General features: G+C 41.3%; 14 protein-coding genes and 2 pseudogenes across 51 annotated transcripts in view; 5 read left to right on the top strand and 11 right to left on the bottom strand.

The window, feature by feature from the left end:
* The window catches only part of LOC137804100 (neuronal cell adhesion molecule-like), a 69,332-nt gene extending 61,304 nt beyond the window's left edge, over positions 1-8,028 (bottom strand). For all 20 annotated transcript variants that reach the window (XM_068603102.1, XM_068603108.1, XM_068603103.1 and 17 more), the window contains exon 1: positions 7,840-8,028. The gene's annotated coding sequence lies outside the window, so the exon portion shown is untranslated. The remainder of the gene's footprint in view (positions 1-7,839) is intronic.
* A 4,722-nt stretch (positions 8,029-12,750) lies between these two features.
* LOC137804499 (calcium-independent phospholipase A2-gamma-like) lies at positions 12,751-33,343 on the bottom strand. 2 transcript variants are annotated; one of them, XM_068603777.1, is made up of 10 exons: positions 33,203-33,343; positions 31,658-32,940; positions 30,927-31,076; positions 29,935-30,086; positions 29,579-29,673; positions 28,460-28,631; positions 27,801-27,858; positions 27,271-27,462; positions 16,998-17,193; positions 12,751-14,455 (listed from the first exon to the last, which is right to left on the bottom strand). In XM_068603777.1, the coding sequence occupies exons 2-10, from the start codon at positions 32,870-32,872 to the stop codon at positions 14,202-14,204; spliced, it is 2,484 nt and encodes an 827-aa protein (XP_068459878.1). In that variant the 5' UTR covers positions 32,873-32,940; positions 33,203-33,343; the 3' UTR covers positions 12,751-14,201. The 2 variants fall into 2 exon arrangements, with proteins under 2 accessions (XP_068459878.1, XP_068459877.1); XM_068603776.1 differs by having other exon boundaries at positions 31,658-32,943.
* Positions 33,344-33,869: 526 nt separating this feature from the next.
* Positions 33,870-36,693, top strand: dnajb9a (DnaJ heat shock protein family (Hsp40) member B9a). The gene is made up of 3 exons (XM_068603172.1): positions 33,870-33,950; positions 34,411-34,641; positions 34,932-36,693. The coding sequence occupies exons 2-3, from the start codon at positions 34,425-34,427 to the stop codon at positions 35,366-35,368; spliced, it is 654 nt and encodes a 217-aa protein (XP_068459273.1). The 5' UTR covers positions 33,870-33,950; positions 34,411-34,424; the 3' UTR covers positions 35,369-36,693.
* A 537-nt stretch (positions 36,694-37,230) lies between these two features.
* dnm1l (dynamin 1-like) lies at positions 37,231-46,988 on the top strand. 5 transcript variants are annotated; one of them, XM_068603937.1, is made up of 21 exons: positions 37,231-37,457; positions 38,785-38,929; positions 39,616-39,645; positions 40,314-40,360; positions 40,766-40,837; positions 40,964-41,050; positions 41,170-41,332; positions 41,657-41,777; positions 42,056-42,187; positions 42,393-42,599; positions 42,730-42,850; positions 42,937-43,092; positions 43,270-43,359; positions 43,443-43,535; positions 43,887-43,940; positions 44,152-44,223; positions 44,934-45,107; positions 45,201-45,293; positions 45,467-45,576; positions 45,674-45,833; positions 46,422-46,988. In XM_068603937.1, exons 1-21 carry the CDS (start codon positions 37,356-37,358, stop codon positions 46,476-46,478), a joined length of 2,286 nt encoding a protein of 761 aa, XP_068460038.1. In that variant the 5' UTR covers positions 37,231-37,355; the 3' UTR covers positions 46,479-46,988. The 5 variants fall into 5 exon arrangements, with proteins under 5 accessions (XP_068460038.1, XP_068460041.1, XP_068460040.1 ...); XM_068603940.1 differs by lacking the exon at positions 45,201-45,293; XM_068603939.1 differs by lacking the exon at positions 44,152-44,223.
* Positions 46,989-47,175: 187 nt separating this feature from the next.
* tnnt2d (troponin T2d, cardiac) lies at positions 47,176-51,609 on the bottom strand. 2 transcript variants are annotated; one of them, XM_068603943.1, is made up of 13 exons: positions 51,539-51,609; positions 50,717-50,771; positions 50,575-50,603; positions 50,471-50,488; positions 50,329-50,350; positions 50,186-50,243; positions 49,961-50,077; positions 49,801-49,878; positions 49,600-49,710; positions 48,603-48,715; positions 48,380-48,470; positions 48,004-48,041; positions 47,176-47,359 (listed from the first exon to the last, which is right to left on the bottom strand). In XM_068603943.1, exons 2-13 carry the CDS (start codon positions 50,752-50,754, stop codon positions 47,314-47,316), a joined length of 759 nt encoding a protein of 252 aa, XP_068460044.1. In that variant the 5' UTR covers positions 50,755-50,771; positions 51,539-51,609; the 3' UTR covers positions 47,176-47,313. The 2 variants fall into 2 exon arrangements, with proteins under 2 accessions (XP_068460044.1, XP_068460045.1); XM_068603944.1 differs by lacking the exon at positions 51,539-51,609 and having other exon boundaries at positions 50,717-50,784.
* A 328-nt stretch (positions 51,610-51,937) lies between these two features.
* LOC137804500 (caldesmon-like) lies at positions 51,938-74,622 on the bottom strand. 5 transcript variants are annotated; one of them, XM_068603781.1, is made up of 17 exons: positions 74,524-74,622; positions 65,897-66,000; positions 62,764-62,886; positions 62,169-62,508; positions 62,061-62,090; positions 61,350-61,982; positions 60,858-60,893; positions 60,709-60,776; positions 60,372-60,618; positions 60,158-60,283; positions 59,244-59,287; positions 59,060-59,138; positions 58,337-58,468; positions 58,122-58,250; positions 56,139-56,210; positions 54,686-54,722; positions 51,938-53,340 (listed from the first exon to the last, which is right to left on the bottom strand). In XM_068603781.1, the coding sequence occupies exons 2-17, from the start codon at positions 65,968-65,970 to the stop codon at positions 53,327-53,329; spliced, it is 2,184 nt and encodes a 727-aa protein (XP_068459882.1). In that variant the 5' UTR covers positions 65,971-66,000; positions 74,524-74,622; the 3' UTR covers positions 51,938-53,326. The 5 variants fall into 5 exon arrangements, with proteins under 5 accessions (XP_068459882.1, XP_068459879.1, XP_068459881.1 ...); XM_068603778.1 differs by having other exon boundaries at positions 51,938-53,343; XM_068603780.1 differs by lacking the exon at positions 74,524-74,622 and adding an exon at positions 66,374-66,518 and having other exon boundaries at positions 51,938-53,343.
* Positions 74,623-75,463: 841 nt separating this feature from the next.
* bpgm (2,3-bisphosphoglycerate mutase) lies at positions 75,464-78,512 on the bottom strand. Its single transcript, XM_068603902.1, has 3 exons — positions 78,425-78,512; positions 77,458-78,080; positions 75,464-77,027 (listed from the first exon to the last, which is right to left on the bottom strand). Exons 2-3 carry the CDS (start codon positions 78,056-78,058, stop codon positions 76,852-76,854), a joined length of 777 nt encoding a protein of 258 aa, XP_068460003.1. The 5' UTR covers positions 78,059-78,080; positions 78,425-78,512; the 3' UTR covers positions 75,464-76,851.
* Positions 78,513-79,249: 737 nt separating this feature from the next.
* On the bottom strand, positions 79,250-82,038 carry LOC137803608 (troponin I, slow skeletal muscle-like). Its single transcript, XM_068602223.1, has 5 exons — positions 81,999-82,038; positions 81,754-81,885; positions 80,964-81,053; positions 80,669-80,842; positions 79,250-80,263 (listed from the first exon to the last, which is right to left on the bottom strand). The coding sequence occupies exons 2-5, from the start codon at positions 81,856-81,858 to the stop codon at positions 80,171-80,173; spliced, it is 462 nt and encodes a 153-aa protein (XP_068458324.1). The 5' UTR covers positions 81,859-81,885; positions 81,999-82,038; the 3' UTR covers positions 79,250-80,170.
* A 1,852-nt stretch (positions 82,039-83,890) lies between these two features.
* Positions 83,891-86,247, bottom strand: LOC137803606 (troponin I, slow skeletal muscle-like; annotated as a pseudogene).
* A 3,518-nt stretch (positions 86,248-89,765) lies between these two features.
* tnni4b.2 (troponin I4b, tandem duplicate 2) lies at positions 89,766-91,154 on the bottom strand. Its single transcript, XM_068602224.1, has 5 exons — positions 91,118-91,154; positions 90,881-91,012; positions 90,446-90,535; positions 90,004-90,177; positions 89,766-89,846 (listed from the first exon to the last, which is right to left on the bottom strand). The coding sequence occupies exons 2-5, from the start codon at positions 90,995-90,997 to the stop codon at positions 89,766-89,768; spliced, it is 462 nt and encodes a 153-aa protein (XP_068458325.1). The 5' UTR covers positions 90,998-91,012; positions 91,118-91,154.
* Positions 91,155-91,710: 556 nt separating this feature from the next.
* LOC137803607 (troponin I, slow skeletal muscle-like) lies at positions 91,711-94,183 on the bottom strand (annotated as a pseudogene).
* A 3,297-nt stretch (positions 94,184-97,480) lies between these two features.
* LOC137803714 (interleukin-17 receptor A) lies at positions 97,481-101,544 on the top strand. Its single transcript, XM_068602425.1, has 11 exons — positions 97,481-97,579; positions 97,694-97,715; positions 97,978-98,121; positions 98,297-98,415; positions 98,505-98,625; positions 99,017-99,064; positions 99,460-99,617; positions 99,752-99,826; positions 99,915-99,984; positions 100,511-100,606; positions 100,691-101,544. Exons 1-11 carry the CDS (start codon positions 97,481-97,483, stop codon positions 101,542-101,544), a joined length of 1,806 nt encoding a protein of 601 aa, XP_068458526.1.
* Positions 101,545-102,876: 1,332 nt separating this feature from the next.
* Positions 102,877-108,578, top strand: zgc:136858 (uncharacterized protein LOC678543 homolog). Its single transcript, XM_068603606.1, has 19 exons — positions 102,877-102,890; positions 103,783-103,886; positions 103,997-104,111; positions 104,193-104,367; positions 104,464-104,575; positions 104,891-104,997; positions 105,330-105,456; positions 105,550-105,670; positions 105,865-105,950; positions 106,092-106,222; positions 106,305-106,364; positions 106,450-106,513; positions 106,608-106,702; positions 106,794-106,922; positions 107,381-107,495; positions 107,580-107,717; positions 107,856-108,022; positions 108,110-108,192; positions 108,383-108,578. The coding sequence occupies exons 2-19, from the start codon at positions 103,808-103,810 to the stop codon at positions 108,576-108,578; spliced, it is 2,100 nt and encodes a 699-aa protein (XP_068459707.1). The 5' UTR covers positions 102,877-102,890; positions 103,783-103,807.
* Positions 108,579-109,137: 559 nt separating this feature from the next.
* Positions 109,138-119,719, top strand: cnot4a (CCR4-NOT transcription complex, subunit 4a). Of its 8 annotated transcripts, none has more exons than XM_068603021.1 (13): positions 109,138-109,402; positions 111,007-111,229; positions 111,548-111,745; positions 112,082-112,168; positions 112,810-112,911; positions 113,107-113,232; positions 113,368-113,492; positions 113,581-113,787; positions 114,126-114,183; positions 114,279-114,534; positions 115,753-116,259; positions 116,495-116,737; positions 117,767-119,719. In XM_068603021.1, exons 2-13 carry the CDS (start codon positions 111,056-111,058, stop codon positions 118,093-118,095), a joined length of 2,412 nt encoding a protein of 803 aa, XP_068459122.1. In that variant the 5' UTR covers positions 109,138-109,402; positions 111,007-111,055; the 3' UTR covers positions 118,096-119,719. The 8 variants fall into 8 exon arrangements, with proteins under 8 accessions (XP_068459122.1, XP_068459128.1, XP_068459127.1 ...); XM_068603027.1 differs by lacking the exon at positions 109,138-109,402 and adding an exon at positions 109,522-109,655; XM_068603026.1 differs by lacking the exon at positions 109,138-109,402 and adding an exon at positions 109,535-109,765.
* Positions 119,720-128,857: 9,138 nt separating this feature from the next.
* Positions 128,858-137,056, bottom strand: kcna1a (potassium voltage-gated channel, shaker-related subfamily, member 1a). 2 transcript variants are annotated; one of them, XM_068603014.1, is made up of 2 exons: positions 136,425-137,056; positions 128,858-135,682 (listed from the first exon to the last, which is right to left on the bottom strand). In XM_068603014.1, exon 2 carries the CDS (start codon positions 135,423-135,425, stop codon positions 133,950-133,952), a length of 1,476 nt encoding a protein of 491 aa, XP_068459115.1. In that variant the 5' UTR covers positions 135,426-135,682; positions 136,425-137,056; the 3' UTR covers positions 128,858-133,949. The 2 variants fall into 2 exon arrangements, with proteins under 2 accessions (XP_068459115.1, XP_068459114.1); XM_068603013.1 differs by having other exon boundaries at positions 128,858-135,688.
* Positions 137,057-138,240: 1,184 nt separating this feature from the next.
* Positions 138,241-139,105, bottom strand: part of LOC137803902 (shaker-related potassium channel tsha2-like) — a 3,103-nt gene continuing 2,238 nt past the window's right edge. Inside the window, exon 1 of the mRNA XM_068602742.1 lies at positions 138,241-139,105. This exon is cut by the window's right edge and continues 2,238 nt beyond it. The gene's annotated coding sequence lies outside the window, so the exon portion shown is untranslated.

Below are 139,105 nucleotides of genomic sequence, written 5' to 3' on the forward strand. Positions count from 1 at the left end.
TAAACCCTGAGAGGCCCAAAAGCAGCCAACCTTGAAGACCCGAGCATTAGGTCTGCTTCGGACCAAAGTCTTTTCAATCTCTGCCAGAACAATACCAACTAAAACCAATATAAGGAATGCCATTCATCGGCAACATCCTGATATACAATGGTGTAATTGTGTGATAGAATATACAGGATGTGGAGCACATGGAAAAGATGATTTCTGCTTCTGAACCTGAATTTTATTTTATTTTTTAGTGTGCTTTGAGAGACTTTAAGCTCTTAACACCATAGGACTTTGGCTTTAAACCACGGCACACTGACAAAGACTCATTGATATTTCCACATAGACAGAGAGACAAACACAGAGCTAAAAAAAAAAAAAAAAAAAAGCCCAGCGTTGGCCCAGACAGCTCTCAGCCACACTAGACGTTTGATTGGGTTATCAAGCCAGCCAGCCTCAGAGGAGATCCTGATAAATGAAGTTGCCATTTGTTCATCCTCTCTTCGTCACAGGGAGCCCAGCTAGCCCACAGCAAGGAATTATCTTAGTGACAATTACATTCTTCCAGCTCCTCAAGAAGGCCGGAGCTGAGAAACCAGCAAAGGACTGACCGCAAGGAGATTATACTGATTGCTATTCCATTGCCCACAATTGATCCTAAATCGCTCTGGCACAGCGCCTGAACACAGTCACCTCCATGCTGGGTGTCCTTGGGTTTTTATTAAGAAATCAAAATTATAGACAATTTTACAGTTAAAAAAAAAAAAAAAAAAGTATGGCAGGAATCCTGAAAATCTGTTTAATGATCTTTGTTGTGTGATTTCAGGAAAAAGGGAAATTCAACATAGCCCACACACAGTGTACAGTATAAATATTAAGAGGTATTTTTATTGTAGGTATTTTTGATAAATTCAGCTCAAAAACAGTCACAAAGCTAAATTCATTCAATGTACAATTTAAATAACACAGGGAAAAGAAACAAGTCCTCACATTTAAGTAACTGGACCACCACATTTTGTCTGTTGATCAACTGAACAGATCAAATGACAGCTTTTAGAACTAAAGAGGTTTAAAACTCAGACAAAACGAATGTGGCTAAACAGCGATGTTATTGTGGCTCCTCCCAGTGAGACACATCAGGGTGGCAGCGTGATCAGCTGGGAAAAGGAGGATGTTGCCCGGCAGACGTCTGATGCTCATTGTGGTACCGGTGGTGACTATTGGCCCATCTGTGATCTCTGGGCTGCTCAGCTGATTGGTGTAAAGGAGGGAAGAGGGATCTGGTTTGACAGCGGCACAACATTTTATGATTCTAATGGTTTTCTGACCTCAATCTTCCCTAATCATTTTGAAGCCTGGACAAAGATTATCTGGGTATAGATTATGTTTTTTACAACACACGTGGCACCAGGACAAAAAAGAACGACAACAAAGTACCCCAAGCCCGCCTTGTATTTTGTGCTTTTGATATCTCAAAGAACACACACATTTATCTTCTGCTAAATGGAGGAATCTCAGATATACACTTGGATTTGTTTACCATCCCGTTCTTTTGTTTCCCCTGGGAGAATTCTTCCCCCCCTCAGGATTCCTGTAGCTGTGTTTGGGGGGGTTTAAGAGATGAAAAAGGGAAAGAAAAGCCCATTGGTCTCAGCGCCACAGAAACAGCATATAGAGCCAAGCTGTCATCCCACTTGGATTAAGGACCCTTCAGTGGTGGCTGCTGAGCTGCTAACATGGTGTTTTACCCTCGGCCGGGGTGCGGGAGGGGGTAGAGGGTGGAGCAGTGGGTAAGGGCATTGGAAGGCCTGGCCTAAATAAGACCTCGAGGTCAGCGAGCCTCCTGAACCATGGAAAAGCCACTTTGTGTTTCCAAGTCAACTTTATTCATGAGCTGACAGCTAAGTGTCCCCTTCTTTCCTGTTGATTCAATCACTGTTGCATCATGTGCCGGGGCGACAAACATAATCTACGCCTTCGCAACGCTCATCTCTGCAGACCCTTGCTTTTACAAGTTTATACCGTTCAACAAAAACAGACTGGAGTGTGGAGGCTTGTGGTGGAATTCTTGGCAGGGCCCATTTTTTAAACCTCCAAAATTATAAAGCAACAAAAAGAGCTGCGGTGATGTATTTGCCGAGCCATTAGACAACACAAGTGGGCTGCATCCCTGTGCCAACAGAGAGTGGGATGTGCGGCCGAGTTACTCTTAAGCTCTATGCAAATAGGAGGAAGATGGACGCTTGAGAACAGGCTAGAAAGCATTCAAGTGCACACTCTTCCTGAATTCTCTGTAATTTTGGCGAGCCTTCACCCTCCTGGTGGAGCGATGCCCACCTCCTGTTGTTTTCAGGACGGGAAAGGGAAGCAGTGGTCCTTCTTATGTGATGCCACTGGGCCACCAACTATACCTCTCCAACATCTGCTGGCCATCCAAACTTGGCCAGAGCTTCAACAGGCCTGAAGCCTGTCGGTAGCAATGACTGCCTCTCCAGTCCTCTTAAGCATGAACAGCAGTGTGTTCAAACAGAGAGGCTCTAACACCCAAGTTCCTATTGTGGCTCTCCTCAGGCATAACCCTGCATCACCCCCCTATACTGCAAGAAAGAGGCGAGGACAGCCGTCCCGCCAGTACAGACAGAGAAAACAGACCCCCTTTGTTCCCCCTGCCCCTTCTCAGCGTCGACCGAGGTACATGATCCACCCCTCCTCCCTCTAGCAACCCTAAAGCTTCAAAAAAACACTCCCACTCCCCTTTCCCTCACTCCACTTGTTCTACTGGGTGGCAAGACAACAGATCATCTCATGCACATTCAGAAAATATATGGTGAGCACACATCTCGTCTTCATTTGTACGTATCGAGTCTCTAAAGACAAGGTTGACTGGAAGTGAGATCTAGCGGTACATGCAGCAAGTTAACCTGTCAGGCGCTTCACGGGGCGTGGAGGGAACATAAAACCCACAACATTACGTTCCATTACCCTAACCACCCACTTTAAAAGGGGGCTCTATTGCCGTCACTCCCCGGCAGTTGGCTGGGACAGAAAAGAGCATCTATAAATGCTTTGTTCTCACCAAGGGGTGTAATAACCTGACACAGGCGATAATGGCGTTCCCTGGGCAACCTTGAGTGATTGAGCTTGATGACTGTCATGGTGTAAAGCTCTGCTGTAATGACTCCACCATCACCGTAAGCCGTTCAGGGACATCAGCACTGACCGCTACTCATCCCCCATCTGTCCATGTTACCTGCTACCCAAGAAATACCACCCAATGTAACCGTACAGCTCTTTACTGATTACAAAACTTGAGATTAAAACTGAAACTCAAAATATGTTATATGTTGACAAGTTGCTTGTTTTCTTCAAAACAAAGTTATTAGGTTTACTATCATAGAAGACTAAAACAACAGGACATATTCACACTTGAGAAACTAGAACCAGAGAATTTGGGGCATTTTTTTCTCATCCATCAATCATTAAATGTATTACTTGAGATGTAGTCTTGCATAGCTAGCTAGACCTATCTCGACAGCACAGTCTACAGCACAATTTGCCAGAATCCAACGAGACGTCGTCAAATTACTTGTTATGTTCAACCAACAGCCACAAACTGCAGGATGGTAAATTTAAAAAGATGCACAACTATAAAAAGCAGCAAATCCTCACATTCGAGTAGCTGGAACTAGAAAATGTATTGCATGATTGCTTGCTTGTGATTATTTGTTTGACACACTAATCATTTAAAGCTATGGATGGTAATTCTGAGAAACTAGTAAAAGATTTTTTAAATGTTCCAACAAAAGATGCTAAATTTAGCAAGAAAGTTGAGAAGTCCACCACACTGACAGTCTATTCCTTCAGGCCTCCCTCCAAAGCCACACCCCAAAAAATAATCATTCGAAATGTAAACATACAATAAAAGTAAATAACAAACCAGATGGAAACTTCTGGAAGACTCAGTCAGGAAGGTAAACAGTCAGGAAGGTAAACAGGCAGGAAGGCCGTTGTATTCGGTACAAATTAAATTACTAAACAGGCTTATTACGACAGCCACATACACCCGATACCTTTTTTTTTGTCAGAGCATTTGATTGATGTTGTTTGGATGTCATAAGAATTTCAACAAATGTCACAAAAATGTTTTTGAAGATTACCAATCCTCCCTCTAAGCAATATCAAAATAAGTATGAATCACTGAAAGCTATTTTGCTGCGGGGAGTTGAATCAGAAAATAGCACATTATCGCCACATCTTTTTTATCTAATTACTTAGAAAGCCAGTCTCGCTATGAGCAACACATCAATCATCTAATATCCATTTGCCTCACTCATCTGTCACCATCCAGTCCTGATAATATAACAAAAGTCTAGTATGTTAACATCAACAGTTGCAGCTGTGAGGAATGGATTCGCAGGAACGTGTCAATCCCCATTAGAGACGGCTGCCTAACTGAGTGTGAAAATCTAATTGCACACACCAGCTTGCAGCCATACAGGCCCCACACACCGAGAGGGAGAAAGTGTGTGTGTGTGTGTGTGTGTGTGTGTGTGTGTGTGTGTGTGTATGTGTGTGTGTGTGTGTGTCTGTAATGAACATATATGTCCATCTTTGCATGTTCTCATCTGCCCCTGCATACATTTGTCCAAATTACAACAGGGGCAAGTGTTCAAGCCCCCGTGAAGCAGTGGGGGACAGCGTTCCCTCTGTGGTCCCCTAATGAGGCGCTCATCAGTCCCAAAATGAGACGAACATGCTTTTGACAAGGAGGTCCAGGCGATGTCAGTGTGCTGTGCTGCTGTGTGTGACTGGCCCACTGGGATGAAACACCCACACCGCGGTGACACTAATAGATAGGCATGGGCCTCCATCAGTCCCTGGAGATTCATCTCATCACAGCTGAGCAGCACAGCCCTTCTATTCACAACGACTGCAGGACCGTCTCTGCTCTGGGCGAGTACACGTGTCTCCAGGACACAGCGAATCATTCAGTCAATCAGCTGGAGTGACCGATGATGGGGCCATATTTGACTGCGTCTGTGCCAGTCTCAATTAAAAATAAATGATTGCAGCACTTTATTAAGAGGCAAAAGGTGTCGTAGTGATGATAACACTGTGCTAAACGGAGAGATCAAAGAACACTGCCACAGGGCTTAAAACAGGCCAGTCAGAGCGGGAAACACAGGAAGTCAGATGCCCATATAAGGCTATGAACACACGGCACGGTTAGACAAACGTACTTGGAAGAAGAAGTGAACGCAAACTGTAAAGTTATAACTTACATATTTAGTTGTAAATACCCATGCAGTTAAATAGACCAACACATTGGTTGAACTTTGACCTCCTGTACTTATTGTAGTTGAAAACATGCAGTTGTCCTGTGCCATGAAGGATCATTATATACAGTATGTGCTCACTAGCAGTTTTACCTCCAAATATTATTATACTCCTTGGCTTGTTTAAAAACTGAATAATTGTCTGATCCAGGCCTGAAACTAATGAACATGTTTTCATTATTTTTTTTGAACTGTTGACTGTTTAATCAAATAATCAATCGTTTGGTCAATAGTATGTCAGAAAATATTGAAAAATGCACGTTACAATTCCCCACAGCTCCATCGTATATTGATTTCTTTCGACCGTCATTCCAAAACCAAAATATATTCAGTTTGTGATCATCAAATTGTTACATTTGAGAAGCTGGAACCAGAGAGTTGTTGGCATTTTTTACTTAATTATAAAATTGTTTCTGATACATTTTCTGTCAATCAACATATTGATGGAACAACAATTTCAGCTCGAGTCTGATCGCTCATTTCCTAACCTTGTCAATTTTTGGAAGACCCAAGTTGTAACCATCCTGAAGAATCCTTTAAAACATTGTGTCTTTCAAAGCCCTACAATAGAGAGGACTTTGAGTCATCTTCTTTTGAAATATCCGTTAACCTACTATCTACTGGCTCTAACTTTCTCCTACTCTGATTAAGCTGCAGGTAGTCGGGTTCATTTTATTATTCCCGTCTTTGAAACATCATTTCTACATGGTATATGACATGTGTCCTCTCAGTGATGATGTCATCACCGCCACAAGCGACACACAACAAGTCTTTATCAGTGAGACACTTTGTCCCCGTCCTGCGGTTGGCGGAGTTCATGAAGCCACAGACAGCTGCTTACAGAAGGAGCGTTGATCGCGTCTCGCAGAATAGTCTGCGTGTCTCCGCGGCCCACAGAGTGAAATTGGTGGCATTTTCCCTCCAACACCCAAGCTTTTCCCACAGCCCCCGCAGCGGAGCGGCCCGCCACTGGTTTTAGGTCAGCGGTGGGACTGACTGCTGCTCTCACAATAACTCCGGCCAACGTGTGTCATGATAATCCCTGAGTTATGCAAATCTCCCCGCCTATAGTGCCGTTTGTGCGGAGGGTGAAAGTAAAGATAGTAGCACAATGTAGGTCACTATCTTGTCCTGATTTCTTCACGTTGGTCAAATGAGCCTTGAAATATCCTGTCGGTTGAGCTCAAGCTGCAGAGTGGTGGCTCTGCGGGAAGCAACATCCTGACTTACCATGGTGAAGATATGACTGAAGAGCAAATCAAAGACCCACACACACACATACACAAACACACACTCAGTCAGGGATATGCATATGTAAAGTGGTATTGCACATTTTGCCGCCGGTTTAAGAATTAATGCAAACGAGACATAAGGCAGGGATAGGGGGATATTGTTATCTTCTTAGACAGATTAACAATAGTCTGCCTGCAGTGAATAAACACTACTGGAAAGTGTGTCAGACCTTTCAGAGGGAAAGTAAGAACAAGAGCTTCGCACAATGAAGCAGGGATCATTAGCATTTTATTAATACGGCTATCCGAGTAGGCAGCGAAAGTGTGCAGCTGAGGCATGTGTGTTTGGGTGTGTGAGTGTGTGTGTGTGTCTGAGGATGAGCGGAGGAAGAGGGGTGGGGGGGTGTTGTTGCATGATGGTGAGTTCCCCCTTGACTGAAGCTTTGACCGAGGGGAGACAGAAGGAGGGAGGGAGGTAGGAGGAGGAGGAGGAGGAGGAGGAGGAAGAGGGGGAGTAAGCAGAGGATTTGGGTGGGAATGTGATTTTTTTTTCTTTCTTTCTCTCTTTCAGTAAAGCAACTGCTTTGCTTGTATAAATGGCATGGGATGTAATTGGTGAACCTCCGGGAGTTGCCATAATCAGATTGAATGTGATGAGGGGAAATTAGACTAAACAAACTGACTGGCCATTCGAAACAAGACAGAGTTGTGATATGAATATGATGGGAATTAATCCATGTGCTGAGCAAATCAGCTTAGGGCATGGGGGATTTCGTGTGAGAGGACAGCTATTTCAACAACACAGGTCACAAAGACACAACTGTCAAATACAGCAGATCTATCTATCTATCTATCTATCTATCTATCTATCTTTACTTACAGCAGGTAATGTGAGCATCATGGAGTAAAGGACAGATGACATTACGGGTTCAGATCGGAAGACAAGTGACAACGACTTCTTCACAGCATCTTGTGTCAAGCGCTGATTTGACAGTCGCGCGCTGGGAAATGCACACCTGCACCTCGTCTCACTGATTACCACGCGCTAACACGTACATGTGTCTTGAACAATTGCATTTTATTGAGAGATTTAGCTCTGAAAACAGCCCCCGCGGACAGTGCTCTCTCTCCCTCTCTCTTTCTCTCTCTCTCCCTCCCTCTCTCCCTCTCTCTCAGCCTTGCAGCATCCAACTCAACGCGCTGCTCCCCTCTCTCCACAAACTCCTGACAGTGAGCCGTTGAGCTACACGACACGTGTTTATTATGAATGGTATAATGTCGCTCACCTTATCTCCTCTCTCGGCGGAGCGAAACACGAAGCCCGCTCTGCGTCCTCAGTCCCGCCGCGACGGAGCGATAGCGTCGGCGGTGTTTATTCACGCGGAGTCCCGTTCAGCGCCGAGCCTCTTGTGCACTTGCCTCTCCTCTCTGCCTCAGTCACTGGTCCTCTCTCCTCTCTCCCACCAGTTTACTGACACACGCGCACGCACACACACAGGCGGGGGCGCGCAGCAGCAGCAGTAGCAGCAGCAGCAGCAGCACTCCGAGGCGTGCGCGCGCGCGGGCTTACAGCGCCGCTGCTCATGTGTGGTGGCCTCGAGGCACTGAACCATTCGGGCAAATTGTTTTCCAAATAGACGCGTGAATAGTGCTTTAGCTCCCCGCAGGCCCGAAAACCACAGATGGACAACAGCTGGACGAGTTTTAGGACGAAACAAGGCAAAGTTGTCTCTTAATGCTCCGCAATGCCAGTTTATGTTATTAAACAGCAGGGAGCTCTTTTTTTTATTCATTTCACTGCAGTATTATTACTGTTAAAGTTAAGCATTGCGTAAATGCTTCAAGCGGGAATAATGTTTAACACTGAAATAATTCCTTAAAGGCTTAATAATCCTGTACATTTTCATTAATCAGGCCTGCAAAATGAGAGGGAGTAACTGAAATCAAAATAAAACACCAAATCCACAGACTATTAGTCCAGTATGAGTGCTTTCACCTTTTAGACAGTGGACTTCATTCCAGCTGTTATGGATTATAATTGCTTAGAGCCATTTGCATGCCCTGATACCCTCCACCACCCGTTTGCCCTGAGTTTCAGATTGCACTAATAATGTGGGATCCACCAAGACTCCGCTGGATGAGCACACGTGACTTTAAAAGTGACATTTCCTCTGAGTTCAATCTGCTGCCAGCCAGCAAGCCAGCCATGCTCTCTTCTTCTCAGTGCATGTCACACATCGCAGGCTTAGCAATGGTAGCCATCTGCAGCCAAAGAATCAAACACTGAGAGCAAGTGACGCAGTTATTACTGTGATAAGCCTGGTTTGGCAAGAAGACAAGGTTTGAGTTGCCATCCAGAGGCTGGTTGACTGAGATTAGCTGAAATTAGGTTGTTGCATGGATTTGAAGCAAGATGAAAATGGGTTTATAGATATATAATCATCGGGAAACAAGCCAAAGTACAGTTCATCATGAGAAGCCTAAATAAATTACCTTTTTAAAGGTTAACAAAACCCCGCATTCATTTCTGCTCACATCTGTTTTCATTTCAGTGAAGCCTAAAACACGTCCGCTTTGGGCTTCGTATTAAAATGTGGTTGAAAACTGAAAAAGAATAAAAGGGTGAAAACAAGGTCAGGACATAATTCCCCAGCGTCGATGGAACCCGTTTCCCTCATCATCGACTGAAGGGGACCAAGGGAATTCTTATCCACATCTGCCGACGGTGCCACACTAGGAAAGTATTGTAATCGTCCTCCCCTCTCATTTCAGACCGCCTCCAGATATGTCTGCATACCTCTTGAATCTCATTAAAAATGTTCTCTTAATTTCCCTCATGCATATTATCCGTGACATACTCTGAGGATTTTTTACAAGTTCAAGGATATACGGCACCGTGGAGACAAAGCACTCGCAAGGCTGCAACGTGAATCTTGTCAGGTCTCTGCGTTGGAGTGCCAAAGAGAGAGAAGACGTCTTCTCTGCCTCGTTGGGAACTCCAATGCCGGCAGTTTTCTTTACTGATTATGTCGTTTGATTCCATTTTGAGGAAGAAAAACCCCACAACAGATGCAGCATCAAGCAAGCCAAACAAACAAATGACCTGCCTCCCATCAGAGGTGATGATGAGGGTGAGTGACACAGATTCAACAGACTAGCAGGCTCCCATTCATAACTCATATTTAAGCCATCATAATATTTACACATTTTAATAGCGGCTGTGAACAAAAAGAGAACAATAGGTAGTTGTATCACTGTGCATCTATGTTAAAGTGTATGACTGTGTCGCAGACAGTAAGCCACTGTATAACCCATTCAAACTGTCAGTCTCTATAACTTCTTTCTCTGTCACTTTATTTGTATTTTTTTTCAAAAGAGGCAATCACATTTGGCAATTAAACTCTTCACATCTTATCTCAATATCTGCAGCTCGCTTCCAAACTAATTAAGTGCTAATGAGCTGGGTTTATTTGCCGCAGCTATGCGAGGTGCGATTGAGTGGCAGCCACCCCGAGGATAAACCGTTACACAACAAATATGGGAGAACACATCACCTGTCAAAAGCGCCCCGAGATATGCTCCCGACATGGCCGGGAGAGGCGTATTAATACTCAGAGTCTGGAGGTTTGGCCAAAGGTGCAATAGAAATCAAATTACTGATGTGATTACTGCTGGGGGACAAGTGCACGAGTTAGATCTGTTTACATCGAGGGACGAGGCATTTCCTCTCTCAGCCTGCTGCATTATTACATTATGATTTTCCTATATTGAGTGGGAGCAGCCTTTACTGGCTGCCTAACCTTGTTAACACACAGGGGGCAAAAGCAAGACATGAATGCACTAAATACAGCGCGGTAGAGCGCCTGTCTAATATATGTTTTTATAACTGTTATCCATGTGAATCCCAGGTAAAGTAGTTTTGCTCATCTCTTTGAAACAACAGTGCTACAATTGCAGGTGCTTTTGGTTATTTTCCACAATAGTTAATATATTTTTTTGTATTAATTAGCAATGTTTATTTCACAAAATGTAGCTTTTTGGGTTATCTCATCTCTCATGGGTGAGGAGCATGAATCACTGACAAATTGAGATGAACAAGTTTGGCCACTGTGACCATGATTGTGTTTATATGACACCATTCACACAGATACATTCTTCATTTAGCCATGAGTATGTGTTTTTAATGAGCACATTTTATGATAATCCTGATTTCTGTGCCACAATATGAATTGGCTCTGAAAGAAACTACTGGATCAAGCAAGCCAATCAAAGAGAAATGCAATTTTAAAAAGTAAAGCCATCAGCTTCAGATGCTGAGTGAGGAGATAAAGAGAATAGTGTGCTCAGTGTTTAGGGAGAGTGGACAGTATCCATTCCAAACCACAGAGTACTTCCTTGGGATTTGGAGTCAATACACTGTCATTAAACTCTGGAAATCCATGGTCCTTGATAGTTTGTGACTATATCACATCAACCAGCTTATAACCATGTCAAATGCGTGTCATTTGCTCTCTAAACCCACAACATACTCAGAAGTAACAACTAAATGACATGCTTATTCTGCATAAACAATAGAAACTATAAATAGGTGTATGCACTTATATATATAGTACATAACTGAGGAAGAGTCTGGCTCCCAACACTGCGTGTGGAGACCAGATCTAATGACACCGGCTCCCTGACACGTCAGCTCTGAAGGATAGCGTATCGATTTATTCTACAGGTGGCTGGTGCGAACAGCACGGTGGACAGACTTAAAGGAACTCGCGTTGACAGTGATCTTTACAGGCATCACGTTGGCTTTTGATGGCCATCTTTAAAACCAGGAATGCTGCATTCAAGGCCAGCTTTTGTATTATGGTGCCACTGAGTGAAAGCCGTTTGTACCAGTCTCCCCTGGCACAAACTAGTCTGCAGGCTCTCACAGGTTAAATAAACACCGGGGCAATTCATTGACAGATGGATCATCCTGATGAAATAAATCATTTCTGGATGAAGAGCCTCTTTTTCACGGTTAACTGGTCCTCCTGGCGAGGAATCCAAATATCCAATTCTCAGTCAGAATCCATTACGATGTATTTTTTATAAGTGAATCAGACTGACATCTCCAGGTAAAGGGTTCAGTGTATAATCGTGCATGTTGCACATAGGCTTCACCAATTGAGTTCATTTATATATTTGATAGATAGATTGATAGCTTTATTAATCCTGAGTAGGGAAACTAATTTATCACCATAGACAACAACCGACAAGGTTCACAGTCCACAACAGACAGAAAAACACATTACAAGAACAAACACCAGGACATGCCATATAAAACAAGACAAGACACTTACCAACATAAAAAAAGATGCTAAATTTAAATCTAAAAATGTTCATTAAAAAATTGAACTGCTGCCGGTAAAAAAGACCTTCTCAGTCAAACACTTTGTCTAGTATTTTCATCTGCAAAAGTTAAAAATTATTTATATATTAATGTATACATTTACAGTCAATAACAGTCAAAGTCCACCGTATGCATGCATTGCTATTTGCTCTGTAATATTTGATTCCAGGTCAAACTAAAATCATGTGATTGTGAGCGGCCTCCATCCTGGTTTTATTTCTGCCTCAGACCATGTTGACGCTGTTTGTTGTGTCCTCCCTCTTTCTGTGGACACCACTGTGTTTTCATGCGTGTAAGCAGTTGGTGGAGAGCTGCGTCACTGCATGGTGTTTACGCTGGAGGGAAACGCCATCCATCACATCCAGGGCTGTTACCCAGGTGCCGGAGCGCAGCCTTGCACAGTCATCTCATCTCGCCGTCCTCTCATTTGTGTCAGGCGGCTTGGGGAAGGGCCTTCAAATGAGCTTCCCCTGAAAAATACACTCCAACCTTTTACAACACAGGTTACAGAGACAAACTAAATCCACTGTCTAGTCTCGATGGATCGTGTGCCTGCAGTAGTAATTTCACCAATCAGACTTTGCCTCAATCAAGCTAATCACCTTGGGAATTAGCAGCGAAGGTGCTTTATCAGTCTAGATCTCCGTTTGAGACATGAAACGGTTGTAAGTACAAGTGAGCAGCTTCATATCCGCCCGGCTCCTCTCCCCGAGATGATCACGAGCCAAACAGCAGGTTTTCTCCAATCACAATCAGCTAATCTTCATATAATTAGGATGCGAGATGCAGCGAGGTTCAATGATGGGTTTTAATTACATACACTCTCAAACAGTCTTTACACAGAATCAACAGTGGAATTATAATAATCTGGGTAAAATCTACATCCACTTCACCTAATTTGTTCCAGGAGTGACCGACACAATGCCGCATCTGTTATACAGTACTTGGCCAGGTTAAGCATGAATGTCTGAAGTTTTTTTGTTTTAACTGTACATGTGATTAAGATCATTTGAAGCCATGAAAAATCAATTAAGCAGCAATTGGTTTGAAACCAGTCCCTCAGCTGTGAACAGCGTGATTTAAATATGTCAGAGCACAGCAGAGAGGGGGAAAGGTGCTTTAGAGAAGGAGGCAGCAAAGGGAAGGAGGGCACACTGAAGACAGTGCATCACCTGTGGGCAATCCGTAAAACCAAACAATCAAGCAACACGAGGATAAAAGCGTTTGAAACAAATTAACTTAAAATACTCGAGGCTAAAATAACACATAAAAGTTACATCCTCATGCCGCCGTGCCTCCATTTATATTCATCTGCTATTCATCCTTACAGGTATTATGTAAATAAATATTGAGGTAAATCTTTTCAACACACACACACACACACTTCTTTAAAGTTTTCCACTTGATATTTACTTTTCTTTGTGTACAATCTTAAATATAACATGCACTTCCATATAACTACACTATACTGTAATGCTTGCAGTGGGCCCTCATGTACCAAGTGTTTCATTAGCAATACACAGTTAGCTGCATTGTTAAGAGGTGCACATTTGAAAATTGTCATTTGCATCTAGTGCTGAAATAGGCCCATTTACAAAAACAAGAAGAATGTTTTTGCTTTTGCTTGACAATATAACCTCACAAACACAAGTTTGTGAGGTTATATTGTCTGTCATAATATCTTTAAAAAGGTAAATTATGCTTAAAAAGTGCTTAAAAAGGAGTTCTCACTTGGTGAAACAAGTTGGTTACTGGCTACTGCAGAACCTAATAGTATTCTGTCTATTTTAGAAAATATCTACTCGCTTTCTTGCCAAACGTTAGCTGAGAAGATTGATGCCATTCTCGTCGTTACAAAGCACACATTTTCTCGTCTAACTTTTGGCAAGAAAGCAAACAAAATGATTTCCTAAAATAGTGAACTATTCCTGTAAGGATACAATGTGCATTGGCTAGCTGACAGTGAATCCCTATTTAGAGAATTTCCAAACCTACATGTCATTTGACACATTTTCTTTTAATGCAACAGAGTGCCTCGTCGAGTGTCGCCACCCACAAAGACAGCCGAACCACAATCACAGGGTGAAGTCAGAGTGAGGAGGAAGGTTGTGTTTGGCTTGTTGGACACATTGTTGGACACATTACCTACAACTAGGACACACCAATGATGGTAACAGGACATATTCTAGGCAATTTAGAAGAAGGGGAGAGTTCCCAAGTGAGGTAAAGGTGGCTTGTGTTGGACTCAGAGCTTTGAGGAAGTTAAAAGTTATACATGTCAGCCCTCAGCTTGGCCCACTCCGTCATCCTCTGGACTGAGCTTTTCTCTCGGGTGAGGATGCGAGCGACCTTCTTCAGCTTCTCCTCGTTCCTCTCCAGATAACGGAGGCCGTCAGCCTGCAGCAGGTTCAGCTTCTCCTGACGGTTTTCGTCCATGGAGATGTCTTCGTTCATGAAGGGGTTGAAGCGGTAATAAGTGGTGGGAGGGAGGAAGGCGTCCAGCATGGCGTGAACCTCTGGAGGCAGGAAGAGAGGCGAGGGGTGAGGGTCGCACAAAAATCATACACGGCATCTTCCGTACAGACCGAAATCATAAACACACAATTAGCTTCCTAATAGTCTCAGTCTGTTCAAACATTCAGATATTGTGATAAGAGTGAGAACGGCCGTGTGAATTCAAAACTTGCCTGTCAGGGCCGTGACAGCATTACATGTGTAGCTGAATATGAGCACTTCAGGGCTGAGAGTGTGAGGCAGTGCCAAGTGAAAGTGTCTAACTTGTCCTTCATGGTTGTTTTCAAAATGCTATGTCTGAGAGGTTTAAAATCAACATGCAAATGCATACAAACAGGCAGCGAGCAGCAATAATAGAGGAAATATGCCTGAAGGATCCAAAAAGGTGGCGGAGATTGTTTCCGTCTGTTTTTCCACAGAAGTTCAGTAGAGCAAAAGCCCGGACATGGATTCAATCAGACCGAGCCCCTTTGAGGATGTGAACTGAAACTGTGATTTGCTTAAAAGGTTATATGGAGTACGTTATCGACGTTCTTCTGTTTTATACCCAGTTATGTACTGAAGTGATACACTGAGAGGAAGTATATTTACAACATTCCTGAGATAAAGCCTGCTTTCTTGTTGAATAGATAATATATGTAGTTAAAAAAAGTGTTAAACTTGACAAACCATATGCTCCATACAAATAGCGGTCCGCATTTCACCTCTATAACTTGGTCCATCCAATCTAAATGTACAATTATAAAATAAAAAAGCTAACTACTAACTAACAGGGTAAGAATATGCAAAATGCAACTTAACTTCTGTGAGCCAGTCAAAAATAACACCGCTATCTTGTCATGCTTACGTGTTAGCCATCTGTTTGCCACTAACCAGCGGATGTGCGCCTTGATAGTTTGGATTTAGCCGAAAATAAAGAAACGTTAAAACTCCGCCCACACCTTCGCCCCAACCACTCTGTAGCCGGGAGACCACCCTGCCAGGAGGAGAGCGTTCTGCACTTTCGCTGCTCCGGGAGGCAAAACTGCAGCTCCATTTTACGGAGAACCTCATTTGTGGCCTGCTGAACATGACTAATGTGAGTTTGTTAGCGAGTAACAAGCCAGTTTCATCAGGAGCCGTTTACATCCCAAACCCCATTAGATGAGCCTCATCCGTCTCCAGCAGCAAGCCCAGCTCTACCGATACACCAAGACAAAGCAGGAGGCTTGTGAACACCGAGGCAGGAGGGAAGAAAAAATATGTGATAAACACTCTCGCTAATCTGCGGTTTCTAAATAACAAAGCCCATCGGATAGCTGGGGAGAGCTTAATCCCAAAGATAGGAAGAACAAGTGCAGAAAAGCATCTGGGTCACCCACTGCACCGCCGCAGCACCAACAGGGAAGGGGCTGAGCCAAATTTAGGCACAGCAGAGGTGCCCATGTCCAGAGGTGATAAGGAGACGGAAGCAGTTGCTACTACTGAGAGCCACAATGGGACGCGCCCAGAACCAAGTCAACCTGCAGTGCAGTATTTTTTTTACACTGGTGACATCAAAGCCCAATTTCTTCCCCACACAGACGACACAGAAGCAAAAGTCTTCCAACATTTTGATGATGGTTTGTATCAATTTAACCTTCATGTGTTGACATTTACCAAGATAACAGCATTGCAATCCCTTTATAGATGGCATGCAACATTAGTTTGGCTTATCCCTGTCAGTGGGTTTAATATTTGATGATGCAGCTCATCTGTGTTTGGATCGCAGTGTTGTGTTTTTTGGGGACATATCGAGTAGTGATTCCACATGTTGGACTGTGGTCTTGCCAGTTTGGTTTTGTTTTGCCTGATCTCTTTTAAAGTTATTCAAATCAACAATATCCAACACTTTTTTCCTCTTCTTTTTTTGCTGCAGTGATTATAACTGTTATTTGTGAGTGATCAGGATCGGATTTCTGTGTCCAGACATCAGCAACCTATGTCCGCGGGTTGCTGTGGTAATAGCGTAGGCAGTAACCACAGAGATACGGGGGTGATGCGGCTTTCCAACACGGAAACATTCGCCCTCGAAACAATTGCGCTGCCAAGTCGTGGTGCAGAAAGAATGCAGACAATTTATGACAGGGTCTGGGCTGGTAATCAGAACAATGCAAATGGATCAAGCAAGAAGAAAAAGAAAAAAAAATATGGATCCTACATGTCCAATAATGCAATCAACAGCACTTTTTCCTGCTTTGGCCTTTCTATTATAAATGTGTATTGGAAACAACCCAAAGAATATCTTTAACAGAATTTTCTCAGAATTCAGAAAGCTGCATTCAGAGCCACAGAAAACATCATCATGGAGTGCCCCTTTAAATGACATTGAGTTAGACGTTTTTCAATATTATATTGCTTAAACCAATTTAAAAACAATATATTATGTAATAATTGAGAGCAAACAATAAAGTCAACAACGACAAACTTAGTTTGAAGATGGGTACCCATTTACAGTTCGACAAATCTATGAAACTCGAAACGGCAGAATGCTTCTTTAACGTTTTGGCAGTGAAGGCCACTCACCCTCGGTGTCCGTGGCGCTGCTGATGACGTTGGTGAGTTTGGTTTTGAGGCTCGTGTAGGTGGCGCTGTTCTTGCCGGGAGTCTCAAAGCGGCCCGTACCGAGTGACACCACACACTCCAGGGGCGTGTTGGGCCACAAACACTTGCACTCGTGGATGGCCAGTGCTGTGGGGTTGTTGATCAGCAGACCTCCATCCTGTGCACACAACAGAAGAGCTGCCGTGTTAGAGTACTCATTTACACACTGCGAATGTTTCTTTGTGCCAAGACCGCAGTCAGCAAAAACAATTAATTGGCATTTGAAACCTCAAACTCTTTTCATGGATTTCTTCATTTTTGAAGAACATCTGACGAAACAACAACAACAAAAAAAAAAGAACAAATCGATGTGCAGTTTCAGAGCTGCTTCCAAGTCTAAAAAGCATCAAGCTAAATAGTTTTTTTTTCCCAGCCGTTTCAGGGAGACTGGCTTTGATATCGAACAACCGCCCAGGAGTGTTTTCGCTTTGGATCCATAGCCTACCCAGGGCAATAGAAGTAGAGGCGTTCTGGAGAGGCTGTGGGGATTGTTGAATAGGCATGAGGCTGAGGGGCCGCAGGGCTGTCGGCTGGCAGCGGGATCAAACACACAGGGGCCAGTCCTCATTAGAGAGGCCAGGCTGGGGGGTGGGAGCCGTGGGCCCCGAGGTGTCTAGGGACACACTACGGGGACGACTGCTTGTTTACGTGACTGTGTGTGTATGTGTGTGTGCATGTTTGATCGAGAGCTCATGCCTGCTTAGAGTCAATGCATATACTAATGTGGGTACGCGTTGGTGACAGCATATGTCACATGGATTCAAACACAATAGGCCTTGGGGACAAGGGGAGGGAACGCCCCATCTTTTCCGTTGGGTCGCAAGGGCACAACACGGCTGTACAAATCTGTAGCCGCATACGTCGGGATGGGGAGTATGAGGGCTGTCTTCTCAAGGTAGAGGTCCGCTTCATCCGAGGAGCTGGACTGAGAAATTCCATCATCAATCAAAATACCAGGAAAAAATTGCAAAGGGAATTGGTCATTGTAGTTTGACTGGGGGCAGACTGGAAGAAGTGATAGCTCCATGATAGAAGATGCTTTGTGAGTCACGCGTGGCTTTAAATAAAGTAGTTCTCAATAAAATGTTTGAAAAAATTACAGAAAATGTTTTGGCAACTCTTCTGTAGCCAATTAATCAGTTTGAATAATCTTTTAAGAAGATATGTCAAAATGATCTGGTCAGACAAAACAAGACATTGAAATTCATTATAGGCCATAATTCATAATTGCCTGACATTTTATAGACAAACATCATATTAATTAATCTAGAAAATAATGAACAGATTAGTCAACAATTAACATTTTACCTGATGACCTGATGATGGCACCAGATGAAGGGTTAAGGAATAACAAAAGTCATGACAATTCATCCTGAGGACCAAATGTTGAGCCGAACTCCTTAATGTTGAGATTCGTCACAAAATAAATGAAAACATTGAGCTGCTGGTGGGGCTAGATAAAAGGTCAGGGGATCGCTAAAGTCTTAGGGAGTCATCTTCAGGGCACCATAAATTTCTGTACCAAATGTCATGACAATGCATCCAATAGGAGTTGAGACATTTCAAAAAAATAGAACCGAATGTCAATCCTGTAGTGGCATTAAAAAGAAAAGTTGGGGGACTAGGATTAATCCTCTGGGGACCATGAATCACAAAATAGCGGTAGTGGACATTGCTGGCATGGCTAAAAATGATGAAAATATAAAACATTACAAAAGGAAAATGACTCCAATCCCTCGGAGTCACACCGTCTGACAGAGGAATGTTTTATGATTCAAAAGAAGTCTATTTAAAAAAAAAAAAGATAATTAACTGTCTGAATCATTTGAAACCTTATAGTTAGTTATGAAGAGAATTTCCTGTGCGAGCCAGAGACTGAGAGGGCACCCGTCCCACTGGCTCACTGATGTGATGGAAGTCACACAAAGAGGGTTTCACTGTCCCACAAAGCATGGAGGAACTGCTGAGGCAGCCGGTTGTCCGAAGCACGTCATTATGCACCAGCAGGGTATCTGGCAGACCAAGAAATGAACACAGAAAAAAAAAGGGAGAAAATGCCTGGATTGGAGTTGCTCCTAATGGAGACTTAGAGGGACTGGCGCTGTGGAGAGCACCAGACGAACCCAGCTGGAAACAAAACAACTGCAGTTTTCTTATCACTCACACCACTGTGAGAGGCTCCATTTTCTGAACTCGGAGGCAATTACGGCAGCGGTCTGGGACCAGTCACGGGTTCTTTGTGCCGATAGCTGGGGGCAAGTTTCACAAGCACAGTGGCCGGCCTTGCACACACAACCCCGGCATGTAACATTAGAGGCTAACTGCACAATGCTCCTGTGAGCTGGGAGTTGAAAGCTATAACTTGTCTCCATTTCAGTGCACCTGCTTGAGCAATTCAAAAACATAGTTGAGGCCTTAAAGAAAAGTTGTTTTGTGGCAGTGAAGAAGCATTGTGGAGCCACTGAAAGACGGTAGGTAGGGTTTATTTGTGCGTGTGGCGCTCAGAACTTCCTCGAAGAATCAATCATTTCGAAGATAATTTGCATCCGTCATCTCCCTCCGCAGCCGTCAGGAACAAACAAGCGCGCTTGAGGAAGATGGTGTCGCGCTCAATCGACACTGAGAACAGTTTGACACGATGCTGAAGCTGCGGTGGGAGAGCCGGGGCTTTTTAAAGCCACTTTTCAGTGAGATATCCACACTTGGCTTGCCGCCACATTCTCTCACTGAGGCCAGGGCATATTTGGACGTCGACTTAGAAACAATGATCTACTTAGGGGTAACTGCAAATGAGCTTTGCATACAAAAACGGCCAAAAACAAGCCGTCAGTCAAACGCTCAGCATGACGCAAGGCAAAGGTCACTTCCATTTATGTGGATTTAGAGCTGTAATGCTGCTCAAACTGACAATGACTCAATCTCACTTGGGAAAAAAAGAGCCATGCATCATTGTATGAATGTCCTCAGAGGGCACAACCCTGTCAGTCGAGACCATGTGACCAAGGTTTAACCTCCGTCTGAAAGGAAGCAGAATTTTGAAATTCAGAGTTTGAATAATGGCTTCCTGAAAGGCTTAAGGATTTCCTTTTGACAGCGTTCCTCGATTCCGGCGGAGCCAGCTTGTTGATACTCCAGAGGCTCGCAGCTCCTCCGGCCTCGCCTTTGGCCCTCAGGGTCTGACGGCTGATTCACAAATCAGCTCCTCGTTTCCCTGCCGCTTAAATAAAACCACTTTTCCACTAATTAGGGATCCCACACCTTCAGGATGATGTTTCCCTTCTTCCGATCGCCAATTAAACTGAAATAAGGCTCTTAAAAAGAAACCGCTCTTGCAGCGTATTCTGAAATACAACTAGCGAGATGATACGAGCCGTGATAAATATACAAAATTAAGACGTGTGTGCTTTTAAGGTCCCTTGCTTTGCCGTTTGAAATTCCTCAGCTGTCATTAACTTTAGGAGGGCTAATCTTCATTGTGCCAGTTAAAGCTGTCTTGGAGAGTGATTTGAATAGGAAAGAGGTGCTATCGTCGGGATCAGTAAAAGTCATTTCACGCCCGAGTGTATGTCAGCTCCCATTAGCTGGGACAGCAAACTTCCTCCTCTTCATTCAGCCTGTGTGCCTCTGCATCTCTCTCTGCCTCTCTAGCCTGTGGGCAAGCTTCAATGGCATCTTGTGCGATGGTCATTACGAGCAGCCACCGCACAGAGGAGCACAGAGGGCTCGCTCAAATCTCAAATGAGGTGAGCCTTTCGACATGCATCTGGTGCAGCATTCACATCACAGTCCCGGCAAGCAGCTGTAGCCATTAAGACTTCTTTGGCTTCTTTGACCGGGGGCTGGGCTGGAGCTCCGTCATGATTTATCACGAGGCTCCCCTCTTTCAAAATGATTCATTAGGGCAGCGTTACATAAGTCGTGGACATCCGATTATGCAAGTCACAATAACCAGACTGTTTCCCAGAGATGGTCATTTAAAAATCGTTAAAAGTAGATAGATAACTAGGCTGCCATAATAAAATAAACTCTTGCAAAGCTTCAGGAGTTAGCACAAATCTTCAAAATCAAAATCGACGCCGTATGCGCATAAAAGCTACTTTCTATGTAATCAACAAAATAAATCTACTGGAGTAAAATTAATTGGCTAAAAAGGCATCCAATCCACATAAAGGCCACCATTGTCAGCAGCGAGGATGAGAACGACAACATGGTCAGTGGGGTGAGTGCCACTCTTCAGGTCAAGTCAGAGGGCTTCATGCCTTATTATGCAATTACCCCGACCGGCTCGTCACTTTGCCTTTTTCCCTTTATGAGCCTCAGAAGGGTCACATTGCGGCTGTCAATAGAGCAGAGACCCATCTCTGTGTGTGCCAACTTGGCCCCAGGCAGGAAAGGAAAATTAAGATCTACCGTTCACGGTTACCTTTTTCCCCACACATTTCGGTGCATATGTGACCACACATGTTCACCCGGAATTGAAACAATGAATCATCTCTGCCAACTGTGGCCATTCAGATTACATTGTGACAATTCCTGTAGTGAAATAAATGGCAGCAGGACACCTTTTTTCCCCCCGAAATTTACTCAAGTCTAGGATCCCTTGAGGTTTTATGTATATATTTGACAACTTCATATTAGAAGGCATAATTTTTCTGTCCGTCATCTGCTGAGCAATTTAAAGCTCATTTCCCTGCTGTACACAGGAGAAGTGAGCGAACACGCGCACTTGCATACCAATACAATGCAAAGCGAGGTTCAAAGCGGTGATTTATTCCAAAGAGTCGGTGAGCCACTGCAGTGAGAAGTGTGGTGCACTGTGCGAAGACAAGGTGGTTAGGGACGGAGAGGAAAATTCAGGAAGGCTTTTACACAGCAGTCACTCAAGATAATCAGTGGACTGGCCTAATCCCCAAACAAGTGGGGCAGTGCAATCAAGTGTTTGTGCAAACGTACGACTACAAAAGGAACAAAAAGGAGCAGCCAGTGGAAAAAAACAAAAAGGTAAAGTGATTATGAGAGAATCCGTGTGTGTGTTTATACTCGAGGGACAAAAGATCCAGAGATGGTCTGGGAGGAGGAAGCCGTCTGCAGGAGGGCTCAAAAGTCTGAGCTCCATCCTCCGACAGCCTCCAGGCCGAGCTTCCAGGGCTTAACACAGGAGGAGAGGATGGGATGAGGAAGTGGCTGAAAAGCTCAGATTCATACTCGTTGTCGCCTCCCTGAATCCACCACCTCTCCTCCCCTCTGCCTCATCTGAGAAGCACTGCAGTGCTGAGCATGTAGTTTAAGACCAATAAATCCACCTCCACTGGCCTTTTAAAAAAAAAAAAAAAAAAAAAACAGCGAGAAGAGAAAAAAGGTGATCCCAAAAGGTTATGGTTTTTTGAACTGCACTTTTGGAATGGCACTTAGTTATGTGAGACTGCATGCTACTTTATCCACTTTTCCTCACACAGAATCATAACAGTCTGAGTTCTTGAGCCAACGCTGCCACATTCAATGACTTCTCAAGACTCATTTATGTCTCATTCCCTCTATCCTCTACGAGCAACAAGAAATATAAAAGTGCTGATGTGACCTACTCCATTTCAGGCTGTGTGAAGTCTTTCTGCCGAGCATTGTGCCACGTTAGGTCTCTCAAGCGCTCACACTCTGGTGGTGGCCAACTGATCCCATGCCTCCCATCCAATGCTGGCAAGAGGTGGGTACAAAACATGCTCCCATTCCTCCCCATCGCCTCAGGAGACGCCATAGCAACAAGGCGGACAAAATCAGGGCCCTCCTCGCCATTCCACGCATGCCCTGGCATCCATTGTGAAGCGTCTGAAGTCTTCTACTTCTGTTTTCTTTAGAGCGGAGATAACAGAGAGCTTTAATGTGGAACCACCCTCCCTTCATCGCCTCCATTTTTCCCCCTCCCCCCCACCCTCCTTGTTCCCCCTCTTTAAGGCGTCCTCTCTGTGGCTGTGGTAGCAACTGTGTGGCTTTGATAACACCACGGCTGCTCGGCTTCAAAAAAGGTCTTACTCCGAGTTACAATTTCCCCGGCGTTACCAGTCGGAATCTAAATTTCTGGCGCCGTCAGATTTTCAATTTGCGGAATCACAAAAGCATCAGCAAACAATCCCAACTTTCTTGAAGCACCGCTTGAGAATTCCAGCATTCGTTCAGCACATGGCACCGCTATGGTCCCGCTCTCGACGAATCAAAAGGGCGATTGTTAAGGGCTTGAATTAAGTGGAAACTCTGTGGGCGTTTGTGGAAAAGAGCGAGATGACTCTCTCTCTAGGGAATCCTGACATCACACAGACAGAACGTTATGCTCATGACTGGTTTCAGCGGCTCAAGAAGCCAATAAAATGAAGAAAAAAAAGCCGTAAGGCTGGGTGGCATTTTCAAGCTGGCGAGGGTCACGTGGAAATTAAAGTAGCTGACAGCAGTTAGAAAATATATATTAAAAGGAACTTAATAGAAATGCTGTTCTTTGGCTTTATCCTAGATTACACTGTCCAATCATGTTTGACAACTCATTAAACATTTCTTTGGACATCCATATAAAAATGGCTCTTTTACAATCAGAGCTGATGATGGAGTAGATATAAAGAAGAAGCAATAAATTCCTCAGTGCAAGCCACATTCATCTAGAAAGCAGCGTTCTCCAGCTGCAAAATGTGTTGTGCTTGTTGCATCCAGTTGAATCATTTGCCATCGCAGTGATGTAGTTGGTGGTAAGGAATAACTAATACTACTACTTCATTGCCTGTGCTCTAAATTAAGCACAAAAACCCACAGAAAACCCCAGAAACTGAATCGTTCTGCTGATAAACGTCAGCGAGTGCAGAATCTGCAAGACGCTGTCGCCAATGCCAACGTTTCTATGCATGAAAGTTTCTCTTCTCACATGGACAGAGGCGTGCTCAAGACTTCAGAATCCTGAAGATTAACACAACCAAAAACGCGTCCTTGTTCAATATAGAATCGACTGAGGATTTGGGGTAACAACTAGGTAGGAACAGATCATCCGCCACGGTGAATCCTGAAAGGAGTAATTCAATTTCTCACAAACTGCAACAAAAGATATAATCATAATGGACACTTCTGTAAACTTAAACTAGAGGACATTTTGTTTCAGTGAGGCACAAATACGGTGGCCACTCCCACCTCCTTTCACTTGTTATGGACATTTGAAGGTATGCATAAATAAAAACAGCACACTGAATGTTTTTCAATATGTAGAGGTTAACATCAACAACAATGTTGTGATGTTCAAAGCAAAAGCACAAAATGCTTTTCCAAATAATAGAAAATAAAAAAAGGGATAGAAAGTGGAACATATGAGCTAATAGCATGCAGGAATTGTCAAAACAAAACACCTTCTTAAAAATATTTTCAACATTTTTACTGGCCTGAGAAAAACATGAGCAGAGCAAAATCAGAACAGAAGCTCTCTTATTGGAATTAATTCAGTTTTTTCCATGAGGATATTTATTTTTATAGAAATATAATTCTAATATAACATAAAAACAACAAATTTCACGTGGTATATATTAAACATATTTAACTAATGAGGTTGTCAAATCCTCTCACAGAAAGACATTTCCTGCCGGAAACTAACAAGAGTTTTGAAATAACTGCCATTTGTCTTAATTGTCCAGCTTTTCATTTTTAACGAGCCCGACGTGGGATTCAGTTGTGTGTGATGAATGAAGCGCTGAATTGGATTAATGTATGCAGCAAGCTGAGGAAATCTCCCACCACAGGTGGGTTTTCATCAACCAGTCTCTTTCATTCTGTGCCCCTGAACTTCCCCAGTCACCTACACAACGAACACAGCTTCCAATTAAGAGTGTGGGAGCGCGGCGACACGGGATATTGCCTTTGATGCAAACACATGCTCATTCACGTGTGCTGTGTCTACTGTGAGTTCTTCTGTCTCCTCCTCCCCCACGCCCCCCCCCCCCCCCCCCTCCCGCCCCGCCCCACACCTGTGTTTTCAATGTCGATTCAAGGAGATATTGAAATCTGGATGTGACGGGTCAAACGTTGGCTACATCAACTGAATACTCAAACAGAAGTGACGCATCATGACTTGCATTTGTGTTTTCCTGTGTGCTTTTTTTAAGATCGGATTTTGTTTACCTTCGGTTTTAACTTTTTTGGAAACCATCTTTTTTTTTTTAGGCCCTTTTCTCAATAATTTTCATACCCAAACTAAAAAAGGTGTATCTCTGCAACCACTGGGGCTATTTGAATAATTTGGGTGTTATAATACAAGGTACACATGTGAGATTTTGTTCAGATAAGTAAATATCAGTCTATATTTTACCAGTTAAGTGTAAATAAAGATGATACACAGAAAAGAATTAAAAGGTTTCAGGTCCGCCGAGAAAAAAAAACAAACTTTCAGGATAATTATTTCTTTGAAATGATGCAGCTGTAAGGTCTAACTCTAACCCAAATCATAGCACAATATGTGAACATTCTCTTTGCAAATGTTGACTTTGATAAAGTTATGCAGGACAAAGTTAAAGAGGGTTTAGTACAAAGAAAGTTCAGGTGAGGACTTTAAAATTTGCATTGGGATGCATTTGTGCACATCTGTGACATTTGAATTTGCTCATGTACCAAACTATATATTTAGTTTGTATATTACTGATGGTGTTTAATACATCTCAATACAGCAGTTTTTGGCTTATTTTTCATAAAGAAAGTTAGGACTTACAGTTTTATATAACAAATCGCTTGTTTTCTTTAAACACAATATAATTCACCCCGACTTGTTTTCTAAGATTCTACTATGCCTCTCTACTCATGTTTGTTGTTACTGACTAAGCCCTTCCTGAGAAGGTGAAGGCAAACAGTCTCCATGCGTATTGATTAGTAAAACGGTAGAGTGGAGTCGTAGTTTGTAATGTCACGGATGGCTAATGCATACCTGTTTAGTGGTGATGGATTTGAGTGTGTGTCTCACTGCGACTCACTCTCCTGCTAAGATGTTACCGAGTGAAAATAAGCAGAGACAAGGAAATGGAGTTCCTCCCCCCAACTTGCTGTGCGGAGGATTTTTCTCATTAGACTCCTTTAAATCCTTCACTCTCCACCATCAAAAACGACTGCACATGCATTTAAATCCAGCATCCCAACAGTAAGCACTGGATTATTGGAGCAGAGTCTGGTGGTTAAATTGTCCCTGGCTGCGTAAATAAATGGTGCTAATGTGAAGCAGAGTGTGAAAGAGAGCATGAATAAAAAAATAAGCCTTCAAAAAAAAAAAAAAAAAGGTACAATGAACGTGCAATATAACAATATTTCACCTGAAGCTGTGGTGGTAGACTGAGTGTGTATTATTTTCAGGCATCACAGTCAAACAGTTTGGAGTGTTAAAATGTTATAGAATAGAAAGATTTGAGGAAATGATGTGTGTTTCCAATATGTTATAGCCCCTTATATTAATCGGACTGAAAATGACCTTGCGTCTGTCTTGAGGGCAGCTTAAGAAGATTGTATTTATGCACAGCAGGGTTACTTTAGTGACTTGATTACTTCTTAAAATCAAATCCAACTGTGTATAACAGTTTGAAAGAATTGTGTTAAATAATCATTTGAAAGACTTATCCAACATCACCTATATTGTGTATGGATTCAATAAACTTCTGTTGACAAAATTTCAAAAACAGGAAACGGAGGACTTGGCAGACATTGACTTTGAGTCTTCTAGACATAATGAATTTAAAATAAATTTGTAAAAAAAAGTAAGCTGGGTCACACAAAATTGTTCAATAAAAAAAAGGTACAATCCCACAAATAGAGCGCAAAATCTGACGAATGTATGTTACATTTACCCTCAAGTGTGCGCGTGCAGTGTTTGTATGCATCTGTCTTGGATTGACCTCTTAAAAAAAAATAACTGAAAAAGCCTGACCCATCAGCTCAGAGGGCCGCCAAAGAAAAAAATCCTGAAAGAAAACATTAAATATTCATCATGCTGTCACTCTGCCACATGTTCTCTTGGAATTTAAGCTTATGCAACAGCGCTCATGACAATCGTCCTCGATTAAAGCATCAGCGAAAAGCTTAAAATCTACATGTAGAGTTTAAATCCCCTGCCGTGGAGCCCGATCATGTTCCCTCTTCTGTAACTCCGGAGATAATATGCATGATTTAATCATCCAGTTTCCCCCTTCTCGTTACTGACCTGGTGGAGATCATTTCCCAACGTGAACTCCTGGAAATACCCGGGGGCTGCTGATGTGGCGCGGATGGCCTGCCAGAGCTGGTGCTGGGAACCCCCCAGGTAGGGAGAGCGCACCCCGGGCAGCAGGTTGTAGTTCCTGAACACATATGCCTTGAGAGTGCCACGGTTCACAATGGTGCTCACCGCTGCCACCTACAGTTAGAAGAAATAAAATACAACCCGACTTTTCCAGCATGAGGCAGCATTTTTACAAAGAGAGAATGTGAGCATCTTATCAAGATCAACATGCTGACAGATTCATTTAATATCTTCTCTGTACTGTGGGCTTCATAGGAGTCTGCTGACACATGAATTCCTGGATACCTCCTCAGCCACAGCATCTTATATGGCTTTAGAGTGCATTTTCCTTACACTTGTCATTGCAGTGATATAGAGCTTTTTTTTTGTAACATCCCATCAAGGTGGGCCAATGGTCAGTGCCAGAACAGAACACAAGTGAAGAAGGTGTGAGGCCATCTTCTAAAGCTTACCTTGGGGCATTCAGGGTTTCTTGAAGTTTCCACCAGAAGCTGAGAGCCCATTTTCTCTCTGTGGACGGAAAGATAGGGTAATGTTATTTTTTTTGGCATTGTGAATTTTAGACAGTAGCTTGACTAGATACAGATTTATTTCTGCGAGCTTTCACAAAACCCACATGCATATCAGTTAATGGGATTTGAAACCATTGTGTGATTGCCATAACTATTTTCAAAAGGACAATTTTACTGCTCTTGAGGTTTTTTAGGCCATCTACAGCAATCTATGAATACTCAAAACGAGCACCGACAATATGCAGTGGTGGGTTTTATTCGAGAATATAAATTTTACTTTATTTTTCAGCCAGCCAGTTTTACAGATTGGGTGACCCTTGAAATGTGCTTGAGCTAGTTATCTGTCACAGTGAACACCATGTCAGCTTTTATGGTTACCCATAATACATTATTGTTGCATGGCAATACAGTACAGAATAATATTCTGCAGTTTAAATGCATTATCACAGAAAAATAAATTGCACCTTTGATCATTATAGTTAGGTACTTCCAAATCACTGTTCGTTTACTTTTACTTCCTGTTTTTCCACTTCCAGGGCATTTTAACATCCAAATTAACAAAGCACAAGCACCACTGGATAGATGACAAAGGAACTGACCTGAGGATGTTCTCCCAGGCCTCGCTGTCATAGAAAGCATGGTTCCAGCCCATCTTTACGGTGCCAACAATGACGTTCTGCTTGAAGACATCTGAACCCAACTTCCGGTAAAGATCATCACACTCGTCCAGTGGGATTTGGAACACACCTAGCATGAACCCCAAGATAGCACCTGAGGGAAAAATAAGAGCCAACAGTCACAGATGGAACGTGACCGAGAAGGACTCGTGAATGAACCGCACAATAGCATGCTTTTGTAAACAGGAAGTACAACAGATTCCTTTGGGAACGCAACAAGGTAATGAAACATGCAAACAGGCAATGTACAGCTTGACGTTGATCTCAGTTTCAAGGTGCCTGAAGCTGACGCAGCACTACCGGAAGGATTATTTGTAAAGATTAACATTTCCCTCTGTTTATCTATTCATAAGAAGTGCTTGAAATGATCACAGCTATTACCCTACAAGCAAATACTTCTCAACTGCTTTCTCTCCGGGATTAAGGATCCCCGACAGGATAACCAATTCTCTGCAGTGCTACGAGGGCAGAGATGAGGTGTACCTGAATAATGTGTGTGATCAACCGCGCCAGATGTGGCCCAGATGGGTTTTAAATGTGTGAACAACATTCGATAGAGCAAACGGATTACATTATGCTCTGAAAACATTCACTAAATGTGAAAATGAAGTGCCACCAACTGGTGGGGATTAAGACTGAGAGAACTGATAGGAACTGGGGACAAACATAAACTTCTGGTGGTGATTAACGGCCACAGTGCTCTGCAAATATTTTTTCAATCTGCTGTGAAATGAAAAACAACCAAGCGGCAGGTGGAGAAGACAGTTTTAAGGGATGATCCACAGCATCCCCTTGTGGAAATTGTGCATACAGGAAAAGAAAATAAGAATTCACCTGTTTCCTAAAAACCAAATGAGGTAAAGCAATTTCATGACAAATATAATTTCATGATCTATTTAACAATTTGAAACAGTTCTGCTGTGGCCTAACCAGAGTACGAAGCACAGTGGCGTGGTGGTGAAATTTAGCTAAAAATAAGAATTGGGCAACAAATGGGTCAGTCAAATAATCCAGACAAAGTAGGGCAGTAGGACAACTCACCTGTGCTGACTCCACAAATATAATCAAACAGTTTGTAAATGGGTTTTCCAGTCAGGGCTTCCAGCTTGTGTAACGTTTGAAGTGCAACAAGTCCCCTGAAAGTACAAAGTCAGACACAAAGAGTTCTAAATGAAAAGGATGACAACCACGAGCACACAAGCTGTTTAATTTCCCACTCTCATAACAAAGACAAATAAGAAAATACATCCTTATCCATTTAACTGCATATTTCTCAGGAGGACAGTTGATTGAAACGGTAAATAGAAGCAGGGAATTGCTTTTCAAAACAAGGCCTTGACTTCAACAACTGCTATTGATATCTTACTAAAAAAAAAAGAATAAAGCTGAACTTGTACCTTAACCCTCCTCCATCTATCGTCAGGATGCGTATGCCTCGGCCTTTCACAGGTTTATGGTGGCCCACCAGAGTGAGGGCTTCTCTAACTGCTGCCCTCAGGCCTGGGTCACTGGCCTGTTTCAGACGCAGGAGGCAAGGGATGACCTGCTCCTGATGAACACATTTAAAAACACACTCCGGCCCTCAGATGTGGAAATGAAAAACACAGCCAGTCGTAATGGATTAACATTCCCAACACCAGCAAATGGTTTGAAAGGTTAGTATTGAATAACTTTCTAACGCCATCACAGATAAGGCAGCGACATAAATAACTGCTGCAGCATGTTGTCTGCATGTACGACAGTCACGAAGGTCTGACATTAAAACAGAGAGCAACATGTAACCTGTCGCCACAGCAGACAATCTGACATTTGACTGGCATGGGGAAATTTCCAAAAGCAAGCAGAAAGCTATTATCTACATTATTTACACGATATGGCTGTTTAAGGATTCATGCTACGACTGTTTAAGAATACACGGCAAACATAACAGGATTATGATTGCGTAAAGACATGCTGCTGTAAATACCGTCATTGGCTCAGGTTTCTTCCACCTCTGATAACGGCCTCGAGTAAGTTGGTATAGAGTTTGTCGACACACATTTGTATATAACATTTTAAGCATCACTTTCACAAGCATCACAAGTTAAACATATTTGTGCTCAAAAGCCAGATAATTGGCTGGGCTTCAATGGGACACCCTCTGTGCAAGCTGAGTCTAGAAAAAGTAGTCTATTTCATTACGTGCTTGAGTCCCCCATCTCCCGAGCCCGTTTTAAGCTGAACTTATTACTGCTGTTTCAACAATGCATAACAATTTTGTAATGTCTTTTGCCTGTTTGTCTCTCAGTGCATTTGTCAAAGGAAAAACTGAACATTTTGCTCCCTGCTCAGACTTTTTTTGTTGCTGCTTTTGACATGCTCAGCAGGGTCGGACACATCCCTTGCTCACCTTGACTGCAATGCCACTGGTTTCTGGAAACTCCAGGAGGTGGTAGCTGAGGTCCTCCACCCTGTTGATGTAGACCTTTACATCTGATGCCCTGTGGAGAGCCTGAACCAGACCCCGAGTTCGATTGTCCACGCTCACCCTGGCAATGATCTGGAGACCAAAAAAATGTAAAAAGTGCAACTAGTGAGGTCCAGCTTATTCTGGCACACTTTAAAAAAGATTAGTCTGAAGAAGAAAATCTGCTTTAGCTCATACAAGTACACCAAAATGTATTATTAAATGTATATTTTAATTTCGAAAGGTAACTCATGTATTTTAGGTGTGCTTTTGTGTTAAGTGTAACATAAACTGGACCAAAACCCACAAGGATAATCACATCAATGATAGATTTATTGTAAATTTGTCAAAGTCAGGCAATGTTCTGCTATTCCAAACAAAACATATTAGTTCCTGTTTCGAATACTGAATCCTGCTTTGACATTGAGTGTTGTGTTAATCTTCACAACATCAAAGCATCAGCAGGTTTGGCCAAGAAGGTACACACCTTTTGTGGCTCTCTAACTTCACAAGGGGGTTATTTTTGAAAATAGATTCCGAGAACTCAGGCAACACGCCAGCACATTATACTACCCTGAGACATATAGAGTAGCAAGAGCTCTGGTCAATGTCTGGACACACATACTAGGAACCATCTAATGTTGGAATCATGTTTCACTTCAACATAGACATACCTTCTCTCTTTGAAGTAGCAGTTTTTTGGCCTTGTCCTCAGCAGTCGTCTGCTCCTTAATAATAGTGGCCTCAATATGTTTGACTGGTGCATCCTTTGTATTATTTTCCTCCACTGTAGCACTTTTGTTATCTGCTTTCCTAAAACTTGGGACCAATGGACTAAAGTAGCTTCCTACGAAGGCTTGCACAGTGGGAGCCGAGTAGGACAAGTAGTGTCCTAAACCCTTCTTCGTGGAAGGTGGGGTAACTGGAGCAGCAGAGACTGTTTTACCAGGTACCGGCATGAGGTCACTAGTTTGTTGACCCTGAGAGGAAGCAGGGGAGGAGTAAACATCTTCCACTTTCTTGTTGTTTGTACTGATGCCAAAGTAGGAGTTGATGTGATGGGCCACATAGTTGTACGTCTCATCCAGGCTAACTGAAAAGGGGCTGGGATGGAAAAGTGCTGTAGTTTGTTCGGAAGTTGTGCTCTTGATCTCAGCATCCCTCAGCAAAGGTTTAATCTCCTCCTTCTTGGCAGAACTGGCTTTGACAGCGGGAACAATGCGTCTTAACCTTTTTTCCTTACGTTCACCCACAGTCACAATTGTGGCAGCGACAGTCGCTTGGATAGGGTTGTGAGAATGCGTGGAGGTAGTGGCATTTGCATCCAATGTAGCAGCAGATGTAGGAATAGATTTAGACGTAGGAACAGGTTTAGGTGGCGATGTAGAAGGGGGAGCAGCAGGAGTGGGTGGGACTGCACTCTCCTCTGCTTTTGGGGCTGACTCAACACTTGCCTCAGCCGTTTTCCAACCTTTTAAAGCATTCGGCTTGAGTTTAGCGATTTTGGAAAGAAGTTCCGTATGCGTCCCACTCACAGCTTTAGAAACTGTATCCAGCGTATTCCTGACCCGCGACATGTGTTGGCTCAGACCAGCAGACCACCGCGAGGCTGAAGTGTTCAAGTACACAGCGCTAGTGTGGAGACCAAGCCTTTGTCTAACTTGGTTAGCCTTACAGATCCATCCCTTTCGCCCGGTGACACGAAGGTGGTTGATGTGCCTCCAGCTGAGATAGCCAACCTTGTAGCAATAGGGTTGTTGTGCACGGACCCTGCAGTGAGAGGTACCAGACAAGGGAAGTGATGCTGCTGACTTGTAGGCATGCGTTTGCCACAAATTAAATGCTCTGCTTAATTTGACACAGGTTTTCAGAGCCCATTTATGACTCATTCTTCCAGGTCTTGAGAGTGTGTGACATCCACATCAAGATTGGGTCTTTGCTCTCCCTTTTCTTTAACCTGCTGATAAACAATACAAAAAAGGAGGTTATGGATGAATTAAAGAGAAAAGAAGTGAGAAGAAAAATGATAAACAAAAAGTCATTACCTAGAATAAAACTAACAATGCTCCTAAAAATGGCTTGCTCTAATATCCAACGTTATTCACCATAACATGCTTCAACATCAACAACTACCGTTAGCTGTTAGCTCCAGTATCACAGCTAGCTAACGTTAACTCAAGAGCATTCATAAACACAACACACACCATAACAGACCATACCTTTTAATGTCACGGTATCATATAAGCCAGAACTCCTTGTATAATCTCATTGAGTCCCAAACCTCCGTTAACGGTCACAGTAAAGTAATACAACGTAAGTTATGGCAACACACGATCAGTCGACCTGACAGAACGTCCAGAATGACGAGCGACGCCAGTCAAATGAACAACAATGACCACGTGACGCTCTCTTTGCTCTGCAATTGGATAGCAATCACTTGGCCCCTTAAATGGAGTATGTTGATTGGTTGAGGGAGTTCTCCACTGTAGCAATGGGTTCCGTTTCTGAGAATACGCCGGACTTCTCCCGGAAGGCAATGAGAAAGGTGGAGCCAGGATCAAATATAAAAAAAATGGTGACCCGCTCTTCCAGGTATCACGCGTGAGCAAATGAAGTGCTCAGCAGACTTTTTTTTAAAAGTGTGTCAGAGTCTTGTAGCGTTCATATCTGCCTAAACTCTATAATACAACATATAGTATAATGTTCAGACGTAGTTGGTTGCAGTAGCAGTTCGTAATACTATTCATTAAAAACAGTACATAGTTGCTGTAAACACTCACAAACAGCATCAAGGTCACTATCGGACAGTTGAGGGGGGTAATAGCTGCATTGGTCGACAGGGGGCAGACTACCAAGCTGATAACGTATCGTTACTCTGATTCAGTGAAGGATCGAAGAAGACATGGACGCGTTGTTCGCACCATGATGCAGCTTTTGACCGCTGCCTTCCGATAACAACCACCGAGGGTAAGAACTGAAAACCATCATCATGTAGAGCGTCGGGTGAAACAATGTTTAATTGACAGAAAGCTAAACTGACTTGTGCACACCCTCTAAAATGTGAGAATGTTTAAATAAAAGGTGAACAACGTTACCTGGTCAGTTACCTTCTCGTAGCAACATCAGCTAACATTAGGAGGGACGTGTGATGGCTGTGACACAGTCAAATATATCGTTAAGATTTACTTTCATGAGCTATATACAGGGTATAATCTAATCTGGGAAGCATATTTGTTGTTGCCGAAGTTAATATGGTTACGCCATCCAGCTTCGATGATAAACGTACTGTTCACAAGCTAGCAATTAACTGAGATGACTTGTTCTCCAGATGTGTCAACGCTGATTAGTTCTTCTTTTTGCTTCATTTGCATGCAACACCTTTTCACTTTAATTTACCAACTGATATGTGTCTCTCTTTTCAATCCAGGGGACATCGGAGCCATGGCAAGCGCGCAGTCCGCCGTGACGTTTGCAGTGTGCATCCTCGTGATAACAGAGCTCATACTCGCCAAGAAAGATTACTATGATATCCTGGGAGTGCCTAAAGATGCTACCGAGCGACAGATTAAAAAAGCTTTCCACAAGCTTGCAATGAAACAGCACCCCGATAAGAACAAGAGCCCGGACGCTGAAGTGAGGTTCAGAGAAATTGCTGAAGGTAATGGCACTATTCTATCTGTCTTTGTCATTTGGCTGTGAAAAAATCTAATTCTTTCCGGACCTACTAAAATAATCTTCTTATTTCCAATGCAATGTTTGGTCCAGTGTGAAGGTGAGAGTATTCTTCAACCTGTCTCGATTTCAATTGAAGATTTCTGGAGGATAAATATATCTGATTTTGCACGTTGCCAGATATTACACTTGCCATGTCCTTAGTTGGATCATTGTCACTAATTGTCACATGGCTTGGTCTCGAGCCTTTACTGAATTGTGTCTTTCTTTTTGCAGCTTATGAAACGTTATCAGATGAAACCAAAAGGAGAGAATATGACCAGTATGGTGACACCTCTGCACACTACCCTGGGGAGGCGCAAAGCAGACATCAACAGGCTGCCCACCAACCTTTCAGCTTCAACTTTAATGACATTTTCAAAGACTTTGACACCTCTAGCCAGAACAGACACACACGTCACCAAAGACACTTTAATGAACACTCCAGGTCCCACAAGGAGCCTCACAGCAGACATAAGAGACACTTTCAAGGAGGTTTTGGAGCAGGTGTCTTTGATGACATGTACGACGACATAGAGAGGATGTTTACCTTCGATAGACCCACCAAACAGACTGATAACCGGTTTCACGGTGGACCAAAACAACACTGTAGAACAGTGACGCAGCGCAGAGGAAATATGGTAACCACTTACACAGACTGTACTGCATCTTAAGATGCAATGTAAAATGACTTCTGGTTAAAAATTGCCTTAATGGCATACAATACTGTTGTATTGGGTAACAAGCTACTTGGTTCGAATACTGTGAAATTTGAGCACTGACATTGATTTCTGACATTCAGGCACAGAACGGTTTGAACAGTGACACTCCGTTTACTTAGCTTAGGTCTCAATTTAAATAGTTTTTTTCAAACTATTTGCTGTGTGTGCTTGTGGACTTGAACATGATTGTAGTAGATTTCGCTTGTTGTTGAAATAAGCTGATGGGGAGTATTTTTGTCAGTATTTTTTAAGCACCTTTTGTCTTAGTGGAATTGTAGAGTTTGGAAAAATAAAACAATCACTCAATTTGTCAAAGGAATCCCCATGTGTCAGTTCACCCCTAGTTTACTACTTCCATCTTGTTATTTTGGACAGTTTTGACTTTCTTTTGTATAGGTTTTTGCCATTGTGGTTCTCCAAACTCAACTGAAGGCAGAAACAATAGCTGCCAGTGGAGTTTTGCTTATGGTTGTCAAATAGGGTGCAATGTCGACAAAAATCTGCAACCCTCCACATGTTGGCCACACTGCCAGTCATCTTTTTTTTAACTGTTACTGAAACATTTGTGGTTACATTTCATCAGTCTAATTGTTAATACTTCTGAAGTAGAGAAAAGGTATAAGTAAAGAGAGAAATGCTTGTGACTCTCTTTTTAATTAACACACTTATGTGTGAAGTCCATAATGTTCTTTTTGTCTCGGTGTTTGTGTTATTTTGTGCACTTTTTAGTGGCAAAGGACATCTGGGTTTAGGGCATCTTTAATATTAAAAAGTCACAACCATTTCTCAATAATTAATTATTAATTAATCAGAATTTACTGTTCCAATGCTTAATTCAACCAAAAAGTCTCAAATATAGGTATTTCAAAACTTTTGACGGGCATCTCATAAACTACAAAGAACCAGAGGACCAATTTAGCTTTAAGCTGACTACAGAATGTACTAAAGCGTTCATGACTTCTAATTGTACTAGTCACAAGGGTCATTGTTTATTGCAGTTTTGTATTCACATTAAATGTAAAAAAATAAAAAAAAATACAATGCTAAAATACTGTGTGTATAAGAGCTTACAAACATCAATGTTGGATTCTCTGAATCTGGGGATTCACCTCAGAGTTGACTCGAAGATGAAACTCCCAGTAGATATTGTTTTTCAGATCATCTATTACCTTTTACGGTGACGTTCTCCTTTTTCATTTTAGTGTGCAATATTTTTTTCCTTGAGTGATAATGTTGTAAATATTCAATGGCACATTCCGTTTTGTATCAAATGTGTTTTCGAGACATAAAAAAGAAAAAACAAATGATCTTTACCGGTTATTTTTATGTTGTTTGTAAGAGTGAACATGTTGCTTTCATTGTTCTTTGTCATTTCATGTTTGGGATCTTTTCAGAAAAAATCTTTTTGCATTATATAATGTTTAATTTAAGAACAACGCTAGTAATTCGACAGTCAGACCAGTATATGCATACTATACCTTTTTAAAAGATGATTGCTAATGGCTAAAATCAATAACTTTTAAACCGTTCAAACTTTTGTCAAAAAGAAATTTGACAAACTGGTTATTTCATAATGTATTCTCCTCACAAAGGAACCACGCATGTATAAATAGTTTGGTATGCACGTTGGCTACGGTTGCGTAGGGGAAAAAATAAATAATAAACTTTACTTTCATTGGTAGAACACGAGTATGACGTCACCCGAAGAAATTGTAGTTCCGTAGAAGTCAACTCCCTTATTACAGGAATGTCGCGCGAGACTTCAGTGAACTACAACCCCCGTGATTCCAATCTGAGCAACCGTAGTGCGTAGTTTGCGTGTAGGTCCCAACGAGACGCCAGCAGCATTAGCCGAGAGACATTGAATGACTTTGTACCACTTGCGCGGCAGGGTGAAAAAAGTTGTCTGTTTGACAGGTCAGGATTCATATCGGAGCTCATGGAGGCCCTCATACCTGTAATAAACAAATTGCAGGATGTATTCAACACGGTCGGCGCAGACATCATTCATTTGCCGCAGATAGCTGTTGTGGGAACTCAGGTAACAACGTCACTTTTGCTTTAAGGCTAGCAAGTTGGTTAGCCTGCGCCAACTTACTGTCCCGACTCTTTCTGGCAGGCAAATAGTAGTTTTTCTTTCAGTTTTATGCAGGTGTACGAGACTAAACTGCATAGACTGACCTTACGTGAGCGACTGCTTTTATATATCCAAGCTAATTTACTCAGTAGCTAAATTAGCATTAGCTAGGTACATTTGATCTCACTTATAAACTCAACGTAGCTAGCAATGTTTTTAGCTGACAGTTCGGCAACGAGCTATTGTCCACATAGTCCTCAGATCACCTATCCTGAACGTAAAATACAATCATTCATTTATTTAAACTATAAACCATTCACTCTAGCATCTTCTCTGGTTCCAGTTTATTAACGTCAGATGACTTGACTCATGCTGGTGAAGTAAATAACTTGTAGCGTTTGTAAAGGTGACAATGTTCAGTTTTGTTGAGGGTGTTTATATATATTACGTTAATACAGGTAGGTTGAACAACATATCACATTGACCAAAGTACAATCCAGCAGCACCACAAACTAATGACACTGGAGTTGAAGTGACACCTTTACTCTCTAATACAGTTTCACTCTGTCCACCCAACTGCCTGATGTACACATTGAACCCTAATTGGTTTAAAGTGGTAGGTTTTTGTCTGACACATTTCCTTTCACTGGTCAGCTAATAGGATGTGGCTGTCTCAGACCCTTTGGCAGGAATCTGATGGTGCGACAAGGCCAGCCAGAGGATGGTTTAAGGGCCTGATTTGTTATGTGTGTCCTTTCCATGGCTCCACAAAGGCCCAGATCTGCAAAGACCTTCAGTTAAGGACAGCTGCAACTGAGACCGTATGCCAAGTATTGGTTATCCCTGACCGATCTATTAATAGGCCTACGTAGTACCTATGCCAGTCAACAAGAAATTAGGATTTATCCTACAGTAATTACATTTGTAGCCTTCACCTCCTACTGCGATAATCAGTACCAGTCCATCCAATAAAGGGGAGTCTGCAAGCTAAGTGAGGTATTTTAGTTCCTAGTCGCACCCTGTGTTTGTGTTGATGAAAACTGCACAGTTGGAGAAGCCACAAGGTTTGTTATCGATTAGTGAGTGGCATTTAGCCAACTTCGCCCCAATACTCCTTGGCCATCTGAAAAGTAAAAGTCTCTGGGCAGGAACCATTTTTGGGGCCCAGAACTAAATTTGACCTTTGCTCTTCCGGTCAAAATGCAGTTAAAACTAATTTCTCTCTTCAGCAATTCATTATTAATTCTTCTCCCCCATGAATGTTTGTGTATGATGATGTTATTGTCTACAGAGCAGTGGGAAGAGTTCAGTTTTAGAGAGCCTGGTTGGCAGGGACATCCTGCCACGCGGCACTGGCATCGTCACACGGCGACCTCTTATCCTCCAGCTAGTGCACATCGATTCAGAGGACGGCAGGAAAACCAGTGAAGAGAATGGTAACGTCACCTCTGTTATCTCTGTATCTGTGGAGTTGTTGCATATTTATCTTTTTCTGCAAACTGAGTGAGTGACTGTACTGAGTAGGACATTACAGACAAGCTGTGTGAAGGTGACATACGTTTCTAATTGGCCTAAAGCCTAGTTTGACGTTTCTGTATTGCAGTGTCTTGTCACTTATCAGCCAAATATACACCAACCCAAGATATCTGCAATAAGCTAATACATTGGCCTGGCCATATTTAGTGAAACCCTATCAGATTGAATTGAATATCAGGGAATGCTTAATGAGGCAGACTAGTTGCTGAATGAGGCAGACTAGTTGGTGTTCTTCTTCCACAATACGTTTTGTTGAGTGAATGTATGGGCGTGTCGCAGTTGGAGCATTAATTCAGACAGGACGCTGCAAAGAGTCATATATATGTAATGGAGATCTTTAACAGACGTTTTATCCAATGTCATGAGACTTCTCTGCTATGGTGCTGTCGTAATTATTTTTTTAACCGTGCAAGGTTTTTACATTTTGAAAGGAACAATAGTTTAAATGAACACTCCGGTATTTATTATGCAATACAGTCCTCTGAGAACGGCCTCAAGAGCGACTCTGCATTGCTGCAGTTTATTCCAGGAGCTGCAGATAGCCTGGCTAACTCATTTGTCTCCTGTCATCTCTCTTAAACCACAGAATCCAAGAAAAATGGACGCCTTTACAGAGGTCTCCTTTTCCTTGTTCTTTGCCTTATTGTGTTTGTATAGTACATAACCTCCCCAGTCTCTCTTGCCCATTCTGCCCCATCCTGCCTTGCATTTATGTGGCTTTCTTTACAAAGCTGCCAAACCATGTGGCTTCACTTCATCAGGCAGTCCCCTCAAATTAGGAGGGTTTCTGTCGGTTGAAGTTAGACGAATGCAATTTGCAGATTCCTGTTGAAAATATTGTTTTTGTGCTTCGTTTTACTTTTTTAAAGTCCACCTATGATGTCCTGAATACCAACTTCCTCTAAGATGACTAACAGATTCCACCTATTTAATGTTGTTTCCCTTTTTTTGTTGCAATGTTGATTATTGCAGCTCAGATAATTGCTTTGTTTTTTTAAAGACTTCTCTAGGTTCCTGCTTCCCCAAATTCACATGCTTTTTGTTTTTGCTTCAGTCTTTTATTTGCTTCCATGAGTTTTGTGTGAAAACCACTGTCTTTTTTCAAAAACTCTTTCTCTGTGGAGTTTTGCTGTGGGGAGTTTTTTTTTTCCATCCCATGTTTGACAAATAGAGAAATCATCCCATGAGACATAGCACTAGTAATAATAGTAACACTGCTCTCTAGACCACATCAACAAATCTGTCACACCACCAACTGAAACTCTCAACTTTGTATTCCTGCAGGCATCGACGGAGAGGAATGGGGCAAATTTCTTCACACCAAAAGCAAGGTAGTCGCCACACTCATGTCCTCACACTCTTTGTCTGCCACAAAACAATATTCTCCATTTATAGAAAAATGTGAATATTCAATGAACTGTCTGGGTCAGCATCCTGTATTGATTCACTAACCTAAAGACATTCTGTGGTTTTGTGAAAAATAAAATGGCAACTATCAGTAGCTAAAGATGTTTGTGTGGCTTGTAAGTGAATGTCCTCAAAGGTTGAATTGTGTCTCTTTTACCTTTTTAATGGTTCATAAGTTTGAACAAAGACGCCCCTCATGATGTGCAGTGAGCCTCATGACACTAAACAGGAAGTATCTTTGAAAACCAATCCTATCATGTCTGTTTAGAATATCCAAAACTACTTGTTCATGGAAGTCTTTATCTGTCATGGTTCAATTGCTCTTCCAGACCTACACAGACTTTGATGAGATCAGGCAAGAAATTGAAGCGGAAACTGAAAGAATTTCAGGCAATAACAAGGTATGCCTATTACAAACCTTAAAACAAGAGTTTATAACAATGGATGATTTATAAATATCAGCATCGACCTAAGACTTTGACTCAACCTCTGAAGCAAAATCAGCCAACCACATTGTTTTACTCCAGGGAGTAAGTGATGAGCCCATTCACCTGAAAATCTTCTCACCACACGTTGTGAACCTCACATTGGTGGATCTGCCTGGCCTTACAAAGGTGAGATAGGTTTCCCTTTTTCCTCACCATGGCCAAACTGGACTCAATCAATGAACTCAAGACGACGCTGCAGATGAATGTCAGGTTTTGGAGTCAAATGTGTGTCTTTGTTGAAACAGTTGCCGGTGGGAGACCAGCCCAAAGACATTGAGGTCCAGATCAAAGAATTGATCTTAAAGTACATCTCCAACCCCAACTCCATCATCCTGGCTGTGACTGCTGCCAATACAGACATGGCAACATCAGAGGCCCTTAAAGTAGCCCGCGAGGTGGACCCTGATGGTAAATGACTTTCTTGTGGATTTATTCTTCACTTTCTTCTGTCGCTTTTCTTAGTTTTCTTCCATTTTTTTCCCTGTGAAAGGTATTTTTGGGAGTTTATCCTTATCAGGACAGAGTTTTTTTCACGCTGTACAGATTGTGAAGGCCATTGAGGTTGTATTTGTGAAATTGGGCTATATAAAGAAAATAGACTTTGACTTCTGTTTTTTTTTTTACTTTGATGAGTCATCAACATATGCCCATACTTTTATTGTCAACGGCTCTTTGCAATTCCTGCCTCAGTGATGTTTTGTTGACGGGTGTTAATTCTGTTTTTGTCTTCAGGCAGGAGGACGCTAGCAGTGGTGACCAAGCTGGATCTGATGGATGCCGGCACAGATGCCATGGATGTACTGATGGGCAGGGTCATTCCTGTCAAACTGGGCATTATTGGAGTCGTTAACAGGTAACACTGCACATTTGTGCCTGGTTTGTTAGTCAGTTAGAAGGGAAGGAAGGAACAAACAATCTGGGTCTCCCCTGCTATTCAACTATTTTCCATTCCCTATTGATTTCAATTTATTCCTAGCATTCAGATTTTCATACCTCATGACATGAAATGCTATCCACCAAATTCTTAAATGCCATTTTCCTCATTTTATCGTCTTGATCTAAGAGTTTGTGTCCATAATGCTCAACTATAGTCTCACCTCCATGAGTGTGTGTTTGTGTGTATTTTCTTAGGAGTCAGTTAGATATCAATCAGAAGAAGTTGGTGTCAGACGCCACCCGTGATGAATACGCTTTCCTACAAAAGAGGTACCCCTCGCTTGCAAACAGAAATGGAACCAAATATCTGGCCAGAACATTGAACAGGTATGGAGTTGGAATTCATCTATTACTTTGTTTAAAAAATACATTTATTTGTTATATGAAATGTTAGAGTGCCTGTCGACCTTGTACGCTTATGACTTTGACTTCTAAATCTCCCATTCTGATGCCGTGCTGTTGCAGTCAATAACAAATCTCCCTCCCAATTTACAAATCCGAGCGTAAACTGATTTCTTTATTCTTATCAAAGGTTACTCATGCACCACATCAGAGACTGTCTTCCCGAGCTGAAGACGAGGATCAACGTGCTGGCAGCGCAGTACCAGTCGTTACTCAACAGTTATGGCGAACCCGTGGAGGACAAGAGCTCCACGTTGCTGCAGCTCATCACCAAGTTTGCTGCAGAGTACTGCCACACCATCGAGGGCACGGCCAAGTACATCGAGACAACCGAACTGTGAGTTGCACAACTCATAATTGCATGTCCTTCCATACACCACTAAGGGGTGCTAGCATCAATACTATCCAGAGTTCTCAAGTTCAACTTCTGCCTGTATCTTTAATGTCGTTTGATGTCTGTTTTTTAGATGTGGTGGAGCGAGAATCTGTTATATTTTCCATGAAACGTTTGGTCGCACATTGGAGTCAGTGGATCCTCTGGGTAATCTGACAACCATCGATGTGCTCACAGCAATCAGAAACGCAACGGTGGGTTTCTGCTTCCGGTTTAAGTTGAAATCTGTGTTTTTAACTGGCTCATTTTTGGAGACTTACAGCGTCATTGTGTTTCACAGGGCCCGAGGCCTGCTTTATTTGTGCCTGAGGTTTCATTTGAGTTGCTAGTAAAGCGGCAGGTGAAGCGTTTGGAGGAGCCCAGTCTACGCTGCGTGGAGCTGGTTCACGAGGAGATGCAGAGGATAATCCAGCACTGCAGCAACTACAGCACGCAGGTGAGAAACACAGTCTCACATTTACACATTAAAAAACCAAAGCAGAGGGGCACACTGTAAATCCACTGAAGTGGAATCCCTTGTTTTCACACTCTGGACTAACCACGTCACTGTTCAAGTAGCCTATTAAATGTAAACAAACACTAATTAAGCCTTTTTTTTTTTTAATCTCTGCAGGAGTTACTGAGGTTTCCAAAGCTCCATGATGCCATAGTGGAAGTGGTCACCTCGTTACTCAGAAAGAGACTCCCAGTCACCAATGAAATGGTCAGGACCCGCTCACACTAAATACTACTTTAAGGGAAGTTTATGGGCATCCTCGTGCTGATTCATCAACCTTTTTTTAACAGGTTCACAACCTGGTTGCCATTGAGCTGGCCTACATCAACACCAAGCACCCAGACTTTGCCGATGCCTGTGGCCTCATGAACAATAACATAGAGGTAAGACAGCGCTGCACTTCTGTGAATGGACGCTAACTTCACATCGCATCTATTAAATCTTTTTTTGTTTTTAATCCTTAAAGCGTTAATAATCCACATGTTTGTCATAACAATGTATCAAATTGCTCGTTGTGATAAACCGACAGAGAATTCTCACCTGAGGCTGTTGATCCCCTCGGCTTTACGGAGCTTTGTAGCAACTTTCAGCTCATTGTTTAGCTGCTACGCCTGCAACTGTTTTGGTTCACTCTCACTGCTCTCATTGAGCTTTTGTTGTTGAGACATGAACAGTTTCTATATTCCTTCTTATGAGATTTCATAGTTGTAATTTTCAAACTTGCTCATTTATAGGAGCAGAGACGCAACAGAATGAGAGACCTGCCCTCTGCTGTGCCCAGAGACAAGGTACAGTCAGTCTCTATGATTTACTTTTCTTCTGTTTCTTGTCATTGCCTTTAACAGACTTCTTACCACTATTACAGCAAAAGATTCAGTCCAGGTTCACTGAAGCATTAACTTAAAAACACACAGTTATTCTCTTCACGTTCTGTAAAGTTCCTTCCCATCTCTCTGGCTGTAGCTCCACTCTTTTCTTCTTGATGCTGTCTTTCTCTAGTCCCTTAAAGGCCCAGGTGGTCAGTCTGTCTCTCCCACTGAGCCCCTTGCCCTCGATGGCGAGGCCACCAAGGTGTGACCCGTTCGCTCACTGCCTGCCAGCATTTAACGTCTGCCCCCTCACCCACTCCTCCATGCCCTGCTGTTATCTTTATTTCCTTAATCAAACCCTGCTCTGATCCCATTTGAACGTGTGTACCTTTTTATAAACCTGATCTGAATCACCATTGACCTTCACTCTGTAACTACGTGTATCTAACCTGTTTTGCAGCATGCTGATTGTTCACAACTAATATAATATTTCTTATTTAAAATAGAGTCGTAATCATTTGGCATGTGCTGTTTTAAAGTGGAATTAATAAACACTGGTAGGAGTGGGCAATATGGAAAAACATATTTTACTTGTCCAATGACACAGCAATCTTTTAGAAGTCTCCCTCTGGCTGATCTGAGAACAAATGTGTGACTCAATCCAATATTTACTTATTGAGTTTCAATATTCCCTTTTACTACTGAGGAAAAAACTATTATATCTCACAAGGTGTATATTTCCATATCATCCAATCAAAACCTGGGTTATGTTAGGGGTTTCCTTCAGTCCTCTTACTTTTCTCTAAATTAAAAGAATGAACAATGCTCTTGATGAACTTCTTTGCAGTGAAATCAAAGAAGGCCCGTGGCTAAAACTGCTTTTCCAGCCCTTCTAATTGCCTCAGCATGTGCGCTGGATTTATCACACGTCCTTTCTTTCCCCTTCTCTCTCCTACCCCCCCACCATCGTAGGCGGCAGGTGGCTCTCAAAGCGGCAACGCCAGCGAGCAGACAGACGGCGGGACGGGGAACTGGAGGGGCATGTTGAAGAAGGGGGAGGATGGACAAAGTGGGGACCGAACCATGCTCCAGCACCAACTCCCTGCGAGCCCACACAGGGGCCATGCTGTCAACCTGCTCGATGTGGTGGGTACTCTGCATTTGTAGTCATTTCAACGGCTTCAAAACATGGCATTGTTCATTTCAACCACCTAAAGCATGTGCACTTTCTGTGTGAAGTTATGGCTCCCTAGTAGGATATCATATGGAAAGCAACGAGACACAAAATGCTTCAGGGAAAGTTGCTGGGGCTCATGTTTTCTACTGTCGCAGGTGAACACAAATGTAAAACCAAGCTATTCACCTGCGTCATTGCACTGAATTGTTTTTATTCATAATTTTAGTTTGTTTGCTTTTTCTTTGTCACGTTCCATTTAATACATAGTCATCTTTTTTGGAGTAAAAAGTAATGTTTTTACGTATTTCTAATACTATTTCATTGTCAGCCTGTACCAGTGTCCAGAAGGTTGTCTGCTCGAGAGCAGAGAGACTGTGAGGTCATTGAGAGACTCATCAAATCCTACTTCCTTATTGTACGGAAAAACATTCAGGACAGGTACTTGGGTTATCATCTTCGCTCTTTTTTTAATCTTTAATTTGTCATTGTTGCCCACTAGTATGTCTTTTCACCCTCAATTGTTGTTGGGCCTCAGTGTACCGAAGGCGGTGATGCACTTCCTGGTGAACCACGTGAAGGACTGCCTGCAGAGTGAGCTGGTGGGTCAGTTATACAAGGCAGGCCTGCTGGATGACCTGCTGACGGAGTCCGAGGACATGGCTCAGAGACGCAACGAGGCCGCCGACATGCTCAAGGTAACAGGTTCATCAAAACATCTTCCCTCATTAAAATGATAATATTTCAGTCGAACAGGTTTTTTTCAAGCATGAAAGAATTGATTCATATTTAATTTTTTGCTTTAAACAATAGGTTGAGCGTCCATATACACATTTGACATGTCTTCTTGCTGGGATTGTTCATCCTGTTTATACTGCCATTAAAAAAAAAAATGCATATGATTTCAGCAGTTTTTGTTTGAAAAATATTTTGTCTTTTTAGTGCAAAACTCCCTATTTGTTTTTCCTTCTTGGGCTGCAGCAAAATTATGCAAATGAGCGCCACTGCAACATGTACTTTGCCACATGGCTAATTGCAAACAAAGGGTAACTTTTACGCAGCTGTAAAACTATCTGGGCGTGTTTGCGCTGTAATATCATTAGCGCACTATCGTTTGTAAATCAGACCTTGAGACGGGGGCAGAAATCAATTAGCGAGAGATACACAAATCAAGGCGCCATGGAGGGCTGCAATCCATTCTCTTTTTAAATTCACCTGCCAGTGTGAGAACTAATTGATGTATAAAGTGTGGAATAATCCAGAATTTTTATCATTTCTGTGTCCAGGCGTTGCAGAAAGCCAGCCAGGTGATCGCAGAGATCAGAGAAACCCATCTGTGGTGAGGGCGGCCTCACCTCGGCAGGCCCCGTTCATCCCTCCTGGACCATCAAAAAGCTCCCGCTGTGACACCCAAACTGCAGAGGCGAACAAGTTGAAAATGCACTGGTGTATATTGAAACATAGTTTTTAACGTACAGTAAGGACTTGGATTTATTGAGCGGCAGTGCATATCGGCTCCTCTCCATCAGCATCACACACACGCTCCTACCGTAGTTATTCTATATTTTTCTCATGTAATTGAAACAATAAGTAGATGTGCATCACCACTATGTGGAGCCTTGCTGAGGAATCTCTGCTCCTAATTTAAACATTGAATTAAAGCTGGAAATGAAAGAAAAAAAAAACTCATGCTGCAACATGTAGACGTTCTCTTTATCATGTCAATTATTTTATTAGATCTTGACAAAATGTGTCTACTGACTATCGTTTCCAAAGAAATGCACTTGATGTAGATATTTTTCTGTTAAAAACCGCTGTGATTTTATGCAGACATGAAACTATTCTACATCAGACTCACATGTGTCCCTTTTTTTGTTTACATGTCTCAACAAGATCTCATCCCATTTTTCGAGGTTTAAGTACTTTCAATAGTAACTGAACGGTTCTGGCTGCTTCAGTTGTAATATGTGACGGTACTGTATGCTGGACGTAGTCACACAGAAACAGACAACCTGCATTGTTTGCAGAGAGGCAGCAGAGTGGATGTAATGTCTTATTTATTGTTTTGATATCATGATATTTGACATGTAACACAACAGAACATTGAATACACAGATAATAGACACGCGGGCCAATCACTGGTGTCGCGATCTGCTTTGTCCCCGTCTGGCTGCTCCTTTACCGCAGCCGGCCGCCCATCTTGCCCTTGCCGCGTCCTTTGGCGCTGAAAAGGATGCGGGGAAAGATAAATGCCAAATGCGAAGCACCGCGATCCGTTCAGGACACACGCGCAAGTCATTCACGTTGTGCACTCGGCAAATCAAAACGCACAACAGTGGACGGGGTGAGTCACGATGCTCTCTGTCTCGTAGCGCTTATTCTGACATGACGTACGTTTTGTTTAAATCAGAATTGTAAGAACACAGCTAAAGATGTATTTCAGTGCAGCTTTAAAGTTTGTCATTGACAGAGACATTGCAAATAATCTAAAGTGTATTTCCCACTACAGTTTTGAAAAGGACACATTCATGCTCAGATATGTATCTGCCGTGGGAATGTGTATGCATTTTAATTAGACTACCGGATGCTGCCATGTGCAACACAAAACATACAAAGTGTGCCAGCGCGATTGTAATTCCATGCCAGTGTTTGAGATGTGTGGAGACAATAATTGGCCTCAGAGGGTTTTGAGGCTAATCTATATAGTTTGACTTTTTTTTAACATTAAAAAGACATAAAACATGAAAAAAGGTACTCTGAGATCTTTGATCTTTTCATGTCAATAACAATGAGGGGAATGTGACGGGATATAGTGGGTAAACAATGTAAAGAAGTAGCACATTTTAAAGATGGGGTTTGTGTTCTTACCTCTGGTGGTCCTGGACTCGAGCAAGAAGCAGGTTAATCTGCAAAAACACATCAATCTTTCTCATTGTTTTATAAGTACACACATGACACCAGAGGGTCTGCAATGCTGCTTTACTTGTGTCAGGTGACAAATTAAGAAGGATGCAGTTGAGGAGGCGGACAATTTAAAGCAGAAATTGTTTCTCCAGACATAACTTCTAAAATCTAATATCTTCAACGGCTCATCATGTACAGAGATGAGCCAATCACAGCTTGCATGTTTTCCTAAAACTTGACAATAAAACATTGTTGATCCTCTTTTCTTGCTTGTAGAGACAGAGGACTTCCTCACCAAATGCATTGTTCTGAGTGTTTCCTGGCGTGCTGGATGACTTACGTCGTACTTCTGTCTTTTGAGTTTTTCACCGAGATCAAACTTCTCAGCCTCCAGCCCCATCAGCCACTGCCACATCTCATTGGCCTTCTCCCTAAACACAAATAACCATAGGTCACATTCATTAAGAGCATCTGTCTTATATCTAGCAAACATTTTTGGTTGTTCACTGTCCCGTTAATGTCAGGATTCATCATTTAAGACACGGAGCAACGCTTGGGCCTACTTGAGTTTATCCTCGTTCAGATGATCAATCGTTAGAACCTTCTTGCGGTCAGCCAGGATCTTCTTCTTCTTCTCCCTCTCGGTCTGTTTCTTTGCTCCTTTTCTGTTTTCAGTCTGTTTGAAACCGACACATCAGTCAATCGAAGTGCAACCAAAAAGTGAGTGTAGTTTTTTGAATCCAGGGATTGCTAAAAATACATCAGGAAAACTACAATATTATCGTGGAAGTATTTTGATCCTTTGATTAAAAAATGATGCAAAATGAATGGTAACACCTGCCCTGTGAATGTTGTATATGACTAAACATGAATTATATCATACATATTAGTGTATTTTACTGTTTCTACTGATGCATTTACAATGTGTGAGCAGCAATTCAGGTAGTCAAGGTAGTTTTATTCCCTCACTGTCAAATGTTAAATCAATTATGCTGTCTTTTTTCAAACATTCTTACATCAAAAATTACATTTTATGTTCATTTAAGTGTTGTACTTAAAAGATCAGAAAGAAAATGGCTGAGGATGATGCTGTTATGGAAGGGAGAGCATTGCATTCACATTAGTCACCTCTACGGGCATCATGGAACTTGATTATAAAGGAGACATATCATTCTCTTTTTCAGGTTCATCCTGTGTTTTTGGTTTCTACATGTTAATATGCGTTCATCTACAAAAAACACTATTGTTCTCATGCTGCCTGGTTGATGAATCCTCAGTTTTAGCAACTATCTCTTGAAGTCTACTCTGACTCGGTTGTCTCATTTCATAGTCTATTAGTTGGTGATCACTCCAGATGTCCAATTGTATTCGCACAAGCGCTGAAAAAGTGAGTTTCCCCATGATATGTTTCCTATAAATCATAATAAAATTACCTGTTTGGTGACCTTGAGAAGGATTAAAAAGGTACTTTTGTTACTTGAGTGAGACTTGAATACTTTTTCCACACCTGTTCATTCTGCTTCTCATTTAAACACTGAAGGCGATAGAGAGTCCAATGACCTTTTGTCCAGCGCTGTACTGCTGGGTCATGTTGGAGAGGGCCTTCTTCTTCTTGGCGTCCTCGTCGTACTTCTTACGTTGCTCCTCCTGCTCCTTACGCTCTTTCTCCTCCTGGATGCGGCACAGGTCAACTGTTTAGTGGATCAACCGATACCGTTAGTCTGATACACCGATGAAAGAGTTCACGTGTGATCATAATACCGCGAGTCTGGCCTGCCTCTCCTTCTCCCTCTCCGTCCGGACCCTCAGCTGCTCTGCTCTCTCAGCTCGCCGTTTGTCCTGAGGGATGAAACATGCGCTGTTGTGGTGAGTCGGACCCAACAGAGAGAGACACCATTTTCTCTTTGACTGACACACTCACGATTCTGTTAACAAGGGCGAGGAGATCCTCCTCCTCTTTCTTCCTCTGGACGAAGTGAGCCTCGATCAGAGACTGCAGCTCAGAGAGATCCTTTTCCTGCCGCTTCCTGTGGATGTCCTTCCGTCAGAAAAGCACAGCAGGGAAGTAAAGATGCGTCTGTCGTTTGTCAAATCTCAACCCGAGTGGATGTTTCTATCTAAAGGGCATTTAAAAAGCTTGACTCACATCAAAATCCACTTTTTCCCCATCAGGGATCTTTGGGGCGGCGATGTTTGTCATGAACCTGTGGAAGTGAACGGTTTACTGCTGTGGGATCTGCCTGGAGTTTGGTTTTAACTGCTTAAGTAAAGAAGAGCCAAGACACTTACTTTGGCTTGGGCTTCGAGTCATCTGGGACAGAAATAAATCAAAAAGGAGACATTTAGAAAGATATTGACAAGCCAGTAAAAATATGTATTTAACAAACTTTTGCATGAGAAGAAAAAAAGAGAAATATTGCAGTTTTCTCACCTGTGGCCTCTTCTTGCGCTGATGACCATAAATAGTTAGTGAAATGATTGGAAATGAATATGAGGTAAAGTACATGAAAACATGGACAAATCCATTGTTCTTACCTTCTTCTTCTTCTTCTTCTTCCTCCTCCCTTCAAAAGATTGAGAATAACAAAATCATGAATACATTGGCAAACAATATAAACAGAACATGTATTTTTAATCCCAATATGAAAATATAAAAAGTACAAAAATGGGTACATACGGAACTTCCTCTTCTGAGACTTCTTCCGTGTCAGACATTTTGTTAGAATTGAGCTCTGAAAAATGTATCCCTATTTTTAGACAAATATTTCCCATCATTAAACAACATAGTAGAGCGCAAGATGGCAAACATTCTCACGTTCACACTGACCCAAATACCTCTGCTCGCTTTGGCAGGAGAGGAAAAAAGTATTCTGATCTGTTACTGGAGCAAAATGCCACAGTGATGTACTCTGTTACAATTAAAGGTTGTGCATTCAAAAGAAATGATTCAAATAACTAACCCTAAATATTAACTTCTGAATGTACTGAAGAATAGAAAAGGATGGTAAACAATATTTCAATGTTGTAGTTCAGATCCTGCAGTAGATCTAATTACGGTTTCAGAAACATTTGTACTCAAGTATTCAAGTAAATGTACCTCGTTTCATCTAACTCATGTTACTTCTATATAAATATTATTGTATTATCATTATCTAGTGGGTTTTAAAAGAAAATGTTCTCCTAAAATGTGATGAATACTATGAAATAGCACAAAATAGAAATACTCCACGACTATTCCGAAAAGAAAAAAAAATTATTTTGAGCAGATTTACCAGTGAAAAGCAGGTAATCTCCACCGTGTGAGAGTGTTTACAGATGTAGTTGAGTCAGATTCAGTAAATTTGACTAAAATAAGATCTTATCAGGCAGTGAACAGAATTGTAAACGGAAAACACGTTTTCTCTCCACGTAACAGTTGTGAGTCAGCAGTTAAATTGAAGATTTATGACTAAAGAAGGCTCTGATTTAAAGCAGCTCTGACATGAGCCGTAAACCTTACCTATAACCCAGATAGCGGCGGCTCAGAGACGAGCGACAGACTTCAGCTCCTCGAGGTTCACAAACGGGTTGAGCATCAAGGATACATAGTCCAGTCGTTCATACGCATGTGACTGCAGCACCCTATGGCTGGTCAGTCTATTGTTAGACAGCTGGACATTGGGGCACTCTCTCTCACACACACACACACACACACACACACATGCTAACACACATTCCGCAGGTACATTCCCGTCCTGGTAGAATGTGATTTATCCATCCAAGCTTTCAACGGACCGTCACGTTTCAACACTCTATAACTTCACAAGTGGTTAGGAAGCACTTGAAGCAACATTTCCTCCCGGCAGCTCCAAGCAAAGCCACAGAACAAGAACACATTTCTTACTTTTTTTTATTTATTGCTGAAGCAAGTACAGATGGATACGTTCAAACAAAGCAATCCACATTTGAAAGACTTCAATACAATTTGGCAGGATGCAACTCATGCTTACTTACTGCTGACTGACGGGGAACACCGGGAACAATTTGAAGTTAAAACTAAGTGTATTAAGCCATCGCTTTGTCCACCTTCATCACTGCAGCTGCAGTGCAATTAAACAGCAGTTACTAGCATGTAACCCTATGATAGCAAAGGACCACTGCCTGTGACATAGACTTGCATTTGGTTACTGGATAGTTATTACAGTACTCGCTGACACGTGGATTCATAGTCTTTATTCGTGCTTATATTAAATGATAATATTTTTTAATTCACCACAGTTAATAAAAGCCATGCTGGCACACTATGTCTGTCTGGCTGCAGTCTTGGGCAGAATGTGCCACATTATCCTACGGCACCCTTCATATGGGGTTTATGAACTTTGTAACTAATGGTGCTCATTTTCTAATGAGCCATCAAGTCTGCCATTATAAATGCTAATAAGCTGCTAATATGATTTTTACTCAAATGGATCCTCGTTAAAAGGTTGCAGGGTTACTAAAGTCAGAGGGCCCCATCATTTGAGGATCATTGAGCCAATTCATCCAGAGTTGCAAAGTTGGAAATTAAGGAGGAAGTCAATAGGATCCATCCTCTGGGCACCATGAATGTCTTTGTGGAACTGCATCCGACGGTTGAAATATTTCGGTTTCGACCAAAGAGATCATTGGTTATTATGTATAATCCCTTCATTGAGGATGCTTTGTTATAAAATGGTACTCATGACATTACTCAATTATATACAGGCTAATCAGCCAAAATCCAGCTTAGTGGCAGTTTACTCTAACAATTCAAATGCAAGCGGTGAGATGGACTTTAAATTACCTTGGTTATCACATTGAGTCAATGGAGTCGCCATCATCCCAAAAAGCAGTGAGTGTGTACGACAATAAAAAAAACAAACACAAATGCTTGTAATTGTGTTAAAGCGATGTCAGTGTGGTTTGAAAGCAATATAACATGTAAGCATCCTGACAGCCGTCTGAATGATTAAAAAGATGGATACTACATAATCCATTACCTATTAAGCATTAAACATGTGGTGCTTTGTCCTGAAAATCTTTACTATGTATGACATCTTTGAAGTTAAGTCTGATAAAAACATCAATATTTTTTAAACTTTTGAGGGGAAAAAAACAACCTCTGGAGACTCTGATTCTTGAGTCACTCCTCCTGGTCCCTCAGGTTTTCCTCTCTTCGGTGTGAACTTCATGTGGTAAACAGAAACGTTGAATGGAAATGGATGCACGTACAGTAGCAGGGCTTCGTGTTTGGTCGGGTGAGATTTGATGTAAATGGAGATGTCAATGGTTAAGGTCTCGCACCTGCTAATAGAGAGAGAGAGACAGTTATTAGAGATATCTTAGTCAATGCATACATCACTGTTGCATTTTCAACTGCATAACTTCTCAAAGTTTATTAGGTGATAAACAAGCTTGTTCTCAGGGCTGTTAATCAATGCTTCTACATCCATGCTTCTCTACGTATTCGTGCTTGGTTATATATCAGAGTGAGTTCGACAATGGCTGAAGCGTACCCTGCAGTAAAAGACGGGACCCTTTCTCTGTGTGAGTGAAAGCTGTAACTTTGTCATTTGCCCTTTACTTCATTCCTCAGCAGTCTATTTTTGATGAAGAAGTGGGGAGGCTACAAACAAGGATCTCTATTTAGAGTCGGAGCTGACGCTGGACAAACACTTTTCCATTCCTATTGTTGGTGCTCTGCGCGGCTCAACATTTAGGGGCTTGATGTCTGAAGAAAAGCAACTTTTCATCACGAAGAAGACAGACAGTTTCATTCTGCCAACATCAGCGGATGGTTCATGCATTTCTTCATAATGAATGTGCATTTGAACCTACAGACTGCATGGACACATGTTTGGTCTGTATTGTTGGCCCTGAGTGAATAAGCCCGGTGATATCTCACGATTTGTTGTCTAAACGGTTCGTAATCCTCCCCAGCAGTTGGTTTTAATGTGAGAATCAAGCAGCTGCTCTGTGGCATTTCTAACAACTCGCCAACACCGTGGCATTGGGCGGCCCAGGTGGCAGCGGGTGACCAGTGGACTTCAAAGACACGACAGCCATCCCAGGAGTCTGGAAGGTTCTTTATACTGGGACACAAGGTCAGGGTGAGGGTTTTTTCTTAAATATAGACCACAGTGTGACAGAGCTGAGCCCGCGCCCAAAAATCTGCAACAGCAGATTTGATTTACAATGAGCAGCTATTCCAGCGCAAAGGAAGGTTGGTGGGTTAAACTGGGGTGGGGTGAGTCCACAGAGCGCACTCAATCACAAAATGACACTTCATCTAAACTCTGTTTCCTCCAGGGCTGATCTATATAAACCCTGCTTTACATTTAGTATGTGCACATTGACAGTCAGTGGTGAAAGACATATTCAGGTCCTTTAGTTAAGTAAAAATACATATACCCCAGTGCATTATTTATTTTATCACTGATTCATTAACATATGCAGCATTCTAATGTTGTAGCTGGTCCAAGTGTAGACTTCAGCTTATAGCACTGCAACGAGAGAAAGAGTAGCTGTGGCGCAACATGTTCTGCTGCTGTGCTGTGAAGTTTAAAATAGAATAAAATGGAAAATTCTCAAGTACAACCCTTGAGCAAATTTACATTCAACCACTATTTACAGTCACTAAGAAACTTACCATTGGTGAAAAACTTGCTCTTGCCTCCGACTGCCACCTGTAGACAAAATTGAACGAAGAATAAAGAAAAAGTCAGCAAAAGACTGTAAACCACATCTTTAGTATTGCCCAATGTGACCGGCAGTGTTTAAATAATTCCTTAATTTGATTTATTTTGCCTCATTTGGAGCTAATGTAGATTTTAAGATGGTAAATCACATAGAAAGCTGTGTTTCATCCATGGATATATCATGGACTAAGAGACAACTTACACGTCACAACCCTTTTTCTTTTGTATTTCAGAAATGACATCTGCACTTGCATTTTCTTTTTTATTACCGTATTTAAAAAATATATAAATAGCATATTATGAAAAGCATGTACTCATGAAGATGGATGAACTATATTCTACAACATTCCCACAGATCTAACTGTTCAAAACATTCCCAAACAAAATGAAGTAGAATCCAAGCAAGAAAAAAAAGTTTTTTTTAAAGCACTCCAGACTTCAAAAAAAGCATCATACACAGCGCTCAAACACAGCAACGTGCTTTTAATCATAACATCCTGATGAAGCTGTGCACAGCGCAGCCAAATGTTGTGTGACAACAACAGATCACACTCGAGCATGAACTAATCCATGTTCCAAACAAAATACAGAGACAGGGATTACTATTAATGTCCTCAAACAGTGTGGGAACTAGTGACAGCATACATGAGTTAGGGACTGTATGACAAATATAAGGGTGGGACAGGGGATTATTATAATATACAGCACTGATTTACTTAATAGTATAACATAAAGTACTGAATTGTCACAATTGAATGAAAAGTAACCGTGCATAATGAAGTTAAAATTGTGTCCTCTGCATACTGCCTGACTTGCCTTTTATGACCTGTTGTACACATACAACATGTTTTATGTACACGTTAAATACCATGCTCTGCTTATCCAAAAAGGGATTTCCATCCCTTGAGCAAAAATAATCATACTTAACCTGCCCCTTGCCACACGCCCATCTCTGTTAATTTACTGAAACATCACAAGCTTTTAGAAACTTTTTTTTTTTTTTATCACAGAAAGTAACGAGTGTTTCACTTAAATTAGATTTTTTTTTAAATGCCATCTGTTATTGCTTGATGAGCTGAGCTGACTGAACTCAATTGTTTTGTTGGTGGAAAAGCAACCATTGGGAGAAAAATTGGCAAAACTTTAAGAATAGGTAGTCCGGATGGGCAGATCCTGGCCAATCCGGCAACTCCGATCGCAGTCATATGCATATTGAGAAACAGCATGAAAACACCACAAATCAATCACTCCGTGTCGTGCATTGAGTGTTGCAGCCAGAGAGTCACAAGTTACCTCGTTCACTCTTCTATTAGGTAAACTGAATGAAACAAACAAACAGGAGTCACGACAGAGCCTTTAAACAGAAATGTCTCCCCTAACTCATGGTCAAAGTGTGTGTGTTACCTTGGCAGGTGCAGAGCTCTTCTTGGTTTCCCACATGCCACGCTTGTTCCCGATGTCACCTGGTTTCACATCCTGTCACAATAGAGACCCATTAGTCTGACGCGGTGGTGAAAGAAAGACTTTTCCAGAAGCAAAAGTACCAACACAACAGTGTTTTAACATTCAAAGTCCTGCATTCAAAATAGTATTCACAGCAAAATATACCCGTTGTCTACTTGATATGCAGAGCATTACTATAGGATCTAACAATTATTAGCTATGTCACGCGTAACAGTTACAAGTTACCCTTAACGCTTTCACGACTGAAAGGCATTGTGCTCACATAGTGATCCAATTCCCCCTCAGATAAACAACGCTAGCAGTGTCAGCACTGCTGCCGTTGTTTGCACTGTTGGCACTGTTAGCATTGATAGCTGCAAGCCGCCGGCTCAGCTGTGGCCATTTTGAGCGGCGTGTGCAGGCGATAGAAATGCATACTGCAAACAAATGTATTTGTTGAATCATTAATCTGAATCTGCACAGTCACAAGTAATTAAAGTTTTCAAATATATGTCATGGAGTAAAAAGTACAACATTGATTTCTGAATTCTAGTATAGTAGGAAAAAAAAGCATCAAATGAAAATGTCAAAGCTAAGTACCTCTTAAACCACACTGCAGTCTTTGAGTGCACGCGTTCCACCGCTGGCCTTATGCAATTGAGTAGTTAGTTTAGTATCTACCATTCTGACTATTAGTGGTAGTTAGTGTGAAATGTATGCAAAATGTCGACTTTACCAGTTTGAAGAAGAGTAGGCAAAGAACAGCAGGAGAAGAGAGGAAAGCTGAGAGATCGAGTGCAATCGGAAGGAGTAAAAGAAGGTAGAAGAGCATTAAACAACGTACTAATGAACTACTTAACGTACACAAGAGAAATCAGACATTAGACACCTTTCTGCTGTTCAACATAATCCCATCAGGGGGAGGTGTTGCCACATAATTGACACCAAGGTTACAACCGCTCCTCTGCTGCCCAAGACGCTAAAGATATCTCGGCCATAAATTTGACGTTAGAACAATGTCACACATCCTGCAGCAATGCTACTGCATGTGGACACAGTGTAGTGTCTGCAGGAGACCTGGAGAGACGAGCAGCTGCTGTTCTGCTTTAAGAAAAGGACATGGTGTTCACCAAGTACAGTACCCGGTTACACATGTCCTCCTGTTTTTCTTTTTGGCTCTGAATGATAATAAATAAACCACATTAATCATTCAACTTGTTTACTTGTAAGGTTCTTTTGTCAGTGGTGTGAAATATGATAATGTTGCCTCTGTGTGAGACAAATGTGAAGGGACATGACCCTTTACCCTTGTGTGAAGGAGTCTTTAAGAATGGAGTCACAGTGACATTTAAATATATTGTTCTTTGTATCATAATGAGTCCAATTCAACGGAGGACTTTTTAATAATCCTATATGGTTTATGGGTTTTATGGGCTGTAATGTAATCTTGAAATACCTACAGAGGCCAAAGGCGTGACGTATGGAGAGGTGAAGAAACGGCCGTGCGAAAGGGCGCATGTTGGCATTCAGCCAACACGTGCTGCCGCTCTGTGCTTCGTGGTTGGACTTTTGTTCAACAATGACAGAAATATGCTTTTCCCATCCAATGATTTCCCACATGTTTAGGCTACACATACATGTATTATAAAAACTTGCATATCATGTCGAGAATAAAGGATTTTCTTTCAATAAAAGACTTTGGCAACAGGTGTTGCGGCATAAACTGTCCATGTGGTGGCACTACACTCCGGGCAGGAACAGTTCCCAGCCCTGGTGCTCAGATATATAAAGGCTGCGGCCAACAAAAGACTGGCATGTTGATGTGGAAATGAGCACATTAGCGGGTGCAGAATATCAAGGGATCACCGGGAGAACTTATCACTGGTGTGTAGTTTCCAATAGTGTGTACGTGTGTGATCAGGACAAGGATTTATCGGGCCTTACTGCTGGCTTTGCTGCTGCCGGTGATGCTGCGGCCGCTGGTTCAGGTGCTGACGTCTTCTCCGCCTCTGGAGGCTTCGCCATCCAACTGTTCACACGTCCGGTCACCCCGCCTTTGATACCAGCTAAATCCTGGAGAAAAAGAGAGACATCTCAAATACTCAAATCATGTATTAAATCTCTCCAACCTCCTCTCTGGGTCGCTTTCCACAACTCACCTTGTTGGCAGGAGTTGGACTATCAGAGGAGCCGCCAACGTTGCCTTTCTCCCACATGCTCTTGATGCTGCGTGCGCCTCCTGTAGGAATATCTGCCATCGGACACTTTGGTGATTTGACGTCCTTGTTTCCCTGTGGACGTAGAGGATGGATTGGACTACTTTTACATGGGGAAAAAGAGAGCTATTGCCTGAAGATTCCTGGTGAAACATTTTAATTTAGTAATATGTTGCAGAATTTGTTCTTAAGTGTTTCCATTTTTTGTATCTTTATACTTCTACTCGACTGCATTTCAGAGGCAAGTGCTGACATTTGTATGCACAACTTTAACAGCTATTGTTCTTTGTTACTTTGGAGATTAAGATGTAACATTAAAGGGCACCAAGAAGTTCAATTATTCAATGTCAAACAAAAAAGAAAAGAATTTGTTTTTTCTTCTTTCCAACCTCATTCATCATTTTAAAGCCACTTCAGATTGATCTAAAAAACCAACTCTGTTTGTATAATAATACAAATGTCTAATAATGTACTGTAAAAAATGTGTTTGGCCTTTTTCTTGCAAAATAAATACTTTTGTAAATACTTCCGCACCTTAACTGAAGTAGGGTTTTGAATTCAGGACTCGTAATGGAGTACTTTTACATAGTTGTGTTGGTACTTTTACCTAAATAAAGGACTTGAGGACTTGATTACCACCATGGCTCAGGGTGACGTGAGTCTCACCTGGATAGCAGAGGTGTACTGTTCCATCCTGTTGCCAATCTTGGAGACGATTGGAGTGTGAGACCCTCTGGCCGGGGTGCTGTGTGGATGAACAACAACACAATTATTAGGGAATTAGTGCCGCTCACTAAATTAAGAGAGTTTATTTGTTCATTATCATTTGTCACTAAAATACTTTTCTTACCTTTTCTGGGCTGATTTGCTCAAGAATTCTGCCTTTGCCCCGATCTGTACAAAACAGCATATTTTAGGGTTATAAGAAGTTTAAAAATAGGGTGACTTGCACAAATAGATACTGGCTTCCTTCCTGTCTCCAAGACAACCTCACTGAGAAGCAGACCAGTCCGTCCCTGGGAAGGTCTCACACGCACACGCACACACACACGCACACACACACACACACACACAGACACACACACACACACAGCTAATCTTCTAAATTAATTATACGTCCCGTGTACGCGCACACGAAATTCTTAACATTCCCCCCAAAAAACTAAAATAATAATCATAAAATTACCCAGTCATGGTCTTGTACAAAAATAGCCATATTTGAGAACAGCACAGGCGCCAGCTCCCCTCTTTTTATATTCTTATCAAGTAACAACATGTGGGTAATAATAACAAACAACCATTACACTGTGAAACATGTCTCACAAAAAATACAAGCAGACCTATTAAATGGGATGAAATGACAAACCTCTATATACACTTTGAGAAGGTGGGTACCAAACTGTGATATGAGAGTGACATTCATCTCATCTAACTCTCGTTATGAAGTGTATTTCCCAAAATGTCAGTGTTGGTTGTTGCGGGAGGTATGCTTCTTAATTAAAAAAACAACAACATTCTGATGAGGTAGCCGTTTAATTTGTTTATTTTAAAGTTATTTAACATCACTTTTCGATACAGATAGTGTTTTTTTGTTTTAGGAGATCCATCTCAGTTTTCTGCTTCAACCCCAATGTAATGGAGGTTAATGGGGGGTTTCTTTGTGGTGCTCAAAGCGTTGAAACACACAATTTCATATGTTATTTGTTGTGCTCAAAACCCGCAAAAATAACTCTAAGTTGCCGGAAACCTATTTCCAAAACTCACCTTTGAGGAACCTTTGGGACCGATAGCAAATGCAGCTTTTGGCGACTCCTCCTCCTTCTGTTTCTTCTTCTCTGCAGCCTCCGCCCTCCTTTTCTCTATCTCCTCCTTCATCCTCTTCCTCTCCTCCTGTTAGGAAAACCACAATTTGCTGTCACACTTTAGTCACCAACCAAATCAAGCCAAAGTAAAATGATGCCGTAAAATCCATCCTTGCCTGTTCTTTGGCTTTCTTGTCCTCCTGCTCCTGTTTCTTCTGCTGCTCCTCTTCCTCCATGACCTTCCTTCTATCCTCTCTTTTCTTCTTCAGCTCCTCCAGCTCAGCCTCTGCGCTCTGCTGCTTCTGCTTCATCTTCTCAAAATCCTCGCTTTCTGCGTCGTTTCGCCGGCGCTTCAGCTCTTGCAGCTTTCGTTCGGCCTCTTGTTGCTCCACGCTACCTGCCTTGCTAGAGGGAACATTGTCTCTGTACACAAACACACACATGTATTTAATTATCAATACAAACTCAAGTATTCCTCAAAAGACACTGATGAGGTGAAAATGATAACTTTACCTTGAGTTCTTCTCTGTTTTCTTAAGTTTATTCTCAAAGAGCCCTCCGTTCTGTTTGCCTGGTTCATTCTGGCCAAAAAGGGGAAAAAGTTGAACTCACATCTTCGATATTTAAATAGAAAATATAAAGAAGGTCCACGTCCAATTTACCTTCTCCTTAAAACCAAATCTTTTCGGCTTCTCCTCCTTCACACGGAAGACAGAAATGGGAAGAAAACAAAATTAAACAATAAAAACAGCAGGCTCAGTCAAATCGCATGATGGAGAAAGCCCACAACAAAGCCATCAGACACTGGTTCAATCAGAGCAGTGGATGTAACGCAGATGTGACCGGACAAGGACACATGCTGCGACACCCTCAAGGCCACCGCCTCTTTCTTCCGCGTGGCAAACAAAAACGAATGCTGTGACAGCTCCGTGATGTACGACGACACCGCAAAACTGTATCAAACAGAAAATATCTGCAACACCAGAACAAAGCCTGGATAGATCAGGAGTGGCCCCCCGGTGTCATTTAATCTAACAATGAAGACATGTTTTACATTATAAACGTCTGCATCTTGTTACTTACAGAAGGGAATATTTTAATTGAACTTTTCCAGGTTTTTTAAGCAGCTGCTATGCAACAAATCACATCAATACCTCCTCTTTCTTTGTCTTCTCTTCCATCTCTTTCTTTTTGCGCTTGTCCTCTTCTTCTTTTTTCTTTTTCTCTTCTGCCTCCTTTTTCCGCTTTTCCTCTTCTTCTTTCTTCTTCTTCTCTTCCAGCTCTTTCTTCTTCTGCTTTTCTTCCTCATCCTTTTTCTTCTTCTCTTGCAGCTCTTTCTGGCGTTTTTCTTCCACTTCTTTCTTCTTCTGTTGCTCCATCTCCTTTTTTCGTTTGTCCTCCTCCTCTTTCTTCTGTTTCTCTTCTATCTCCTTTTTCTGTCTTTCCTCCTGTTCTGTTTTCATTTTTTCATCCTTTTCCTTTTTCTGTTTTTCTTCCTCCTCTTTTCTCAGCCTCTCTTCCATTTCCCTTTGTTGTTTTTCTTCCTCTTCCCTCTTCTTCATTTCTTCCTTTAGCTGCCTTTCTTCTTCCTCTTTCTTGAGCTTTTCCTCCATTTCCTTTTTTTGTCTTTCTTCCTCCTCTATCCTCAGCTTTTCTTCCATTTCTGTTTGCTGCCTTTCCTCCTCTTCTTTCTTCCTCCATTCTTCAGGAGCAGCCTCCTCTTCAGCATCGTTCTTTCCAAAAACAACCTGTACTTCTATTGCTGCAGCCTTCTCCTCAGTCTCCTCCTATAAAATAAAGTTTTGTGTCAATTAATGTAAATCAACACAATAAAGTTGTCAGAGGGTTAGGATAAGAGGCCATACCTCATTTCTTATGCTTCCTGTTCTTGATTCCTGTTGAGAGAAGAAAAACATCAGCGACGACTCAATATTTCTCAGCCCAAATAATCTATCTCCAAATATTCACTTTACCTTCTCATCTTCCTTTTCGTCCTCTTCCTCTTTTCTTAAGGAGTTGGTATCAGTGTCGGCCACATCCTCTTGGGCTGGTTTCTCCTCCTCATCCACTGCCTCCTCTTCCTCCTCCTCCTTTTCTTCTTCCTTTGTTTGTCGCTGTCTGTTGTTACTGGAAGACGACTGCTCCTCCGGTGGGCTGTCTGTGCCGTTGGTGGTGCTGACGGTTTGGTCAGACTCCTTCTGTCTCTCCATGGCCTCCTGCATTCTCTGCTGCCGGCGTTCCTCCCTCTTGGCCAGGCGTTCCAGCAAGACCTGGTCATCATCTGCACCTTCGGCACAGGCTGTCTCCACCACACTGTAAGCACATGAAATCCACCAAAAAAGATAAGTAAAGAAAACGGATATTGAATCTCTAGATTTAGATAGATAGCTAGATAGATAGATAGATAGATAGATAGATAGATAGATAGATAGATAGATAGATAGATAGATAGATAGATAGATAGATAGATAGATATCTTAAAGAATGTTTGTCACAAAGTGTTCCACTGAATTCATTTGTCAAGTCAATACTATGCTGTTTTAGACTTTGTCCATCCGAGGCCTTTACCTGTTAGTGTCGATAACATCAGTGGTTCCCGACTCGTCTGAGTCCTTCATCCTCTTCCTCTCCTCCCTTGCACGTCTCCTTTGCTCCCGAGCTTCCTCCTCATCGTCATTGGTGTAACCCTCCCTGAAATATCGCACAGACAGATGCACAGTAAATGTTAATAAAAAAACTAGAAAATTTAAATTCTATCGTGGGAAGTCAAGTTGTCACTTCTAGTTTTGTTTTAAAGTTAGGCTTTTGAGTGGTAGTTAAAATTAACTAATGCATGTCAAGTAAAAAAATCCTACCAACATGGATAACAAATCAATTAAATGGCAAATGCAACTCTTTCGTGCACGCATGATTACATTTTTTAATTTCATCAGAAAATCTGCGACGTTTGTATCTGAGCATGTAGCGTCAGCTATTAAAAGATATTGAGAAATATATTAGATATACAATCTGCTCAGTGTGGGCATGAGATGTGATTACTTGAGTAAGTACGATTTCTGGAGGCCAGAGGAGATGAAAATTGTTTTGTGTAGCGGACGTATGTGAGGACTTCTGACATTTAGGTTGTGAACCACTGATATAAACCACACAGACATGATGGAAATTGGAGACGTCACGAGTGAGGAAAAAACATCCAAGAAAATAATAAGTAACACACACTACATGTGTCTAAGATCAGAACATGACATCGAGAAAAAAAGTGAGAGCTCCCAAAGAAGTGACCCCTTTGGCATGTATTAATGTTAGAAACATAAGTAGAGACAAAGACATCACTGGCACGAAGACGGGTGAAAAAATAGAGATATGGGGCGAAATCACTAACTCGAGACATACAAGTCTTTACCCTCCTGCCCTTTGTCTTTCAATCCTCCTCATCTTGCTCACATCCTGCCGTAGACTTTCATCCAAAGTTGAGTACACCCACAGGGAGACTTTCAGAGCATGCTGAGCCTGTATCTTTCCAAGCATTACCCGGCTTTATGAGGCACGGAGAGAGCTTGAAATGGCCCATTGATAGAGGACGGGTATTATTTCCCTCTGCTCTTCCTGAAACCGCAACACAATGATTTACAGATGTTGTGCGAGGAAGAGGTGATGGGAAACACAAGAGGCCTTTCTGCCTTCAAAACAGAAACAAACGAGGCAAAAATCCAACAAATCCTGAGGCGAAGGTTTCCCTGGCATGGCGTGGCATGGGTCGCCCCGATAAATCATTGAGGAAGCGATTTAATTAGGCATAACTCCACCTAGAGCTATTGGCCTGCTGTGAAAGGGCTGTCAAGATGTTGCATTCATATTTTCAGACGTGAAACATAGATGGATGGGGGGAAATATAATGAGAGCTCCTTAGTGAAACGGAGACAAAACACTCCTCTCAAACTACCCGTCTGAAGCATTAAGAGCAGGCTTTCTGGTGCTGAAATAGAAAAGGCAGTCAAAACATTCCAGCGTCTGCAGCATTTCTTCGGGCTGCAGAGAGGAGCTGAGGGCAGGCTAGGTTGGCACCGCTGGCTGAGCTGGCTGCAGGACTGTGAGAAAGTTTGCTAGTATCGCTTTTTTTTTTTTCCACTGGGCTTTAATGATTGGACCTCTAATATGACAGCAACTGACTCCTGAACTGGAGGAAAATAACGGTTACCGCTAATTGTATGGACATCTTGGTCATGTGGTCATGGCCACATTTCATCTTAATCCCTTAAAAGATGAATCTGAGGTTCTATATTTTTAACAAATCCAAAGGAAAAGACCCAAACCAACAATGAGTTAGTCCGTCTCTGAACGCTTGTTAGTAACAAGCCAATTCATTCCAACTGGAGATGTTTTTCTAGGACTAGAAAGACCATGTTTTTGGGTCCATCTACAGCTCTGGATTGATACACCAACACAGTGGACATGTATATTATAATGAAGGTGCATGTCACCCAGTGCAACAATGTGGCTCATTAATGTGGTTTTAAAACAATGGAGATCTATGTTACGGAGGAAGATGATAGAAGAGCAGGCTGTGCTGACACAAACACTGCAATGTGGACTTTAAACAAATCACAAGATCAAGTTAATGAATGAGGGTTGGAGTGGAAATGACGGTTGTATTTCCTTTAATTTGAAGTCGAAAGACAGACAAATTGGTTGCCGAGCGACTTAAATCCAAGAGAAATCAAATTCTAATGACGTTTCTCTTTGATTCATCGTGGGAGTTTAGTGTCTGTAGTCAAAATGCATCCCAGTGTTTGATCCTTATTTGGAAGTGCTCTCTAATGAAGCAGCAGCTGAGGGCGACAGGTGTCAGCAATTAAGCTGATTGCTTGTCCTGTGCAACAAGAGCTGGTTTCTTCATATTGTGATACAAACTGTAGCTCAACTACTTGAATTGTCCTGTGTGCAACTTTCAAAGAGTTGAGTGTCTCCCCCTTCCCTTCAATGCTGACCTGCAACATTACACCACCAGAATGGATGTTAGCGATAAGTCTTTCACAGTATTGCATATTTAGCTGAGCACAAGGAGAGCGTGAGGGAGGCGACAGACTAATCCAAACAGCAGCATGGCCAGATGACTTCCTAATGAGCGACACAAGGCAGCGGCGATCATTAAGCTGTCATCACTTAATAACCACCCAAGTCCTGTCTACTCTGTTGCTCCATGTGGAGACACACAAAGCTCACAACTCCCTCATGGAAAAGGGCAAAAACAGGAAGACAGACACACAAATGCAAACAGAACACCTTGAGCACTGAGCATATGTCTCCAAGACTTTGCGAGATCAGGAGGAGAAAAGTACTATTGTGAAGTTTGTCCCATAGATCTAAATGCAGAAAACTGTCTTTTCCACAGAACAGTCTAGTATCTACGGGACTTTTTCTGGAAGCGGCTGGTGTCTAATAACTTTGGCACAGACTGACCATGTGGTTTATAAAAGCTCCTGCAGATCAAATATGGTGTACTGAAGCTCACATCGTATCAGGTTAGAGTTGTGAATCATACAGTAAAACAGTGATACAAAAATGAGGCTTTAATTTAAGCTGTCGTGACCTTTTACAGCACCTGTACAATTTTTACCGTGCATTTACTGTTTTCAAATAAGTGTTTTTGTGCCTGTGTATGTGTGGTATCCGTTTACATATTCTCCGATGGTTCACTCACTTGCTCGTGTCGACGCGCATCTGCTCTCTCCTCAGCCTCCTCTGCTCCATGCGGCGGTCAAAGTCATCGTCCATGATGGCCAAAAGATTCTCCTCACGTTCTCACTGAAAGACACAAATTATTTCAGTACAATCAGACGGCCAGTTTGTCACTCATCAATTGGTTTATCTTGGATTGCATACTTGATAAAAACACATGCTTAGAAAGTCCTCCGATTATAGCAGTATAATGTCACATTTTGGGATCACATTGGGATCTTACAACCACAAGATTAATAACATTTTCATCATCATTGCAATTTCACAACTTGTGAGCTAATACTAAATAATTAACCCTCACTGTGACGATTATAACATGGGTAAAATCTAAATCAAAAAAGAGCTTCAAATCAGTAACACATCAAAGTATACGAGGACCCCCAAGACAGCTTCATGACACGAGTGGAAACTCGAAAACTGTTGGATTACAATACCGTACGGCAGTAGCTGAAGTTTAGTCCATGGACAGCGACGTCGCCTTTCATACATCAACCTCTACAGTCTGGTTTATATCTCAGCCCTTCAGCCGCACGAAGAATTCCTGCTTGTTCTTTCAGCGACTTCAACTACCAGAAAAGGCAAAGCCTGCCTCTCTGCTCTCCTCTCTTTCTCTCTCTGCCTCCCTCCTCCTCCTCAACCGGACTCCTGCTCTCTGTATTCGTCTCACTTTCCCCTCCCTGAACTCTGACTTCAGACTCTCTCTCAAAATGTTTCCCTTGGTCAACCGATAAACCTGTCAACACAGTCGTTGCTCCAAACCGCTGGCCAGTGAGTGAAAATAATTTGATTGGATTTAGCTTTTTCGAATAAAACACATTCAGATTCCTACATCGTCTCGATTTCTGCCAGTAAACCAGACTCACTAGAGACTTTGTGTGTCTTTAAGGCTGATTTCAAAACTGGCTTAAACCCATTGGTTAATGATTTGTGTTGTAGTTCCACAAACTGTAATGCTCTTCTGTTTATTTACTCACGTCCTGAACGAGGCTTTTCTGAGCTTCACATCTACCCTCAAACTACACTGAGACATAAAAAGACAAAGATCGTGGAGGAGTAAACAGACCTCCACACACATACCCACAGAAAAAAAAACTGATATGAGGAAAATGTCTGGCCAGCTACGCGAGCAAAGCATGCATCCATCTTCTTCTGTAACAACACGTCAAAGAATGCTGGGAATTGAGGTGATGTGAGCTCACAGAGTCACATTGACATCGTTTTCTGTCCTCACTTTGATGCAACGCACATGCGATACATTTACCAAGCACGCAAGCACAGCTCGCGTTATCATTCTAAATCCTATGAAGTTATGTAACACATACAGTGTCATGAAAGAGGCCACTTCAGTTTCATCCCCTTGTTTAGTTATCTGAAGAGTAGCCCACCAGCGGTGAGCAGTCGGTCATCAGTTTGGTTTTTACAATGGCCGACACCATATACAGTCACAGAGGCCTTTTCTAAAACATCCACTCCATGGGTAAGAAGAGCTTTCCTGGAATAGGATGGTACTCTTTTATACATCCTTACCCTGGAAAACAGGACAGTTATTTATTAAAACCCAAAAGAGCTTGTCTTGTGGACAAAACATGTTCAGAGGTTTGGAGTGGTATTTGTTGCTATGGTCTAAAACATGATAATCTGTACGATCTGTTAATTTGTATGAATGTTAATTTGTCCAATACTTTTACTACCTTCAAACTGATGAAATGACCATCAGTCTTTGCTGTACTTTGTGTTAAGTGATAAATAGTTAATACGAGCATGCTAACCTTCTAAACTAGGATGGTGTACATGGTAAGCATATTTGCCAAACTACAGCCTGTTAGCATCGGCACTTTGGGCATGCAAGCATGCTCGAGTTAGCGTTTAGCCCAGAGCACTGCCGATCCTGTAGCTGCTTGCCTGGCTTTTGACTTGTATTCTTGTATGGAAGGGTGGAATGATTTTTGGGATGTATTAAGATTACCACTAGATGCAGGTGTCCAAAACAGCACTCACCCTTCATCCCCACATCTCTCATCAGTACAGAGTGTTCCTCACAGCAATGGTAGAAGGTATTCCAGCTATGTGATCTGATACAGTACGTGCAACACCGAGCCAACATCAGTCAACGGTCATGTCGAGAGCACCTTGTGCCCACATTGTGACACGAAGACAAATATCATGACATTAGCATTGTCACCATCGTCATTAAGAAGAACCTCATTTGTTAGGTAATATTTCTCATAAAGTATAGTATAGTATTTGCATCGAAAGTTCTGCTTTCCATTCAACCCCAATCAAATGGACATAATTTTCTCTTCCAATAAAATGTGAGACAAACTGTTATTCATCGCACCCTCACAGCTGTTCTTATCTGGGACCAATTTAGGTTTGGGGATGACAAAGGCTGGTCTGTTTCTAAGCAGTATGGACTCTATGGAGCAACAAACAAGGGCTGCCTGACATGCAGACTAACAGCGTACAGACATGTCAGAGTTGGTATCCATGCCTGTTTGGATTGGCTGGGGTTCAACAGGGCCAGCAAAGTTCTGCTTTTCTAAAACTTTAAAAACTCACCACTCTGACAGCTACACGAATACCTTTCTGCCCCCACTTTGTTCACAAATGTGGACGCACACACAGAGAACACACACACACTGGACACAGATACTCACTTCAACATAACAGCTGTCCCATCAGTCACTAGACAATTTATTTGTATGATTAGAGAGGTGTGTGAATTATTCCTGCTCTGAAACTGATATAAACCCAAATGTAAAGACATAGCCCCCGTAAAATGAAAGAACTATCATACTGGCATTTTCATTTTGAGAGAAATCTCTGCCTGCGCATACCTGAGACACAGATACAGTCCCTCACAGCTCCAAACGCTCAACCTTGTAAACATCTCATATGGGCAGCATGTTGTAGGTTCTTATAGTGTTTCTGTCATGAATCTGAATCAATTCCACAAATCATTTCCACATGACGGGTGCCCAAGACGGTGACTTACTCATACATCTGTAACTGATTCGTCTCATCTGGATAAGCTGGAGCACCTTTTTTCTTTACACCTCTGCACGGTCACTCTGCTCTCATGCAACTGGAAATCGTGTTTGGCTTAGCGATGGCTAAGTGCTTCCCCTAACACTCACCAGACACTGATCATGTATATTCATATTGATGCTTGAAACAAATCAACTGTCACAAAGGGGCGCGAGGCCGTGACAAGAAAATAAGTCTGGCTTTCTGCTGGCTACATCAAATCGTTTGTCACAGTTGTGAAATATTGACTGTGTGCATTCTGTCAAATGCTGAAATTCAACAGTTACGTTTCAGTATTTCACAGCTAGCTAAAGCAAGTTTTAATTGGAAGCTCATATACACAAGGACACCATGACACAATATGGCTTTTAAAACATACTCACTTGCAAGAGTCTAATGAGAAGACACAACTACTTTCCTTTCTCGGATTTAGCTGTGGCGCTAGCTCCATGAGGCAATTAGCTTAGTTGGCATACTGACTGGAAGCAGGTGTCTCAGCGAGTTTGGCTGTCAAAAGTTTAAAAAAAAATTGCTTTCCAACAAAACCTAAACCTACTAACATGTTCACGACACATCTCATGATTCTTGTGTGCACAAACACAGTCAGTCCACCAAGCGTAGTGATGCTACGACGAAAAACAAGTTACTCTTTCAGCCCACCAACAGTAGGAACCTCTGGTGAAACCACAAATTAATTTGTGTTCTGCACCAAAAAAATAAAATACAATACTAGTTTGATCTTTGGACAGAGCTAGCAGTTCCCTCAACTTACAATCTCTACGTTAATGATATGTTCACAAAAACAACAAAACAGCCTGTGTTGTCAGTGCTACTCAACTAGTTTTTGACGACCTTGATGTAGTTATGATAGCATGTGAAATGGCTAATGGCATGTTTTATATGGAACAGAACAGGGTAACACAAAAACATATGTTGTTGTATTTTTTTTTTACCACTGCAGTCTATACAGCTCCATTAAGTGTTCAAATGCACTCAGATACACACATATTAACCTGTTGATAAGGCTATGTATACCAAAAGTATTTGAAGCACACTTTTTTACACTTAAACACAGGCTGCATAATTTAAACCTGACCTTTTACTTTGTTTACTTGTGTTTCATCTACAAAGTATTCTTATTTAAGTCGATTTACATGAAGATTAGACTTGGAGTACGTTCAGGGAGAATAATACAGAGCCGGCTAAAGCTGCAAGGCAGCTACTGAAAGCATGCAGTTTTCTAGCATATTTAGGGGAAATCTACTGAATATTTTATGTGTGATATGATGTGATGTCTAAAATTTAAAAGAATAAATACAGTTTATATTTACGCAGTGACTAATATTGAAGACATGGATTAATGAACCATACTTTTAATACCTAACTATGTAACCTATTCAATGTTATTATTGGTTACAGCTCTAAAAAAAGAAACAGTTTGCTTTTGGAAGTATCCAATGCCAGTGTTACCAATCAAAATGAGTTAAATCAAAGTAAGCCCACATTTGAGTCCTTTGTTTTTAAAGCCAACAAGGATTTAGCCTGAGAATTCCTCAAGTGGTCCACTGAAGGTTGTTATAAGTTGTATAAGACATAAGTGCTTGATATGTAATACAAAAGTTAAAAGCCTTACACTAAAAGCCCCATAATTACATAAATTGCTTGGTACTTCTCTGTGTCTTTATTCATCCCATCATTGTGTACACAGCATATGTGCTATTTGTATATTGTCTGGCTTTGTAATTATTTGCTTGATGATGGCGTATTTACAGAGTGTCTGCAATTGTATGAATCAGACATCAAAAGGAGGCAGAGTGAAGCATTAGGCTCTGTTAAAGAATGTTTCTAATTCATGATTTACATTTGGTTTGGCAAGTTACAGTAGGTCTCATATCTTCAATCAGGAAATGTTCTGGAAAGACATGCAGGCAGCTGGATATTAGTGACTTTACAGCTCTCTCTTTTTTTCCTCACATGCGCTCTCTCTCTTTCTTGAAATGATGTTAATACAATTTGTATTAAAAACATGAACCGGGCCTGTTGCAGTAACTTATAACTTTAACGTCGGCACTCAGTTTGCTGTTAAACCAGCTAGCCATTTAACGGAAACTACCTTCTTTATAAATAAATTTGTTGTGTTTTACAATGTGTAAAAGAAAAGTTTAACATTTTGGAAAATTCAATCAGCATTTCTCAGAGAGTTATATGACTTGGAATTAAATCCTACAGGCCTTTACAGCTCACTGACACCTTGTGCCGCTTTTATTTATTTATTGAAGTACATGTTTAAAATCAACATATTGTCAGTACCAGGGATTAAACGCCAGATCTTTACCAAGACCAGCACATAACCCCGTGTATAACAATGTGTCATTTTTACACATCTGGTTTGGATTTCGAGGGCCAATATAACACGTTTTACAGTAGGTCTACAATTTTGTGAATCCATCATTATTATTTCTCCCATATTGTTTTCACAGTTAATGCTTCCAGTGTAGACTTCAGAAGCCAACCGCTGTCTTTGACCTTTAATGGACTTGTTTAACTTGCTGCATAGCTGTGCATCTACAGGTACATACTGAAGTGTACATCATTTGACTTTCCAAGTTGTTATACTGGTGAGTACCACTTGTGGCTTTTCATTGAAATTTGCACTGAATAACAGCTGTATATTATACATGTGGGTCCCTTAATAACTCTCCCGCCTAAAATAAGATATCGTTTGATTTCAAAGATCAAGAAAGTGCTTTAACACACTTATAGATAAACAGTTGCATTTGCAATCAATCAAGAAACCGCAGCTGCTTTCTCCACATGACCAAACATGGTCACGTATGAAAAAGTCTCCGCCAAGGAAACAAATTCCACACAGTTTACAAGCCACAACATACTGTAGTGGTGACCTCCTCTGCTGCTCATTGACATGTTTGTGTACAGTTTGGTTGAAAAGCAGAGTGTGTTGTTTTGTGGTCGATAACCATTAACTGGTGGTGAAGATTTGGAAGCATCTTAACAATCAGATTCAACTTTATTGTCATTGCAAAGAGGACGAGTACCAGGACAACAAAATGTAGTTAAGCATCGGACCAGAGGTGCAAAAAGAAGCAGTAAAAGTGCAGTGCCATGTTCTAGATAAATAGCAGTAGGAATACAAACATCTCCATGCAGAGTTAACAGGCTCAACAGTCAAGCCTTTTCTCGGGCTCTTCGGCTCTCCACTCGGTGCTCTGCAGCTCAGCTTTGTTTTAATAAGCAAAAGGACACAAGGAGTCCATCATCAGCTGACAGGTGTACCTTAAAGTGGAACATTGCTGCTTTCTTGCTAGGTTTTGTCCATGAAAACAACGTTAGAGTCTGAGTGATCATTGAAACAGGAATAAAATATGTTTGGTGACACAAAAGGCTAAATTCATCTAAATTTCAAGCATGGTTTTAGTTTCGCCCTCGACCAGGGTTTCAATGGAAATAGATGCAGCAATGTGCACTCTCTGTTCTGCATCCCTTCAGCTGAAATGTTGTACTCTGCCTCCTTTTAAGGAAGTACACAGGCAGTGTTAGTTGTCGTGTCCCAGCTTGGCAAGGTGCAAGGCCATAGACAGTGAGCATGGTTTACTCTGGGAAATACCTGCTGCTATACAAAGTGGCAATCCAAGAATAACTTGTTTCCATTGTGATTGCTACTGAACACCTTTCCGTAATGTTGCAGGGAGACAGTAAATACGACTGGAAGGAAAGCTGATTGTCATAGTTGATGTTAATAAAAGGAAACGGACTACGGCTGTTAGAAGATGGTTTTACAAAATTAGACATTTTATACAGTGCAAAAAGAAGTGCTGGATATCCAAACAAATAAATCAGACTTCTAAATCATAGTATTGATGTTAGGAATTGTCTTTCTCCTCAACCCAGCTTTGCTGATGAATGACTCTATTAATGTCAGAGCCACTAACACTCACCTCTACCCCTCCTGTAATTTGCTCATGTGGAAAACCATTTCCTCTTCTCTTTAGAGTGTTCCACCTGCACAACTGGCGAGTACACAGCATCCCTCTCTGTCCGACCCAACACTTTTGTGCTACAAAGACTCGTTTGTGCTCAGACGAAAAACATTAGCAGCAGAATCTCCCCTTTATACTTTTCTCTTTTGGCAAATTTGATTCACAAACTCTTCTTTAACGAGAACCTTTGGACAAATTGTTTAGAAAGTCCTCTGTGCTTAATTCCACAGAACAGATAGTATCCCACTGTCTCTTGTCACCGGCACCATGGAGACATTGGTGTTTTATATCAAGCTAACTTGATGGAGCTTTTTTAAAAGGGGAACAAAAGTCTACGGCTAAACATGTCATTCCAAAAAAAATCTGAGATACCTTCTTCTTTGTATTGTCGTTGTCAGACTGTGTGTTCTCATGTATGCTTGAAATCAAATCTCTCCGCGATAGCTCTCACATTCACACAGCTCTTTTCACTCTCATGACGCAAAATCATCTTTGATGTCTTGTAACCAAAAAGGGGAGAAGATGCTCTCAAACCCAAACAAGAATCCAGTCCCCAAAGAGTCTGTTGTCATAAACTCACACAACTGCCGTGGTTGGAGCCCTTTATCTTCAATACCATCTAGGGAATAGGAGTCTGACTTGGCACGTCCTCCACGCCAAACAGCTTTTACTCAACCAGACGTCTGCTCAATGTACAAGTATCATAAGTCTAAGACAAATATAGTAATAACTGCTGTTGGACAGAGCAGATGCAAGTGCCTCAATGACATCAATTTACAGAGGCATACCAACAAAATGCACATGTTTCGGCTGACAATTGCTTCATGCAGGTCCTGTCTTCCTTAAACCATTTTATACATGCAATTTGGATCCAGTGCCTTCTGATTCCTGTCCCTCTGCAGAAATATATACTCAATGACATAAGCGTTATAGTTTCAACTTTTCAAGAACCTCATAAGGAGTGAACTGGATGACCATCGAGAGAAAGGATTTATTGACTTGTATTGCATTAAATCAAGTTCGGCAACATTTTCGACTGTTGGGATGATCCTTCTTCAACCAGTGCACACATTTGTGTAAAGAGGGGGAAAACTTTCACATTCTCTCCGGTCCTTCCAACATTTGCTTATTCTCTGCTTTTTCTCCAATTAATTTCTTTAAGTGAGATTCTTGATATACACATGACTAATTCCCTCACAACTTTTCAAAAGCATAAGTTTATTTGTAGACAGGTGTATCCAGATTAAATCAGATGTCAAACATAAAACATGCAACCTAAGTTCTGTCAACAAGCAAATTACAGTCTGTTAAACGTAAAGCATCAGCTTTTCATCTGTACTAGCTGGTTAAGTTTAAGACTCGCTAACGAGCCACACGCCTACCTCTTCATGTCCCCCAGAGATGTTTGGAAACCAGCACGACTTTAGTTGTTGAAATTATCTGCTCAACTCTGATGACAAATCTTCAATTATTCCATAAAGGTCACAGAAAACAAGTGACATCACTCTCTATCTGTATTGAGTTATTGTTATTTAGCATGACACATTGTTATTGTCAAACTTACCAGGCCGGTGAACCAAAGAGACTGTTCTTGCTGGAAATCAGCAGAGGGAGAGCAACCAGAGGTTTATAAGCACAGCATGCAGCGACCAGCCCCTCCTGCTGAAGCTGCAACTCAGTCATGTTCACAGTGGGCTGGCGCTGTGTGTGTGTGTGTGTGTGTGTGTGTGTGTGTGTGTGTGTGTGTGTAACTTTAGGGATGTGTCTACACTTCAATTTCATTTGATACCTCTACTTTATACACATTGATATTTCTGAGATTATGGTACTCTTACTAACATAAATCATAGGTTCTATTTGTATATTATCTCTCAAAGATACAATGGGCATAAATCAAAGTCTTTCTTATATTCTATAATTCTGAAAACAATTCATTATCAAGATGAAGTTATCTTACACGTTCTCCTGCTTGTGTGAATGCATGCTCGGTAAAAGATGTAAAATGAAATGACAGCTGTAGTTCAGATGCCTGACTGATATGGCATGCAAGATGTGATCCATAGTGTATAGTGTACTATCTACCAGGATACATGCTGCCGTTCCTGCTATATAGATGGGACTAAGAAAAATGTTGATGGTCGTGTCCATTTAAGAGTGTTTCCATCCAATTAGATGGTTTCTTTCTGACTCAGCCCCACTGGTTTGGCCAAATTACAGAAATGTTTGAGAAATGAGGAGCCACTCCTCTGGATCCATTAGCGGTAGCCAAACAGACAGTTGTTTGTTTCCAGTGGGCTCAAGGCAACCAGAATCTAAACTGCAGGCATATTTTAACTTCCCAAACAGCATTGTTGTTTTCTAATTTGTTCCTTTTGCTCCATTAAATAATTTATAACTAACTTTATGTCAGTGTGACATCTGACACGCCTTCCTGTTGTCAAATGACCGAGTGTCGGAAAAAATTAAGCTTGAAATTGACACAAAACTCTGAAATAAAAAGTATGTTTTAGGAAAAGTTAAATTCCCTTTTATTTATTCATGCAGGCTCTTGTATGGTAAAGTGTGAACAGCAGGGAAGACAATAAATAATCCATGAGATTACAAATATAATCAGTATTTTCTTTAGTAGCTACAAATGCATCATCAAAACTTATCGCCTCTCACCGGTTGACCTAACAGATCAATGTACCAAATAACAGCGGTAGAGAAACAAAACAAACAATCATGAGACACAAACTATGTACATCTACAAAAATGAGACACAATACAACGGACAATAAAGTAGCCACTGCCACACACAGTAACATAGGACACAAGTAAGTATGGGACAAAATGTGCAGACTCAAAAAGTGGTTTGTAACATTTTCCCGCATTAAACATGACATAAGCAACATGAAATTGCACATGTATGAATTTAGTAATGGTAATTACCATTCACAGTTGCATTTAATTAGGAAGGGGATTCATATTTTTTCAATTGAAAAACTCAAAATCAAAAAGTACAAAGCATAAACCAGTTATCACCAAATTGCCACAGTGTTTTCAACTCAACCTATTTTGTGTCACAGTTAATGCGCTGGATAAACCTCATTATAAAACAACGTCAGCTATATCGCTTCCTCTTACTGAGGAGGTGCTTTAATAGTATGAGTAACTATGACAGCACATCAGTAGATTCAATGAGTTTGTATATTTACAGCTTTTCTATGGCTCAGTCTTACCCCATTCTTGGAATGAACAGCCTGGCAATCAGTTTCTAAAGAGGTAAGTAAATGGTGTGCAAAAGAATCACGACCTGTTTGATGCTCCTTAAAAGAAGCTTTTATAAAAAGTAGCTTAATTTGAGCGTTACCTTAATACAGAAGGCACATGTTTAAATGCTAGGAAATACTCCTAAAGCTCGTCAATGTACCAGAAAAGTATCTTTTCGAAAGGAGCGTTTTTCTCCTCTTTTTCTTCACATGATATATTTGAATATGTTTCAGCTTCACCAAATTTCAAGTAATCTGCAAGGTAGAGTCAAATGGTAAATATATAAATAACCACTTTAGAAACACCATACAGGCATAAGTGGTAACATGTAGCTTAAACATCAGAGCTTACACAAAATACAAGTCAACACAGCGCTGAAACAATTACAGTACAGTGAAGTACTTCCTCCTGCTCCTGTCGGACTCGTCTGACCTATAACACACTATTTGTCGCCAGGTCAGGCCACGACTCCACATACAGCAACTTCACACCTTTCTTTCAAATCTTATTAACAATGTGCTGTTGTTATTGTAAGATGTCATATATTATTGTTATTTTTTTTAGTCTTTTCAAGAATTTTCACTATACCTGTACCTAATAAAAGTGCACATAGGCAACCAGAACTGCCAGTTAAGTGTGTTCAAATTGACGGTTTGGCTTTTCCCTGGTCCTCCACCTTTTTAATTGCCGCCTGAATCTTCGCATGGTCTCCCAAGAGCTGTCGAGGTTTCACAGGCTTGAGGTTTTCATCCAGCTCAAGCAGCACAGGTACCCCCGTCGGTAAAGTCACACTGGCAATATCCTCATCCGATATACCTGTTAAAATAAGAAAAGTTATATTAAGATAACGCGAAACAAACGAGCCACAACCAGACTTGATAACGAACACACGTGAACGCAACAAAAGCTTGTTGATAAATGCGCCATTATATTAAGTATTAGTATTGTTAAGTATTAGGTGTTAAGTAAAGGAATGTCTTCTGGCACAAGGAGCCTCCAAAGCTTACGAGTGGGATGAAAGGTCAGAGTGTACTTAATAGCCATCGCCGAATGTAACATAAACTCACTGGCCTTTTTACACAAGTTCAACCTTCCATTTGTGGAACAGAAATATGTCCTTCCCAATTCAATGGCCGATGACTAGAAACAGCAGCCCGTACAACAGCAGACTGAATGCATTTGCTGCACAAACACAAAAGCTGAGAGAGCACTGTTTAGAATAGCTCGGCTCAGTTCGGTAGCATACCTTCCAGGTGTTTCAGCAGAGCTCTGCAGCTGTTTCCATGAGCAGAAATCAGCACAGTGCTGCCTTTCCTTATCTCTGGCACCACAGTGCTGTCCCAGTATGGCAGCAGCCTGTCCAGCACCTCCTTCAGGCTCTCTGCTCGGGGAAGGTTCTCCTTTGGCACGTCACAAGTGGTGTATCTGCGGTCATTGTAGATTTCCAGGAAGTAAGGGTGAGATTCATCGATCGGAGGTGGAGTGATACCATAGCTCCGTCTCCACAACTTCACCTTTTCCTCTCCATGTTGCAGAGCCATCTCTGACCGGTTCAGGCCAATCAGGGAACCATAGTGGCGCTCGTTTAGTCTCCAGGACTTGACCACAGGGACCCATTCCTGACCCATGGCCTCCAGCACCAGCCATGCTGTCTGGATGGAGCGGCTGAGTATGGAGGTGAATACTAAGTCGAACTTGTAGCCCTGCTCCTTTAGGAGTCTGCCACAGTCCTGGGCCTCCTTCACCCCATCCTCAATCAGCTTCTGGTCAACCCAGCTGCAGAAACGGTTCTCTTTGTTCCAGGCCCCCTCCCCATGCCTCAGAAGAAAGAGTCTGTACTTGGACATCCGAAGCACCAACAGCAGAAACCTGTACACATTCAACAGAAATTAACTAAATAGTTGTGTGTTTAGTCAAACACCAGGGCAACTATACAAATGTAATACCATTATTGTCTAGTTTGCAATGCATTATCTCACTTAGTCACAGATGAGTCTATCACTCTCTGATCTGAGATCAGGGCAGGCAGTGCCAGTGTTAAGCACGAACTGTTTTTTATGTTATTGGATGGTAATGCACCGCTTGTCTGCCAGTATACCGTTTATACTATGGCCGCTCAGGCCCAGATAAAGACAAGACCAACGTTAAAAAAAATACAGGCATGTGGCAAAGTCTTCCACAATAATCAGAGTATTGTTAAAACGTCGTCTTACCCTGTGTGCGTTTAAAATCCGGCCTCAAAGTAGCTGGAACAGTCGTAAATGTGCGGCCATGTAAAGCAGTTGTTCCCGTGAACGTAGATGAACGACAATCCAGCGCTCCAATCAAAAAGGGCGGATATCACAAGTGGGCTGTACCTTTGTCAAATGTTATGCCCATATTAGGAGTGGTAGTAACGGCGACTCGTCGAGGCGCGTTCCTCGTCGAGGGGAGAAGGAGAGCGATGAAGGGGCGTGACTGTACGCCAAACGGTGCTCTCAAACATGGATGTATTTTATATGTGCAGTCCGGTAGCGACCGTTAGCTGTTATGTTTGATGGGCTTCATGGTGTTTGTAAAAAAAAACCCTGCAATTTAAGACAACTGTGTTGGCGGAGGGAAGGACAGTTTAACATAGCGTATTGATGCTGGTGCGTTAAGGGACTGTGTGAGAATGTAACGTTCGAGTCAACAGTTAGCTTAAAACCTCGCTTCAATACATTTCATTTCTGCATTATTTCACACCTGTTTCACTTAATGTGCATATTTATTTAACGCTAACGTTACATTAAAATGTTGGGTCTCAAACCCAAAAGTAAATGCATGAGCGCTACTTTACAGGAATAGCTTTTTGACGAACTTGATTTTTATTTTCCAGCACTCTCTCTCTCTCTCTCTCTCTCTCTCTCTCTCTCTCTCTCTCTCTCTCTCTCTCTCTCTCTCCATGCAACGTTTTCAAAAAACATTTGAGAATGGACTTTTGATTATTCAAGAAAACACCTGACCAATCATAGTTCTCCATCATAAAACATGCAATATTGTTATAAAACAGCCCCAATATTTTATTTGCAACATTTGTCCACAATAATCTGATACACCGGATATGTTAAAGGGAGAGCTAACACAATAAAAGTTGTATGACAAAATATCTGACTGTTGACAATACTTATGACAAAATACCACCAGACAATAATGTGATTTATATGAGAGGTGACATAATTCAAGTTTAAGACACAGAGGAGGATTGGATACACAATTTAATGCCATTGTGATGTCCACATCAAATAAATAACACCGCTTCTTCTCATCATAATGTTTAAGTTCAATAAGTTCAATTTCCAAGGTTCCTCATCTAATCAAACTCAATGCACACTTGAACCCCCAACATAAATTGCCCCTGGAATCCAAGTTTTCTTTTTCTCAGAAACACAAGTATACACAAAAATGTTATTCTTTGTGTTTTATGTTGTCATATAAGTCCATGATTCGAAAGACACTTTAGTTGGCAATACGGGCATGCATGTTATAATTGACAACAAATCTGCAATTTCTCTAAATCTTACCTGTTTATTAATGTTTACGTCAAGCAGATGTCAGAAAGCGAGCCAGTAACATTACAGGTGACCTGAATAGCCAAAACTGGAGCTTCGTTCAAGGATCCATATGGATGCTAAAACCACAAAGGCAATATAGTGCTCATATAAGTGCGCATATAAGTGCTAAAACATAGGTTTTTCATAATATATCATACATTATGTAAATCTCTATTATGTATTGCATTCATTATTATTAAAAGTTAAACTCTTTCACTATTGTCATGACCACAAACACTTGAAACATGAACTGCACCGAAAACCTACTCGTCACCTCAATCTTTACATGATCTGTGTCATTATAAAGTAAACAGCAGTCACATGTTTCACTGGTTCCAGCTGTTTTAGAGCAGCAAATATCTTTCGAAAAGAAATCCACCACAAAATCTACGGCGCAGCATCAAACAGCTTCTTCCTGCCCTCCATACCGGACGTGGCGATGGCGTCCACATTCTTACGCCAGTCGGTCACTTCCTCTTTCTGTGGGGTGAAAAGATGAGCATTGTGCATCAGCTCAGTCCGACTAAAACAATAAATTCTGTTCAACCGCTATCTTAAGTTTTTTTAAATATACATAAAAAAGACTTTACTCGTTGTTATTAGTCTACTTTCTACGGCAAATTGTCAGCAGTTCTTTTGTTATGTTTTTGTCAAATATGTGGTCCCCAAAGTTATGATGACACCTGCAATCTTGTTTGCAAACGATGTGTAATGATGAAGAGGCGTTGTGTTGAACTGTAACTTATTTCATGTTTGAATTGTTTCCAATTGTATTTGTGTGCTTGTGTGGAAAGCGACTCTTAATGAGGGGACTATCCTCAGTGAATGAAGTGAACTGAATTGAAGTGGCACCACATAATGTTGTGTATTAGTTAAAGCCTTCACCTTCTCCTCCTCTTTCTTCACAGTTTTCAGGTTGGCCTTGAAGTCCACGGACTCTTTGACCTTGGCGCCCAGCAGAGCTCCCATCATGGCGTCAGCGGACATCCTCACCCTCTTCAGAGCCGGCCTCTTCATCTTGCCCTTCAGCTCAAAGATCTTCTGAGACAGGTCTAGTATCTTTTTCCAACATAAATGACAAACGCACCATCAGTGGTACCAAAAGAAACTTCCGAATCCAAATGAATATTGTTAACATAAAAGGGGAGAAATCAAACCGTTATTTACAAATGCTGCTCACCTCCGTAGTATTTTTTGACACTTTAGAATCAATGTCATACCGCTCTTCATCAACCACATCAATTTTCTGGTGCAGCTCTTTGCAAAGATTCTGTGGACACAAACACCTTGAATTTATTAAACTTGTTAAAAGACAAGACACAGCAAAGAAACAATGCACAGAGACGGTGCAACATAGAATACCGCTCTTCACAGCTCTGACGGTAAGATGGCTGAAAATGTTGAATAAATCATAGTACACTAAAAAAGGAGTTGTGCGATGCGTTTTTTTTTTTTTAAGCTTAAACTGGTCTCCACCTTAGTGTGTGTGCTCTTAAAGTAAGCACATTGTTTACTATGTGTATACTATAATATTTATCCACATAAATACATGCAATTTAAGGAATTTGCTGTTGAGAGTTTCTATTAAAACTGTTGACATTGTGGTCTGTGGACTCAGACTGAGGTGTTCTTGGCAGGAGCCTTTGCTGCTGAGGTTTTTAAATGTCATGTTTGATGTTTAGCGCACCACAAACTATATTACATTCACCTTGATTGTATTTTGGTGGCAGCAGAAGTCTAAGTAATAGATGTCTCAAAAGCCAAAGTACTTGTTTGCGGCTGGATCCCATTGGGTGTAGGTGTGGAAAAGTCACTTTTCTGATGTGCTCGGGCAGTTATGTAATTAAAAGATGAATTCATTTACAGCCAAAATGAATAAATACAAACTCCTTATGTTGATTTATATGCAATATAATTAACTATATTTAGAACGAGTAAATAAGTATGTATTGTTTACAATCTAGATGTACCTGTATATCCTCCAAAGACAGGTTTGACAGTTGGAGTTGGGGGACTCTCTCGGAGAGGGTTCTCTCTCGTTCTTCTTTTCTGGCCTGCTTTTCATTTTCCACCATATTCACAGCTTTCTTTAGCAGTTTGGTCTGGCGCACAAACATGTACAGAATTACGCCCCAGCCAACCAGACGATGTTTGATTTACAGCACTTAGAGATGTGTACAGGATTACTTTCCATCACACGGTTACAAGAAAGTACCTTCAAGAACAGTCTGCGGGATGCAGAGATCTTTGGCTTTGGTTTCTAGAAAAGAAAACATTATACATGTCAGATATTTTGGTTTTAACTTTTAACATATCTAACAGTACACAAGGCCTTTCCCAGTGTTGGTTCTTCTGTACTGTTTTGCACATTTACCATCACATGTCAAATATATATGTATACAAATATGATTCAACAAACACAAAAGTGCAATGTTTAGTGCCACAACTGATACAATTAATTCATAACTCACCGAAGCGCTGTCCAGTTAGGAAGTGTGTATTCCACATTTCAAGGAGAGAAAGAGAAAAGGTCCAATTTGTTACATTTGTTGAATGTCTTGTAGTAAGTTGGGATGTGGTGAAAATAAACGAGACACCGGTGCTTACCCTTCAGACATGGTTGCAGTTCTATATGTCTCCTCCTGTTAAATATATCTTTACCAGAAAGGACACAAAAACAATTATCTTTTCCTTTTTTTTTACAGAAGAATACATATCCCAACTGATTTACTTGGGAAAAAAGCTAAAAGCATCACTTCTCTTTGGGAAATCTGATATACTAAAGCTGCAGCTTCATGGCAGAGGACACAAACCTTCGGTGACATTGTCAAAGGTCAAACCCACAGCTTAAAAAAATACTCTCGAAAACAAAGCCTAAAATATTACTAATTACATAAGTAAGTAATCAATCAACACCACCGAGGGCAGGATTCATGTTGTTTTGTTTTTTTACTTTCAATTTATAGAGCACAATTCTTCAATTCCAGATCACTACAGTGAAATGACACAACTTAATAATAATAATAATGATAATAACAACAACTACAACAATAATAATAATAATAATAACAATAATAATAATAATGACAAAGACCTAAATCAAATCCACACTGTTATGTGATGATGACAACATCAGCCAGCTGATATCTAACCTGAACAGAACAAACCTCCCGACTCACATGTGAAGAATTTCCTTTATAAAAATGGGAAACAACTTAAATAAGATGTATTTCGATGACATACAGATACATTTGAAGTAGCATCAGTTTTCTAAATTCATAGCAAGAGTATCGTAACGAAAAGCCGTCATGTTTCGTTCAACATAAAACTCCTTACCTTATTCAGCAGGTGACAAATACTCACAGGCGTCTTTTCTGAGACGTGAAGGGCAGAAAGACGGTAGATATATAGATTCCTGCGCTCATGTGAGTGGCTCACTAAAATAGACCCTCTGTCCTCACCATTCTTGCTCTGCGTCTCTCACATCGCACAAGGATGAGGTGTGAAATCTTACTGGGTACGTCCACTTCCTGATACTTCCTTCGTCTCTTGTGTCTGGGAGGGAGCTTAAATCCAACATAAGTTACACGTGAAATACAACTGGATCCCACATAAAATGCAAAGTGATTATTATATCACACAGTGGAGGAAAGCCATAGCAGGATTGTTCTTTTTTTTTATTGAGTTCAAAATCCCTGGTTTCATGTTTGTAATAAGTACAAAATCCCAGTATGAAGATAACGCACTTCTCACTGTAATAACCTGAACTAAGAGTGCAATCATACAGTTTAATTGTTTGGCATTATATCTTGAGTGGGCGATATATCTTTAATGTCTGACAAGCTAGATGGCAATCCATCACAGCAGATAACACAACTAGCAGTTGTTAATTTACGAGAAACAAACAATGTTGTCCACGGTCCGGTCCACACGTGTCAGAGTGGTGGTTTGAAAGTGTTATGCTGCCACCACGAGGCTGCAGACGAGCCCTGCAAAACAGTCACTCACACAAAGCAGGTAATGACAAAAGAAATGACGTATGTTGAAATCAGCATCAGTGTACTGAGACAATTATATTTTGCACCTAATTTAAAGACCACAAACAATATTAGTTTCTTTGTATTTTATTTTTGTAAGATTACAACAAGCAAGACTCTCCTGTTTCAAAGGGTGTTTGTCCTACTTGCGATTCATGAATAGAGCCAGTAAGTAATGTTAATTCATCATAAGAAGACGATCTCGTCATCAAAAGTACATCTTTCTTTAGGCGTCAAACAGCTTCTTCCTGCCCTCCATGCCAGACATGGCCTCCACGTTCTTACGCCAGTCAGTAACTTCCTCTTTCTGTTAGAAACGTAGCAGATCACAGACAGACAGCCAAGATGACACAGATCATTTCCACCCAAAAAGTAGCCGCGAGATGAATGTTTCTGAAACGCTAAAGTAAAAGCCAGGTTTACCTTTTCCTCTTCCTTCTTGACTGTTTTGAGGTTGGCCTTGAAGTCGATGGACTCCTTGTGTTTGGAGCCCAGCAGAACGCTCAGCATGGCCTCAGCTGAGATCTTCACTCTCTTCAAGGTCGGCTTCTTGAACTTACACTGGATCTCAGTGATCTTCAGGTTCATGTTTTCTATCTGGACAATTGATAGAAAGGATTGTGCTGTTGTGTAGCCTCACTGCTATTTATTCATATACATGAACACAATGTAGAGGTAAGCTCCCACTTTCTCATATTCATATATATGGATTTATGAACACTGGGATTTATCAACATGTCTACTTGTAATTAATCCATAATGAAGAGACGAAAGTGTACTATTCATCTTTTAATTTAGTTTGAAAAATCTGAATGCAAATCTTGCAGTCTTCTCTTCCTCAGCTGACCCGGATGAAGTGAGAGAAGCTCCAGAAAAAAGCTCATAAATAGACTTTGAGTCTAACTAATTCTAATAATTATTTTACTTTTGTTTGTACATATTTGTTCAAGTAACCATATCAAACGTAAAAGCTCTTGAATATCACGCCAATCAGTACAAATTTAGAGAAACTCTACTACTTTACAAAACAAATATGATTTTTTTAAAAGCATATCTTAACAATTACTGGAGAATATAACGATAAAGAAATAGAATTGCTACTTTTACAAGATGTTTGATAATCTGTAGTTAGCAAGGACTTATTGCTCAATAGAACATTTTTCAGACATAGTCAACCTCAATTTATTATTGATCTAACACTAAAATTGAATATGAATAATACTGCCTGGAGTGTTATAATAATATAATACATAACATAATAATATAACACAATAATATAAGTCCATAAGTTACTCATTGTGTTGGATAATGTGATTCTCATATAAAATGCCATAGATAACAATGGAACAGGTGAAGTCCAATTTCTTATTTAGAATTTAATCCCAGCGTTTTGTTTATGTTGTAAAACAAGAGTTCCAGCATTTGTATATTTGGTGCTATATATAAGTCACAGTGCCATATGACTCTGTTATGGCCTCATGCCGCCACTAGGTGGCAGTGTTTGTTCACAATTAGCTGTTAAGTTATGCCCTCGTCTTCGCAGTAAAGACATTGGATGAAGTAAAGTCCCAACATGCATCACTTTATCTTCCTATTATTATCTTGAGCAGCTCACCTCTTTGTCGTTTTTGGACACCTTGAGGCCGATATCATACCACTCCTCATCTACAACATCAATCTTGTGGTGCAAATCTTTACAAAGATCCTGTGTAAAAAAAATCAATTTAAAAAAATCTGAATATTTAGTAAGTAATATGTAATATAATACGTAATATGTTAGTGAATGTACTGGAAGATGTGGATGAAGTAAAATACCAGAAGGTCTTGTAAAGACAGACCAGACGTAACTAGAGGAGGAACTCGTTCTTCCAGAGCAACTTTTTTCTCCTGAGTGATCTGCTCCGTCTCCTCCTGCAGCATCTGAGCAGCGACTGTCAAAAGTCGAATCTAAAGAAAATATCAGCAATATTTCAGTAATTAGTAACACATTTTATTGGGCACGCAGCAACATTTCACCTAAATACGAGAATATTCAGTCAATACAACACATCCTTTACGAATATATATATATATATATATATATATATATATATATATATATATATATATATATATATATATATATATATATATATATATGTATATATATATATATATATATATATACATATATAAATGTGTGTATATGTGTGTATATTACTACATTATGTGACATATATATGTCTATAAATATAACATATTCACAGTATGTATCATGTGTTTCTTAACACACATCACAACCATTTTCTGAGGTTTATACAAAGATCACTATGACATCTAATTCTTCATAATTATATATTTATAAAACATCACAAATAACGGACAACTTACCTTCAACCCCAGTCTTCGAGAGGAGGAGATCTTGGATTTTTTCTATAATTCACACATAAAAACATTTAATATTGTCTATATATAATATATATGAACGGTACATTTGCATATAAGATCTTTCAAATTGTATTATTAGATAACTAGATAACTGAACAAGATCGTATTTCTAGATGTATGTTACTCACACTTCTGTTGGAGCATTAACAAGAGAGAGAGAGAGAGAGAGAAAAAAACAACATATTTACATAATTAGCATGAATACATAGTTTTACAGTATACTTCAAAGCTGTCAATGATCACTGTAGAATAACCCAGAAGTCATTATACTCACTGGTCAGCCATGATTGTCTTAAATTCCGGCACTATAATTGAAAAAATAAAAGAGAATGAAAAGTCTCTTTTCTGTGAAGAGTGAATTCTGCTTTTCACCTGTTCAATAGAGCTGAAGACCTTTTTTAACCTCCCTGGTCAAAGTATTTCACCCACTCCCAACATTCATTGCCCCCTTAAAGCTAAACAAAGTTATTTATTGTTCGCTCATGCATGAAGTTTTTGGGCCGATTGGAATATTTTTGTAATTTTGTTGTGTCCTAATTCTAATTTTGCAATCATTGCATTAGATTTTGTTTCCTTTATCGTGGTCAACATTTAAACCTGACAGTACATATATCAGGATTTTGAATTTTCCTGATTCAAATCAAAAATTCATCAGAGTTAAATGTTATAACAAATGTAACATACATATTACAACTAAATTGAATCGCAGCTTAAGTGCAGACTTTGGTTTGCTGTTTCACATTAATGCATTGTTACGGCAAACATCTTTAAAAATGACTGTCACAATAAAAGCACTGTCAGGAGCAAAGTCTCAAAGTGCAGCAGCGGGGGACCGTGTTAGCATAACTCACAAGAGTCTCTGCATAGGTGACAAAAACGATGAATGACCAGATAATCCACAGGCATGCAAACTGACAATGTTTAGTTTGCTGTTAATCTTAATCACAATGATTTCCAAATCAAACACTCCTCTGAATTAGACACTTTACAGATTATACTTTCACTGTTAGTAAGTGTTTTAAATGCTGCGGCATGCTGAGAATTGCATCCTTATTCACAGAGATAAACTCAACACCTCAACATGCCCACCACACCAAATTTACTCTAATCCACAAAAAAACAGAATAAAAGCAACTCTGTACCTTATTGAAGCCGAACAGCTCCTCGAGCCTCCAAACTGAAGAAAAGTGTGTGAGGGAGGCAGCAATGGACGTTCTGAGAGAGAGAAAACTATCAGATTTATAGCAGCAGTGCGAGTGCCAATGGCTCACTAAAATAGACTCCTGTCTGTCCACCAACAGTGACATTTACCGGTGCACATAGCATCCCCACAATATCATGTGGGAAAGTAGGTAATAAAACTTCATTTATGGGCCCAAACATTTGGGTTCCTTCTGTTATTTTGCCAACACCTGTTGGCGGAGGAGACAGTGAGAATTTAGAGAGACATTATCATCCGACCCACCGGTCACACGTTCACGTTTGACACGGCTGGTGGAGTTTGGATAAAGTTGTTAAGGAGTCAAACTGAAGGAAGAAATGAACCGAGAGTGACGTTTTACTTTTGTTCGGCTCGTTTATTTATAGGAACTAAACCAAGATGTCCATCTCTAAACATCTGATATGTTTTGACCCCGATATCACATATCTGTGTCTGTATCTCTATCTACTTTATGGCATTGCTTTGTTCATGCCATTTTACAAGTTCATCAACGAAATAGCGATTAAAACATTGAAACTTAATGAAATGATTTTTTTTTTTAAACTTAAGACTTCACAATTAATAGTTTTCTCTCCTTGCATGAATTCAATTCGAGCTATTGTTTTTCAAACTTTAACCACATCATCACATCGCAAGAAGCATTCACATGTTCGATGCTCGTTTTGCTGTTCATTATTATCACTCCTTTGCATGTGTGTGTGATCACAACACACGGTTATAGTCTGATCACACATTATCAGAGGACCACCTTGGAGGTAAGAACAAAGCCAAATGCTAGTCAGGTTTTATTTAGTGGAGCAGAGGAACAGAGACAGGTGCTTGTCAGGACTTGATGGTTTGTAAACTGAGCCAGCCAAAGTTCAATCTGACATTGTTGTAACGGAGTCAAATGGCTCAAAGGGCTACGACTCATGCCCTCACGTAAGGATTGGTAGGCAGCAAGCGATTAAACAAGAATAGTAGACTACAAACCTTGGGTCAAATACTATTTTTAGATCACTTCTTGCGTGGTACGGGTTAGACGGAGGAAGGTAAACAAAATAAACAAATAAATATCCGAAGAGGCCAATGTTTCCTGTTGGTCCGTCTGCTGGGTCAAGTGCTAAGAAGGACCGTAATACATCCAACAGCATCTCCCTGTTCTACTGCCTTCACACAAAACTTGGATCCCTGCCTGGTGAACTCCCTCATCTTTGACTCGACGCAAGATAACCTTGATGACATCATCGTCATGGATTAAGTTATCATACTTGACAACCACATAGGACAGATATGACATTATGTCAGTGTTTGGTAGTAGTTAACTGACTCGTATTTGGAAAGCAGTGAATCCCCATAACACAGTATGCTTTGTGTGTCATCGCCGTCATGCTTGATTTACCATATTAAAAGTGTGAAGAGAGTTCCTAATACTTTTAGATTAAGCCTAAAAGGGCAGCAGTCACTAAATGACATCCTATTTTCAAGACACTGAATGGAATTTATTGTTAACATTTTGCTCTGAAGAACAGTTTATCAGTCACCTACATCTGCACCATTCGCACTTTTTTGTATTACTCTTGTCTTTAATGTCTTTTTTTTGAATATGTATCTTGTTTATTGTGTATAAATACGTAGAGTGAAGTGAAACCGGAGACAAATTCCATGTATGCGTAAAACACACATGGCCATTAAAGCTGATTCTCATTATGATTAAACACAAACAGCGTGTGTGAAACAATCTTTGTTTCTGTCAATTTACACATTGATCAAGTTGTAAATATTGTTCCTAGCAGAGGTTGACGTCTTCATTGGTACCGTGCGCTCCGGCTGCTCGCTTGTTGCTTTACCGAGGAGTTGACTGCGACCCTAAACTTGCGACCTCTCTTATTTTTGGACTTTCTTTGATTTACAAAGATGATTTAACAACTTCGTTCTCAGCTTTCGCTGTTGACAACCTAGACCCATTACTGCTATCCTGCTGATATTGGGTGCCAGTTTGGTGGATAATAAAGTAGATTAAAAAAGAAAAAAATGGGCCAGCGGTTTTCTGTTGATCAGAAGTATTTATTATCAGGAGATTAGCTTTTTTTTCAGGCATTTCAAGATCAAGAAACACAGAACATCTCACTTTGTGCTTACGTGATGAATGTCACAAAGAGACAGAATGAAACTCACTTTTATACGCAACATATATACAACCAGACTTCCGTCTTACTATAGTGAGCGGTGATGGAAACTATATTTTCTTCTTTATTCTCATCCACTATACAACTCAGAATGAGTCTCTCGCATATAAGTCTACTGTCCGGCATCTTTAGGCATCAAATAGCTTCTTCCTGCCCTCCATACCAGACATGGCCTCCACGTTCTTACGCCAGTCGGTCACCTCCTCTTTCTGTTCGTGAGAAGAAAATGGTTCTTAGTGATACTGTGCGTTCAGAGAATGACCCCGAAATAACACGAGCAATACCAGCAGTTTATAACGGGTCAACCGAGTTGAATATAACCTTGAAAACCTAAACACCGTGCGGTGTTGTCGTCGTCGTGCTTACCTTTTCCTCCTCTTTCTTCACCGTCTTCAGGTTGGCCTTGAAGTCCACGGACTCTTTGATCTTAGCGCCCAGCAGAGCTCCCAACATGGCGTCAGCGGACACCTTCACCCTCTTCAGAGCCGGCCGCTTCATTTTACCTTTCAGTTCAAAGATCTTCAGTGACAGAGTTTCAAGCTGCAGGAAACAGTACACAATGTAAGTTAAAGGTGTCCAACATAACCACCTTATGGCCTTATGAAAATGTTTTTAAAAAATGTTTAAAAAAAACAAACAAACAAACACACACACTGTAAGGCTTTGAATCCTACATGTGATGGATCAGTTATACAGAAATCTTTATAATGCTGCATTGTTACCATAAAAACACAGTAAACACATTCATGAAGAAAAAAAAAAGAATTAAATCCACATGTTAGTCAAATGCATGTGAAAAAACATGTACCTCCTTGTTATTTTTGCCCACTTTGGCGTCAATGTCGTAGCGCTCCTCGTCTACCACGTCAATCTTATGGTGCAGATCTTTGCAGAGAGCCTGCCGACAGAAAGGGAGTCATATCATATGTATTGAACATTCATGAGAACCGGACAATCCTCCGGCAAGTTGCACAATTGCACGTCTCAAAACTAAAAATGTTTACACTCATTAGTGGTTACTCGTAATGTATTTCAATTAATTTGTTTCTAAATAAGATTATCAAGTAAATGCCCCAATATAAAATGGATGGCGAGGCATCTCTCTTCTATTGCACCGACTGCATACGAACATACTGTATGCATGTCATCCATGCACATCAGAGGGATGCTTGCACACGGAGCATTTCAGCGACGTTGTTTCACTGTAGCATGATTGGCAGCTCATGCTGTGACCTGCACATACCTGAAGGTCCTGCAGGGACAAACCAGACAGCTGTAGTGCAGGAACTCTCTCACTCAAAGTGGCTTCTTTCTCCAGCTTTTTTTCCTCCTTCTCCTTCTCCAACATCAGAGCTGCCATTTTCAGCAGCTTAGTCTAAATTGAATAAGACGTAATGAGTAACTTTTGGGCCACAGATCCTCTTTATTTTGTCAATTGGATCATGAATGTTTTGGTTTTTTTTGACAAAGGAGACAATACCTTGAGGGCCAGTCTGCGAGATGCAGAGATCTTGGATTTATTCTACAAAAAAGCAGGGATGTTTTTAGCAGCAAAAGCGGTACAAAAATACATTTGAGATAGTTGTGTAGATTTTATTTAGCTAATCTGCACTATTTATATAGTAATAACTTACCGGTCTGTGGTGGACGTTATGGTGATATAAAGGAAAACAAATAAGATGAGAGTTAATATCAACTTGATAAATAATTACTTAGATTTAACAGATATTGATTTACATAATACAAATTAAACTTACCCCTCAGACATGATTGGCTTTTGTCTGTAAAAATAAAATAATGAATTAATATTAATATATATATATATATATATAGATATAGATATAGATATAGATATAGATATAGATAGATAGATAGATAGATAGATAGATAGATAGATAGATAGATAGATAGATAGATAGATAGATAGATAGATAGATAAATGTATAAACTATTTAGACACAGTATTAGTTGCCGAAGTAACATTACACACATGCAGTATTCTTCATGTTAACATTAGTGTATAAGATGTATTCTAAAAACAGAAACATTTAACCAGTATTTCTTTACTCCTCATACAGTTTATTTACCACTTGTTGAATGAGTTATCAAGACCTCAGCAAGGTAATACAACAATATTAAGCCTTCAAATAAGCAACACATCATCTAGTGGGGGTGCTACAGATTATTTATTGATAAAAAAAATTGTTTAGTTTCAGTTAGAGAATATCCAATTAACAGGGTCACCAGCATAAAACAAATAAATAAAATAAAACCACAAATAAGACAAATAAATATAACAAAATGCAAGTGGATCACCTTTTTGATTAAACTATTTTCCAGTAATGTTTGTTTTATTAGTTTGTTTGCTAAAGTGCATGTGACCGAAAGAATTACTTGAGTGATGGATAACGGACTAAATGTGTCTTTACATTAAATGTATATTTCAACACATGTAGATGTCTTGTTTTGTTCTCTTTGAGATCAGACTGTATGAAATATTTTACATTAAATTTGCATGCTAATGTTTTCCATCAACCTCATAAGGTTCCTGCTGCTCTTTCAATTATTTCTAAATGATGCCACAGGTGGAATTGTCTAATTGTCTTGTATTTTCTTAAGCCACACTATCATAATCACAAAAATCAACATACCTTTTTTTTTATTCCTGCAGAAAACCTGTTGAGGTGAGCAGTAGCTGTCTCTTAATGACAAGAAGAAAACTTGTAAAAATGAATGTCCCCTATCCTCCTTCTGTGAGTGGACAACTAAAATAGCCTCCTACGTCCTGACAGCTAGTATACTGTACTGTTTATCACTGCACCGCTACATGGCATCCCCCCAAACTACCACTGCTCATCAACACCAGGAGTAGAGACTCAATCAATCCAATATTACCATTGTCTCTGTTATTGGAGAGGCCGGAAATAAAAGCTTACATCTGCCCAAACCAAAGAAACTAAACATTTGTACGGTTGTTTAATCAGCATCACAGGTATTTCAGACATCTGCAGGATACAAATAGTGCACTTTAAATGACAAGCTCATCAAGAGAATCCGCTTATATGAGCCTGTACAGGGTCCAGTATATTATACAAGTTATATGATTACATCCATGGCATACTGTGGCATTACATACACAACACAACTATTGTAATACTGTATAATCTAAATAGGGCATTTATTTATTATTTTTTACCAGTCCCTGTGGTTGATATCACTCTTTACAAAAACAGTTTTATTTCATCATGAAGTGGAAACTTCTTCCTTGAATTTAGACAATGATTCTGAAATAAAGACAAACAGTGGGATTAAATATATATTTTGAAAAACGTTTCAAACTTAAGCTCTACTTTAGAAAATGGAGTGTTTAGGTAACATAGCACCTTCTTATTGTGCTGCATTAAACTTCTTCTTCCTGCCCTCCATGCCAGACATGGCCTCAATGTTCTTACGCCAGTCAACCACGTCGTCCTTCTGCAAAGATGAAAGACAAAAACTCCTTTTCAACGCACTTTCTTATTTGATGGACGAATGTCGCCGCGTCGGCAGCTTTACCTTTTCGTCCTCCTTCTTCACTGTCTTCAGGTTGGCCTTGAAATCCGCCTTCATGAGTTTGGTGGTGTCGGTGCATGCACCCAGCATGTCGTCTGTCGTCTTCTTTACCTTCTTCAAGTTGGGCCTCTTTGTCCCCTTCAGCTCATGGATCTTCTGAATCAGTGTCTGTATCTGTGGCACAAACACACACTTCAACATCCCGATAGGTCAGCGAATAGATCAACTGTTTTGGTTTAACCCGGTTTCACCGTACCTCTGTTGTATTTTTGTCTACCTTCAGCGCTATATCATAACGAGATTCATCTACAGCATCAATCTTGTTGCTGAGTTCTTTGCAAAGATCCTGGAAAGAAGAAGAAAACCGTCAAGACGACGTGGAATAATGATAATGGCCCAATCTGCTTGATTCGCTGTGTCAGTATTACCTTGAGCTCCTGGGCTGACAGACCTGAGAGCGCCAGTGGAGGGAAGCTCTCATTCACAACTCGTACCTTCTCGTGTTTCTTCTCTTCACTTTCAACTACCAGCATGGAAGCCGCCTTTTTCAGCAGCTTGGACTGTAGGATAGAAAGGCGTTAATAGGCCCGGATTACAACTAAAGCGGTCTTAGCACAAGTGACCTCCCATTAAATATTGCTCAGATGTGCCCTAAAGGTCAACAAGACCTACCTTTAAAAAAAGTCGCCGTGTTGCTGAATACTTTGGCTTTTTCTGTCAGAAAGACAAGAATACTTTTATACATCCAATAGAGTCATCAGTATAGATTTCTCAATTTCTTTTTGAGCGTAAGTGCGCTAACCAATTAGTCTGAATAAATTGATTGATGTTTCATCAATGATTTGAAATGTAATAATATTGACTCACCGGTCTTTATCAACATGTGACGAGAAAAGTATAGAGGAAATATACAAAAGATATGTTTATTTAATATAGAAAATTGTCATAGTCATAGTGGCTCCCTTTTAGAGATTAATACTCACCCCTCAGACATGTCTGCAGTTTATGGTTCCTGTGGAGCAGAAACACAATTTATTATCTTTTTTTTTAACGCATTGTATGTATTTTTGACACAACGCCTCATAGTTTCACAGACTGCACCCAGTATAGATGATCATAATGAGCATTTATCAAAGACCCAGTCGTGTTTTCTACAGTTAATTAGATTGATGAATCCAACTAGTTCCCCGTTTAATACATTTAATCTGTTTAATTGCCCTCAGGGACTGTCAGATGCCTTTTAATATTCCAGCAGGACCAGATAATCCTTCCTATTGTTATGAAAGAGCTGACGTGGAGCATGTTGCAGGGCTATATTTAGACACATTGCCATCATGCTTTGCTGTGTCCCAGCAGCTGCTGTGGCCTCGATGGTGCCAGAGAAAGTTTTGGCAGCAAGAGACAAACAACATCAGACCTATAGACTGTGGAAGTAAGGATAACAGTTCTCAAATCAGTCCTTTAGGATCCACAAGACGGCCCATTTTTGTAATTGCATATCCGTTGTCCGAGCATACACGGTGAAATGAGCTGTGATGTAATGTCATGAGCCATCTCCTCCACTGTCTCTCACTTTCTTTGACCTTCTCTTTGTGGTATTAGCTCTGAAACTACAAAACTTCCTATTTTCAATGAGTTCAACAATAGCATGGCATATAAATAAATATATGTAGGCGTTGGAGTAGGATGAAAGCATGAAAGCATGTCAATGCAACTTATTCAACACAGTAATATATCCAATTTAAATTAAGCCAGTCTGACAGGGTGTGAAAGTCAATGTAAATAAGCCAAGCCTCATACAATTACAAGAAGCCTGCAGCCTTGCCCCTCCACCCAGGAGGTTGCCACTTCATACCGGCGAGCCATCATCACTTATCACACCAGCTTTTCAGCTACAACAACGGGTCAAGTGGGCCGTCAAGAGTTACCAGCCGCCAATACTTTGGCAGGCGGATCAAGCCTCAGGTTACGTTGATCAAAAGATCTTCAAGGAGATTGAGATGTCGTCGAAGCGAAAGCTAGAAAAGCCATGTTTGGAAAAGTTACTTTAAGACCTTGACAAAAGTGGAGACATAGCTGGGATACCCTCTAATAAATACCAGCCCTAGTGCGAGGAGCATGCTGATATGCAGTCTTCATTACTTCCTAAATTAAAGCCGGACTCAACTTTACCCAAACATGGCTGTGAATGGCAAGAAGTTAATCTTGCAATGTCAGGTTAAAGAGCCTCCCGTAATGTCTATAATAAATCTGATTGACTTTTATTTTCTTGCGATAAATAGCAAAGGTTGATCACTTGATATGAAACTTACCTTGACGGTGAGAATTAGAGAGGGCAGCGGCAGGACTGAGTCAGGGAAAGAAAAAGCACTTCATGATTATTAGTGAACGATTTATGTTTTCAAAGTCTCATGTGAATGGCTCGCTAAAATAGACCCCCTGTCCACCTGACAATTGCTGCATCACAGGGCAACCCTTTTTTTATTTGCCCTCAACCCGTGACACATTTATCTTTTCAGATAACATTGCACAAGGGCACAACTCACACGCCCGTCACCTAACTGACAGCTGACTTATCCTCTGCAGATATCAGGCGCCCTGAGCATGTTTTTCTTTTTTTAATTAGTGTCATGGGATGTTCTGGCAAAGACCAAGATCATAAACCGATTCTTTTAAAGGCTGCTTTTGAAGTAAGCTGTAAAAACATGAGCGGTTGAAGTTCATTAAGTTGAACTTGATGCTTTATTTAATGTTTTCATGGTACGGTTAGAAGTCTACAGCCACATGTATCGTGTGAGGCTGTAAAGCTAAATGCTAAACTCAGTGTGCTAACAAGCTGATGTTAAGCAGGTATTTACGTTTACCATGTTCACTAGCTTAGTTTACTGTGTTTACATGCTAACATTAGCCAAATAGCATTGACGACACAAAGTGCAGATACAACTGAAAGACTGCTAAAGACAAGTTGAAAAATGTTATTGTGCATGTGTGTTTTATAATTATTATTTTTCTAGGGATTTTTCAATCAAAAAATACTTTGTTAATTCTTTATCACAATCTTAAACGTCTTCCTCACACCATTAGGAATGTGTTTTGGATTACCTGTATGTGAAACAATTTGACCTTAATCATTTATCAGGATCAACACAACATTACTAAGCATCAGTATCTGTCCCATTCAGCCGAAAGGTTAATTTTGCAGTTTTGATACAATCAATTAAACAAGACGGGTATAAAACAATGCATAAAAACCAACATCCATTATATTAACTTCTTATATTCCAGAGCATACATCATAAATGAAAGAAAAACAAGTACAAACAAAACCATTACAAGCTGACGCATTTCAAGCATTTTTTTACAATATATACGTGTTAGCGATGCTAAAAGAAGTTATCATCATCAACAAATGTTCTTCTATCTGATCACAACAACATGTGTCTACTGCTTATGAATGCTAAATCCTGAACACATCCCAACCAACTGCAGCTGCACTAAATAAAAGCAATATTTATTATATTTGGATCGTGGTGCCATCATGGCCGTGGCACCCATCTCACACGGAGGAGAGATCAACTGCAACCGCTGCAGTCTATTCTGGTCACACTGAGACAAAGCAACAGGAATTAACACATGGCCACAGCAACATTTTGGTCCCGGAGAATATAATCCCAATAAACATACAACACGTAGCTGAAGTTTTGGTGGTCATACTGGGCCTTCACGTGTTGGACCGTGAGGTTCTGATAGTTGTATATTTATTTTTGTAAGGTCAGGCTGAATGTTAAAAGGTGGTTTAAGAGGTGCCCTGGTGGCCTCTGCAGTTTAAGACCGTTGTTGCACGTCTCATCCGCCTCTCATTTCGTGTTTATGAGTTTAAACGAGACCATAACCTCTTGTAGATTAGGTCACTACTACCACCTAGTGACTGTTTTATGGTTTGACATATTGGTTTGCAGTCTGCATTGAACTACCGTCTGCATACGCGCTGCAATGAGTCAAATCTAACTTGTATTTCTCACATAATTCTGTGTAAAATTGCCAACTGATAGAGAAATATTTTCAGCCGTTGCAATGTTTCCCGTGCAAATGGAAACGACAAACCACACTGGATAAGAGTGTTCTTCCTGTGCTTTCAGATGTCAGCGCCTGATAAACACGCCACACTGAGCCTTCTCCGTGTTCGCTCAAGTAAACGACTGAACCGTCTCTCGAAATGGAGTTCATCATTGTGCTTGTTTACTCAATAGTTTTTAAAGCTTTTCCACATGTGTTGTGGTGCGACACCAGAATGATCCATGTTCCTCTTTCCTGTTTTTATTTGACTGCTGTGTCATCAGTGTCATCTTCAATTAGGTTTCTCGACAAGCGCCCGGACTGCAACCAAGAGGTAAGGATTCGATCTATTAGAAGATTAATACAAGCGATCTTATGATCAGTAAACTGAGGGGAATTCACAGTTTTTTATTCATCAAGACACATTCATTGTGTTTTTTTTCTCCAGGGTCTTGAGCACTGTAAAATCAGTAAGTATCTTAATTGTCAAATCAGTATTAAGTTAAAATACTTATAAATAGAGAAGACTTCAATTCATATGTCGAGGTGCTCATGTTTTTTGTTTAAATAATAAATATTTTTGCATTTCACATAGATTGGGTTTTATTCATAGGCTGGGGGAATGATTTGTACAGGAAAATCGTTTCATTTGACATTTTAATTTGGCATTTATGTGATCCATCTGCCCACACACTTAACCACTAATGCTGTTCACTGTTTCCTAAATGTCAGATAATTGCTCAGACAAACGTTTGATCGAACCTAGAGAACGTGCGCCTGTTGGCCCAGAATGGGATCCTGAGCATGTGGGTGTCTGGATGGACGAACATGGACCAGTTTCTGTTGTGAATGTGACATGGAAAATAAAGGGTGATGGTAAGTGTTGCAGAAATCGGCCGTTCTGTGACCAAATAAAGGTCACATTGTAGCTCACAATTAAAAATGTATCAAATAAAAGTTGGAAACCAACCAGTCTTTCATCAAAGATGAACAGAAAACCATGCATCAAAGATTAAATCACTCATATAAAATATGCATTGGCTTCTTGCAGGAAGTGCAATAACCCTTCTTGGATCAGAGATACATATTCAGGATGAAAGTACAAATCAAAGTGTTTGTGTGCAGTTTTCCTACAACCTCAAGCAACAACATAAGCCAGACTACAATCAGGTAAAATACATCTGTCTTGCCTCACTTTTGCTATAACAGTGGCAAGCATAGCAGCTGTTACAGATTTTTATTTTATTTTTTTATATTAGTGGACATTTTCCTTGGATGGAGTCGTGGTAGAGCCTGGCCATACATATATGGTGTCTGTTTTTAATCTGCCAGAGCCGGATATTGGAGACTACAGGATAAATAAATCCATTACCGTTCCAGGTGAGTTACCTCCAGATCCCTGAAATCTGCATGAAAAATAGATACACATATTTTCTGTCACATAGGAGTGCTGTGCAAACAAGGTAAAAAGTTATATTGATTTTACGTTGGTGTGTGTGTCCTTATGAGCAAAACCGCCAGGTGTCTTTCACACGGTTAAAATAAGCAATTGTTAAAATTGAATCAGGAAAAAACAAGAGAAGATCAATTAAATATGGGTAATCAATGATATGTTTTACAAAACTATCCTTTTTCTTTCACACTTTTCATACTTTGTCACCCTTTGGAAATGTCAAAAAAAAATGAGTTGTTTGCATCTGAAATGCTTCTTCAAGTGTCCAAAGCAAAGTGTAATCCACTATAACTGTCTCTTATTTACCGTCGTGGCCAGGATGTGCTGACAGAAGAATCCAAAAGGCCCGGATGTGTCTGGAAAATGGTAATTTGTACATGTTGAACAATGGAGCAGTCGCAATGTACCTGTATTTACAATAACTAACATATTTAATGGCGAAAAATAGGTGGTTAGGAGTCTTTTGATTGCCTCTCAACAGCTCTCAACATGGCAACAGCTGACACAGGCAAAGTGCTAACAGTGTTTCTATGAGGGGGAACTGGACGGTGCGTGCTACGGTTCAGCAACAACACTGTTGGACGGAGAAACTTTAAAAAATGGAGATATTGAACTCTACAGTCTCGCTTTTTATACAGTTTCCCCAAATTAGTGCAAATTAATGCACAATAAACTGATTTACATCCCACAGGTTTAAATGGACCACGGTAAAATATCCGAGACCATCTGAATATTGTGCTCTGCTCGATGTGTTGTTTCAGGTAGTCTATGGGATCCGAATGTGACCACTGCTGTGTCTCTTAACAAGGAAGATGGAACGTGTTCAATTGTCGTGAGTTTTAAGGCAGCTCAGTATTCAGAGAAGTACCGAGTCTCCATCCAGAGTTCTGGTTTCGGTCGCTCAAAGGATGTCTCAAGGGTAATTATACTGTATTCCTCACTTATATGATCATTAATGATGGTAGAAAAGTAACTATGTTGTGAGTCTAGCATCATATTACTGCTTGTTTAGCACACATGATACTGTATTATTGCCATTTCCTTCATTCAAAGGAAAACAGAACTTTGTTGAATGTGTCCTTTGAGTTTGGTTGGTGGCAGCTTCCACAATGTGAAATACGGTTAATGGTGAGTTTAATTTGGATTTATTGTCTCGTCCCTGATAATTAAAAAAAATGTAACATTGAAAGTTTACCATACTCTGCTTGTTTCGAAGATTCAGCCGTTTTTTGTTCGATGCAAGAACCACTGTGGGCGCCCCGAGAAAATAATAGATTGGTGTCACGGTAAGTTTACTTTGTGACATCTATACAGTATGATGTATACAAAAATAAAACATGAAGTTCATATATCATAAATATATAGGGCAGAGCTTCAATCAATAGTTCCCGATCGTTTTGGCTTAAAATACAGCATTGTTCTTTGTTGTTTGTTCCTTGTTGAAGGTCAGAAGTCTTTCAGTTTTGAAAGTTCTCAGATTATCTGATTTGTATAAATGTTTGAGACCCAAAGGTAAAATAATTCCATAATTCACAAGAAAGACTTGATTAAAGATACATTAATTTTTTTATTCTTTCATATAAAATAAGATAATGTTCAATCCTTTTAAGCCTGAGGCTACGGATATGGATGATTATTGTCATCGTAAAAAGATACTATGAAATTTAATAGCCGACTCAGCCAGTTTAATCATCATGCAAGCCCTTCAGATCTTCTTGTGACCCACTGGAAATACTCGCATAATAATACTTGAATTCATATTTTGTCTTGAGCTAATCATATGCATTTGTGTTTTTTGTTTTTATTATTTAGATTATCCACCACGAACTTTAATTATAAAGGCGACAGTGGGGCTGCTTGTCATTGGTGGTTGTGTTGCTTATCTCCTATGGAGAGCCACTCAGAAAGGTTTGCCTTCCTATAAATGTAAAATATTGAACAGAAAAGCAGCTTGAATTGATCATTAATCAACAGACCTCGCCTTTCTCTCAGATCCCGTGAACACATCCTCGTCTGCTCCCAAACAGCAACCAGCAGGTTTCAAGGTGCAGGACAGAAAAAGAGTCCTCATCATCTACTCCCTCGACCACCCTTTATACAAAAACATTGTCCTCAAGCTTTGTGCCTTCCTGGCGTCCAAATGTGGTACTGAAGTGGTCCTGGATCTGCTGGACTCCAGAAGACTGGGACAGTTGGGAAGCATCCAGTGGTTGGACTGGCACAGAGAACAAATAGAAAACTCTTCAGATAAGATACTCATCCTGTGCTCACGAGGAGTACAAGCCAAATGGAGAGCCATGTGTGGTGACAAACAGGTCTTCCTGAGAGAGGACGCCTGCTCGCCTGTAGGCGACATGCTCAGTCCAGCCCTCAGCCTCATGGTCCCCCATTTCATCCGATCCGCGTCGTTCGAAAAATACATAGTGGCTTACTTCCACGATGTTTGCTGTGAGGAAGATGTTCCTTCACCCTTCCACATTACGGTGCGATACAAGCTGATGAAACAGTTTGAGGAGCTGGTTTTCAGAATCCTGGACACTGAGAAGCGTGAGCCCGGCAGAGTGAATCACATTGAGGGACTTTCAGAGGACGAGTACTACCACTGTCCCTCAGGTGGAGCCCTGCGGGGCGCCATAGAGGCCTTTCATGCATACCAGCTGGAGCGTCCACAGTGGTTTGAAGATGAATTACTGAGAAGCTCAAAGACCCCGGTTGGGATCCACGACGATGCAAAAACAACCATAAACCTCATGACGTATTGCGTACCGGACTCAACCCGAGTCACGAGTCATGTTGAGACACAAGAAGGCAATTGCACAGGAGAAAAACTGAACTTGGCCGAATAGTTTCCAATGTTTAACCCTCTTATTAAGGAGAACATGCAGATGGTTTGATATCATTGCGTGTTTTGAGACATCAATGAAGATCTTCTCTGCACTTTTCGGTGAAACTATCAAAAGCAGCATATCAGTTATTCAATTTAATGTGATTGGTGTTTAGCAACTTTTTAACAACATAATGCAAATCTACTGAGAGAAATCACCAGTGGATACAAACAGATATTTAACTCATACTGGAGAAAGTGATGGGGCCATGGATGAATCGAATGTGTTCTTTACAATCAGTGATCAGATTTTAATGTGAACTTTAAAAAAAAAAAGTTTTGTACACCTTCGTTTCATTAATGTTCTTTATTTTTCCGTGCATCTACTTGTTCGAGCTCTTCAGTATTTTTGCTTCTTGCATTATTGTTAAATATCTCTTACTTTCTCTCAGGAGACAAATCCAGAGTAGTTTAGACCACAGGATCTGTGGTTGACACCTTTGGTCTGTGTAAATACAGTTTAGGTCAAAGTTCAGCTTCCTGAGCAAGGTTTCCTGCATTCGATTTGCACGGGAGAAGGTAGGCTAAATACACTGCTTTTTATAATAATGAGCTGATTAAATATAATGTGCTGAGGACTTTTCAATTTTGCAAAGTGTGAATGTTTTGATTAAATAATGAGTATTCGTACCACAGAGAAATGGTCTCCCTTCTATGTTGTGTCGAGCAAGTGACCAGAAATGAGTGAATGTTGACAACATGCTTAGATTGAAGCACTCTTTAGGATGTCTTCATTGTAATTCAAAGTGTTTGTTGACGAGTCTCTGATCCTTTCTGTGTAATTGAGTAGATATTAGATTAAAAACACAGCTACATGTGCAATTGTGGCACAACATCATTTGCAGCTTATTAACTAAAATGTTTCATTTCATTTTTAAACAATGGAATATATTTTCGACAACAATGTTTAGGGCATGAATACACTGAAGAAGAAGAAAAGAGAACTATACTGCTGATCCATGCACTGAAATTTGGTTGTCGATTTCTGAGAGTGGCCCCAAAAAGAGGGGGCGGGGGTTGGCAGGAATTTGTCCCAACTAACTGGAGCAAAGAAAATCTTCACAATGGCTGAGTTGGACTTGTGCCTTGCAGTGACAGAGAACACATTGCAGAGTGTGATGCAACTGGCAGGCTTTTTTCTGTCCCTTCAAGTAGCTGAGTTTGTTCATTGGTTTGGTTTTACCCACCACCTATGTGTGTGTGTGTGTGACCTATGCATATGCAACCTGTTCTTTAAGATAGGTCTATATGGGATTTAAGTTTGACACACCGTATACACACTGCCGGCCCAAAGTTTGGAGTCACCTGGTATGTTAATGTTTTTTTCTTTCCTTCAATGATGACTATATTAGAGACAAACACATATTATCATTTAGACACTAAATGTATTATTTACATTTGTAGTAGTTTTGGCCCAAAAAAGTAGATTTTACTTGAATAAAATGTGCGTTTAGTCAAAGTCCCCACAGTGTTCCATGCCAGGGGAGAATACTGTTGCAGCCATTCACCCCCAAAATCCCTTCGCTTTTGAATTTGCATAAATGACCCACGCTCTTTCTTGAAACGTAGCGGTGCATTTGGGCTCTAAATATTTTTGGGCCCTCTGCAGTCTACTCAGTGGTGGGATGGAATAGTTTTACTCTCTGATTTGTTTGTCCATATTTTGTCCATCTGATACTCATTGATACAAATCCAATACTGCTAACCCTAAACTACATCTACTGTGATGTTTTAAGAATAGCTGTAAATATTAGTAGACCTGTTAATATTCCATCTATTTAGCGCACTTGAAACAAGAACTTATTCCTTTTGAAAACTGCACTTTTTGATGCTTAGCTTCCAATTAATTTGACCGATGACTGGTGATTCCTTCTAATGTTATTCAAGTGTTGCTCAGAGTGATCTTTTTCTCTTTCAGCCCTTTCTATTGTCCGTCTGTTCAAACCATTGTAGAGCGTTTTGTTCTCCATGTACAAAACACAACAATATGTATTTAATCACAATCAACCAATTAATCAAGTACATGTTCATTTCTCTAGATGTCTAAAAACAAACATCAAAAACAGTCTTTGAAAAAATGGCACCATGAGCCCTAAACCATCTAAGAAACTTAAATGGCACATTTATTTATCAGCTAACACTTTTATCAGCTGACACATTCTCACTTTGATTAAAAAAACTAAACTAAAAATGTTTCCAGGGTTTCCCCATAAGCTCTGAACAGGATGAGGATGCTGCAGAGAGCCTCTTCACTCGCGCTGAGAAGAGGAATCGCAACGTTTCAGAGCAGATTGAGCAAATGTGGTAAAAAAAATCCTCTCGTCATGTCTCCTACACTTGAAAGGAATACCGTACGCACGATGCAAAACAGATTGATAGTGGTTTCTGAGCGTAAATGGCACCTCTTCCTTCAGGCAGCGTCTTCAGAGTTCATCCATCTGTATCGAAGGCGCTGGCAGGAAACAAACCAGTGGTTGCACTCGAGAGCACCATCATCACACATGGCATGCCCTATCCACACAACCTGAGGTACAGTCAGTCAACTGTACTCCCCGCAGCTAAACGTTGCTTTAATCACTGATTATGAATGCCATTCATGTTGTAATGCAGCACAGCGAAGCAGGTGGAGGCCATCGTGAGGGCTGAAGGAGCCACTCCAGCCACGGTCGGAGTGATCGAGGGGGAAGTCCACGTCGGTCTGTCGTCAGAAGAGCTTGAACACCTCGCCCTCTGCAAGAGCGCCCTGAAAGTGTCCCATCGTGATCTGCCCTACGCCGTGAGCCAAGTGAGACTCCAACGCACTCCTCTGAAAAATAAAACTCTAAACTAGCTGAGTCTGTCACTCAGAGTTGAGTCCTTGTTTGCTGTCTCATTTCCTCAGGGTCTCTCTGGGGGAACGACGGTGTCAGCCACGATGATCGCAGCACATCGAGCTGGCATCCATGTGTTTGTCACGGGGGGCATCGGAGGAGTTCACCGAGACGGAGAGAACAGTGAGCCGGCTTATAGATACTTTACGCATACTGATGACACTCACTTGTTACTCTTCACAAACCAGGACAACACACTCCTTTCACACAAAGAGGGAACAATCCTGCAAGTGTGTCAGCTGGATTTGATCCAGGTATGATATCAAGGCGAGGCCATCGTTTACCCTGAGGAACTCCTCCATGTGTGAGGACACTTAAGAGTGTCTGGACAGTCAGTTTGTCGAATTGGTTTGTTGAGAGGGATATGTTAGAATCATGTCAAGGAGTTGTGTGAAGGCTTACCATCAGTCACGACTGAGTAAATGCTTATTCCTCCAGGTCTGGACATCAGTGCAGATTTGACAGAACTCGGCAGGACTCCCATTGCGGTCGTCTCTGCTGGAGTCAAGTCTATTCTGGACATCGGTCGCACCCTGGAGTTCCTTGTAAGGATATTGAGATAATGTTGTCACGGTACAATACTATTCATAGTTTTCACATTTGAGTTTGTACTTTGATCAGACAAAATATGCAATAGTTTGACTTTATTTAACATACTGGCTTGTAGTGACTTTAGTTTGAATTTTAAAATCACAGGTTATTTTCTGTTTTTGTTTTTAATTGGTGATGGCCTTAGTTCCAGTTGTGGTCAACCTGGTGGCTAAAGTCGTTTTAATTTGGATTATAAATCGCCTTCAATAGGATTTCAAATATAATTCACAGGTATTATGATATATAGAAGTATTCAAGTAATTCAAGTCATTGTATCTTTTATTAGGAGACGCAGGGTGTCTGTGTGGCCACTTATGGAACGTCAAAGAACTTCCCGGCCTTCTTCTCTCCACAAAGCGGATTCACTTCTCCATGTCAAGTCTGCAGCCCTGAGGAGGCTGCGGAGCTCATTGGTATATTTACATCTGTTAACAAACCAAGGTCAAGATTGATAATTGACTTATACCTGTTGTGAATGTGAATCTGTTTTTTTTATCGGCATTCAGCTAGTGCTCTGTCCCTGGATCTTCAAAGCGGCGTCCTATTCGCGGTGCCCATCCCAGAGGAGCATGCGGCAACCGGCCAGCTGATAGAGGAAGCCATTCAGGCTGCAGTAGCAGAGGCCAGGTACAGAACGTATGCATGGCTTATAATCTGTTGTCAATTTGTTTTCTCAATACCTGATTTACTAGCTCTGAATCATCACAGGACAATATCTGTCCAGATCTCTTTATGGTCAGGACAAAATGAATGAAATGGGCTGTTTATCTCAGCTCGAAAAATGATAATTTCTTCTTCTGTTCTCGTTTTTATTTTCTCAGGACTAGAGGTATAACAGGAAGAGATGTGACGCCATTCATTCTTAAAATGGTCAATGAGCTGACTGAGGGAAAGTCCCTTCAGGCCAGTATCCTTCTGAAAATCAGAAACATCATCAAGCAGAGAACATCTCAGATTCTTTGGAAAGGAAGTGGCTCAAAGAAGTTGTTGAGAATGTTACAGTGCAGTATATCCCAATTAACATGCCCTTAACCGGTTATGCTCTTAGATATTGCTCTTATTCATAATAATGCTAAAGTCGGCAGTCGAATAGCCTGCGCGCTGTCAAAACAAATGACTGAGAGAAAGTCCAAAGGCAACACTCATCGTTATGGAAAACACTCATCGGACACAGATATTGTGAGTGAAAACACACACACTGGACTTGTTTTGTCAAATATGATTGGCACAATACAATACCCACAATGCTGTTCTTTCACAGGTTGTCATAGGAGGAATAAACGTTGATTTTATTGCAAAAGGAAAGACGAAAACACTTCATGTAAGTTTGATTTCATCAACACTACAGCAGATCATGTAAGGGCATATTATCGTATGTTAATTCTGAGAAAACTTGTCTCTTTCAGTTTGGACAGACTAACCCTGGAAGTGTCTGTCAGTCATTTGGTGGTGTAGGACGGAACATTGCTGGTGTGTTTTCATCTGATAATGTAGATGAACATTGTTTGCGACACCCTTCAAATTTGATTATCTCTCACTCACGTCTTTGGTGCTTCCCTTCCAGACACTCTGAGTCGTTTAGGTCGTAGTCCCTTGCTCATCTCAGCCACTGGAGCTGATTCACACAGCGAAGCAGTGTTACACTATTGTAAACATATGGTTTGTGTTTATTACTAAGCATGATTATAATCCTTTTTAGGATTAGATATGTAAATGTTAAGTTCTTGACTTTTTTTCTTATTTCTCTAAGAACACAAGTGGTGTGCTCAGGCTAGAAGAGCAAAACACAGCGACTTACTGCGCGGTTATCACTGAGAGTGGAGAACTAAGCCTTGGATTGGGAGACATGGACGTTCACCAGCAGATCACAGAGCAGTATGTAAGTGACGAAGTTACTCGTCTTTCAGCAAGGCTAGCCAAGGATTTTATACAATATTCATAACTACATCTCCACCATTCAATGTTAAAGTCCTAAAATATATATACCAAAGACTTTTCAGTTTCCCCTTCTCAAATGTGTGTATTTGCTGTTGTTCTTGCACTTTCGGTGATAGTACACCAAATATATTTGGGGTTCATACTCATGGTCTGACAAAACAAGATATTTTAAGATGTCAATATTGACTTTGTTTTCTTATTTTATAGGCCAGATATGAAACATCGAGAGTTTAGGCAGCAGATTATCCAATAATTAGAATAATCATTATTTTCACTCCTTTAATTTATACATATTTTATCATTCCTGACCTTCTTGTTGCACGTATTGTTTGGAAAAATAAAGTTTACTTACTTAACTGCTATTTCTTTAATATGATCTCTTCAAATATATTTGTGTAGGTGTCACAATTTGAAAAGCAGCTTTCATCGGCCACTCTTGTGTGTCTCGATGGAAACATTCCAGTTCCCACCATCGACTATGTTTGCTCCATTGCCAGAAAACACAACATCAACGGTAAGCATATTAAGATGGTCACGATGAATGACTGCGATCAGAAGCTTTAATTGATTTTAATACAACACAATCAATGCGTCACAGTTTGGTACGAGCCAACGGATTCAGAAAAGGCTTCTAAGCCTTTCCTGTCAGACGCCTGGAAGTCTCTGTCCTATTCATCTCCAAACCTGGCAGAGTTGCGCACCATGAACAAAGCACTCGGTCTCCCAACACCTGAAGGTAAACTTAATTCCTTAATGTGCATTTCATGGTTTAACTTGTTTTTTTACTCCCTCGTCTCAAACACATATACAGTTGTCGCAGTTAGAGATATTGTGGAAAAATGCAAATAGTGTGTTAATGATTGATTTTTGGCAGTCCTTCCAAGCTCTCTCAAGGAGGTGCTGAGTGTTGCTGTGGCTCTCTCACGCCCCCTGCTGGAGCATGTCCACTGTCTGGTGGTGACTCTGGGGGCCAGTGGAGTGCTGTTATGTGGAGAGCATGATGCGGGCTCTGTCAACCTGCAGCCAAGAAAACAGAAGAGGGTGAGGACAACTTATATCTGAAATTCATAATGGTGGTGATTACTATGACAGGGAGAATGAATATGTTTATTGCACATGTGTTTGCAGAGGAGACAACTGTGCGCTCTCCACTACCCAGCACTGAGGGTGACAGCAGAGGAGTCAAAGAATGTGTCTGGAGCAGGAGACAGGTAAGACTTACTTGACCTCCTTTCTCTCGCTTATTCTTGTTTTAATTCCAAACTTCCCCTGCTTCAGCTTCATTCACTTTTCAATTTGCATTACCTCTTCCTGTTCCTGTTACACTTTCTCTCACTCATGAAATCCTTTTGACTCAACAACATACAAACAAAACGACACTAATCCCTGCTTTGTCTGTAGTCTCGCAGGTGCTTTAATGGCTGGGATTCTCCAGCGGCGAGACACTGACAGCTGTGTTCGGATGGGCCTCCTGGCTGCACGGTTGTCCCTGGTGTCATCCCACCCCATCGCCCCTACGCTCACTTCAGACTCTGTGGATCCCAACAAAATCCAGACTCAGTGCTGGCCCAAACCCACCTTCATGTGGATGAATTAAAAATATTTTCAAATGTTTTGAAGAACTGTGTGTAGAGTGGGTCTTTTACAGATTGGTTTGTTCATTTGATTATTTTAGCCATACCATTTGAGAAACCAGCATCTACAATTGTGACTGAGTGTGTAAATGATTGTTAGAAGATGACAGGGTTTCACTGAAATCATTATGTCCAAATTTAAATCCAAATATTTTTTTAATACTCAATTACATATATAAAAAAGTACACAATTCAAAATGTTCTAATGTTGCTGCTGGTGGAGTTAATTTGAACAACTTATTGTAATATTTGATTACGTGTTTAGTTTATGATGACGATCCAGTATATTTTATAAACTGATATATATTTATCTCCTAAATGCTTCTTCTATAGTTATTTGGTGTAAATACTCAAATTAAGTACAAGTATCTAAAATATGTACTTGGTTACGATACAATTAGATTCTTCATTTTAGATGCAAAATTAAAAACGTTTGTAGGAAACGAGTCCCTGCGGTTCCAGCTCGAAGTCCCCAAAAACTGTGTTTCCCACAAAGCATCTGTTCTTCTGCGCAGACTCAGTCGATCTGAACACTTGCCCAGCTCCCTCCTCCCTACTTTAATGCTAGCTAAGATGGTGGTTTGAGCGTAAATTGCCTCCACAATACTAAGAAAAGAGAGGGGCAAAACATCTTTCCAGCCTTTTAATCACAACAGAACAACGTAACTGCGGTTATCTTAAGTGACCGGTTATAGAAATTTTGACATTTCAGACACATTGGCTCGCAGTCCCCGCCCAATTTGGTGTGACTCCCTTGGAGTGGAATCCTAAGCTAAATACGGACAGGGTAAGTAACGTTAGCCGAGTCGCTAGTTGGGCCAGCGTCCATTCTCTTCATAAATAAAACACACTTGTGTCCGTTACGGTTTTTCAGACCGACACTAGAGTACCCTCTAGCTTATTGGACAACTGTCCGGCGGATCTTGATGCCGTGAGAGCGATGTCAGTTGTTTGTAGTGCCAACAACTTGCTCCCAGTCCGGCGTTAGCCCGTGTAGGCCGCATCGTCAGCTCGGCATCAAACCCCCGTAACATCTGATGGTAATGTAGCATGCTAGCTACGCTGATGCTGGCGATTAGCTTAAAGCAAGCTGTCAGTTTATATGCGAGAGGAGGTGAACACGTCATACAACGTTTAATGTCAGTATTAGGTAAATAACCGCCGCTGTGTGTTATGTTTCTGTGACGTTACCGACAGTTGGTCCTGAATAACCCGGCTTCTTCCACCAATCCGCGGCTAACGTTAGCTTAACGTGAGTCAAGTAACATCTGTCATAATGTACGATCCAGGAGACGGAGCAGCTAAAGTTACCAGCTAACCCAAACTAACGTGAGGTATTCCGGTTTCATACCACCACTTTATTAATCAGCTGATTTCTGCGAGTGAAGCAGCAAAAAAAAAAAAACCGCTACGCTCCTGAACCTGTTTTTTTTTTTTTTTTTTTAATCTGTCAGCTATAACGCTGCCAAGTATTTATAACGTTGGCATTTTCCTGGTGTTTATTCAACTCAACTTCACACTTGTCGGGTTTGATTGATCTGGGTTTGTCATGAGTTCACCAGCTGATAGCGGTGTTGTCGCACAGAAACCAAGCTGGCGTTTCATTGCGAACAACCAGAGGAGAGGGTTCAATGGTGAATAAACGCAGTTTGTTCCCGTTATGACGAGGTGTCTACTTTAGTCAACAACTGAAAAAAGCCACAACATCTTCATGATCATTTCAACACTATGACGGCTGTGTTTGACTAAGTTTCTGACATATGCCGTCAGTTGTCTTTTACCAGGCACATTTTTTAGCTTATCGGGCAAATTTTTTAGCTTACAAAGTATATCAATATTGCAATACTTTCATTCGTGGCTCAATCACCGTAGGCTAAATCACTGTTATGATCTTTATTAAGATATAAGTCTATGGGATTGCTACTTAAACAGATTAATTGATGACCAATATTTCATTTCTGTCTAAAGCTTAATTGTTTCAGCTCTAAATGTACTGAGACCAGTTACTGGTATGTAATCTACCCTTTGTGGTTTAAATTCAGAAGACCATCTGCCTAATGCACAGTGCAGTTCACCTACACCACAAACTTACAAAAGGACCATAGGAATGAGCATCTTCCTAAAAAGTTTTATTAACAACTGAACATGATATCCATCGTTAAGATAAAATACTGCAAATGTTTAGCTCGGTGGACCGAATAGAGTGAGTGTAGTGTTTCCATTGCTACTGGAAAGATATGCACATTGGTGTGCTCAGTCTGATATTGTGACCTTGGTGGACATAAAGTACATTTCAGTCAGTCTATAAAAGTCTACATCAATTTCAGTTTGATGGTATTTTTAATCGCGTCAAGATGGAGCGCTTCAACTTAACTTTTCGTGTTTTCTCAGGCCTGTGCTCTGGGACCAGCTTCAACACTCACCCTCGCCATACCATAGGATGTCCCACAGTCCTGAAATGAAGGATGATCCAATGGAGTGCCCTCTGTGCATGGAGCCGCTGGAGATTGATGACGTCAACTTCTTCCCCTGCACCTGCGGCTATCAGATCTGCCGCTTCTGTTGGCATCGCATCCGCACAGATGAGAACGGCCTCTGCCCCGCCTGTAGAAAGGTGATGACACGGGACACAATAGCATAGAAACTCATCATAACTGAACTTTTTCTGTCTTGACAAACACAATTGATGAGGATGTTGATTGTCCCAAAGCTATTATAGGAGGGAGAAAATCTTTTGATCCCTCTTATAAAGTAGTTGTGTTTATAAAAACAGCTCATCATTTACTATTTACATTCTCAGTGTGTGGCTCGGGATGCCTGTTGAACTAACATATTTTAAACTAAAGCCCCTAGTTACCCACTACCGTTTAAACTACAAGTGTATTTTATTCACGTGGCTGATATCACTCATCATTTTTGTGTTTCTGTGTAGCCGTACCCAGAGGACCCCGCTGTGTACAAGCCTTTATCACAAGAGGAGATCCAAAGGATAAAGAACGAAAAGAAGCAGAAACAGAATGAGAAAAAGCAGAAGGTGACAGAAAACCGAAAGCATCTGGCCAGTGTAAGGGTTGTCCAGAGAAACCTTGTGTTTGTGGTGGGGCTCTCACAGCGACTCGCCGACCCAGAGGTGAGTACAGAATCTCCAGGATGCTCAGTGATCTTTACGCTACCGGTGACTTTAGAGCACGGTAACTGTTTTTAGCGTGATGCAAATAATTCGGTGACAAACTCGAAGCACTAGCTGGTAGATTTATTTTTAATCATGGCTGATATAAAATCTTAAACGTTTCATTCTGAATTTGTATAATGCACATTGTAAAATGTCTTTCAGTAAAAAACCTCACTCTAAAGCCTCAAGAGTAAAGTTTGTGTTGAATATTGAGTACATGAGTTCACAGTGCACCCCAAATTTTGTGATAAGTGGTTTACATTTTTTTTTTTTTTTTTTGCATTGTGTCCACAGGTCTTAAAACGACCAGAGTATTTTGGGAGGTTTGGGAAAATCCATAAAGTGGTCATCAACAATAGCACATCCTACGCAGGTTCACAGGTGAGAGGATGGATCTAAGATGACAGGATGTACTCATAATGGATATGTTTTCATGCATCATTAGAACTTAAGCCTTGTCAACACGGCACAGATATTTTTGTAAACATTGCTTTTTCTCTGCGTTTTGGGCTTTCATCCACACCTAAACAGCGTTTTAGGTTTCTGACAAAGATAAAGAAGTGGGCAACTGTGGCTTAGTGGTTAGCATGCCTAACTTTCAATCAGAGGATTGGTGGTGCGAACCCCCTCTCCGCTAGTCCCTGTCGTTGTGTCCTTGAGCAAGACACTTCACCCCTAATTGCTCCCCGCTGCAGTGTCTATGGTGGATAGAGCAAAATTGTAAATCGCTTTGAATAAAAGCATCAGCTTAATGTAATGAAAAGATAAAGATTTTCAGAAACTTTTTAATTTTTTTTTCTTCAGTGTTGATGGGGAAATTGTGTTTTGGGCTTGTTACTACAGATTGTCATCTACTTTTGTGAGGCGTCACTAATGAAGTGAAAACATGTTGACTATAATTTGGCATTTACCAAGATTTGTTTGTCTTTATTGTTGGTTTAGTTTGTTTTGTTTGCTCAGTGTTACAGAATTACAGCTACAGTGGACGTGTTGTATGTTTACTTTATTTTCTGTTTTTTCAGGGGCCAAGTGCAAGCGCTTATGTCACTTACATCCGCTCTGAAGATGCTTTAAGAGCAATACAGTGTGTGAACAATGTGGTTGTTGATGGCAGAACCCTCAAGGTGAGAAGTTAACAACTGCAGATCTATGTCACTATGAATAGTTTAATTTGCATAAAGTTAAAGTCTTGCTTTCTGTAAGATATAAACGTCTTTTTATTAAACAACCTGCGATGTAAAATAGTATGATTTTTAAATTCGAAGTCCTTGAAGGAAAACCCCATAACCATTGCTTTTCCTTTCTTCTCTCTGTCAAAGGCTTCTTTAGGCACAACAAAGTACTGCAGTTACTTTCTTAAAAGTATGCAGTGTCCTAAACCTGATTGTATGTATCTACATGAACTTGGGGATGAAGCAGCTAGCTTTACTAAAGAGGAAATGCAGGTAAAATATGTTTCTCTTTCTGAGATGTCAATTAAATTGTTGCTCTTTACTTTGTGTGTTAATTGTTGAGTGTTGATCATGCTTTGTGTATTAACCAAAGGATTAATGCTGACTCGTGTTGTCATTTGTTTTTAGGCAGGGAAACATCAAGAGTATGAGCAGAAACTCCTCCAAGACCTCTATAAAATTAACCCTAGCTTTCTACAACCTCCAGCATGTGGAGCAGAGAAGTCAAAGAGTAAATCCAGCTCCACACAGAGGTTGTTTTTTATTTTATTTAGAATTTTCTTCCATCTTCTTCCTCTTACTACGCGTGCTGAGCTTGATTCTTCTGCTGTTTTGTAACAGAACCAACAGTACCAACGGAAAAGATGGGTGGCCGACGCTGTCAGGACACAACAAACTGGCCAACGGGCTTTCAGAGGACCGCAAGTCTCCTCCGCTGCTAGACTATCTAGACCAAGAAGCTATGGCTTCAGACGGGCTAGAAACAGATCTGGGTCTTGGTCAGCATACTGCATTGTCCCCCTTCTCCTCTAACTGTGACAGCAACAGGTAATATAGACTTTTCCCGGACAACAGCGCCAAAATGTCTTGAACGAGAAAGCTTTGCTTTTTATGTTATTTACTTTTTGTTGAAGGAATAATAACATGTAGTCACATTGTGGCTCGAGAAGCTAATGTGAGGGGGAGAGAGTGAATGAAGAAAGGGATTGACATTAGTGAGAACAAAGCTGTTCATCAAAAGAACAAAACGTAGGCCAATAAGTGTCGGTCATGAGTAATGATTGAGAGGGATTATTTTTGTATCGGTCTACATAGTTTTTTAGGATTTGTTTTGCGCAGCATATCTTTTTAATATGTATCTAAATTTGTCGCTTGTTCATCTGTAGTCCCAGTGACAAACCTCCAGAGTCGATTGGAATGGTGAATGGAGAGACTTTACAACAGGTGAGAAGCCTCGACTCCCGTTTTTTTTTTTTTTCCATATAAATGAAGGTGATCCAGGACAATCTCAAGAATCCCTCTCCACTCTCTTTTTCCAGATGCCCACCAGTGACTCCCCTTCTCCTCCCCCTGGTTTAACCAAGCCCAGCCTTGTGGTGCCCATCAGCATGTCGGACCTCACAGCCCGTTCACCCTTTGAGGGTGCGGCAGCTGAGTCCCAGTCGCTCTTTTCAGACAACAGTAACTTCAGACATCCTAACCCTCTCCCTGCCGGACTGCCCCCCTTCCCGAGCTCCCCCCGCGGCAATTCTGACTGGCCCATGACCCCTGAACCACAGAGCCTCTTCACATCAGGTACTATGGAGATTTAATTAAACAAATTTGCATGTCTTTAGTACCCGATTGGTTGTGCTTTTTGTCTCAATACTCAAATAGTATGTTGACCTGCAACCCACACTGTTTTCATAATGTTGACTGCAAAGGCGTTTACACACATGACTAATAAATGACAGGAACAAATATAAACACTTGACTGCGAATAATTTGCGTCATTTTCCAGTGATCCAAGGACAGAGGCTGTCGTAACGCTGAACAGATTGTCAAGCTAATTTAATTGAAACCAGGATCCTCTTGACTGAGCGGAGTCCTCTGAGTGAATTTGAGTTCCTTCTTGTGAACAGTTACAGTTTGTGTCATGGGCTTTTATTGTGAAAGGTAAGAATGGAAGGAGTCTGAGGCCTGTTCTACGAAGCAGAATTTATATTTAGCGAGGTAACGTCAGGGTTAACTCTCGATTTTCAGTCCTCCTGACGGAGGTTCACTTCTTACCGCCGTAGATCACCATGGTTACTTAGGCTGAACACCTAACCTGCAGCAGGTTATGTTGATCTCTTATAAGACAAGAGATCAACTCTGATGAAAAACAATCAAAGCTCGGTTCATGCATTGTTAGATAATAGTACACAAATACAAAGAAGTTAAGTTCATAATCCAGAATAAAAGCGACACATTTTAAATGGACACTTGCAATAAATTGCTGAATGTGTAAATCAATGGATCTACAATATCACTGCCCTTCTAGAGCAAGATAGATCCCACTATAATTGCATGTGTGTGTTCTTTGTAAATTAATGTGTTTTCAGATGTATTCTCATGGCGGGTGTGACAATATTTTAGCCTTATTCTTTCCAGCTGTGACCCCGACAGTGTGAAACAGACATGACAGCAAAAGCAGAAATCACAAAATAGTTCCTTATCTTATATTCACGTCATGTATTCGCTTACGCGTGTCAAGTCTTCAATGTCGCGCCGGTTACTTTCATCTTCATGACGTTATGGATGGACACATTCTTGCTGCTTTTATTTAAATTTTTCCTCCAACTGTTTTACACTGGGTTGCAGCTGAAAGAATGAGGATACATATAAGCAACGTATTCATTGAACAGACTACACACATGTAATGTAATGTGAACACTCTTATAGCCAGATGGGGAAACAAATCAATTAGTCAAAGAAACTAAGAGTTGACATGAAAGACTGCTCCACTCACATGTCTCTCTTCTTTCCTCGCAGACACAATACCAGTGTCTTCTTCCACAGACTGGCAGGCGGCCTTTGGTTTCGGCTCGTCTAGCAAACAGCAGGACGACGATCTGGGCTTCGACCCTTTCGACGTTACTCGTAAGGCCTTGGCCGACCTGATAGAGAAGGAGCTGTCGGTGCAGGATCAGAGCCCCTTTTCCCCGGGGCTCCTCTCCCACGGTGGGAGCAACCATGGTCTCGGACTGCCTCCGCTCAACCCTAACCCTGGTGCCTCTCACCACTTCCCCAGTGGCCTGCCACGCCTCCCCCAGCTCCACCACAGAGCCATCTACAGCTCCTTCAGTTTCCCCGGCAGTCAGAACAGCCAGGCCAGTCAGCAGCAGCAGCCAGCCGCCAGACACCCCTGGATGGGCGTCCCGACACGGAATAACCTCACACACTTGAACCACTCAGCCAGTGCTGCCTCACACAGTAATTTCCTGGACCTGAATCTGCCCCCTCAGCACAACACAGGGCTAGGAGGGATCCCCATCTCAGGTACCAGTTATCTTATCTTGTCGTTTTAACATGCAAGTGTTTCCAGAGGACAGAGATCAGATGTGTTGTATAATCGTTATTTGACGTCACGATGTATGCTGTGTGATACTTGTTTTCAAGTTGCGTTTATTGACCTTACACAGGGTCGATGCAGTTCTGCAACTGACCACTAGTCGGTGATCAAAGCACATAGCACCTGATGAACTGACGTACCTGTTTTCTTCTTGTCCTGCAGAAAATAGTGGCTCTATAGACGGCTTAAATGTGAAAGAGTGGCAGGACGGCCTGAGAGCTCTCCTGCCCAACATCAATATCAATTTCGGGGGCCTCCCAAACTCCTCTTCCTCGTCATCCTCGTCATCCTCCAACAGTGTTAACCACATCGGTGGGCCGGTAGGGCCAGCGGGCATCTCACACAGCCTGAGCTGGGACGGCACAGCCAGTTGGATGGACCCGGCGATCATCACAGGTAGAAATTGTGAGCAAAGAATTCATCATTTTGATATTCCATTACTTGTGTAAGTCATTTACAAAGCAAAAAGGCCAATCATGTACTGGTTCCAGCTGCTTTTTTAAATTGTACGAGTTCCAAGTATTTTCTCTTTTAACGCTGCTAATCTGCTGCTTTTTTTTCTTCTTTAATGTATTGCTTGTTCTATAAAGAAGTAAAGACTGAATAATTGTCATCATAATTTCTTAAAGCTCTATAAAGTTGTAAGTTCAGTATATTAAAATATAAGACAAAAGAAAATATTATACGGAACAAGCTGGACGCATCCAATCATCCAATGTTTTATATCTGTGAAAAATGACTTAAAGTTTATCTTTAGCTGGCAGAGCCATCACTGTTTAGATATTATTAGTTGCAGCTTCATTTGCATTACAAACTGAGTTATTCATTAATTAGGAATCCGATAGAGGACGAGTTTTACTTTTCACTTAATGTTTATCAATTCATAATCACTTTTTATTGCTCTTTCCGTCTCCGTTACATTGGTGCAGTTTCTGCAAATAATTAACCTTCAATAAAACCATTTAATGATAATCCCAATTGTAAAGTCAGCTGTTGCTACAACTATTTTCATTATTGATTGATTGCTTAGTCTGTAAAATGACAGAAGATACTTTTCACTGAAGATATTAAATCAACGATCAAACTTGACTATCTAGAGGAAGTAAAAGTCGTAAGTGGAGAAGAAAAAAAAAGCAGAAAATCTGTCAATTTGAAAAGCTGGAACGAGTAAATGTTTTCTTGAAAAATAGTAACGTTTCTCATTGTTGAATAATAGATTGTATTCGTCTGCTTCAACAGGTCTGTTTTTAATCAGTCGACACAAAGTAACTTTTTGCACCAGAAGGCCAAATTGTGTCATCAAAATGAAACTAAATTATCTTCACATTATTTGTGTTTATTGCAGTAGCTTTGTGTTTAAAATGTGTTTATTTGTCTCCCCCCTGTGTTTGTCATCACTCGTCTATACTGTGCAACCCCCCACCACCCCTAAAGGCATCCCGGCCACAGCGGGCAACAGTTTAGACTGTCTCCAGGACGACAACCCACCACACTGGCTCAAGTCCCTGCAGGCGCTCACAGAGATGGACGGCCCGGCCAGCTCAGCGGTGCCCACTCCCCCCCAGCCCCTCCACAGCGGCCTCCTCGACGCCCACCTCCCCCTCCACCACAGAGCCGGCGGCTGGGCTCCCTACATGCCCCCTACTACAGCCAACCCCGCCAGCCAGTTCCACTCCCCTCCACCCGGCTTCCAGACCGCTTTCAGACCCCCGGGACAGCCCGCCACAGAGCTGCTACAGAGTGCCGCCGTGGACCGCCACTGAACACAGACTACAGCAGACACCCATCCATTCCCCCACTCATCTTGTACCCCGCTCCCCTCCCTCCCCTCGATGCAATACACACCAATCTGCAGAGTATGAAAAATTATTAACAAAGTAACAAACATGCTTTCTTTTTTTCTCCTCCTCCTTCCTTTGGTCTACTCTGAAGGCCTATTTGTTTTTGTTTGTGGCACACAAGTTATCGGGACCCCTGTACCTGCTATCATCACCACTCATTAGAGCTAATGCTGGGCGTAACACGGGATCCATTGTGTAGCTCACTGTTAACGGAGAGCACAAGAAACAGTATGGCATCGAGCGCCCAGTGGTGACACAAGAGTTAACTCCACAAACTGACGAAGAAACAAATTAGCTGAAGGGAGACCTTTTTTAAAAAGTAACTAATGATTAAGCATGAACAACATTTTGTGTTTTTGAAAGTTGAAGTCACGACAAGTTTTCGAGGAATGAAGCAAGCTGTGAATCTGCTCTTGAAGCTTTGCCCCAAAGACCCTCATCTTCCCCACTTTAACAGGAGACTGGGAAGCGGTGAACCCTTCCAGCCAAGTTGTGAATACGGCAATGTGCGAGAGAAAAAGAGAGAGAGAGAGAAAAGGGGTTGGCACTTAGCTTTTCTTTTTTTTTTTTTTGAGAGTGGTTTTAAAAAAGAAATTGTTAAAAATAAAGAAGCTGAGATTTGGTTATTAGAGAGTGAATGCAGATGGCACAGGGGATTTGAGGGCACAGGCTATGCATGGGCTCCCTGTTAGGTAGGGACACAGATGGCCTGCTTGAGAGGCCACTTGTCCCACATTCCCGCTAGAGGAGGGCTCCCACTGGCCCCGTCCTGCTGGAGGGAAAATTTTGCTGAACCTCTGTATCAGAGGGTAGAGCACTGCCTAACTGCGGGGCGCCAGGGCTTTGGGAAATCGTGGCACACATCCTGAGCACTAGGGTTAGACTCTTACTCACAGTGCCACTGTGTGGTACCGACAGTAGCTAGCCCTAACATGGACAGCCACCAAGTAGTTACGACAATGACCGGTTGGAAGAGGGATTTGTCAAAAATACTAAAGAGGGTAGTAACAGGGTTCACAGGTCCCTTTGTTCGACCCACGGGGGCTTAAACGAGGCCTTAACATGGACAGAGAGAGAGAGGAGTGATGGGAGGAGTCTAGCGTCAATGATTGCTGAAAAATATGCAATATTGTATGTGATTTCAGCAACTGTATGTGAGTGTATGTCCCAAAGTAAGGTGCTGCAAGACAATACCACGTACTGTAGTCGTGATTTAAGGAGCTTTCAGCCTTTTAGGATTCGAGATCGACCTCTCCGACCACCGCCTTTTTTTTCTTTTTTTGAAGTCTTAATTCTGATCCATATTCGCTCTGTCTCTGTCTCTCTCTCTCTTACCCACCCCCCCCTCCTGCTGTTCCCTATTTAACAGTATTTCACAAAAATGAACAAACTCATCCAGGAGAAGCCAACACAGAGTCATACCGTGGGTTTTAACATGATGTTGCGTGGGGAAAAAAAACGAAAACAAATTTGAGGCGCTTAAAAAGGAAGTGAACTGTCCTCTGCAGGTCTGGAAAAATGAACCTTAAATAAAACTGAAAACTCAGAGCTGGTGTTTGTCTGCTGTTGTGTTCTCAGCACCCTGATTCAAACATGTGCACTTTTATAAATATTCAAACTTTAAAGTACTCGCCGCCATACTTTGTAAAACCCCTCAGGAAGGTCACAATAAATCACTCGTTCCTGTTCCAATGCCTTCCACTAGGGGGCAGATGGCTTTCTGTCAGTGATGAAGCTCTGCAGTCGAGCACACACACAAGGTTACACAGACTGATGTTACAGTTCATTTCAAATCTACATGATTATTCACACGAAATAGCATGTTAAGTATTTCCTAAGCTTTTTTTAACGCAAAGGTGCAAATAACAATGAGGTGTTATCACAGAGCTCGGGGCCATGTGTTTGTCTTTTCAGTGGGAGCCGAGCATGTGTGCATATCGCAGCCCTTTAGTTTGCAGCCCTGCACTCTCTCCCAAGCCAATGCAGCAGTAGATACCTGCAACAGACACTTCTTTTTTTGTCCTGTAGGTCTTCTGGCAGACACAGGGAGGAGCGCAGTTGATACTCGTACTGTGGCCTCACTGTTTCTACTGTTGGATGTCTGATTCACGATTTAAAATGTATTTATTTTTGACTTTGCAGTTCCCAGGAAGCCGATCAAAACTCACTTCTCCTTACTGCTGCAATTTAGGATTATTTTTCTTGTCGATTAACCTGCCGGTTATTTTTCTAAAAGTAATCATTTAGTCTGACACTTTGACCAAATTTCGATTACTGTGCGCTATGACATATGAGATTACTGTACTAGATAGGTATCAAAATAGTTGACAATATGTTTTTGTTCATATTTTTTCATCTCTGGCTTTGGCGTAACTCGGCATGAGAGGAAAAACGGACTACCCGCAACTGCCATCTTCTGTTTCAGGCCCTCTATGGTTTTAGCCCCCTCTGGTTTCACGTCATATTGTCTCAGGCCCGCTATAGTTTCATCCTCTCTACTTTTAGGACTCTCTGGGTTCAGCTCCCTCTAGGTAAGGGAAGTTTATTTGTATAGCACATTTCAACATTTCAACAAGGCGATTCAAAGTGTTTCACATAAAAGCATCAAAAATAATGCAAAAGAAAACAAGATTACAAAACGGTCTGGTTTTAGCCCCTTCTAGTTTTAGGCCCCTCTGGTTTTCGGCTCCAGGTGTGTGTGTGTGTGTTTGTGTGTGTGTGTGTGTGTGTGTGTGTGTGTGTGTGTGTGAGAGAGTGTGAGTGTGTGTGAGAATAATGCAAGCAGGCAGCAGATTCAGGAGCTGTGACAATGAGTCAGCAGCAGCACAGATGGGGGGGGGGAAGCTTTGCTGAGAGCGATCCTGGACCAACACACACTCGTGCAGACGCTGCACTGAAACATTATGGAGGTATCTTTGTGATGATACATACCTGACAAGAATAGCATCTGTTTATTTTTCTATGGCTACAGAAAAATAACTCCAGTGTTTTGGCCAAACTCAATTATTGAGTGCGCTGTGACAGACAGTGTAGAACGAATGGTTAGCTTATTGATTTGCGTGCTTTGCTGAAGCTGCATATTCATGCTCGTTATCATATAGGGGAAGGAAAGGACAGTGTGAGGATGAACGATGCTGCAAAAGAAGACAGATGTAATGCATTTTGACATACCACCTTTCATTTGCATTATTCAAAGACAAAAAAAAATGTACTAAATTATCATTTTTGACATCTTTAAAGTGTTGGAACTTAATTTTCCTGCATTTAAATGCCTAACTAAAGTATGCTGAGTATTGGTAAATAAATGTCTAGAAGCAGCATTTAACCATGGCCAGGTGTTTCATCAGGACAAGCAGAAAAACCCCTGATTTTTCACTCTGTCCTCTGCAGGGGTTCAGTCTGTTAAACTGCTGAAATCTTGCTTTTCTTGAGGACTGCGGCTACGAGGGCATGTGGAGAGGGCAGAGCAGCTGAAGTGGCTGCCTGTAAATGTGAGCTGCCTGTGCCGAGAGGCATCGATGGATTATGAGATAACACATAATAATGTATCGCGTGTAGGCGTTTCGCGTCTTGTTCAGTGACATTTTGCAGGTGAATCAGAACGCTCAGATGCTGCTGTATTTTGTTCACACTGGGGATGAAGAAAGGCTGCCTTTAGCTTCTCGCCACAACAGATCCACGCTACCACTCCTCTGCACAGATATTATATATATATACACTAAATACTGCAGCACACTGTACAAAATACTGTAAGAGGAAAGCCTGAGTTGCAGTTTATACTTTCTGAAGGGACTGCAAGACAAATATTGGTTTGGGAAAGAAGTTTCAAAAAGCAAGGCTTATTAATATTTTCTTTGGAGTCCCACTTTCACTTAAAAATGTACAACCTTGTTGATATCACCATGAATTACTTTGATTATTTGACTATATAACTATAACTATAACTATATATATATATATATATATATATATATATATATATATATATATATATAAAATAATTTCCTGGTTTGGCAGAAGGGACGACTCTCAGCAGAAAGCACTCTCTCCATTTGTCAGCCTTTGACAGGCTCTCTCACCAGAGGAGCTGCCTGCACTGCAAAAAAATCCTTGCAAGAAATTACCATTTTGACAGGTTGTGTAGTCTCATGTTAAGCCATTAAAACTAGAGTCAATTCATTGATTAGTTGGTCAACAGTAAAGTGGTAATTCGTTTGTTTTATTTTTGTTAAAAAAAAAAATGAAATTATTCTGTGGTTTCAGCTTATTTGTTGAGAATTTGCCGCCTTCAGTCATGTTGAGCGCTTTGAAGATATAATTTTCTTATGTTTTATAAATGTAACTATTAGTTGATTGATCATGAACATAATTAGTGGCTTAATAGTGAATAATGAAACATGGCAGTTAAGGTAGTTAAAGCTGTAACTCCAAGATTAAAAAACTAAATTTAAAAATTACTAGCAGTTTAAATAATTTCACTTCTTTGCAGAGTTTTACATCTTCATTTTCTGAAGCAAAAAAAACAGACTATTTCTCATTATTGTCTTTTTCTTGCTTTCCAAAACAAAATATCTAAAGAGACTCAGTCCAAGACTGACTGACTTAATAAGGTGAATATTTCTTGCAGTGTGCACACAAGCCTTTACTGTAAACTCCACCAGCAGTCCAGTTAATGTGTCCTGGCCAGGAACACCGACATGCTCTTCCATCATCATCATCATCATCATCATCATCATACAATGCATAATGGCTCTGCTGTAGGAGATATGTATGTAGTGCAACATGGACAGTGGGTTTAGTCCAACAATGTCTCTGTGTCCTCAGGGGAAAGACATGCGCATGTTCTATTTCACTGTTTTCATTTTTTCCTTCGAAGACATGCCAGTAATTTACGGGGCATCAATTTTTAACCTGAGCATCAAATTGACACGTAAGATTGAATGAACTCTGCTCTTAAATACTGAGATGTAGAAATTAAGTTTAAGAAATGACACCAAAGCAGTAATGTGTTGCAGAAGATGAACTACTGGCTGGAGGCGAGACGTCCAGTTAAGTAAAGGGTAGTGGAGGCATCTTGGCCCAGTGACCTAAATACAATTTTAGGAAATACTTGAAAGTTAAATTAGAAGATTCATACCACTCTTACATCTTTACTGTGAATATTACGCTGAAGCCGAACCTGGCTTAGGTATATATACATATATATATACATATATATATATACAAGATATACATTGTATATCTTTTCTTTAAGATATGGCAAGTTGTTGTACAGGTTATGTGCCGCGATTGTTTGTAAGTGCCAATTGTCTCTTTAAACAAAATCAAGGTAGCTGTTTTACCCTGTGTCTACTCTTTGTGCTATGCTAAACTAAGCTAGCTGATGGCTTACCAACAAAAAACAACTGCCAAACTCATCCTTTACGAAGTAATTCTGAGAGTATCGACGACTCAACACTCTCTCTAGCATCACAGTGACCTTTGTTGGTGCTCTCGACCAGTCAGCAAGTGTACCTCAGCACGGCCCCTGGCCTCCTGGTGATATCCTTTTGTGGTTGTGTTTATGCCAGTGTCCTTGAGCGCTGTGCGGTGATGTAATTGAAGCGGGAAGGTCGCGGTGGCGTTTTTTGTTGATGTTAAGTTTTGAATTTTCTCCCCCAGACAAGCACGCTGACACTGCACACTGGACAGGAGGAGCATGTAAACTGAGATCCACATCGCCCGATACCACAAGGACACATCCAGACTGAGCGCATTGATATCAGGTTCCACCACGGCCAGAGAGATGGAAAGAACATGTCCGTTCACAAGTAATTAAGTATCAGTACTTAAAGGAGCTGTAATCAACATTATCATGAATATAGCAGCACACAACTATTATCTATGTGAAGATAAAGTGCAGCAATGTCTACCTGAGTAGAGAATGAAGTCGCTCTCACAACTATCTGAGCTTCTCATTGCTTTTTTTTTTTACATTGCCGGGCCGGCCGTGCACACTTTTAGTACACGTGAGCGTGCCACAATGCAACCCCTCATGGCTCGACTTCACAGTGATAAAATGTACCTGTTTTTTCAGTGATTGTATGTATGGACCCGCAGAGTAAGCGCTCAAGATTTTCCTGTAACCGTCTACCAGCCGCTGAGTCTCAATCGCGTGAACAGCAGCACGAAAATAACTGCAGATTTGGCTATTTCTGCATTTTAAAATGTTCAGGACCTAAAGTTTTCATACTGGGACCTAAAAGAATGTCTACGCAGATTTACAGACTCTTTCTCAATGGAAGTCTACGGTGAAAAGCCTTCTTGGTGTCACGGTGCGGCAAACACAGACAGACACCAGGAGCAGAAGGATCAAAAACGTTTCAATAAAGAAACGTCCAAAACGTATATGCCAGGTGAGTCCACTAGGCCCAGTGGCTTCATGCGATGGACCTGGACGTTGTGATTCTACACTTTGCTCACTATAGCAATGTACTCTTTCTGTGGGTTTGGCCCCCAGAGGGTCCGTCTGACTTTTCCTCTAGCGCTACCATGTGGTTTGCTACCACTTGTGTTTTTATGTGTGTCTCAACAACTATTGGCTGCCTTGCCATGAAATCCGATCAAGACATTCGTGTTTCCCTCAGAATGAATTGTCATAACTTGGGTGATTACTAAACCTTTAATCTAGCATCAAATCATAACTTTGTTTATGGCCCAAAACCTGAAAACCTAATGACATTATCAACACCCTCAGCTGTACTTTGTGTAATGCGTATTAACGAATGTTTGTTAAACATGTTGGAATTGTCATTATGAGCAAATTAGCATGTAGCATGACGCACGGCTGTCCCAGTCGTACAGCCTCACAGAGCTACGAGCACGCTTGTCGACTCTCTTGTTCCAGCACTGCTCCTTTTCATGGACGAGTGGATGAATAGATGGACTCATCAGTTTATAGATTGACTGTTTTATGGGCACATGGAGGGACGGTGGACAATCAGACATATCGATGCTAGTTTATAGTTAATGTACTCCGTCATGCATTATTCCTAGAACACGATGTGATGGCAGACACTACACCACAGGATGTGTGAGCGTGTCTACGTCAATAGAAATTGGATAAACTGATAAAAAAAAGATGAGTGGGTGATTCAGGGTGAACTCATTCTTTCTGATCCTTCCAGCAACACCTTCCCTGGATTGTCTCATCTCCTCCGAGCCACTACGATGATGTTGGGCTGCCAGTGGCCCGAGCTAAAGAGGTACATTTAACTGGCCTGAGTTTCACAGAGACCATTTGTGGACTTCCACAAGGATGAGGAAATTATGGACGTGCCCTTAATTATTAAACAAGTGTGTCAGCAGCCTGGCCTGATGGAGGTAATGCAAAGAGGAAGTGGGCCAGAGAGAGGACCTCAGGGATCAAGGGGGGGGTAAGAGGGGAGGGTGGGCTTGGACCTAGGGGTGGGGTAGTGTTGGGCCCAAGGGCTTTGGCTCAAGCATGGGAGATCCAATAATGCTGTCAAAGCTATTCTGCACATTGTTAACATTCAGAACCCACTCTATATGAGGCTGTTAGAAGTGGACTGCCGTGCATTTGGTTTTACAGAACGATAAAGCCAACACCAGAAGACACTTGTGATATGATCTAGAGTAATGATATGATACGTGCACGCACAGCTGATCAGGCCACAGGGAAACGGCACTTGAGAAACTTTTCGGATGACGTCAACAGGAACGGCGGGGCATTTCGTACAAGGGATAAAGGATGAGTTTCTGTCTTCAAATGAATCGATCGGGGAATATCAAGTGAGCCTGAGGCCTGACGCAGGCAAATTGGCCATCCTTTTTGTGTGTGTGTGTGCGTGCGTGTGTGTGTTTGTGTGTGTGAAACAGATTGAAAGAGAAAGGCCGTGAGGGAATGCGTACATGCCGTCAAAGTACATTTGCATGCAGGCACGGCTGTAAACACTCGTTCCTTGATCACAACACACAGCTGACGGCTAGTGTGTTTCAGCGTGGATGGCATTAAGCTCGATGGAGGCCTCCTGCACCACTGACCGACAGCGCCTCAATTAGTCCAACACGCTGATTAGGGATTACCAAGACAGTGGCTTAAGATACAGTTACAATTACATGTTTCTCATTTACGTGTGGAGGCCGACACCTGGGTGCACAGGTTGTCCCAAAATGTCCGATTAACATGCACCAGGAAGTGTGCAAAATCAACTTTCTAGATTATATGTCTGGTGATATTTTATGTTTTTCTTGTTGTAAACAAAGCCATCGAAAGAAGCTTGAATGAGCCCATCTTTAATCTTTAGTCTGACATGCTTTGTTACCTTAAACACAGGCACTGAAGTTCATTTTGAGCGAATCCGCCATGCTGTCGCAGTAAATACTCGAAAAAAAAATGAAAATCCGCAGTCCCTGAAAGTAAGGCACAATTAACTCCTGTTTGAGTATCATTTGCTAAACGGTGTTTTAGGAGATTTTTCAGTGTTACTCTATATTTGTGACTCGTGTAAAGATGTTTGTCTTCAGTAGGAACCAGTGGGCTTGTGGCTGGGTGCCACAGACGGGAAGGAGAAATCAGAAAGCATTTGAACCTCCCTGACAAACTATGTGCTCTGAGCCAAACATTGTTCAAACACAGATACTAGCTTACAAAAAATAGTTTACAATATTTCTTTTTGATGTAGTAATGTGTCTTTGGTTTTAATTGTGCACTAAGTATCATAGAGCTTCCATGGAGAGATGGAACAAACCAGTATGTAACATAGTGTGTGTGTGTGTGTGTGTGTGTGTGTGTGTGTGTGTGTGTGTGTGTGTGTGTGTGCGTGTGTGTGCGTGTGTGTATGTGTGAGATAGAGAGAGAGAGGAACAAGATGATTTTTAATCACAGCTTTTCATATGATATGGCCATATATAACCAAAGTTGATGTCAAAACTCTATTCATATGTTGTTTTGGCCACTTGGGGGCAATAGAACAAACAACACTGATATAGTATGTTCATTTGGCAAACAGTGGCCTTATATATTCATCCAGCAGTTTGTGTTCATGTTTCTGGACATCCGGCTTACGTTGTTGTTGCGAGCAGGGAGACTGAACCAACACAGTAAAGTTTAAACCACAACAATGAGCTGAAAGACGCCACAGCGCGTCCTAAAGGTGCGTTTGGCCGGAGTGCTTTCACATCACACAGTCATTTATTCCTTGATATGAAAATAGTGATTAATGCAGCTTTAAAAAAGAAAACACGAATGGTCACGGAGGACATGAAAAAAGTCAATGAGAGCATGCAGACTGCTGTCGGATGGTCATGGCTGGATGTTTGAATCTTTGTGTTTGCTTGTGCATACCGGGACGTGAAAGATAACAAGACGGAGATAAAAAAACTAAGAAAAGCAGGTGTGACATCCTCGACTGTGACTGAGCTCCTCTTTTGTACGAGGCTCTGCGCTAGTACAGTCCAGTGAAGCTTCACAGCGCTCAGGAGAGACTGAGAGACAAAGACAGACAGTCGGAGAGAAAGGGGGAGAGTGTGTGCAAGAAGAGTGGGACCGGCGCCAGCTCACCCCACCCTTACTGCTGCTGCCTGCAGAGTGAGGAGTGCTGCATTTCCTGAGGGCAATGCAGAGGACAAGGCAGAAGAAGAGGCTCACTTCTGTTAAGGTCACCATACAGCGAACATCGAGCCGGGCTGCAGACACCAGAGAGCCTGCGGCGGTCCGAGAAACTGAGAGGGACAGAGACAGATGGACAGATAGAGCGAGACAGATGAGCTGCAGCATTCGGTGTGATGCCTCTGCTGTCCAATGTTCTCCACAAACATTCAGCTTCACGCCATCACAGGACCGAAGTGGGAATGAATCATTTTCACAACCCAAAAACTGCGCCCACTTCTTTCAGTTTCATCGCTTGACGGCTCCATGATTGGATGCGTTTGTCTGTTCGCTGTTTTACGGTTACAGCTGCTTGTATTTTATATAAAATATCCTGATCTGACATGTTGTCAAAATCACACTCCTAATGTACAAGATGCTTTAGAATATTATGCTTGAAAAGGTTATATTTTAAGTAAATGTATGGAAAAAACTCACTCAAAACTGTCCTGAAGCAACTATTTTGATACTCAATTGCAATCATTTTTTTTCAAGAAAAAATCCAAAACGTTCCCTTCCACCAGCTTTTCAAATGGGAGGATTTACAGTTATTTGTCTCATGTTAAATATCGTGAGGTTTTAGATTAAATAAGCAGTTTCAAGATGACGCCTTGGGCATTCGGTTATTGTGATGGGAGCATTATTAAAATGAATTGTTAGTTACGGCAATAATAACGTCATAATCCCGTACTTAGCAGATGCACGGCACCTCAGAGTCATGCTCTAATGTTTTTCAGCATGTGTTTGACTACAGGTGGAAGCAGAGAGCGAAGCTCTTCGCGCCCCTGAAGTGAAACAACACGAAGGGAATGACAGAGGTAAGCGGGCCTCCCTCGGGACGGGAGGATTAGTAAGCAAACATTACCTTTGCCCAGTGAATCACTGCTAATGGCTTCAGTGAGAGGTACTGTAACAGAGGTAGGACATATTTAGATTGAAACCTGCACACTGCAACATATTTCCACAGGATGTTTTGTTTTGTGTGGGTTTTTGTGCAGATATACACCCCCGACCCGAAATAAGCATACACCAGCAGATCCTTAAAAATTTATTGAAGTTAATGTAAGATGAAATCATAAGTGATATAAGAAAAAAAGAAACTAAATAACCCTTGCATAGATCACAGACCATGCCTTTGTCATCATCTGACAAACTAAACACATTGTAGCATAATCCTTGGTAAACACAACATGACAATGACGGCTGGATTAGATAACACAATCAGAGTTTGGTTTGCTTGAGGATGAAAAGAAGAGCAGAAGAGTTCAACAGTCCTTTTTTTGCGCTTTGCTCCAAAACTTCCCCTACAAGCGATTAAATGTGCATTCTTGACAGGAAGGACAAACTCATAGCCACCGCACTTCTACCACAAACGCAATCTTCTCATCAACAATCAGCTTTGGCGAGCGAGGGTTTCGCAACATCCCAACATTTGATCCTGTTCAGTGCCTCCTCAGCAGGCACAAAGCAGTCCAACATCAACGCCTTTAGCAAACAAGAATGCCTTGAAACCAATGTAGTACAGAGGAGGGTGTGTGGCACAGGCCCTGTTTAGACATGATGGGCATGTTTCCAACAACACAGTATCACTAAAGTCTAGACTGAGAAAAGAATGGGCAAAATGTCACTTGAAAGAGCATTTCAGTCCAAAAATAGAGATAGAGTTTGAGAAACTAGCCCTTAATGTCCTTGCTCACATTCAGAGCCTACCGAGCACAACCCAAAAATCACTCACGGACGCTGAGCACGGCTCGGATACCCAACGCCGTCTTAGTGATGAGGTCAGCGCTAAGGTGCGTTTAAGAAATCCAGCAGAGGACACGTTTCACGCCAACTTTCGAACAGGGCCTTACAGGAAGCCTTGGTGCAGATGAAAGCAAGGGTTTCTTTTTCTTTTTTTTAAATGAGGCAACCGTATTATAGTTGATCCACAGTTTGAAAGGCAAAACTCATGCAGTCTTCCATCGACCATGCAGTTTTTTGCGATTAGTAGGTTTCTGTAGAGATACATTATGCAGCAGGTTCAGCAGTGGAGATTGAAAAAATGTCAACATGGTGTTTCAATGAATTCTTTTTTTCTTCTTAAAACCAAAAAGACAAACAATAAGGTTTTTTCTATCACCGTACACTTCTTGTCCATTTCATTTAGTGTATAGCAATTGATCATAACACAGTAGTTTCATTATCATGGCTTGCCAGAGGAACATATTGTCTTTGATATTCCAGTATATGGCATGTTCTTCCTAAATCAATCATGTTACAGTGCCACCCAAAAAAAATGGAGAAAATAAAAACACACATTAAAATTGTTTTCCATACGTAATTGCTGTATATAGTGGTTAATTTTTTCTATCTTATTGTAGCTAAATTGCATTTTGTTCTCATGACATTTCATGTTTTCTTTTATAGTTTAATTAGGTTAATGTTGTCATTTTTTTTGTAGATCTTCTCACTCGTGTTTGTTTGCAGAAGCTTTAACATCTAACAGTAAGCTAAACAAATGAATATGTAAAACAATTTAGGCACCTTCTCTGACTTTCTCTCACACGGCTGATCAGTCCAGTGAACTGACGCTAGATCCTCTCTAAGTGCATTATGGGCTGTTCCTTTGGGACTGTGTTATACGTTCGACTGAACCCTTCAGCAGCCTTTGTTGCTGACTGCGAAACAACTCCAGTCCGACCTGGGTGGTTAATGGGGACCGCCGCTGTTACAAAGCCTATTTTTGGACTTTTCACGGGTTTTTCTCGCTAAAATGTCAGCCTCTACATCTGAGCCCATTGACCTTACAAAATCACGCAACAGAGGGTAATTGGTTGGTACATAAACAGCCCTGTTGTGAGTTATCTGTCAAGTGATCTCAGTTTCTCCCACATTCAAAATAGATTTGTTTTCCTGTGTTTTTTTTTCTTACAAAAAGCATCTAAGAAACAGTTCAGTATCTGTTATTCTATTGCTATTAAGAATGCATGTATCTGTTGGGTAATTGAATGCATAGCACCTTTCACACATGCCCTCACAGCACTGCTAATGTGAGGGGTATCATTTGTATATATTTTTTTCACCTCATTTTCAGCTGTTCTCTGCAGGACATGTTACACACATCACTACTTTCAAGCATCAGTCGTACAAGAAACTTGTGAACAAAGCGAACAATTTCCTGATAGCTGCATTAATGAGACTACTATAATTTCCTTGTATCTATATATAGTAATATAATATATGGTATTGGGTATTATTGATGTCCTTCTGTATGAGAAACCCTATACAAATTAAAGATCCCTGACACAAACGTGTATCTTTTTTGCTCTCATGATAAGTGGCCGACATCTAGCAAGGCTCTTAAATTTGTACCTCGCCTGAGGCAGACACTCTTCAGGAGTACAGTACAAAGATCAACCAAATAAAATGACAGTGTCTTAAACTAACCAACCAGCCACCAATAAAAAAAAAAACAGGAACAAGGATTAATGAATGGAAAAAATCCAAGATAACATGTGATGGTACCAAGACAACAATGGTAATCCTGTACTAGCACCACAAAGAATAGCCATTGCACCAACAGAAACAACTATATGACATTCAAGTAGCACTGCAGTGGAGCTTCTTTTTTTTTTTTTTTTTACAGGACCTTGTCAGGAGAGTGCTAAATAAATAAAAAGATCGTACAGTACATTATAAAAATCTTACTATCATTTGGGTGCATTCATCTCAATAGTGAGTGTAGATTGATGTACAGTAGCTGGAGATTTTCAAGTAGTCATTACAATGTTAACAAATCTATCTGCAGTTAGTCTGTCTGGAACAATATGCGGAGAGACAATGCACTACGTATGAGTAAGCAAGGGGGAAAAGAACAAATCTCACTTGCAAAAAAATAAATGGTTCGAGCATCAAAACTAAATAATTGTGCAAAAAGGACAGGCTGCACTTTGCCGTGCATCATAATGCTCAAGGATTGCGGGGTGACAGATTTAAAAACAACACAAACGTTTCCACTGTCTTATACACGCATCTGTTGGAACACATTCAGGTGACACAACAGTAACTTTAGATACCATTGCTTTCAAAGAAACCGACATATAAAACAATCAACCTCATCTCGATAGGAGAGTCAAGCAATCTCTACACACCCTCTCTATATGAATGTTCTGATTGTGCGTAGCTTTAAGTGAACTGAAGGAGCGGGATTGTGGTACACTACTTGTCCTAAGTGCTTGTGTAAAGGCTATGCTTTGGGACTCTCACATTCATGGTTGCATGTCTGCAGTTTACACTTAAGGTTCCATTTTGCATTATGGTATAGGAAGCCCTGCATTGAAGCTTGCAGCTCTGCAGCAAGTTTGCAATGACCTCACTGAGGTAGAGACCCTGAAAGGATGCATGATGCACGAAAGAAGAAGAAAAGAAAACAGACATAAATAAAATATGTTTAAAACATATGGAGATTCCCTTTTGAATTGGATTGGTAAACATGCAGAGTACAATACATTGCTGCTTAAGGGCATAATTAAGTGCGTGACGGCATGAAAACTGGGTTGTGCATAACAGCCATGGATCATCATTTCTCTTTGTTTTTCTTTTTTCCACAATCACCTGCTGTATCAACCTTGTTCATGTGGCATCATTAACATCCTAACCAACAGTGTATCAACACTAGAATAGAAGGTGAACCAGCTCTGCTCAACCACACAAATCCTATTGTACACAGAGGCACTTTCACTGGTCCTGTTGGTGAAAGGGATAAAGGCACTAGCAACTAATGTCAGAATAATTCTCTGTAATATGAAGTGAAACTTGGTATTGATCCATTTTTAGTGGATTCCAAACCAATATGTACTCAAATTTGATGTGGAAATGGAAGCATGAGTAATGATATGTTAACTTTTCTTGTTCAAAGAAGGTCCATGCACTGCACTATTGACGTAATACTGTAATTGGTGCTTATAATAATTATATGCATTTTTGATAATATTTATTCAGTTTCTTTGACTACTTTTTAAATTAGAAACTCTGCATCCTCAAGGTGGGTTTGGATATATTTGATCGCAATTTGGAAACTTCCAGAATTTGATTTCCTTAGCTTCCCTGACAATAGGGCACTGCAGAGTGCCTGAATTGCAACAAGCTGAATACTCATGTCATGCATTAAATATACCAGGATACAAAAGTACCTTAGTCGATAGACCATAATGCAGGTTACTTTTTCATGCTATGATCTCATTTATGTACTGTTCCCTTAAGATTTAACATTCAATTTCTATACTTCTAAATGATTAGCATTTTCAAATCAAAAACTCATCCAGTGCACTTGTATGAAAACTGATGAGAAGGGGGCGGGGGGGGGAGGGGCAGGGATGGAGGCAGGTATCCAAAAGAACATCCTTTCCATTATGTGAGATATGTCTCGTGCATGCCGATATCAAAATGGAAAGTCTCTAATCATGCTCGTGTGAAGCTCACTTTAACATTGTGCTGTGTTGCATCTAAAGGGCATGGCATTGAATCACTTGGTGATATCACAATTACAGCATCTGCTGGAAAACAGCAGCATTGCGGATGTCCGTGAAGCGAGTAGATCATCTGTTTACATCCAAACCAGAGAGATCAGTCTTCCTCCTATAAGGTGCTTTGCTGAATAGTAGATATCCTCAGTAGGGTGAGAGGAGGGAAGAGGAGGAAGAGGAGGAGGGAGCAGGGGTCACCTAACTTCTTGGCGCTTACCACTTGGCTGCAGGCGCTTGCATGTCTCTGCAGACTTTTCTGGTGCATTGTGCAACTTGCTGAAATGTTATCTGTACTCCATGCATAAGATTTTAATCATCACTCGGTCGTCTGATGAGACAGTGTGTGCTCTGCGTCCTCCAGGGAGCCGTGTATATGCGTAATAGTTGATGTTTTCTTTTTGATGTAACTATATATTTGTAGGATCAGAAGAATTAATTATTCTATCTACCTGTCACATACTCTAAGAGCTTGGATTTTTCTGTTTCCTTTCTATGTAGCTGAGCATAGTTGTAGGCCTAATGCCGTCGGGCGCTTTGGGGAGGTAAATGAAGCATTCCTAACTGATGGTCTACTCCACATATGACAGTCCCATAGAGATCCCAAAGTTCCTAACTAGTGTCTAAACATCTGTAAGCAGCTTGCTTTTATTTACACAGTTTTGGTTGGCTATAGTGCAATTGCCAGTTCTGAGGTTTGCCTCCCTAAAGTTGTCGATGCTATTGTTTATGTCTCCATCAATCTCCATGTACTCTGACTTGCTGACGGTGGATGAACTACGGCGGCTGGAGTTGGTTTCAGAGGGGATGTTGGGATTGCTGACGTTGAGCAGCTGGGCCTGCTCTTCTCCCTCGGTCTCCCTGTGGTAGAAGTAGTTGAAGTTGGACACAATGACAGGCACTGGGAGCGCAATTGTCAACACTCCGGCGATGGCGCACAGAGATCCTACAATCTTGCCTCCTATAGTGACCGGGACCATGTCCCCATAGCCCACAGTTGTCATAGACACAACAGCCCACCAAAAGGCATCCGGGATGCTGCCAAAGTAGGATCCTTGCTCCTCTGCCTCAGCAAAGTAGACAGCGCTGGAGAACAAGATGACTCCGATGAACAGAAAGAAGATCAGCAATCCGAGCTCTCGCATGCTGGCCTTGAGGGTCTGCCCCAAGATCTGCAGTCCTTTGGAGTGTCGTGACAGCTTGAAGATCCTGAACACCCTGACCAGACGGATCACCCTGAGTATGGCCAGAGATGTTGCCTGCTCCCCGACTCCCTCTTTCTCCGGGTCTTCGGCCAGCTCGGTGCCGAGCGTAATGAAGTAGGGGATGATAGCCACTATGTCGATCATGTTCATCATGTTCTTGAAGAAGGCCGGTTTGCTCGGGCACGCCAGAAAGCGTACAATCAACTCAAAAGAGAACCAGATTATGCAGAGTGTCTCAATGACGAAGAAGGGGTCAGTGAGGATATTTGGCTTGTAATAAACAGTAGTGTTCCCAACTGCAATCATTCGACCCCTCGGGTCCTCTTTCAGCTGTGGTAAAGTCTCTAAACAAAATATGACTATTGAAATCAGGATTACCATCACAGACACTATGGCAATCCCTCTCGCTGGGCCTGAGCTTTCCGGGTGCTCAAAGAGGAGCCAAATCTGACGCTGGAACTCCTTCTCAGGTAAAGGACGCTCTTCCTCCCTGATGAAACCCTCGTCCTCACGAAACTTCTCCATCGCATCCACTCCCAGCTCGTAAAATTTGATTTCTTCTGAGAACATATCCAAAGGGACATTCACTGGTCTTCTCAGCCGGCCCCCAGACTGATAGTAATAGAGGATGGCATCAAAGCTGGGGCGGTTTCTGTCAAAGAAGTACTCATTTCTCAGGGGGTCAAAGTACCGCATCCGCTTTTTGGGGTTGCCCAGCAACGTCTCGGGAAACTGGGAGAGAGTTTTTAACTGTGTCTCAAACCGAAGGCCCGCTATGTTGATGACCACCCTCTCGCAGCATTCGTGGTCAGTCTGGTCTGGGTGATAGGTGTCCTGAGGGTGGCCCGGGACAGCCGAGGTCTCGTCCATGTTATCTCCTGCTACCACGGTCATTTTGGGAGGAGGGAGAGGCGGAGGGGAAAGAGGAGGAGGAGGAGGAGCTGCGTCGGGATCCCGGTTAGTCTGACTGAGCAGGCATTCAGGTTCGGGACAAATTTTCCACTCCTCAGCTTCCCACACCCCTTAAATTGTCAGAGACGTCCCCAGATACGAGGGGGCCGGTTGGCTGCTTTGCCTCAGTGCGGCTCCACTGCGGTTCTCGCTGACTTGACCATTGCTGCTCTCCAGTGCATCTGCTGCTGTTGTTACTGCTGCCTCTGTCACAGAGAGAGAGAGAGAGAGAGAGAGAGAGAGAGAGAGAGAGAGAGAGAGAGAGAGAGAGAGAGAGAGAGAGAGAGAGAGAGAAAGGGAGGGAGCGAGGGAGAGAGGGAGGGAAAGAAGGAGGGAGGGAGAGAGGAAATAATGGAATCAAACAGCCAAGATATTTGCTGGCTCAGCATTTTTTGCAGTTTATTTATTTATTTACTTCTCTCAACCTGCCATTAGTGCGGTTAGCCAGTAGTGAAGGTAAAAACACGACCCACAAGAGGAAGTTCTATGACTTTTATATAATAAAGACATTCATAATATTTCTGTAGTACTAATAGTTGTGACTATATGATGATCTCCTTCCACTCCATGGCATTTTCTACATTCCTATAAATGACTCTGGGTATTTTATCCTGTTTCTCTGATACACTTCTCTGCTATTTCTGCACTTTAATTTAAAATATTTATAGTGCGGTTCTATGTCTTAAAGGAGCATGACAATGGTTTATCCTACGCCCTCGAAGCAGCCTGAACTATGATGTGACGCATAACATCTGCTACAACTGATGTTTCTACGTGCATAAAGCTTATGTGCCTGCTGCGGGGCAAAGAGAAGCAAAAGGCATCTGCGAGATAGAAAAACAATGCAGTCGCTGTTTGTTATCTTCACATCAACAGCAGCTGTTGAATAGAGAATATTCAAACCGGTATCATTATTGTGTAATCAGCAATTTCGAAGCTTACCGTGGGCTGATCTTGAAAGCTCTTGAATGCGTCCTTTCCTCGAGTAAAATCATCCAACGGCAGGGCAGCAGTGGGTGTCATGTGGCAACTTTACATTGCACCTACACTTAAAAAAAATAAATAAAAAGCCGAGAGCCTTACTCTGCTCATCACCACCAGAACTGTGCCCTCCACAAAGTGCCCTCAAATACCTTTGGACGGTGAAGCGAGATGAGATAAAAACAAGATGAAAATCAAGTGAGTGAGGAAAGCCTGAGATTCAAAGGAGTGAAAAGAGAGAAAGGCAAAGCTGCAGCGTCGGTAGGTGCTTGCGCGGCGGCACGGTGGTGTGAACAGCTTACAGTATACCGCAGGAGAAAATCTTGCGCTGCAATTCAGGAGGGGAGGAGGAGGAGGTGGGGGAGAGATACATTAAGGGGCAATAAGCGAGCCCTTGACATTTTCAGACATCACTGCATCAGCAGAAATCTGCTGCTTTTTGCGAGTGGACCAGGCAGCAGGAAGGACGTGTTTCCGCGCGGCTCGCATTGGCAGAAAGAAATGAATCAAAATGGATAGTTGAGGGACAGTCAGGTGCAGCAGCGCGGTCCAAATGTTTTCTCCACAATGTCAAGCAAGTTTTGCTGTGCATTTTACATGCAAGTGCAGGGGAGGTGAGGGGAAAGAGAGGAGAGGGGAGGGAGGCAGCAGGAGGAGGAGGAGGAGGAGGAAGATGAGGAGGAGGAGGAGTTGGAGGGTTTCGACGCAATGCAGACCGGCTCTACTAAAGCACGCCGCCAGAAGTTCTCCACACACCACAAAAACAAGAGCGCTTGTGTGCCAGCACTGGCGCAATAAGACTGCAAGGAAGGACAGTTGGTAACACAACCTCTACGTCCACATTGGATAACCCTTGAGATGTTTATTTCTTCATTTATTTATTTTAATCTATAATTCGTGAGAGATTAAATCATATGTTTATTCCATGACTCAAGGTTGTGGTATACGGGCGTGAGTTGGATGTGTCACCATTTGAGTTATGTGAGAATTTGCATCGCTTTAGGAAGCAACGAGGAAGAACATATATTCCATAGTGTGTTTGCAGCCCTCATAGCTATGAAACACAACATCAGGGGAGGTCGCACCCAATGTCTGACACTTTGTGATACTAACTAAGTTATTATATCGCTGCATGCGGGGCTCCAGAAGTCCAACGGATCTGAGACAAATGCAGGAATTCTGGCTTAATGCTCTGCAGAAGACGGAAGGTCAGTTTCAGCACCAAGGACAGCGCAGATTGATTTACCTCACGAAGAACTATGCCAAAACAAACAGCAGCATATTACTCAAGTCATTGCGATACAGTATCGTAACCAACAAGCAAATATACTTCTGCATCTCTGACTTCGGGAGGCCTGTATAAAGAGGGGTAGAATTCCCGAAGCCTTAAATTGTCTGACTTTCTGAAAACACACATTGAACACAAAATCATGTCATCAAACCTGTCAGACTTTCTAGTGTGTTAAAATGTGCCTCCAGATCAACAGCCCCCCCCCCCCCCCCCCCTCCCCCCTTACATTCATCACAATAACATTTTATTAAGTATGGTTTTGTGTTAGGGCAACACATGGTCTGGTTCTGCGTTTTTTTTAATCACCCAGCACCAAAAGTGCTACAGTGTGAGCCCATAATAATTAATGGGGATAGATTTGCATTTCTTTTTTACACAAATGACTTGCTGTTTGCCTTCTGCAAGTCTGATCCGTGGAGTGAAAAATAACGAGTGGTATATTTTCTGATTCATAATTTATTTATAAAAGGATTAAGTTAAGTTCACATACATGTTTGAATTAGAAAAATAAATATTTGATCACATTTAAAATTCACAATGCATTTCGTGTCATACAGACGTTGCATAGCAAAGTCTTGGGCTATGTTCTGCTTTACATCAAGCTGCGATGCAATCTGAATGACTGCACATTCCAACTTTGCCCTAAAAGCTGCATAGGAAAAGAGGAAATTCAGACATACAAAAATCCCACAAGGCTTTTTTTATAAAAAGAAAGCGTGGTCATGAATAAAGCCTGCACAAAAAGATTGTCCCTTTTGTTTACTGGTGATAAACACAGTGTCCGTTCAGGCACACTGGACCTTCTTAAAGCGTTTCCTCCATGCTGTCTATGTAAGCTACAACACTGTCAATGCACAAATATCCCACATGATCCAATAGAGAAGAAGAAAATCCCACGTTTGTATTTTGTTGCAACTCTGAGGGAGAAACTTCACTCAATGGTCTGCCTGCAAGTAAGCAGAAAACAAAACCCACTATACTAGTGAGAGAAAGCAGCCAGAGTTCTGCTGAGCTTAGTTAACCATCACAAGCATCCGGATGCATACAGAGTCAAATAGCTAGATCTCAGGGGCTTATGCCAAAATCAGCCAATGCCAGCTGCAACAAAGATACTTATGATGAAGTATTCCTTTTACACAGAGCCTGAGCACAAGTGTTGTCTGCAGAGATGTTTGTCCTCCACAGAGTGGCGCTCAGAGCTCATTTGTTCTGATCACATTCATTTAGAAGCATATTACGAGCGCCAAAGAAAAGTTAAGTCGGAGATGTTTTCTATATCTCATAGTGAGCTGCGTCCAGTTTGGAAAAGAAACTCATGAATATGAAATATTGGCAGTGCGCTCTTCCGCGC

This window comes from Clinocottus analis, unplaced genomic scaffold (genome assembly GCF_023055335.1).
Source record: "Clinocottus analis isolate CAN_PGR_092001 unplaced genomic scaffold, fCliAna1.0.p SCAF_6, whole genome shotgun sequence".
NCBI lineage: Eukaryota > Metazoa > Chordata > Actinopteri > Perciformes > Cottidae > Clinocottus > Clinocottus analis.

Coding starts and splice junctions, on each gene's coding strand:
- LOC137804499 (XM_068603777.1), bottom strand. CDS start 32,872: ATGAGTCATAAATGGGCTCTGAAAACCTGTGTCAAATTAAGCAGAGCA. Junction 27,463..27,800: donor GAAACCCTGAATGCCCCAAG/GTAAGCTTTAGA, acceptor TTCTAACTGTAG/GTGGCAGCGGTGAGCACCAT. Junction 17,194..27,270: donor TGGGAAATGATCTCCACCAG/GTCAGTAACGAG, acceptor TTGTGTGCACAG/GATGGAGGTCTGCTGATCAA.
- dnajb9a (XM_068603172.1), top strand. CDS start 34,425: ATGGCAAGCGCGCAGTCCGCCGTGACGTTTGCAGTGTGCATCCTCGTG. Junction 34,642..34,931: donor GTTCAGAGAAATTGCTGAAG/GTAATGGCACTA, acceptor TTCTTTTTGCAG/CTTATGAAACGTTATCAGAT.
- dnm1l (XM_068603937.1), top strand. CDS start 37,356: ATGGAGGCCCTCATACCTGTAATAAACAAATTGCAGGATGTATTCAAC. Junction 41,778..42,055: donor ATTATTGGAGTCGTTAACAG/GTAACACTGCAC, acceptor GTATTTTCTTAG/GAGTCAGTTAGATATCAATC. Junction 45,834..46,421: donor AGGCCGCCGACATGCTCAAG/GTAACAGGTTCA, acceptor TTCTGTGTCCAG/GCGTTGCAGAAAGCCAGCCA.
- tnnt2d (XM_068603943.1), bottom strand. CDS start 50,754: ATGTCTGACACGGAAGAAGTCTCAGAAGAGGAAGTTCC. Junction 50,244..50,328: donor GACTCGAAGCCCAAGCCAAA/GTAAGTGTCTTG, acceptor TCACTTCCACAG/GTTCATGACAAACATCGCCG. Junction 50,078..50,185: donor GGGAAAAAGTGGATTTTGAT/GTGAGTCAAGCT, acceptor TTCTGACGGAAG/GACATCCACAGGAAGCGGCA.
- LOC137804500 (XM_068603778.1), bottom strand. CDS start 65,970: ATGGACGATGACTTTGACCGCCGCATGGAGCAGAGGAGGCTGAGGAGA. Junction 61,983..62,060: donor CAGGAAGCATAAGAAATGAG/GTATGGCCTCTT, acceptor TTTATTTTATAG/GAGGAGACTGAGGAGAAGGC. Junction 54,723..56,138: donor AGAGCTCTGCACCTGCCAAG/GTAACACACACA, acceptor TTTTGTCTACAG/GTGGCAGTCGGAGGCAAGAG.
- bpgm (XM_068603902.1), bottom strand. CDS start 78,058: ATGTCCAAGTACAGACTCTTTCTTCTGAGGCATGGGGAGGGGGCCTGG. Junction 77,028..77,457: donor TCTGCTGAAACACCTGGAAG/GTATGCTACCGA, acceptor TTATTTTAACAG/GTATATCGGATGAGGATATT.
- LOC137803608 (XM_068602223.1), bottom strand. CDS start 81,858: ATGGTGGAAAATGAAAAGCAGGCCAGAAAAGAAGAACGAGAGAGAACC. Junction 80,843..80,963: donor TGTCAAAAAATACTACGGAG/GTGAGCAGCATT, acceptor TGTTGGAAAAAG/ATACTAGACCTGTCTCAGAA. Junction 80,264..80,668: donor TGAAGAAAGAGGAGGAGAAG/GTGAAGGCTTTA, acceptor TTCACCCCACAG/AAAGAGGAAGTGACCGACTG.
- tnni4b.2 (XM_068602224.1), bottom strand. CDS start 90,997: ATGGCAGCTCTGATGTTGGAGAAGGAGAAGGAGGAAAAAAAGCTGGAG. Junction 90,536..90,880: donor TGTCCCTGCAGGACCTTCAG/GTATGTGCAGGT, acceptor TTCTGTCGGCAG/GCTCTCTGCAAAGATCTGCA. Junction 90,178..90,445: donor TGGGCAAAAATAACAAGGAG/GTACATGTTTTT, acceptor TGTTTCCTGCAG/CTTGAAACTCTGTCACTGAA.
- LOC137803714 (XM_068602425.1), top strand. CDS start 97,481: ATGATCCATGTTCCTCTTTCCTGTTTTTATTTGACTGCTGTGTCATCA. Junction 97,716..97,977: donor TCTTGAGCACTGTAAAATCA/GTAAGTATCTTA, acceptor CCTAAATGTCAG/ATAATTGCTCAGACAAACGT. Junction 98,626..99,016: donor TAAATCCATTACCGTTCCAG/GTGAGTTACCTC, acceptor CGTCGTGGCCAG/GATGTGCTGACAGAAGAATC.
- zgc:136858 (XM_068603606.1), top strand. CDS start 103,808: ATGAGGATGCTGCAGAGAGCCTCTTCACTCGCGCTGAGAAGAGGAATC. Junction 105,457..105,549: donor GGAGGCTGCGGAGCTCATTG/GTATATTTACAT, acceptor ATCGGCATTCAG/CTAGTGCTCTGTCCCTGGAT. Junction 107,496..107,579: donor CAGAAAACACAACATCAACG/GTAAGCATATTA, acceptor AATGCGTCACAG/TTTGGTACGAGCCAACGGAT.
- cnot4a (XM_068603019.1), top strand. Junction 112,169..112,809: donor CATCCTACGCAGGTTCACAG/GTGAGAGGATGG, acceptor CTGTTTTTTCAG/GGGCCAAGTGCAAGCGCTTA. Junction 116,738..117,766: donor GATCATCACAGGTAGAAATT/GTGAGCAAAGAA, acceptor CCACCCCTAAAG/GCATCCCGGCCACAGCGGGC.
- kcna1a (XM_068603014.1), bottom strand. CDS start 135,425: ATGACCGTGGTAGCAGGAGATAACATGGACGAGACCTCGGCTGTCCCG.